Source organism: Pseudophryne corroboree, chromosome 2, assembly GCF_028390025.1.
Source record: "Pseudophryne corroboree isolate aPseCor3 chromosome 2, aPseCor3.hap2, whole genome shotgun sequence".
In the NCBI taxonomy this organism is placed as follows: domain Eukaryota; kingdom Metazoa; phylum Chordata; class Amphibia; order Anura; family Myobatrachidae; genus Pseudophryne; species Pseudophryne corroboree.
The window spans coordinates 230548395-230692573 of record NC_086445.1 but is presented as its reverse complement, the minus strand read 5'-3'; the positions used below and the strand labels follow the sequence as shown (position 1 = coordinate 230692573).

The following is a 144179-nucleotide window of genomic DNA, read 5'->3' as shown; positions in this document are numbered from 1 at the left end:
CATCTTGGTGATATTGTCTATCAAGTTCGCTAGCGCATGGATGTACCTATAATTTATAGTTCCTCTGGCAGTACGGGTGATATCTAATGTGAGAAGGAACTGAATCCCGGTGGATTCATGGATCAAATCAGAGGCTGCGTGCTCTGCCCTATCTTTGAGGTGTCTCTTGATGATCTGTTCATAGTGGGTATGAGTATAAGGAGTCTGAGCGCTGCGGTGAACGTCTTTCATTTTATCGTGGGTTATGGTCATGACCTCTGGTAGTACTCTCCCAATATAACACAATCTCTCAGAGCTCGGAGTGAGCCACTTGTACGCTTTCCTCCCACATATGAAATAGGCATAATCTGGGAGAACATAGGAGACAAAATGTAACATCACCATATTGCAAACTTTCCATGTAAAGAAACCAATCCCTAGTTCTTTAATTTGCTCAGTACAAGTATCGGGCTGGATGATATGGGCACAATACCCCTGCGATACCTTTCCAACCCACATGGTTTTGCTTCCACGCGTATACCTATACCGAAAATACCTCCCACTGTTGGCTATCTTGCGTACAAGTTCAGAGTCGATAGGAATCCTATCAGCTCTGTGTGAAAAAGTAATTGTCTGGTTATTCCACGTCACTTCCCAATTTCCTGGTTTTCGGAAATTGGAAATATTAAAACACAACAGGGACCTATCTACATTGTACTGGTGGAGCTTCAAGTTAGGGGGCCTAGATATATTGAATTTCTTGTCCACCGGTCTCCCACCCCGTTATTCGAGTACCTCATCTATTGCTAAAGGGTACGGCACTAATCCTGACTTACTCTGTCCTTGAGGTACTTGTGATTACACCTAACATTCTGTCTGGTTTAAGACCTTACCCACTAATGAGTGGTAATCACTCAACGGATGTCGGTCCATGTCGATATTAATGTTGGACTGACATCTCTGGATGCACCCATCTTCGACTATGTTCTCACAATTCCTACAAATACAATATTCATCACACAATGACCCTTCACATTGCCTCCGAGCTCCATGACTACCAGAGCGCTTACTGATACCAGCCTTTACTCGAGTGATGTGCTGCTCCTGAGAATCTACAAATTCGTACTTGCCATCAGAACCCATTCCAGATCCTTGCTCGACCTCTCTGGGACCCTCACCAAAACAAATTGTCCTGATCAAAATCAATATTACTAGCAGAACCCGAAACGCAGTCTCTTGTGATAGATCCATTTCGTCATGGGAAAGAAGGAAAATAAGTAGGGGAAAAGAAAGGAAAATGCAAGGGGGGGGTAAAAAAGAAAATGGTGCGACAACCGTCCTTGATCTTGTTGCTCTCCGCGCTCAGGTGCCGTTCAACAGTCCTGCCTCTCAGCTTTCCCGGAATAGACTCTCTAGTGAAATGAGGTTCTCTTCACCTTGCTCTTTGTCATGAGTTTTCTCCGGGCCAGCGACCTTCTTGCAGTGGGACGAGTGGACCCAAGTCTCTCTTTCGGCGACCTTTAATACTAGTGCTGGTTAACAAGACTTGGTACGGTCCTTCCCACCTGTCAATGAGGCAACCTGAGCGTAGAAAATTTTGTATCATCACATAATCCCCAAGCTCAATGTCATGACAATTACTGTTCGGTAGGTCAGGAATCAGCAGCTTTAGATTTCTTTGTTGATTTGTCAGCTGCTGGCTCATCCTAAATAAATATTTCACAGTTATTTCATTATTGCATTTCAAATCATCCTGGGGGTCTATCATTACATGAGGTTGTCAACCAAAAAGAATTTCAAAGGGTGATAAGTTAAGCGGTGACCTGGGAGTGGTTCTGATGCTGTACAACACTAGTGGCAAAGCTTCTGGCCACAGCAATCCAGTTTCAGCCATCACTTTGCTCAGCTTGTTCTTAGTAGTGCTGTTCATTCTCTCCACCTTCGCACTCGCCTGTGGTCGGTACGGAGTATGTAGCTTGCTATTAATTCCCTTCAGTTTGCACATGAACTGAAAGACTTCACCTGTAAAATGGGTACCCCTATCACTTTCAATCATTCTAGGGATACCATATCTACACACAAATTCATGCACAATTTTCTTTGCAGTGAACAAAGCAGTATTTGTGGCAGCAGGGAACGCTTCTACCCAGTTGGAAAACACATCGATACATACTAACACATATTTCAAATTCCTACAGGGTGGTAACTGTATGAAGTCGATTTGTATTACCTGAAAAGGTCCATCTGTAGGAGGGATATGGGATGGCTCTGTTGGTATTGTCTTACCAATATTCTTCCTCAAGCAAGTAAAACATGTCATTGCTCTCTTACCTGCATGAGAAGAGAATCTTGGCGCACACCAGTAGGCTCTTACCAGCTTGCACATACCCTCTTTGCCCAGATGAGTCAGACCGTGTGCCGCCTCAGCTAGACTTGGAAGATATGCTCTGGGGGCCACTGGCTTACCGTGTCCACCTGTCCAAAGTCCTGGGGACTCCTGACCATACCCCTTCAACTTCCAGACCGCCATTTCCTGTAGGGAACACAAATTTTGCATTTCAATTTGACTGTCGTGTGTTATCAGTTGTGTGAAGTAAACCGTCTCTGGATGAGAGAAGAGAGGGCAATAATAATTAAAAAAAAAGAAAAATGTCAGGTTTGGCATTCACCCACAGGCTGTCACACCATCATGCATATCGGTGTCTGTACACAGTCTCCCTTCACCAGTATTCTCATTCTTCACCCTTTGTGCATGACCAGGCACACTGCAGTAATACTGGTGTCCTTGTGCTGGTGAGATATACTGGATTTGGGCAGAACTCTGAAGGACCGAGTAGGCATGTGGCGTTTGAACTGTAATCGGGTCCATGTATTGTACCCTCCTGTCGGTGAACGTAAGATGAAGAGGAAACTTGTGAAGAAAGAAAAATCACATAGAAGTTAGTGACAAATAAGTTTGTAAAGATAAAAAGGATTTTATAATTTTGATAACTGGATTGCGCACTATAGGGAATGATATCTCTACTTGATCTATTCCCCTTAAAAAAAAATCTATATGTGTTGTATCTCTACTGGGACTATCCCAGCCATCAATCCAGTGTCCTGTCCATCCTAAGTTAATAAGGAACCCGGTATCTTTGAGATAATTTCCTCTACCTGTGATGGACATGAATCTAGAACAGTGAAATGTAACATTAGTCGTTGTGGGTGACTGACATACTTTGTACTTCCTGAGCGGGAGCACATTATATGTATTTCATATCTAACAAAGCTCCTGTTAAGTTAGACAGGGGCCATTTCTGCTAGAAAAAGAAGCAAAAGTTTAGAGGCCCCATCTTAACCCCAGCAAGTTTTGTCAAAGGGTAATGTTACATTTATTCCGTTCTTCCCATTAACCGAATCTGTGTTTTCTATATGGCTCATGATTCCTTACTATATGTCCCTTGGTCCCGTCTATGTGTTTAATAATGTGGCTTGTGTTTTCTGTCTAGGGGGTCTATATTGACTATGTGTCCTACTACTCCTGCAATCTCTGGCAAAATGCCCTTCCTTTTTACAAGTGTAACATATTATTAACCTTGGCTTACCATTAGGGGTCTGGGGTTTGGGCTGATGAGTCTTTCCTGTAGGAGCCTGTATACTTACCATCCTCAATCTCTCCTCTTGTTGTTCTCTGGGCCTAACAATGTTCTTGTGATGCTCAATAGTGCACTAAGATAAGCTACTGTGGCCCCTCTCCAATTAGGCAAAGATGTTTGCACCCTGTCCCTTAATGCCTTATTGAGCCCGTCCATTAACACAGAGACAGCCACCTCCCTGTAATTCACATCGTTCCCTATATCCGATACCCCAATGTATCTAGCCATTATTTGCAAAGCCCGTTGGAAATATTCAGATGCCATTTCATTTTCTCTCTGTCTTATGGAGAAAATTTTTCTCCACTTAACAGTAGTGGGGAAATACAACTCTAGTTGCACGTTAATTCATTCCACGTTCTCCTGATAGTTTTCGTCAGTCATAGGACCATCCGACCTTACAATCAGTAATACATTTTTGGGTGTCAATATTAGGGGGTAGGCACGCTTTCAAAAGTATCCGCCAATCTTTGTTTGCAGGTTCATATGCATTACACAGATCCTTTACATACTTCTGACAACTGGCTAAATGCTTCTGGGGATCGGGGAATTCTGAAATGATTGACCGCAGTTCTGATCTGGTCCACGGGCAATACATTACATTATTCCTGGTGAGGGTTACTCCCATTGGGAGTTACTATTTCCAAGACAGGATATAACCCTACCATTTCATTCCTAATCTGTTTACTGTGAGGTGTTGATGTCTCTGTGTAAGGGACAGTCTCACACTTACAGATGTCTGTGATCTCACCAGTCCTTTCAGTGGGGGATACTGTTACTGCTCTTACTGGTTGGACAGGGCCCACCTGAATTTCCTGTAAGGTGACTGCCTGGATGAGGGCTGAGAGTGGGATGGATGCATCATTTTCCTCTGACCTATGACCTTGGAGAGAGTTCAAAACAGGATACAACTTGCAAGGGTTAAGGTTAACACATTGATTCTGTATTTTTCTATCATTTACATATATACCATTGATTGTAGCCATCTTCTCACCTTCAACCTGTGTCGGTAAGGGTGTGTTCGTGTCCACATTCCTGTCAGGTCTGGAATTTGCTGTGCGAGCCAGTTCCCTTTGCACCTCCCCCTCTTGCTGCCACAAGTTTAAACAATCATTATGTCTGATCCTTCGTTTTCTAGATTTGATCAGGCATATTCTACTACCTACATTCTGCAATACCGCTGGTTCAAAGCTGCCCATCCTAGGGAATGATTCCCTATCTTTGTCAGTCATACGTACCTATTCGTCACAATAAACTTCAGCGTGTGGACCATATTTCCCACACCTTGGGCCGCGGCTTGGGCCGCGGCTTTCCAGCCTGAACCCTGGCTACCATACGTCTCTTACTTGAGCAACTGGCTCCAATAATTGTGGGCCTTTTCCCACAAACACCAAAATACTCAATGCAAGCAGACGGTGAAAGTTCTCTGAGCGCTCTTCATCCGCTCTCGCCCACATTGGCCAGTACTACAATACACTGTTGATAGTGGAAGGCAATGTACCCAACCTGGGCCCCTAACTGGCTTCTATTCACTGGGAGTTTTTAGGAGTGACTTACCTTTTTCCAGTGAATATCTACCGTTGGAGATTTTCCTGAGAGAGACCAGCGAAAACTCCCTATGCACTTATACACAAATCACGCTTGCGTATGCTCTACACGGCGCTAATGATACCGCGGTTTTGCGCAAAAAGTTTGCACAAGGGTATCAAGTTGTGTCACGTATCGCACCCACAAATGCGCGGTCCAATCGCACAGCGTATATGTACTTTTTACCTATCCGCTCTGCGACCACGAGTCGAATATACAAACTGCGACCCTTCAGCCGGAGCGTAACAAAAAAAACTATATGGGTCACAATTCACAATTCCCTACCACGCTCCTGTGCAAGTCTCCTCACGACTTGCATACTTTACTATCTATACTAACGTGAGTCAGCCGCCTCACGCCGCCAAGCCTCCACTCACTTGGTGTACCAACGACGGGATCCCGAATTCTGGGGTTCAAATACACTCACTCTTCCTTTCAACTCCCACAAATACACAGCGTTTTTCTGTACATAAAATTTCCACTCTTTCTGATTGGCAGCTTTACCCCAAAGGCAGTACAGTTTAAACAAAAAGTCTTATACTAATCTGCTTTTGAAATCCGATAGTTATGTGCTATTGCATTTAAGGTATACTACCCCACCTTTTAATTGAATGAACTATTGTGTAATTTGTACTTAGCGTCCGCAGTCTTACGCAACTTTGCGTAAACACGCGACCGTGCGTGCCTTTTACGCTGCGTGCACGGCCCTGTACTTTGTCCGGGCCACGTGTACAAAACGTGCGTCCGCAATAAAACAAATCACACAGTCTCTATAAATGTGAGCAATACTAACTATAATCGCTCACTTAACACAACCCACACTTGTTCTGTATAACCCTTTACGACTGGGCCAGAACTGCGTTTTGTGTGTTTAAAATTACTCCCTTAAATACATTTACTTCAAATTTATCTATATAGCAAACAAATGTATCCAATTTCACACAGATCTATAATGACTAATAACCTATAATTTAAATGCTATGATTCAGATTGGATAGCTATCTTGCAGAACATACACTGATATAAATATACACATAATTATAATAATATTATATATGTATCATTTACTGGCCTCCTATGAGACACCTTACCTCTTCACTGCCTCTAATTTGCATATCAAAGATATTTGCTGTTCACTATTAAAAAAAAGTAGTTACACAGGTTAATTTGCATTTCAATGGCTATACTCCACAAGTCTTGGAAGAAAAGAAAGAAAAAAAAAACCTCTTTTTTTTTTTCACAGACAAGAAGGAAAAAAACAACAACATTCACTTATCTCACCATTTACTCTCACTAGGCCCAATTGAAACTATTTGTGATTGACTATGGCATGGGTTAAATAAATTCATTAGTAACTCATAAATGGTGCTGGATGTGACAAAGGAAACTGATTGTTCTGAGCACACTGAAAATCAGCTATTTAGAAAGTGACCTTCCTAAAATGGCCACTGCTCCTCCCCCTTCCACATCCATGAGGTTTACACAAGATGGTGGACAGGCCATGTGGCTAGGCCAAAATGGAGGACAAACCATGCGGCTCCTTTGTCACAAAGAAATCACACTCCACACAGGCACCAATGTTACTTTAGGCCTGAGTTTAAAAAAAAAAAGCTATATCATGGTTATGCAGCAACTTTTAAATGTACTTTTAAATTCTACTTAACAGATAAACAATCCAATCTGAATCAAACACAATATGACTTATTTGAACTCTGTTTTGCAACAATATGTGAGAGGGTATGCAAAGTATAAGTACGCCCTGTGTACGTTTTTTTCGCCAAGAAAAATGACACCAATTTTTTTTAAATAGCTTTTTTCCTGTTTACCTCCGGGCTCTATCAGCACCTCTGTAGACCAGACAGAGCAGACGCAATCCAACAGCACACAAATAGGGCTTTAAAACATCCAGCAAACAGAAAAAGGTTTAACGTAGATATATTTCCACCCTTTGCTGATAGATTAAAGTCTGCTATGATCTGCTAGCCTGAGAGCATGTGAAAAACCGGATCGAGTCCCCAATTGTAAATGCTGATTTACTTACAGGACTAAAAGCAATACTTAAAAACACACTCTATACACTTTAAAATCGAGCCGCTGCAGCCGCTGTATTTTAATCCTTACCCTACGTACTTTTTACACAGTTAGCGCACAAAGGTCCGTACCCCATACGCACTTTGCGTACTCACGCCTCGTTGGACGTATAGAGTACACGCAGTGCATACACACACACACACAGAGACACGCTGAGAGCACAATGCAGTTACACGTGTGATAGAAATATACCTTAAACCTTTAACAGGAAATGTGACACGACACCAATTGTATGTCAAAAACTATGTTGGGATCCAACCCACCAACGGTTATCTTTACTAGCAGGGGGTTACAAGCATAATACAATATAATTAAAGAAAAAGGCTACAGTCAATGGTACATACGTTTGTTCACCTGCGCTTCCCGGTCCGGTCCTCAATCATCAAGGTAGATGATCTTCAGAGATTGTGAGTGACCTGGCCTGCAGCTGGCTTTTTATACATTTGTCCAAAACCTAACACAATGGGAACTGTAATCTCTTTGTCCATTGGACACTGGGATGGTCGTTTACAGTACAAGAGAGGTCATAGGTCAGTTTGAATAGGCGGGCGATGTCTAGTCCAGGTGCACTTGCAGATGTTCTCCTCTGGGTTCCCGCCGCATATCAAGAGCACAGTAAATACAGTTAATATTTATATTCTGCTCCTGCGCATAACTATTCGCAGGAGCGTGCCATCTTCTGCAAACCAACACCGGAATATTGCTCTTAAAATACCCTACAGCTGGATACCAAACACAACCTTATAACCTAGTTCTGTCCCCTCCTCTCCTGTAAAGGTGAATCCCTTTGTTGCTGTACCATTTAAACAAGTGTAAATTGCTGGTGCGGTACATGTGGGCTATTTGTATATTGTGCACTATTTGGATTAAATATGTAATGTGTTTTTATGGCTTTTCCATGCGATTACAAACACTACCTTAATTACTCATACCCCGCGCTAATACGTAGGACCGCGGGAGCGATCATACGCAAATTGCGAATATGTGCACGCACGGCAGAACAAGTACGCGCACGGAGGCCATCTGTGTGTAGTTTGTACGTGATGTGTGTACTGAAATATTTTCGACTTCGACAGGCCTAACTCTGAGTTGATTGCAGCATCAAATTTGTTAGCAGTTGGGCAAAACCATGGGGGTCATTCCGAGTTGTTCGCTCGGTAAATTTGTTCGCATCGCAGTGATTTTCTGCTTAGTGCGCATGCGCAATGTCCGCAGTGCGACTGCGCCAAGTAAATTTGCTATGCATTTTGGAATTTTACTCACGGCTTTTTCATCGTTCTGGTGATCGTTGTGTGATTGACAGGAAGTGGGTGTTTCTGGGCGGAAACTGGCCGTTTTATGGGTGTGTGTGAAAAAACGCAACCGTTTCTGGGAAAAACGCGGGAGTGGCTGGAGAAACGGAGGAGTGTCTGGGCGAACGCTGGGTGTGTTTGTGACGTCAAACCAGGAACGACAAGCACTGAACTGATCGCAGATGCCGAGTAAGTCTGGAGCTACTCAGAAACTGCTAAGAGAGGTGTAATCGCAATATTGCGAATACGTCGTTCGCAATTTTAAGGTGCTAAGATTCACTCCCAGTAGGCGGCGGCTTAGCGTGAGTAAATCTGCTAAAAGCAGCTTGCGAGCGAACAATTCGGAATGAGGGCCCATGTGCAGTGCAGGGGGACAGATATAACATGTGCAGAGAGGGTTAGATTTGGGTGGGGTGTATTCAAACTGAAGTCCAAATTGCAGTGTAAAAATAAAGCAGCCAGTATTTACCATGCACAGAAACGAAATAACCCACCCAAATCTAACTCTCTCTGCAAATATATCTGCCTAGATGCACAACTCTTTCAACTGTTAAATGTAGTGCACCAACATGTCTAGGCAGTGACTGCTCATAACATACTAAGGGCCATATTCAATTAGCAGTGATAACGGACTTTTCACGTGAAATGCAATTACAGCCTATTCAATTATCCTGGAAAATTTATCGGTGATCATGTTTTCACTAATTTCACTTCACCGTCTCTGAAGCAGGTGAAAAGTTGGGAAAAGTCACTATTTTAAGGTAAACATGTTTGGATATGGTACAGAACTCCTGGGACACCCCCCGTTATGACTAATTAGGCACGTTTAAGTTTTTAATTATTTTTAATTGGCCAATAATGACATGTCATTTTTGGGGTGAAAAAGTAAAAAGTGATGGAAATTGGGGTTCAAGGTATGGGACAGGTATATTGGGGTGCTTTATGAGTGGGACAGGTGTTTTTTAGGCTTGCAGATGGGAGTAATCGGTCTGTTTCCACTTTTATTAAAAGTACCCTAAAATGACCCAAATATATACTTATACCCATTTTCATGTACCCCAAATTTAATGAGAGCATTTATTTTGCTCAAAAAAACTTGCTTTCTATAATTTTTTTGCATTTAAAAAAAAATGCATATAACCGCCATTTCACACAATTTAAGTCCCCAAAAACTCTCTAATGTGATCTCTAACACACTTCTCTTCTGTTTTCCTATGTTAGTTTAGCATTTTTTGGGGTACAGGCTGATTTCCCCATTTTCACCTGCACTTTTCACTGCAAGAATTTTCACGTGAAACCCGGTCGGAATTGAATAGGTCGAAAAATGGAGCGTTTTCGCGGCAATTTTCGGCCGATTGCCGCGAAAAATTTTCGGGCGAAAAATTGCCGCGAATTTGCAAAAAATAGAAAAACGGAGCGTTTTCGCGGCAATTTTCGGCCGATTGCCGCGAAAAATTTTCGGGCGAAAAATTGCCGCGAATTTGCGGATAATTGAATACCCCACTAAGAGGCTTTAGAAGAGTGGAAAAGTATTTCCAGATTGTATTATACAAAGCTGGCAGGTTACACTATGTATAGTTTGGTGACATTATGGGGGGTATTCAATTGTTTGAAAAGTCAGTTGGGTGTCTGTTTTTTCCTATCTAATAGACAGGAAAAAACAGACACCCAACCGACTTTTCAAACATTTGAATTCCCCCCTATGTGTTTTATACGTTAAATAGCACATGTAAAAAAAAAAAATAATAGTAAATAAAAATGATTGCAGTTGTGTAAAGTAATCCAAGGGTTAACATGTACAATACAGCTTATTACACTGGAGATGTATTGTAAGTAGTGTCAGCAGCCCACCACACCGCTGATCTGTGCTCTCTACACACATCAGGCTGATTTTACCGCCCACATCTTACTATCCCAACCTACTACGTATCTGTTAGTTTGACGTTTTCTGAGGCTTTCCCCCCACTACTCTCTTGCTAGGGCAGAGGACAAGACAGAATCATTAATTCCTTTGACATTATCTCATTCATTTCATGTCTCAATAATCAGTGTTATTTTTTTATTCTACATTGTAATGCTTCTGATTTGTAGATAATCAGTCAAATACAATACTTAGTGCAATTATTATTAGTATTCTAATTTATTTATACAGCATAGCTCCCAACTGTCCCTATTTCAGCCAGACCGTACCACTTTCCCTTTCACAGGATGCTGTGTCCTGCGGATGGGGGGGCACAGCAGAGGATCGGGTGATCTCTGGATAGATGCCGTGCGCATGCGCATAGGCATCTAAACAGTGCATTGCAGTGAGTCTGAGGGCTGCCCAGCTGCTCGGCGAGCACTGGCCACGCCAACAAAGTCCTGAAAATAGGGAATGTGATGTGAGGCCACGCCCACCCAATGCCACACTCACCATGTCACACCCCTTTTCATCTGAGGCCCCAACCCTTTTCGGTCATGCGCACCTACGCCGTGCAAGGGTCCCGCATCATAGAGCTTACAAGTCGGTAGGTATGTCACACTTTACAATTTAGAACAAAGCAGTAATAAAAAAAGATTGGTTAATAAATTTAATCAGGCTAGTCCATTGATTAATAGGGTCTCTAAGAACTTGTGGCCTATTGTTAGATATGATCCGGATTTACAGCTTAATGAAACACGCATTATGTCCTGCTATAAGCGTGGCAGGAATCTTAGGGATATTTTTGTGAAATCTGATATCTCGACCATTAAGGACTCCTCTAGTATGACTGGTAAAATGGGTTGCATTCGTTGTACCTGTGTCACATGCCGCTATTTAATTCCTGGCGATACTGTAGTTTTTATCATCCACATACAGGTAAATTACTGAGGATTCGCCTCAGTCTTACCTGTAACACAAAGTTTACTGTGTATCAGATTATATGCCCGTGCGGGCTATCGTATATTGGCAAGACAGAACGCTCATTTAAGGAGCGTATGTCTGCCCATCGTTCAGCAATAAATGCGGCCCTTGTCTCAGGTACCAGCTAGCAGCCTGTGGCAAGACATTTTGCCCTTGCATCTCATAGCCTGGCCTCCCTTCATTACCGTATGATAGACCACATCACCCCCTCTTTGAGGGGTGGTAATCGTGGTTTGCGTCTTTTACAGTGTGAAGCTAGATGGATATTCAGTCTAGGTACATTGGCCCCTAAGGGGTTAAATGAACAATCCGGAATCAATATGTTGTCTGCATCATCCTAATTAGTTTTTGATGTATGTATCGTTTTGATTTGATGTTATTGCATTGTACTTTATTGTATTACTTGGTCTTGTAATTTATTATGTATGTATTTTTATATGGTAGGCTTATGTCCTTAGCCCTAAACCTGTCTCCGCTTCCTGTTTAGTGGTTGTTATGGTGATGGTATACGTCAGCTGGTGTCCCGCAGTTGGCTGACCTGAATGACATCACTTCTTTTGCGCCGCCGCCTGGGTGTGTGGTCCTGCGGCGTTTTTGGCACTTTATAAGGTAAGATGTGTCTTTGTACTTTATCTTGATGAAAATGCCATATTATTAAAAAAAGGCATTGAAACGTTGCTTTAACTGAAATAAAATGTGTCGGGGTGGTCCTGACTGGCGCTAAGCTGCTCAGGTATAACAGTTTTCAGAGTAAATGTCACCACATTTAAAACAAGAAATAGAAAACCAGAAGTTTGAAACACTGTCATATACCACAAGCGCTAAGAATAAGATATCACCATAACATCCCTTTAGGGCTGAGTGACGGATCCTTTCCTCTCAGATGTATCTCCCATTCAAGTAGACAGCTTTGGATTCTCAGATGTAGATATCATACAAAAAATAAAACAAACAACCAATGTGTAGTATGTAATGTCACAGCCTAATAGTATACATGTGTTTATCTCTCAAAGGATGAAGTGAGTTCAAAGCGTACCCCACTCACACTGAAAGTGGAGGTATAAAATGTGTCAAGGTTTCTTTTGTGACGGTGCCTTTCATTAGTTCATATGGCAGCCAGTGTATCAAAAAATGGGGTCACACTCAAACTCAAAGCCAATAGTGGTAATTCTCTGGAGCAGACACAGGATGCGTACCCCAACACTCACACTCTGTCAGTGGGCGGTAAACGTATAAAGGTATCTTTTTCTCCTTAGGGGGTAGTCAAAAGAAAACGTGTACCACAACTCACAGTCTAAGGAACTGTATGACTCCTATCAAGGTATCTTTCGTTTTTCATGTGAGGATGGCCGCTGGTAATTTCTAGTGTAGTCTCCCGGCATAGGTCATAAAGAAATGGAAACAAACCAATGTGTGACCAATCGCATATGTCAAACTCTTAGAATATATAACAGTTTCCTCCTAGTTGGATGTCTACAAATTTCAGACGCACTTCAGCAGGTATAAACTGATGCGTACCCCGACACTCACACTCTAAAAGTGGGTGGTAACCACATAAAGGTATCTTTTTGTTCCTCCCAAAGTAGTTAAGGATAATTGTTGTTGCGTACCCCAACTCACAGTTTGATGTGTTTGGAAAACTCCTATCAAGGTATCTTTGGGCTTCAGGTGACCAGTGCAGTGTAAATATTCAAGTCATGTATTTCTCCGTTAACCCCCAAAAAAAAAAAAAAAAAATGCTCTTACCACAGTGAGTAAAAAAAAAAGGGGGGTTACAGATTTTATTTCACAATACATGCCATAAAAAACGCAAGAACAACCTTGCACAGTGGTGCACCAAATGAAGACAAATACATAGAAACAACCAAGAGAGATGGCAAGACCTCTCTTGAAAAAATAAAAAAACAAACAAAGTACAAGTTAAAAGATCCGGATAAAAAACAGCTACTCACACTCCTGTAAATCGACGCGTTTCAGCCCACATCTGGGCCTTTATCAAGTTGCTTTAACTGCCTTTATGTATTGCCGTTTTATTGGAGTGCTGCACTCTTTGTAGGTATATATATATATATATATCTATCATGTGAATGCACGGCACTCTGGACGCTTTAAATCAGGTAAACGTTAGCCCCTTCTTGCTGTCAATGTTTCAATTTATAAAATTTTCCTCAGGACATACACACATACAACAAAAAACTCACCTTATAAACCCCACCACTGTGCTCGATGCCCGTGCTGGAGCGGGGGACCACCTCCCGGTCGGGTCCGTAGGGCGGGAGCCTCCCGTCAGCTGTGGCGCGGTAAAGTGACGTCATCGCGTATGACGCGACGCACGTCCAGTGTCATATTTCCATAGTGATGTGATGCTGCATACGCTGTAAGCAGTAAAACTGATTTCATAAATATCAATGCACTCAATATGCTTGCTGCTTAGTGCATTACCTAATATACATCATGTAACAGTTGGTTATGACAAATACTGATCATATTTATGAGCATCACATATATGTTTACATGCTGCGTATACAAATATAAATATGAATTTAAATTTATAAATTAACCATTAATTGTTATCTAAAACAATATGGATAAATGCTATATCATAGGGAATCTAACTGAAAAAATATGTGTAAAAATATTACTGAACAGAATTTAAAGAGAGATAATAGTCAATTATTGTTTTAGATAACAATTAATGGTTAATTTATACATTTAAATTCATATTTATATTTGTATACGCAGCATGTAAACATATATGTAATGCTCATAAATATGATCAGTATTTGTCATAACCAACTGTTACATGTATATTAGGTAATGCACTAAGCAGCAAGCATATTGAGTGCATTGATATTTCTGAAATCAGTTTTACTGCTGACAGCGTATGCAGCATCACATCAAATATGGAAATATGACACTGCACGTGCGTCGCGTCATACGCGATGACGTCACTTTTAACGACCCCGACCGGGAGGCGGTCCCCCGCTCCAGCCCGCGCATCGAGCTCAGTGGTGGGGGTTATAAGGTGAGTTTTTTGTTGTATGTGTGTATGTCCTGAGGAAAATTTAATAGATTGAAACATTGACAGCAAGAAGGGGCTAACGTTTACCTGATTTAAAGCGTCCAGAGTGCCGTGCATTCACATGCTACAGTTACCTTCTACCAGGAGGAAAGTACAGGCACCGGACCAAGCTATCCCTGCATTCCAGTGAGTGCCGGACTGTGATATATATATATATATATATATATACACTGCTCAAAAAAATAAAGGGAACACTTAAACAACACAATGTAACTCCAAGTCAGTCACACTTCTGTGAAATCAAACTGTCCACTTAGGAAGCAACACTGATTGACAATCAATTTCACATTCTGTTGTGCAAATGGAATACACAACAGGTGTGAATTATAGGCAATTACAAGACACCCCCAATAAAGGAGTTGTTCTGCAGGTGGTGACCACAGACCACTTCTCAGTTCCTATGCTTTCTGGCTGATGTTTTGGTCACTTTTGAAAGCTGGCGGTGCTTTCACTCTAGTGGTAGCATGAGACGGAGTCTACAACCCACACAAGTGGCTCAGGTAGTGCACCTCATCCAGGATGGCACATCAATGCGAGTTGTGGCAAGAAGGTTTGCTGTGTTTGTCAGCGTAGTGTCCAGAGCATGGAGGCGCTACCAGGAGACAGGCCAGTACATCAGGAGACGTGGAGGAGGCCGTAGGAGGGCAACAACCCAGCAGCAGGACCGCTACCTCCGCCTTTGTGCAAGGAGGAACAGGAGGAGCACTGCCAGAGCCCTGCAAAATGACCTCCAGCAAGCCACAAATGTGCATGTGTCTACTCAAACGATCAGAAACAGACTCCATGAGGGTGGTATGAGGGCCTGACATCCACAGGTGGGGGTTGTGCTTACAGCCCAACACCATGCAGGACGTTTGGCATTTGCCAGGGAACACCAAGATTGGCAAATTCGCCACTGGCGCCCTGTGCTCTTCACAGTTGAAAGCAGGTTCTCACTGAGCACATGTGACAGTCGTGACAGAGTCTGGAGACGCCAAGGAGAACGTTCTGCTGCCTTCAACATCCTCCAGCATGACCGGTTTGGCAGTGGGTCAGTAATGGTGTGGGGTGGCATTTCTTTGGGGGGCCGCACAGTCCTCCATGTGCTCACCAGAGGTAGCCTGACTGCCATTAGGTACCGAGATGAGATCCTCAGACCCCTTGTGAGACCATATGCTGGTGCGGTTGGCCCTGGGTTCCTCCTAATGCAAGACAATGCTAGACCTCATGTGGCTGGAGTGTGTCAGCAGTTCCTGCAAGACGAAGGCATTGATGCTATGGACTGGCCCGCCCGTTCCCCAGACCTGAATCCAATTGAGCACATCTGGGACATCATGTCTCGCTCCATCCACCAACGCCACGTTGCACCACAGACTGGACTGTCCAGGAGTTGGCGGATGCTTTAGTCCAGGTCTGGGAGGAGATCCCTCAGGAGACCATCCGCCACCTCATCAGGAACATGCCCAGGCGTTGTAGGGAGGTCATACAGGCACGTGGAGGCCACACACACTACTAAACCTCATTTTGACTTGTTTTAAGGACATTACATCAAAGTTTGATCAGCCTGTAGTGTGTTTTTCCACTTTAATTTTAAGTGTGACTCCAAATCCAGACCTCCATGGGTTAATAAATTTGATTTCCATTGATAATTTTTGTGTGATTTTGTTGTCAGCACATTCAACTATGTAAAGAACACAGTATTTAATAAGAATATTTCATTCATTCAGATCTAGGATGTGTTATTTTAGTGTTCCCTTTATTTTTTTGAGCAGTGTGTGTATATATATATATATATATATATATATATATATAAATATTTAAAAAAATTGTAGCGGGGGGGGGGGGGGGGGGGGGAGGGCGCTAAATTACTGCCTTGCACCGGGTGGTACATATCCTAGTTACGGCCCTGTCTGTGTGTATAAGTGTATGCATTTGTATGCATGTTTACCCACGACTATCCCGATTTTGGTGGGAGAGTCCTGCTTTTCATGTACTGTGCCCCCTTTGGGCTACAGTGTTCCACAGGGAGAAAAGATAGAGAAGAAACGTTCTCACCTGCTGTGCACACAAGGCATGGCCAGCCCAGCCGCTGAGGAAGGAATGTACAGTACACGCGCCTGACATGACATGAAAAGGGTGCGTAATGTGCAACCATGCCCCCTTTTCATGTACACGCCAAAGGCTTGCCACACAAGAACCTGATACCTGCTTCCCAGATTTTGGCCTTTAGGCCTTCCCCAGTCTTAAGTACCCCGCCCCCCCCACCAAAGCTTTTATTCAGGTGCTGTGGTGTAGGTAGTGATGGCGGGGTGTGGTGAGGATGTATGTCTGGGTGCTGCTGGGGTGATAGTAGTGAATGTGGGTATGGGTGTGTTTGGGTGCTGCTGGGGTGTTGGTAATGAATGTGGGTTAGAAGAAGTGTGTTTCTGAGTGCTGCTGAGATTTGGGTGTTGGTAGTGAATGTGAGCAGGGGGGGGGGAGGGGGGCACCAACAACTAATTTGCCTCCCGGCTCCTGGTTTAAACTTACACCCCTGAACACAGCACAGAAGGCTTGTTAGGGTTGTTGGTATATGGAACACGCTACTTTGCTTCCTCCACGATGCTCCATACCTGAAGCATTAGCTCCTTTACCAAGAAGTCCGCCATTATTTAGTCTGCACATGCATGGTGCTATCTTGTCATTGGGTTTGAGCGCCACAGTGATACATGGCTGTGTAGTACTGAGCTCTTCGAGGGACCCTGCTTATTTCTGCTTTATATGCCTACATACAGTACATGACCCAACTATGCACTACAATAAATTCAACGTCCTGGTTAAGTCTGTCTGGCTGGTGTGTATACTACAATACTTTCTGCTGGTGTCTGTTACTTAACAACTGGTGTATACATATCACTGGGCTTTTATCTTACGTCCTAGAGGATGCTGGGGTCCAAATTAGTACCATGGGGTATAGTCGGGTCCACCAGAAGCCATTGGCGCTTTAAGAGTTTGAGAGTGTGGGCTGGCTCCTCCCTCTATGCCCCTCCTACAGGACTCAGTTTAGAAAATGTGCACGGAGGAGCAACAGCCTCCCTGCTTTGTGGGACTAAGGGGGGGAGTAGTGTCCGCCCTGCGGGGTCTGAGCCACTTACTCCCCTGACAGGACACTGAGCTCCTGAGGGGTCAGATCGCTCCCCGCCGCAGGGGATCGCTCGCCCCAGCAGCATACCGCCACCCCCTTACAGAGCTGAAGAATCGGTGGTGAGTGAGACACCGACCCCCCTAGCAAGCGGGAGGTCGGTGTAAAGATGGCGACAGCAGGGTAGGAGCGCAGCATTAACTGCGCTCCAGGAGGCTCAGCTGTACATGGTGCTGCGCTGTGAGGGGCACCCTGGGCCAGCTCTTACACCCTACACTGGTCCCAAAGCCTGTCGGGGTCCTCGGATCTCAGCCAGCACTCAATCCTCAGGCCAGTAAAATCAGTGGAAGAGCGGGAAGACAGCACCATTTTGGGGGCAGAGCTTCTCCTCAGAGCGGACCCAGCAGCGTTCAGCGCCATTTTCCTGCCTGCACAGCGCTGATCAGGAGAAACAGGTGCCTCCACAGCAACTTCAGCTATCTGTACACGGTACCAGGGGATTGTAGAAGGGGGGGGAGGCTGCAATACGACTGTGTATCCTATTAAGGTGCACAGTCAGCGCTGACAAGGGGTCTCCCTTTGGTTAGAAGTGCTGTGTGTGGGTTGGCTCCAATCTCTGTGTCTCTCTTGCCATTCTTGGGTGGGAAACTCTGTCTGCCCTCCCGTGTGTGTGTGCGTGTGTGTGTGTGTGTGTGTGTGTGTGTGTGTGTGTGTATGTGGAGTGTTTGGTGGTCTCCTTTAGCTATGTCCAGGGACACTGTGCCATATGCTGCGGAGGATATGTCCTCCCAGGATGATCCCATTCCATGTAATCAGGATAGCACTGGTTTAGCACAGATTCCAACAAGGGAAGCTAAGTGGTTTTCCTCTATCAAATGTTGGATATCTCAGATTTCAGGCAGGGTTGCAAGTAATGAATCTGCAACCCAAGTATTACAGAACTCTAAGGCAGTATGGCCCGATTCTGGTACCTCAGGATGCTCCGCTATATACCCCCACAAACGTGCGCTTGTTCATGTCATGCAAGATGACACGGATACCGATTCTGACACCACAGATGGTAATGGGGATGTGTTGCGGGGGTCTGCCTCTCTTGCAAAGTGGGTGCAATTGATGATAGAGGCTATCAGGGATGTGTTGAATATTAATGATACCACACCTCAGCAGGTTGAGGAGGCTTTTTTCACTGAAAATAAGAAAGCCTCACTAACCTTCCCTGCATCAAAGGAATTGAATGCTATATTTGAGAAAGCATGGGAAAACCCTGAGAAAAAATTCCAGATCCCTAAAAGGGTCCAGGTGGCGTTCCCTTTCCATGAGGAGGATAGAAAAAAATGGGAGAACCCACCAATTGTTGACACATCTGTGTTCAGACTCTCAAAAAAGGTGGTTTTACCTGTTCCGGAATCTAACGCCTTAAAGGAGCCGGCTGATCGTAAAATTGATAATACACTTAAATCAATGTACACCGCTTCAGGAGCCATATTACGTCCCACTATTGCTAGTGCATGGATTGCGAAAGCTATAGTAAAGTGGTCAGGCACGTTTCTTGAGGATTTGGATACGATGGACAAGGGTGATGTTGAATTGTTTTTGCAGAACATTCACGATTCAGCAGGTTTTATGGTAGAATCCATGAAAGACCTGGGTTCCATGGCTGCGGGAATCTCTTCCATGTCTGTTTCAGCTGGTCGGGGACTGTGGCTGCGCCAGTGGTCGGCCGACGCTGAATCCAGGAAAAGTGTGGAGTCCTTACCCTACACAGGTCAGGCTCTCTTTGGGGAAGCTTTGGATGCGTGCTGTCACGATCCGGGTTATCAGCCCCCATTATTTACCTGCTAAGTGCCTTCTGAGACTGGCCCGGCGTTCCAGGCACGGATTCCACCAGCGCTGTCTGCGGGCAGCGTGCTGCATATCTGAATCTCAAGGTGCTTCTCTGTGATCGCTGCAGCGCTGACATGGCAACATTACAGTAAACATCCATCTGTTTAAAGTATGGCGTCTCCTGCCCTCTGCGGCCTCTGCCGCCATTACTGCCGATTCTCACATGTGGTATACAAACAGACTTTCCCTTCAGTTTCTAACACGGGCGCAGCCATGTTTGTTTTACATCACATGTTGTTTTCGGCCTATCCGCTGCAGTCTGGACTCTGTGTAATTATCCAGCCAATCCCTCCTCACCAGCTGGTATAAATATCCTGTTCCAGGGCTGGATAGTCGTCAGTGCTTTAGTTGTCAATCCTGCATACATGTCTCTCCTGTTTGGTGAATGTTCAGCTTGACTTTCCAGGGATTCCAGCTCCTGTGATTCAGCTTCTCCAAGAGACTGACACCAATTACCATCTTGCAGTGCAGCCTGACTCTTGCAGTGTTCCAGCCCTGCTTCCTGGGTTTCTACAGCAGTGACGTGCGGTGGGGTGAGGCAGGTGAGGCAGAGCCTTTCCTGTCATACTTACGTTTAAACCAGAGTTTTGACTGAATAAAATATATGAAAAATACTGATAATTTGTTTGAAATATCTTCTTTGCATTATTCTAATAATATTTTTATAGCCCAAACTCTGGAGTAAAAAGTCTATGGCAGGTGAGGCAGTGCCCCACCTGTGTATCCTTCCCACACATCTCTAATCAAAACCCACCAGATTTCCAGGAGTTTATAATGCTGCACCTGTGTATATTGCCCAGATGTACCCTTTGGCTCATATATTGCGTGTAAATCTGGCTCTGGGTTTAGCCAGTGCCTCCTGAGCCATTTAGCTCACCGCACGTCTCTGTTCTACAGCAATCCTGATACCGGCTTCCAGCGCAGGTTCTACCCGGCCTCCAGCTTCCAGTGGTATCCTGGCTTTATTATTGTTTCCAGTTATCTATAGCATTGCACTCTAACTTCTGTGGTAAATTGTCACTAGCTTCCAGCTTCAGCGTGTCGTCCACATCGCTCTCAGCTTCCAGCAATGATTGATCTTGCCATCTGCCTACAGTGCTGCTTCATACCACCCACAGCGGTATTCCTATATCGCCCTGCACTACTGCATTGCTCACAAGCTTCAAGGAACATTCGTCACTGGCTTCCAACTTCCAGCGTTCCATCGCTTCCAGCTTCCAGCAGTGTTGGGTGTTACCATCTGTCCTCAGCGGTATTCCTATATCGCCCTGCACTATTGCATCGCTCACAAGCTTCAAGGTACATTCGTCACTGGCTTCCAGCTTCCAGCGTTCCATCGCTTCCAGCTTCCAGCAGTGTTGGGTGTTACCATCTTTCCTCAGCGGTATTCCTATATCGCCCTGCACTATTGCATCGCTCACAAGCTTCAAGGAACATTCGTCACTGGCTTCCAGCTTCCAGCGTTCCATCGCTTCCAGCTTCCAGCAGTGTTGGGTGTTACCATCTGTCCTCAGCGGTATTCCTATATCGCCCTGCACTATTGCATCGCTCACAAGCTTCAAGGAACATTCGTCACTGGCTTCCAACTTCCAGCGTTCCATCGCTTCCAGCTTCCAGCAGTGTTGGGTGTTACCATCTGTCCTCAGCGGTATTCCTATATCGCCCTGCACTATTGCATCGCTCACAAGCTTCAAGGAACATTCGTCACTGGCTTCCAACTTCCAGCGTTCCATCGCTTCCAGCTTCCAGCAGTGTTGGGTGTTACCATCTGTCCTCAGCGGTATTCCTATATCGCCCTGCACTATTGCATCGCTCACAAGCTTCAAGGTACATTCGTCACTGGCTTCCAGCTTCCAGCGTTCCATCGTTTCCAGCTTCCAGCAGTGTTGGGTGATACCATCTGTCCTTATCAGTATTCCTATATCGCTCTGCACTACTGCATCGCTCTCTAGCTTCAAGGTACATTTGACACTGGCTTCCAGCTTCCAGCGTTCCATCGCTTCCAGCAGTGTTGGGTGTTACCATCTATCTTCAGCAGTGTTTCATCTCATCCCCAGCAGTATTCCTATATCGCCCAGCATTTCATCCCACACAACATCGGACCACAGTATCCATCGATGCTCACCATCGAACTGTTGCTCTAGTGGTGAGTTCAAGCACAGCTTTCCTCACACCGGTTCCGTCCGGTAGTCTCTGGCAATTCTGTTTACAATATTTCAACCTCAGTGTATCAGTGTCTATTCCAGTCTCCTGTTTACCATGTAATGTGCAGTACTTGTTGTTCCTCTTTGCAGCGGTTAGCTGTGGCCACGGACTTTCCAAATCCGGGTTCTAGTAAAGGACTTTGTGATCTTGTTCTAAATAGCCACAGTCTCAATTACCAATTGCATACTCAGGAACTGTACTGCATTTTTATCGTGCACTCACTGTTGACGCTATCTCTTTGCCAAGAGTTATACTGTGTGTTGAATAAACTGACTGTTTATAATTTTACTCCGTTGTTGGAGTCATGCCTTCGGGCTCATGGTGCTTAATCATACTGCATGTCTAGGAACCTAATCTCACCTCCAAGGTTCACCTACACGCCAGCCCCTACAAATGAGGCTTCCCTCAGTCAGCCTCAGCCCTCAGTTGTGACACGTGGATATCCACGGCTACAGCGAGTAAGTCTCCGTTTCTTCCCCTTAGCTGCACCTGCTCTGAAGAAATCATTCTCTTCATCTGCATCACAGTCCTTTCGGCCTAACAAGCTTAGAAAGGCCAAACCGTCCAATACCTTCTTTAGGGGAGGTCGAGTTAAATCCAAGAAACCTGCTGCTGCAGGTTCCCAGGAACAAAAACCTGTTTCAGGTACGCCAAAGTCCTCCGCATGACAGTGAACCGCGCGGCCTGGAGGTGGGGCCAGTGGGAGCGAGACTCAGACAGTTCAGTCACGTCTGGGTATCGTCCGGCCTGGATCCCTGGGTGATAGATATTGTGTCCCAGGGATACAGGCTGGAATTTCAGAATCTCCCTCCTCAGCGATTTTTCAAATCAGGCTTGCCAGTTCTACTGGCAGACAGAACTGTCCTAGAAGAGGCTGTCCAGAAGTCTGTGGAGGCACAGGTCATTGTGCCAGTTCCTCCTCATTGGCAAACCACAGGTTACTATTCGAACCTTTTCGTGGTACCGAAACCGGATGGTTTGGTCAGGCCCATTCTGAACCTAAAATCACTGAACCCCTTTCTAAAGGAGTTCAAGTTCAAAATGGAGTCTCTCCGGGCGGTGATATCAGGTTTGGAAGAGGGGGAATTCCTAGTATCCCTGGATATCAAGGATGCGTACCTCCACATTCCGATTTGGCTGCCGCATTAGGCTTATCTCCGTTTCGCATTACTGTACTGTCATTTCCAGTTCCAGGCCCTGCCATTCGGCCTCTCAACAGCACCGAGGGTGTTCACCAAGGTGATGGCAGATGATGATTATCCTCCGCAAACAGGGTGAACATCATTCCATATCTGGACGATCTGCTGATAAAGGCATCGTCCAAGGAGAAGCTGTTGCAGTCCATTGTTCTCACAACCCACCTACTCAGACTCCACGGTTAGATTCTGAACCTTCCAAAATCACATTTGGAACCAACCCAGAGGTTGTCTTTTCGGGGATGATCCTCGACACAGAAGTGCAGAGGGTGTTTCTTCCTCAGGAAAAGGAATTGGTGATACAAACAATGGTCTGGGATGTCCTGAAGCCAGCCCGGGTGTCTGTTCATCAATGCATTCACCTTTTGGGAAAGATGGTTGTCTTTTACGAAGCTCTCCAGTATGGGAGGTCCCATGCTCGGGCCTTCCAACTGGATCTCCTGGACAAGTGGTCAGGATCTCATCTCCACATGCACCAGAGAATTCGTCTGTCGCCAAAGGCCAGGATTTCACTCCTCTGGTGGCTCCAATTGCCTCACCTTCTGGAGGGCCGCAGGTTAGGGATTCAGGACTGGGTCCTTCTAACCACAGATGCGAGCCTTCGGGGCTGGGGCGCAGTCACTCAAGGGGAAACCTTCCAAGGAAGGTGGTCAAGTCTGGAAGCCAGCCTGCCGATCAACCTCCTGGAACTAAGAGCCGTCTACAGCGGTCTTCTTCAGGTGGCCGATCTTCTAAGAGATCGGGCCATTAAAGGACAGTCGGACAATGTAACGATGGTGGCTTACATAAACCGACAGGCGGAACGAAGAGCAGAGCTGCAATGTCAAAGGTGACAAGAATCATCCTCTGGGCAGAAAGACACGCGTTGGCGCTCTCAGCAATCTTCATTCTGGGAGTGGACAACTGGGAAGCAGACTTCCTCAGCAGACACGATCTCCATCCAGGGGAGTGGGGTCTCCATCCGGAGGTGTTCAAGTAAATAACAGACCTTTGGGGGTTACCCCAAATAGATATGATGGCTTCTCGTCTCAACAAGAAGCTTCGACGCTATTGTTCCAGGTCGAGGGACCCACAAGCAGTGGCAGTGGATGCCCTGGTGTCTCCGTGGGTGTTCCAGTCGGTGTACATGTTTCCACCACTTCCACTCATTCCAAGAGTTCTAAAGCTCGTAAGGAGAACAAGAGTTCAAGCGATCCTCATTGCTCCAGACTGGCCAAGGCGGGCTTGGTACGCGGACCTTCTGAATCTCTTGCAGGAAGAGCCGAGGCCTCTTCCTCTTCGGGAGGACCTGCTGCAGCAGGGGCCGTTCGCCTATCAAGACTTACCGCGGCTACGTTTGACGGCATGGAAGTTGAGTGCCTGATACTTGCTCGGAAGGGCATTCTGAAGAAGGTCATTCCTACCCTGATACAGGCTAGCAAAGGGGTAATGTCTAAGCATTATCATCATATTTGGAAGAAATATGTCTCTTGGTGTTAGTCCAAGAAGTTTCCTACGGTGGTGTTTTAGCTGGGACGTTTCCTCCTCTTCCTGCAAGCAGGTGTGGATATGGGCCTGACGTTGGGATCTGTGAAGGTCCAGATTTCGGCCCTGTCCATTTTCTTCCAGAAACAATTGGCTACCCTCCCGGAGGTTCAGACCTTTTTGAAGGGAATTCTGCACATTCAGCCTCCCTTTGTACTGCCTACGGCGCCTTGGGACCTTAACATGGTGTTGCATTTCCTCCAGTCGGACTGGTTTGAGCCTCTACAGGAGGTTGAGGTCAAATTTCTTAAATAGAAGGTTGTCACGTTGTTGGCCTTAGCTTCTGCTAGACGTGTGTCAGAATTGGGGGCTTTGTCCTGTAAAAGCCCCTACTTGATATTACACGAAGATAGAGCTGAGCTCCAGACACGTCAGCAGTTTCTTCCAAAGGTTGTGTCGGCGTTTCATATCAACCAACCTATTGTGGTGCCAGTGGCTACTGACTCCTCAATTTCGTCAAAGTCCTTGGATGTTGTGAGGGCTTTGAAAATCTATGTGAAGAAAACTGCTTGTCACAGGAAATTGGACTCTTTGTTTGTCCTGTATGATCCCAAGAAAATTGGGTGTTCTGCTTCAAAGCAGGCTTTATCTCGCTGGATTGGGTTCACTATCCAGCATGCTTATTCTATGGCAGGATTGCCGTGTCCAAAATCTGTAAAGGCCCACTCTACTCGTAAGGTGGGGTCTTCCTGGGTGGCTGCCCGGGGTGTCTCGGCGTTACAACTTTGCAGAGCGGCAACTTGGTCTGGGTCGAACACGTTTGCTAAGTTCTACAAGTTCGATACTTTGGCCTCTGATGATCTGAAGTTCAGTCAATCAGTTTTGCAGGAGCCTCCGCGCTCTTCCTCCCATTCTGGGAGCTTTGGTACATCCCCATGGTACTAATGTGGACCCCAGCATCGTCTAGGACGTAAGAGAAAATAGGATTAAGGTTACCTACCGGTAAATCCTTTTCTCGTAGTCCGTAGAGGATGCTGGGCGCCTGCCCAGCGCTTCGTTTTCCTGCAACCGTTATATGGTTCAGTACAACTTTTTTAGTTATGTACTGCATTGTTACTTGGTAAGTTGTTGAGTTTTTCAAGCTAGTTAGTTTGAGGTGCCTTGTATGTGTGAGCTGGTATGAATCTCGCCACTATCTGTGTTAAATCCTTCTCTCAAAGATGTCCGTCTCCTCGGGCACAGTTTCTAGACTGAGTCTGGTAGGAGGGACATAGAGGGAGGAGCCAGCCCACACTCTCAAACTCCTAAAGTGCCAATGGCTCCTGGTGGACCCATCTATATCCCATGGTACTAATATGGACCCCAGCATCCTCTACGGACTACGAGAAAAGGATTTACCGGTAGGTAACCAAAATCCTATTTTTCCTATCCAAATATGAAATATTCTGAAATACGTAATTTTTGAGCACGGCTGAGATAGTGACACCTTTGCTTTCTGATGGTTCAGTGTACACAAACTTTGTTTCAGGTACAAAATTATTAACCATATTGTATAAAATTACCTTCGGGCTGTGTGTATAAGGTATATATGAAACATACTGTACATGCATTTTGCGTTTAGGCTTGGGTCCCAACCCCAAGATACATTATGGTATGCAAATATTCCAAAATATGGAATAAACCAAAATACTTCTGGTTCCAAGCATTTGCGATATGCAAGACTCGCACACAGTGCTTAGTGTGGTCTTGGAGAGGTGGTGGAACTGATTTTCCCTGCCACCTACTCCCGCCCTCACATTAAGTGGAGCCAGGGCTAGTGCTAGTGCTTTCGGCACCTCCCTGCAATCTATAAATTTTCCATACTTTATAAAGGGACATTGATCTCACAAAGAAGCAGCGTGATCATATGAAAGTACCCCCAGTTCAAATTACACCACACAGTAGCACAATCTTATTCACATTACACTGCATGTAGTGCTCCTGATTTATATTACACCACATAGTAATGCCCCTTATTCAGGTTACGTCACGCAGTGGTGTCCTTATATATAATGCACTACACAATTGTACCCTTTATGCACATTATGCCACACAGTAATGTCCCTTATATATAATGCCCACAGTAGTGACCCTTATACACATTTCCCACAGTAGTAGTGCCCCTTACACATATTGCCCTCAATAGTAGTGCCCTTTACATTTACACATAATGCCCACAGTAGTGCTGCTTATACACATCTCTGCCTCTGCCACTCCAGCAACTCACTGCCTGTGTCCTTCCAGTAGCTCCGTGCCCTGTATCCCGTCAGCAGCTTTCCCACCTCTCTTGTCCCTCCAGCTCCCTCTCGTCTTGTCTTCAAGATGCACAGAGCCAGCTCCTCTTCACTTCAGCAGCAGTGACAGCATGACATCACACACACCGTGCCGGAAAAGGAAGCCACTGGGACCAGAGGAGGGGCTGAATGCTGTCCAACAGACACAGCATGTGTGAGTACCAGGAGGGATGGGCTGTAAATTGAGGAGGACCGTGGAGCCACCAGGACCTGAGAAATGGGGAGGTGTCTGCATCTCATCAGCAACACAAGCGCCGCCTGCATAATCTATTGATGTAGGTGATGGGGCAGGTTTAGCTGTTGGAATTACTGTGCAAGTCAATGGAGGTTTTGGAACTAGTTCCCCCTACCATTACAGGTGCAGATCTCCAGGAAAATGGTGCGGCGGCCATTTTTCCTGAGATTTCTCTACTGCGCATGCACAGAACTCCGTGAAAATGGCCGCTGAGCCATTTTCACGGAGTTCTAATAGCGCTGCGGATGCCGGCGCTGAACTTCGGAGGGGTGAGTATTTTAAAAATTGGTGCAGTGTGTGCGGTAGGGGCCCCCTCTGGACTCAGGGGCCTGTGTGCACCGCACACACTGCACCCATTATAGAAACGCCAGTGGTGGTGGGACTCAGTTCCACCTTGTTCCCCATCACTTTAACCCCTGCTCGCACAGGCCTATTTACTAAGCCTTCGACGGAGATTAAGTAACAGCCAATCAGCTCAAAACTGACATTTAGGAGCTGGTTGGCTGGTACCTTATCTTCGTCCAAGGCTTAGTAAATAGACCCCTGAACCTGTAGCTTTAAGAGGGGAGGAGCGCAGTGTGATTGGATGACATGAAGGAAGAAGGACATGTGAAGATGAAGCCACAGTTCAGGTGCTATATGGCCAGAAATATGCTTTGAACTAATAGGTCTGAAGTAAACCAGAAGATCATTTGGTAAGTTTAATGTCCTCTCCTGAATACAAAAGAAACTCCATTTTGTTACAAAATAAAATTAAAAAACCCTGTGTACTGTGTACTGTGTACTGAATGTATAGCATAGATATAACATGGGTTCATCACAATAAATCAGGCAGAAAGTTGGGCTCTGTGACTGAAGCATTTTATTTAGCAAAGCATAAAGTCTGTAGAAATACAGTAAACACATCATGTTGTTTGTCATGGAGTTAATCATGTTAGTGTGGAAATGGATATTTGATGGTCAAGCTTGCTCCAGTATTGCATTGCTATGATAGAAGCTTTTGATTTGGCCCTTCCCCCAGCCCTCCTACACAACCCTGACATACAGAGAAAGAGGCTTATTGCAATGTGTATGTGGGTGGAAATCAGCAGCAACAGCTCACAGACCTGAGGCAAGGGAAGCCCACAGAAAATCAGCAAATGAGCTAGACAGAGAGGAAGAGGGACATGAGAGAGGCGGATAGATTGTAGACACTGGCTACAGGAATAGACAGAGAGCAGGGAGACCAGGATATAGCAGGACACAGATTATGGCAAAGAATCAATTTAATTTATAGATCAGAACCAAAGAGATATAACATAGTACAATAATACAGCAGCTGAATCATTTGTACATTTTCCTGAGAAAGTTTCTGTTCCACACTTCTGGGGATACTGTGCCTGTACTATACAAAATAACCCCACTACATGGCGGAGAGGGCTGGCAGATCAGACGACCTGAAGAGGGCATCCAAAGCAAGGCAAGTAAGTTAGCAAACGTGAATAGATGTACACTGTTACTTACTGGATATCTGCAAAGCCTGCTGTGTTATTATAGACATTGTCACTTCTTGAGTATCGGGTGTTTGCTATATTTAAATGTTTTTCCATTATAGTAATGGCATTTTCACTGTGTTTAGTGTATTTAGCAGTTCAGTTCAAACATTAGAGTTACTGTACTTTCTAGTTCTTGTTGTTTTTGTTCCATTATTTAACTTTATTTGCCTTTAAGCTCATTGTTATGTGATGCACATTTTTCTTTTGGTTTTATCTTGTGTTTTTCTGACTGTTATTGAAATTAAGTTGTGCAAGTGTGGTGACTTCTATGCCTTACATTTTACCAGCTTTGTAGGTAAACATGGAACTCAATAACTATGAATTTAATAGGGTAGAACCCTATCCGTAATAGGCCAGGTACTCCTCTCTGGCAATATGCAAACAAATCTGCAAGTAATGGAGAACGGGTGTACTACGGTATGCCGGCGCTCGGGATCCCGGCAGCCAGGATTCCAGCGCCGGGGACCTAACCGCCGGTATACCAGCAGCGGGGCGAGCCCAAAAGAGCCCCTTGCGGGCTCGCTGTGGGCACGGTGGTGCACCACTCGCGCCACGCTATTTATTTTCCCTCCAGGGGTGTTGTGGACATCCCAAGAGGAAAAATAGTTGTCGGTATGCCAGCTGCCGGGATCCCGACAGCCGGTATATCAAGTGCCACCCATGGAGAACATTCCAATATTTTGATCTATTTATTTTTACACAACATCACTTGCCACATGTTGCATTGTGCAGTTAGAGGATCAGTATGACACAGGTGACTATATTTTGGCATCAGGGTATCATCTGACACCACTGAAATATTAGGGAATATTTATCAAAGCTGGGAGAGTGATAAAGAAGAGAGACTTAAAGTAATAACTTAATCCAGTGATACTGGCGTATATGTCCAGTGGTACTGCCATATAAATCCAGTCCAGTGATACTGCCGTATATGTCCAGTGGTACTGCCGTATAAATCCAGTCCAGTGATACTGCTGTATAAGTTCAGTGGTACTGCCATATATGTCCAGTGGTACTGTAGTATGAATCCAGTGATACGGCCAGTCCATTGATACTGCCGTATAAGTCCAGTGATACTGCCGTATATGTCCAGTGGTACTGCCGTATATGTCCAGTCCAGTGATACTGCTGTATAAGTTCAGTGGTACTGCCATATATGTCCAGTGGTACTGTAGTATGAATCCAGTGATACTGCCATATATGTGCTGTGGTACTACCGCTATAAATCTAGTCCAGTGATACTGCCGTATATGGGGGTAATTCCAAGTTGATCGCAGCAGGAATTTTGTTAGCAGTTGGGCAAAACTATGTGCACCTGCAGGGGAGGCAGATTTAACATGTGCAGAGAGAGTTAGATTTGGGTGTGGTGTGTTCAATCTGCAATCTAATTTGCAGTGTAAAAATAAAGCAGCCAGTATTTACCCTGCACGGAAATAAAATAACCCACCCAAATCTAACTCTTTCTGCAGTGCACATGGTTTTGCCCAACTGCAAAAAAAATTCCTGCTGCGATCAACTTGGAATTACCCCCTATGTCCAGTGGTACTGCCGTAAAAAATGCAGTGAAACTGCCATATAAATCCAGTGGTACTGCCGCATAAGTCCAGTGGTACTGCCGCATAAGTCCAGTGGTACTGCCGCATAAGTCCAGTGGTACTCCTCCCGTATATGTCCAGTGGTACTCCTCCCGTATATGTCCAGTGATACTCCTCCCGTATATGTCCAGTGATACTCCTCCCGTATATGTCCAGTGATACTCCTCCCGTATATGTCCAGTGATACTCCTCCCGTATATGTCCAGTGATACTCCTCCCATATATGTCCAGTGATACTCCTCCCGTATATATCCAGTGATACTCCTCCCGTATATATCCAGTGATACTCCTCCCGTATATGTCCAGTGATACTCCTCCCGTATATGTCCAGTGGTACTGGCATATAAATCGAGTCCAGTGATACTGCCGTATATGTCAAGTAGTACTGCCGTATATGTCCAGTGGTACTGCCGTATAAATCCAGTCCAGTGATACTGCTGTATATGTCCAGTAGTACTGCCGTATAAATCCAGTGGTACTGCCGTATAAATCCAGTCCAGTGGCACTGCCATATATGTCCAGTGGTGCTGCCGTAAAAGTCCAGTGATACTGCTGTACAAATCCAGTGGTTCTGCCGTATAAATCAAGTCCAGTGGTACTGCCGTATATATGTCCAGTGGTACTGCCGTATATATGTCCAGTGGTACTGCCGTATATATGTCCAGTGGTACTGCCGTATATATGTCCAGTGGTACTGCCGTATATATGTCCAGTGGTACTGCCGTATATGTCCAGTGGCACTGCCATATATGTCCAGTGGTGCTGCCGTTTATGTCCAGTGGTACTACCGTAAAAATCCAGTGGTTCTGCCGTATAAATCAAGTTCAGTGGTACTGCCATATATGTCCAGTGGTACTGTAGTATGAATCCAGTGTGTCACGTCTAGCAGAGTTTGAGGATCCGGCAGCTAAGATTTGCCCGAGGAGGTAGCAGGCTGTGAATGAACCAGATGAGGGGGCTGGATATAGTTCCTTCGCATGGTACACGGAGCAATGAAGAACGTAGGCGGGGTTTGAGAGTCAATGGAAAGTATTTACTATGTACAGGGCTGAGGTAGAGAACCGAGACTGGAGCACGATGGTTAAGACGTGGCTGGAGGCAAAGAACTGTGGACTGTGATTTGAAAGACGAGACTGTAGATCATAGGTTCTCAAACTCGGTCCTCGGGGGCCCACACAGTGCATGTTTTGCAGGTTTCCTCACAGATTCGCAAGTGAAATAATTAGCTCCACCTGTGGACCTTTAAAAATGTGTCAGTGAGTAATTAATACACCTGTGCACCTGCTGGGTTACCTGCAAAACATGCACTGTGTGGGCTCCCGAGGACCGAGTTTGAGAACCTATGCTGTAGATGATGAACTGTGGAACTGTGGATGATGGTTGAAGACGTGGCTGGAGATAAGGACTGTGGAATGTGGTTTGGAAAATGGGGCTGAAGATAATCTGCAGGCGGTGGTCGGTGGTACAAAGGCGTGGCTGGTGAAGGAGATCTGTGGAGTGTGGCTTGAAAGACGAGGCAGAAGACCCGGGGCCGACTGTGCCCAAAGAGTCTTACTGGACCGGGTTTTCCAGGGGCGCTTCCACAGGCAGTAGCAGGGTAGGAATGGCAGGGCTGCAGCAGCAACAGAGAACCGACCAAGCAGGATCAGGAGGAACCAGAATACAGCCGGAATCCTGGGAGCACAGGCTAAAGCACCTACAACAGGGTTGTAACTTGAAGCACTGGCATCCCTGTCCTAAACCAGCCCCCTTTTATAGGGAGAGCTTCCCTGGATTGGCTGGAAGAGACAGGAAACAGGAACTATGCTCAAAACTTGGTCTCCAACATGGCGGCGCCCAGTAATGCAGACCTTTTTGCAAAGCCACATTGCTCACTGCCCCTGGTCTCCTAGCAATGGCTCAGCAAGAGCGACCCACTGTAGCAACGTCCCGCCGCCACGAGCGGACCCCCTCACCGCCGCTACTGCTGCCCACGGATCTGGCGCAGCAGCCCACCTCCGCCGCTGCCCGCACATCGCCAAGGAAGCCAGCCCCGTGGCCCCAGCGTACCGGTAAGACTCCGGACGCTGACACAGTGATACTGCCATATATGTGCAGTGGTACTACCGTATAAATCTAGTCCAGTGATACTGCCGTATATGTCCAGTGGTACTGCCGTAAAAAATCCAGTGAAACCGCCATATAAATCCAGTGGTACCGCCGTATAAATCCAGTCCAGTAATACTGCCGTATATGTCCAGTGGTACTGCCGCATAAGTCCAGTGGTACTGCCGCATAAGTCCAGTGGTACTGACGCATAAGTCCAGTGGTACTGCCGCATAAGTCCAGTGGTACTCCTCCCGTATATGTCCAGTGGTACTCCTCCCGTATATGTCCAGTGATACTCCTCCCGTATATGTCCAGTGATACTCCTCCCGTATATGTCCAGTGATACTCCTCCCGTATATGTCCAGTGATACTCCTCCCGTATATATCCAGTGATACTCCTCCCGTATATGTCCAGTGATACTCCTCCCGTATATATCCAGTGATACTCCTCCCGTATATATCCAGTGATACTCCTCCCGTATATGTCCAGTGATACTCCTCCCGTATATGTCCAGTGGTACTGCCGCATAAGTCCAGTGGTACTGCCGCATAAGTCCAGTGATACTCCTCCCGCATAAGTCCAGTGATACTCCTCCCGTATATGTCCAGTGATACTCCTCCCGTATATATGTCCAGTGATACTCTCGTATATGTCCAGTGGTACTGGCATATAAATCGAGTCCAGTGATACTGCCGTATATGTCCAGTGATACTGCCGTATATGTCCAGTGGCAGTGATACTGCCGTATATGTCCAGTGATACTGCCGTATATGTCCAGTGGTACTGCCGTATATGTCCAGTGGTACTGCCGTATATGTCCAGTGGTACTGCCGTATATGTCCAGTGGTACTGCCGTATATATCCAGTGATACTGCCGTATATGTCCAGTGGTACTGCCATATAAATCCAGTCCAGTGATACTGCTGTATATGTCCAGTGGTACTGCCGTATAAATCCAGTGGTACTGCCGTATAAAGCCAGTCCAGTGGCACTGCCATATATGTCCAGTGGTGCTGCCGTTTATGTCCAGTGGTACTACCGTAAAAATCCAGTGATACTGCTGTACAAATCCAGTGGTTCTGCCGTATAAATCAAGTCCAGTGGTACTGCCGTATATGTCCAGTGGTACTGCCATATATGTCCAGTGGTACTGCCGTATATGTCCAGTGGTACTGCCGTATATGTCCAGTGGTACTGCCGTATATGTCCAGTGGTACTGCCGTATATGTCCAGTGGTACTGCCGTATATGTCCAGTGATACTGCCGTATATGTCCAGTGATACTGCCGTATATGTCCAGTGATACTGCCGTATATGTCCAGTGATACTGCCGTATATGTCCAGTGGTACTACCGTATAAATCCAGTGATACTGCTGTATATGTCCAGTGGTACTGCTGTATATGTTCAGTCCAGTGGTACTGCCATATAAATCCAGTGATACTGCTGTATATGTCCAGTCCAGTGATACTGCCGTATAAATCCAGTGATACTGCCATATAAGTCCAGTGGTACTGCTGTATAAATCCAGTCCAGTGGTACTGCTGTATAAATCCAGTCCAGTTGTACTGCCGTATATGTCCAGTGGTGCTGCCGTATAAATCCAGTCCAGTGATACTGCCGTATAAATCCAGTCCAGTGATACTGCTGTATATGTCCAGTGATATTGCCGTATAAATCCAGTGATACTGCTGTATATGTCCAGTGGTACTGCCGTATAAATCTAGTCCAGTGATACTGCAGTATATGTCCAGTGATATTGCCGTATAACTCCAGTGATACTGCTGTATATGTCCAGTGGTACTGCCGTATAAATATAGTCCAGTGATACTGCCGTATATGTCCAGTGATACTGCCGTATATGTCCAGTGATACTGCCGTATATGTCCAGTGATACTGCCGTATATGTCCAGTGGTACTGGCGTATAAATCCAGTGATACTGCCGTATAAGTCCAGTCCAGTGGTGCTGCCATATGCTGTATATTTACTCCAAATAAAGGGGTTATTAATATTTAATCCAAATAATTTTTACAGGGTTTGCCCTGTGTGGTGTAGAGGTACGCTTTCCTGTGCTGCATTTTGTTATATAACTCCAGAAAAATAATGGAGAACAAAAATTTGGAAGATAAAATAGGGAAAGATCAAGAACAACTTCCTCCTACTGCTGCTGCTGCTGCCGGTGCTGTTGTTGCTGCTGGGAGTCGATCGTCATCCAAGAGGGGAAGTCGGAAGACCACTTGTACTTCTTCAACTAAGCAATTGACTGTCCAACAGTCCTTTGCGAGGAAGATGAAATATGACAGCAGTCATCCTGTTGCAAAGCAGATAACTGAGGCCTTGACAGCTATGTTGGTGTTAGACGTGCGTCTGGTATCCACCATTAGTGCAGTGGGACTGCAGTGCCAACCCTTGATGGGCCAGGTGTTTGTGCCGCACACTTGTGTCGCTTAGTTTAGTCATACAGCTACCTTATTGCACCTCTTTTACGTCTTTGCATGATGTGCTGTTTGGGGACTAGTTTTTTATTAAGTGCCATCCTGTCTGCCACTGCAGTGCCACTCCTAGATGGGCCAGGTGTTTGTGCCGCACACTTGTGTCGCTTAGCTTAGTCATACAGCTACCTTGGTGCAACTTTTAGGCCTAAAAACAATATTGTGAGGTGTTCAGAATAGACTGGAAATTAGTGGAAATTAATGTTATTGAAGTTAATAATACCGTAGGATCAAAATTACCCCCAAATTCTGTGATTTTAGCAATTTTTATGTTTTTTTCCAAAAATCATCCAGATCCAAAACCAAAACACGAAGGGGCGGTTTTGGCAAAACCAACCCAAAACCAATACACGAGCGGGGAATTAGAACCAAAACTAAAACACAAAACACGAAAAGTGCCCGCCGCACATCTCTAGTTGTTAGTTATATTTCTCTATCGTCCTAAGTGGATGCTGGGGTTCCTGAAAGGACCATGGGGAATAGCGGCTCCGCAGGAGACAGGGCACAAAAAAGTAAAGCTTTTACCAGATCAGGTGGTGTGCACTGGCTCCTCCCCCTATGACCCTCCTCCAGACTCCAGTTAGATTTTGTGCCCGAACGAGAAGGGTGCAATCTAGGTGGCTCTCCTAAAGAGCTGCTTAGAGAAAGTTTAGCTTAGGTTTTTTACTTTACAGTGAGTCCTGCTGGCAACAGGATCACTGCAACGAGGGACTTAGGGGAGAAGTAGTGAACTCACCTGCGTGCAGAGTGGATTTGCTGCTTGGCTACTGGACACTAGCTCCAGAGGGACGATCACAGGTACAGCCTGGATGGTCACCGGAGCCGCGCCGCCGGCCCCCTTGCAGACGCTGAAGAGAGAAGAGGTCCAAAATCGGCGGCTGAAGACTCCTGAGTCTTCATAAAGGTAGCGCACAGCACTGCAGCTGTGCGCCATTTTCCTCTCAGCACACTTCACACAACAGTCACTGAGGGTGCAGAGCGCTGGGGGGGGCGCTCTGAGAGGCAAATAAAAACCTTATTAGAGGCAAAAAATACCTCACATATAGCCCACAGAGGCTATATGGAGATATTTAACCCCTGCCTAACTTCAAAAATAGCGGGAGACGAGCCCGCCGTAAAAGGGGCGGGGCCTATCTCCTCAGCACACAGCGCCATTTTCTCTCACAGAAAAGCTGGAGAGAAGGCTCCCAGGCTCTCCCCTGCACTGCACTACAGAAACAGGGTTAAAACAGAGAGGGGGGGCACTGATTTTGGCGATATTGTATATATATAAAAGATGCTATAAGGGAGAAACACTTATATAAGGTTGTCCCTATATAATTATAGCGTTTTTGGTGTGTGCTGGCAGACTCTCCCTCTGTCTCCCCAAAGGGCTAGTGGGTCCTGTCCTCTGTCAGAGCATTCCCGGTGTGTGTGCTGTGTGTCGGTACGTGTGTGTCGACATGTATGAGGACGATGTTGGTGAGGAGGCGGAGAAATTGCCTGTAATGGTGATGTCACTCTCTAGGGAGTCGACACCGGAATGGATGGCTTATTTAGAGAATTACGTGAGAATGTCAACACGCTGCAAGGTCGGTTGACGACATGAGACGGCCGACAATCTATTAGGACCGGTCCAGGCGTCTCAGAAACACCGTCAGGGGTTTTTAAAAAACGCCCATTTACCTCAGTCGGTCGACACAGACACAGACACGGACACTGAATACAGTGTCGACGGTGAATAAACAAACGTATTTCTCATTAGGGCCACACGTTAAGGGCAATGAAGGAGGTGTTACGTGTTTCTGATACTACAAGTACCACAAGAAAGGGTATTATGTGGGAGTGGAAAAAACTACCTGTAGTTTTTCCTGAATCAGATAAAATAAAATGAAGTGTGTGATGATGCGTAGGGTTACCCCGATAGCAAATATTGGCGTTATACCCTTTCCCGCCAGAAATTAGGGTACGTTGGGAAACACCCCTTAGGGTGATAAGGCGCTCACACGCTTATCAAGTGGCGTTACCGTCTCCAGATACGGCCGCCCTCAAGGAGCCAGCTGATAGGAAGCTGGAAAAATATCCTAAAAAGTATATACACACATACGGTGGTTATACTGCGACCAGCGATCGCCATCAGCCTGGAGATGCAGTGCTGGGTTGGCTTGGTCGGATTCCCTGACTGAAAATATTTTATTCATGTAGAGCATTTAATAGGATGCATTCTATATATATGTATGTGAGATGCACAGAGGGATATTTGCTCTCTGGCATCAAGATAAGTGCGTTGTCCATATCTCCCAGAAGATGTCAGGGACACGACAGTGGTCAGGTGATACAGATCCCATACGGCAGATGGAAGTATTGCTGTATAAAGGGAAGGAGTTATTTGGGGGTCGGTCCATCGGACCTGGGGACCACAGCAACAGCTGGGAAATCCAACCTTTTTTACCCCAAGTTACATCTCAGCTAAAAAAGACACCGTCTTTTCAGCCTCAATCTTTCCTTTCCCATGAGGGCATGCAGGCAAAAGGCCAGTCATATCTGCCCAGACATAGAGGTAAGGGAAGTAGACTGCAGCAGGCAGCCCTTTCCCAGGAAAAGAAGCCCTCCACCGCGTCTGCCAAGTCCTCAGCATGACGCTGGGGCCGTGCAAGCGGACTCAAGGTGGGGGGGTAGTCTCAAGAGTCTCAGGGCGCAGTGGGATCACTCGCAAGTTGACCCCTAGATCGTACGAGTATTATCCCAGGGGTAAAGATTGGAGAGTCGAGACATCTTCTCCTCGCAGGTTCCTGAAGTCTGCTTTACCAACGGCTCCCTCCGACAGGGAGGCAGCATTGGAAACAATTCACAAGCTGTATATCCAGCAGGTGATAATCAAAGTACCCCTCCTACGACAAGGAAAAGGGTATTATTTTTCCACACTATATTGTGGTACTGAAGCCAGACGGCTTGGTGACACATAGTCTAAATCTAAAATGTTTTGAACACTTACATAAAAGGTTCAAATCGAGATAAAGTCACTCAGAGCAGTGATAGCGAACCGGAAAAAAGGGGACTATATGGTGTCCCTGGACATCAAGGATTACCTCCATGTCCAAATTTTGTCCTTCTCATCAAGGGTACCTCTGGTTCGTGGTACAGAACTGTCAATATCAGTTTCAGACGATGCCGTTTGAATTATCCACGGCACCCCGGGCCTTTTTACCAAGGTAATGGCCGAAAAGATGTTTCTTCAAAGAAAAAAGGCATCTAAATTATCCCTTACTTGCACGACCTAAAAAGGGCAAGTTCCAGAGAACAGTTGGAGGTCGGAAGAGCACTATCTAAAGTAGTTCTTCGACGGCACGACTGGATTCTAAATATTCCAAGAATCGCAGCTGTTTTCCGACGATACGTCTGCTGTTCCTAGGGATGATTCTGGACACGGTTCAGAAAAAGGTTTTTCTTCCCGAGGAAAAAGCCAAGGAGTTATCCGACCTGTCAGGAACCTCCTAAAACCAGGAAAGGTGTCTGTACATCAATGCACAAGAGTCCTGGGAAAAATGGTGGCTTTTTACGAAGCAATTCCATTCGGCAGATTCCATGCAAGAATTTTCCAAAGGGATCTGTTGGACAAATGGTCAGGGTCGCATCCTCAGATGCACCTGCGAATAACCCTGTCGCCAAGGACAAGGGTATATCTTCTGTGGTGGTTGCAAAAGGCTCATCTATTGGAGGGCCGCAGATTCGGCATACAGGATTTGATCCTGGTGACCACGGACGCCAGCCTGAGAGGTTGGGGAGCAGTCACACAAGGAAGAAACTTCCAGGGGGTATGGACGAACCTGGAAAAGTCTCTTCACATAAACATTCTGGTACTAAGAGCAATCCAAAATGCTCTAAGCCAGGCGGAACCACTCCTGCAAGGAAAACCGGTGTTGATTCAGTCGGACAACATCACGGCGGTCGCCCATGTAAACAGACAGGGCGGCACAAGAAGCAGGAGTGCAATGGCAGAAGCTGCCAAGATTCTTCGCTGGGCGGAGAATCACGTAATAGCACTGTCAGCAGTGTTCTTCCCGGGCGTGGACAACTGGGAAGCAGACTTCCTCAGCAGACACGATATTCACCCGGGAGAGGGGGGTCTTCATCCAGAAGTCTTCCACATGCTAATAAACTGTTGGGAAAGACCAATGGTAGACATGATGGCGTCTCGCCTCAACAAGAAACTGGACAAGTATTGCGCCAGGTCAAGAGATCCACAGGCAATAGCTGTGGACGCACTGGTAACACCTTGGGTGTACAAATCAGTATATGTGTTTCCTCCTCTGCCTCTCATACCAAAGGTATTGAAGATTATACGGTGAGGAGGAGTAAGAACAATACTAGTGGCTCCGGATTGGCCAAGAAGGACTTGGTACCCGGAACTTCAAGAGTTGGTCACGGACGACCCGTGCCCTCTACTTCTGAGAAGGGACCTGCTACAACAGGGTCCCTGTCTCTTTCAAGACTTACCGCGGCTGCGTTTGACGGCATGGCGGTTGAACGCCAGATCCTAAAAGGGAAAGGCATTCCAGAAGAAGTCATTCCTACCTTGATTAAGGCAAGGAAGGAAGTCACCGCGAAACATTATCACCGCATTTGGCGAAAATATGTCGCGTGGTGCGAGGATCGGAGTGTTCCGACGGAGGAATTTCAACTGGGTCGTTTCCTACATTTCCTACAATCAGGATTGTCTATGGGTCTCAAATTGAGATCTATTAAGGTTCAAATTTCGGCCCTGTCAATATTCTTCCAAAAAGAATTGGCCTCAGTTCCTGAGGTACAGACTTTTGTTAAAGGAGTACTGCATATACAGCCTCCTGTGGTGCCTCCGGTGGCACCGTGGGATCTAAATGTAGTTTTAGATTTCCTCAAATCCCATTGGTTTGAACCATTGAAAAAGGTGGATTTTAAATATCTCACATGGAAAGTGACTATGTTACTGGCCCTGGCTTCCGCCAGGAGAGTATCTGAATTGGCGGCTTTATCTTATAAAAGCCCTTATCTAATCTTCCATTCGGATAGGGCAGAACTGAGGACTCGTCCGCATTTTCTCCCTAAGGTGGTATCAGCGTTTCACCTGAACCAACCTATTGTGGTGCCTGCGGCCACTGGCGACTTGGAGGACTCCAAGTTGTTGGACGTTGTCAGAGCCTTAAAAATATACATTTCAAGGACGGCTGAAGTCAGAAAATCTGACTCGCTGTTGATACTATATGCACCCAACAAGTTGGGTGCCCCTGCTTCTAAGCAGACGATTGCTCGTTGGATTTGTAACACAATTCAACTTGCTCATTCTGTGGCAGGCCTGCCACAGCCTAAATCTGTTAAGGCCCATTCCACAAGGAAGGTGGGCTCATCTTGGGCGGCTGCCCGAGGGGTCTCGGCATTACAATTCTGTCGAGCAGCTACGTGGTCGGGGGAAAACACGTTTGTAAAATTCTACAAATTTGATACCCTGGCAAAAGAGGACTTGGAATTCTCTCATTCGGTGCTGCAGAGTCATCCGCACTCTCCCGCCCGTTTGGGAGCTTTGGTATAATCCCCATGGTCCTTTCAGGAACCCCAGCATCCACTTAGGACGATAGAGAAAATAAGAATTTACTTACCGATAATTCTATTTCTCGGAGTCCGTAGTGGATGCTGGGCGCCCATCCCAAGTGCGGATTATCTGCTATACTGTACATAGTTATTGTTAACAAATTCGGGTTATATTGTTAAGGAGCCATCTTTAAGAGGCTCTTTCTGTTATCATACTGTTAACTGGGTTTAGATCACAAGTTGTACGGTGTGATTGGTGTGGCTGGTATGAGTCTTACCCGGGATTCAAATTGCCTCCCTTATTGTGTACGCTCGTCCGGGCACAGTACCTAACTGGAGTCTGGAGGAGGGTCATAGGGGGAGGAGCCAGTGCACACCACCTGATCTGGTAAAAGCTTTACTTTTTTGTGCCCTGTCTCCTGCGGAGCCGCTATTCCCCATGGTCCTTTCAGGAACCCCAGCATCCACTACGGACTCCGAGAAATAGAATTATCGGTAAGTAAATTCTTATTATATACATGTGTGTGTATATGTGTGTGTGTGTGTGTATATTTTATTATAATCAGGAGGCTTTAAGCCACAGCACTCATCTTTCTGCTGTGCCTGAGGTATGTGACCACATCATTTAAATAAAATAAAAAAGACAAGCTATACACTCACCTAACTACATTTCAAACTGTATTTCATTTCAATTCAGGGAACATTTGTTCCAAAGTATTGCAATAATTTGTCAAGGTGGTCACCTATATAAAAGTCTTCCCTTCTGGTCAGTCCCTGCACTGACACACAACAACTTGAGAATTGCTCTGCTGCTCTGTATCCTTTGCAGTATACATATACTGACCCCCCAACACACAGGAGGGAGAGAAGAGATACAGCAGAAAGACCAGAGCTGTCATCACCTTAATGCAGCAGGGCCAGATTAAGCCTTGGTGGGCCCGGGGCATTTAAGACAGGGGGACCCTGGTGGAAGGATGGGGAGGGGGTTAATTAGATTGTTCATACCTCCCATCATGACCCATTCCAGGAGGGACAAAATGCTGTCTACCTGGACTTCACACTTAATATATGATTGGTGTAACTTGTGTGGAACTATTCAATTGATAAGAAAAATGTTTCAACACAGGTGATTGCAATCATAAATGAAGATGGAAGTCCACGTAGAGAGCATTTGTCCCTCCTGGAATGGGTCATGTTGGGAGGTGTAGATTAAATTTAAACCAATGGTATATATTACATTTAAACTAAGTTTCATAATGCCTGTGTACTGTTTATAGCCCCACCTAATTGAGAGACAACTAATGTATAACATATATTGTAGTGGAACTAAGACAACTTAACCTTAAAATACACATAAAAAAATAAAATCTATAATTTATCTTGTCACATGCAAGAATAGCAGCAGCCTCTGTACTACTTACACACTGGGACAGGACTCTGTGTGTCTCTCCCTCTAGAACCTCAATAGATAACAGGTTACACAGGAATCAGACACCCAGGCGGCGAGAAGGAGAAAGCTAGGATCCCTGTGTCACTTGCAGCTCTCTCTACCCTCCTAACTCTCCTTTGTCGGAAAGCTCCATAGGTAGCTCATGACACCTGATACTCATGTGTCTCTGCCTGCACTGCATGTTGTCCTGCTCACATTCTGGCTACTTGGTTCTGCTGATGCATAAGAGACAAAGCTAGTGATGTCAGTGTGATCTGACTGGGGTGGCCCTGACAAAGTAGGGCCCTGCGACCTCCCCCTCCCTCCCCGGCTCTGGCCACAGCATGTTCTGCCGTGCACACTCATACCTCTCTGTTCAGACATGTTTGATGTCACATGACACGTCATACGGGCCAGCCCATGTGTAGTGGAGATTAACCTCAATTTGGAGAAGCAAAGCGGATCTTCTGCAGCTTCGCCGCAACAGACCTGCAGCACATAGTCTGTGCCAGAATGAAGCTTCCTTTAAATAGCGCAGTAATCGTTTTGAAATCTGTAGCGATAACATGTGGTATATTTCAAACTATTACCACGTTCTTTACAAAATAGACCCCTAAAACTATTATACAGTACATTACTGAGAAGAATGGTCTGTACTGTGACATTTACAGCATGTACTGGACAGTATATTGTGCCTTCCTAGATCTATGTGGCAGATATATAGCTGTGGACTGTAATTAAGCTACAGATGGAGCCCTCCTCATCTTTGCCTTTAATAGGAGTAACTGAGCCAGGGCAGTCGGACTTAATCCCCTGCTGTATTGTTCTCTCTGTATTGTATTGCAGCTGAGAACAATAGATGAAAGGCATATGCTAATATACCTTGGTGCACCTAGGCACAGCAGATAAGCCTAGATGAGCGTGGCTCCATCTGTACTGTATATAGATTAATCTTACCTCCCAACTGTCCCAAATAGTGGGACACTCCCGCTAATCGGACACTGTTCCGCTGTCCCTCCCACAGGCCGCAGTGTCCCGCAGGCGGGGGGGAGGGGGGGGGGGAGAGCTAGTGATCACCACTGCTCTGCAAAGCAGCCAGTGATCACTGAATAGATGCCCTGCGCATGCACGCGGCATCTATCAGTGCAGGGAGGGCTAGCTGGGGGCTGCCTAGCTGCTCAGGGAGCACTGGACATGCCCCCCAAATGACGAAAATGGGGATTGCAGCGCTAGGCCCACCCATGGCCACACACACTTATCCCAAGGTCACACCCCCTTTTTGGTCACGACTCCAACGCCGATAGTCCCGGTTCTACAGCCTCAAAAGTTGGGAGGTATAGATTAAGCCATAGTGTCCAAGCCCAGGGAATAGTAGCATAACTGTAAATATGACCTCTGTGGCGCAAGTACCTAGATAAAGGTAAATTTATTATTATTATTATTAATATTATTAGTATTATTATTAAAACAATACAGGGTACACAGAACTTAACATTACAGTAACTGAAAACGAAAACAGAGCACAGGTAACAATTAGCACCATAATTCTCAGTACACAATACAGCTGAGATGAAAGGAAGCAAAGGAGTAATGGGGTAGGCAGCCTTTGGAAGAGATAAACGGTTACGAGCAAGAGAAGATGTGGGTATAAACAGTACCTGTGTAGGAGAGAGCTGTAACTGAAGTGTGAGAGAAGAGGGCTGTGAGAACAGGATTGAACAGCTCCAATAAGTTTACAATCTAGGGCAGGGGCGGATTGGGAACAAAAAGCGGCCCTGGAAAAATTTGTACTAGTGGCCCCACATGGGCAGCACCAGAGGTGTAAGGTCTAGCCATGGGCCATGGCAGCAGCTCCCTCCCCCCAAGACTTTCCAGATAGTGGGCATGTCCAGCATCAAGGGGTAAGTTAAAAAGAAATAAAATTAAATATTATGAGCACATTATATGATACACCTTCAGAATTATGGAAACTATATAATTCTTTAGAAAGATATATTATTTTCTTGCTTATTACACCAACCGTATCCCAATCACTATTCACTCAATCTTATATGTTAGCCAAGCAGGCAGACAGAGCATACACTAGATCATCTGCAATCACAGGCTAAGTGGCAAAGTAATTTCTGCTGCGGGGTACACTGGGCTCCACAAGGAATGGACAATGGGGTGTAGAGTAGGATCTTGATCCAAGGCACCAACATGCTCAAAGCTTTGACTGTTCCCAGAATGCATAGCGCCGCCTCCTATATCACCCTGCCTCCCTGCACAGGATCTCAGTTTTGTAGTTGGTGCTGCAGTAGCAGGCACCAGGCAGCCCTAAGAAGAGCTTTTTTTCTGAGGAAAAAAGTGAAGACTTCAAGGGCAGCAGCAGTGTTACATGTCAGTGGACATTCACGGCTGCAGCTCCAGCTCTCCCCAGCGGCGCTGTACCCTCCCGAGCCCTGGTTGCCGGGTAACTACAGCAGGAGGCTCCGGTTTTCTTCTTGTCAGGCGCACAAGACGGGGGCTCTCCGGGATCGCGTGGCCGCGCTTCGGGAGGTGGTAAGTGGGTCCCGCTTGCGGGACCCGGTCTTTATCGCGATCCGGCTCGGTCAGTGGAAGGCGGGCCGCGCGCGCTGGCGGTGGACACTGTGGCAGTACAGGCGATCCCACTAGATCACCAAGGCATGGGACAGGTCAGGTTTTCTCTATAAACCGTTTTATTAGAGCCCGCAGTACCCGGTGGTTTTGCCAGCAGGGGGATAAAGCTTGGACCTGAAGCCCCTCCCCCAGCCCCAGGGCGCCATTTTCTGCAAATGTTCCCGCCCTGGAGCTGCATATCTGTCTTTCCCTCACTCACTGGCAGTGTCTGCGGCGCCATTATCCCTCAGCTCACTGTTCCTGGGAATGCTTGGGCAAATCCTCCTATGTAAAGCCGCCTGGTTGTCAGTGCTGTGACTTTACAAGACACTTAAGTATTCTACTTGCCTTTTTTAGTCAGTGTTAGTTAAGAAAGAGTGCACTTAGTCAGGGTTTCCTAGTACAATTACCCTGTGATATACATCCAGTTCTTACTGTGTACTGTTATATCTATTGTTATATAGCTTTGTAAGCTAGTCCAGTGCAGTATTATTGTTAGTAATAACTAGAGATGAGCGCCTGAAATTTTTCGGGTTTTGTGTTTTGGTTTTGGGTTCGGTTCCGCGGCCGTGTTTTGGGTTCGAACGCGTTTTGGCAAAACCTCACCGAATTTTTTTTGTCGGATTCGGGTGTGTTTTGGATTCGGGTGTTTTTTTCAAAAAACACTAAAAAACAGCTTAAATCATAGAATTTGGGGGTCATTTTGATCCCAAAGTATTATTAACCTCAAAAACCATAATTTACACTCATTTTCAGTCTATTCTGAATACCTCACACCTCACAATATTATTTTTAGTCCTAAAATTTGCACCGAGGTCGCTGTGTGAGTAAGATAAGCGACCCTAGTGGCCGACACAAACACCGGGCCCATCTAGGAGTGGCACTGCAGTGTCACGCAGGATGTCCCTTCCAAAAAACCCTCCCCAAACAGCACATGACGCAAAGAAAAAAAGAGGCGCAATGAGGTAGCTGTGTGAGTAAGATTAGCGACCCTAGTGGCCGACACAAACACCGGGCCCATCTAGGAGTGGCACTGCAGTGTCACGCAGGATGGCCCTTCCAAAAAACCCTCCCCAAACAGCACATGACGCAAAGAAAAAAAGAGGCGCAATGAGGTAGCTGTGTGAGTAAGATTAGCGACCCTAGTGGCCGACACAAACACCGGGCCCATCTAGGAGTGGCACTGCAGTGTCACGCAGGATGTCCCTTCCAAAAAACCCTCCCCAAACAGCACATGACGCAAAGAAAAAAAGAGGCGCAATGAGGTAGCTGTGTGAGTAAGATTAGCGACCCTAGTGGCCGACACAAACACCGGGCCCATCTAGGAGTGGCACTGCAGTGTCACGCAGGATGTCCCTTCCAAAAAACCCTCCCCAAACAGCACATGACGCAAAGAAAAAAAGAGGCGCAATGAGGTAGCTGACTGTGTGAGTAAGATTAGCGACCCTAGTGGCCGACACAAACACCGGGCCCATCTAGGAGTGGCACTGCAGTGTCACGCAGGATGTCCCTTCCAAAAAACCCTCCCCAATCAGCACATGATGCAAAGAAAAAGAAAAGAAAAAAGAGGTGCAAGATGGAATTGTCCTTGGGCCCTCCCACCCACCCTTATGTTGTATAAACAAAACAGGACATGCACACTTTAACCAACCCATCATTTCAGTGACAGGGTCTGCCACACGACTGTGACTGATATGACGGGTTGGTTTGGACCCCCCCAAAAAAGAAGCAATTAATCTCTCCTTGCACAAACTGGCTCTACAGAGGCAAGATGTCCACCTCATCTTCACCCTCCGATATATCACCGTGTACATCCCCCTCCTCACAGATTATCAATTCGTCCCCACTGGAATCCACCATCTCAGCTCCCTGTGTACTTTGTGGAGGCAATTGCTGCTGGTCAATGTCTCCGCGGAGGAATTGATTATAATTCATTTTAATGAACATCATCTTCTCCACATTTTCTGGATGTAACCTCGTACGCCGATTGCTGACAAGGTGAGCGGCGGCACTAAACACTCTTTCGGAGTACACACTTGTGGGAGGGCAACTTAGGTAGAATAAAGCCAGTTTGTGCAAGGGCCTCCAAATTGCCTCTTTTTCCTGCCAGTATAAGTACGGACTGTGTGACGTGCCTACTTGGATGCGGTCACTCATATAATCCTCCACCATTCTATCAATGTTGAGAGAATCATATGCAGTGACAGTAGACGACATGTCCGTAATCGTTGTCAGGTCCTTCAGTCCGGACCAGATGTCAGCATCAGCAGTCGCTCCAGACTGCCCTGCATCACCGCCAGCGGGTGGGCTCGGAATTCTGAGCCTTTTCCTCGCACCCCCAGTTGCGGGAGAATGTGAAGGAGGAGATGTTGACAGGTCGCGTTCCGCTTGACTTGACAATTTTGTCACCAGCAGGTCTTTCAACCCCAGCAGACTTGTGTCTGCCGGAAAGAGAGATCCAAGGTAGGCTTTAAATCTAGGATCGAGCACGGTGGCCAAAATGTAGTGCTCTGATTTCAACAGATTGACCACCCGTGAATCCTTGTTAAGCGAATTAAGGGCTGCATCCACAAGTCCCACATGCCTAGCGGAATCGCTCCCTTTTAGCTCCTTCTTCAATGCCTCCAGCTTCTTCTGCAAAAGCCTGATGAGGGGAATGACCTGACTCAGGCTGGCAGTGTCTGAACTGACTTCACGTGTGGCAAGTTCAAAGGGCATCAGAACCTTGCACAACGTTGAAATCATTCTCCACTGCACTTGAGACAGGTGCATTCCACCTCCTATATCGTGCTCAATTGTATAGGCTTGAATGGCCTTTTGCTGCTCCTCCAACCTCTGAAGCATATAGAGGGTTGAATTCCACCTCGTTACCACTTCTTGCTTCAGATGATGGCAGGGCAGGTTCAGTAGTTTTTGGTGGTGCTCCAGTCTTCTGTACGTGGTGCCTGTACGCCGAAAGTGTCCCGCAATTTTTCTGGCCACCGACAGCATCTCTTGCACGCCCCTGTCGTTTTTTAAAAAATTCTGCACCACCAAATTCAAGGTATGTGCAAAACATGGGACGTGCTGGAATTTGCCCATATTTAATGCACACACAATATTGCTGGCGTTGTCCGATGCCACAAATCCACAGGAGAGTCCAATTGGGGTAAGCCATTCCGCGATGATCTTCCTCAGTTACCGTAAGAGGTTTTCAGCTGTGTGCGTATTCTGGAAAGCGGTGATACAAAGCGTAGCCTGCCTAGGAAAGAGTTGGCGTTTGCGAGATGCTGCTACTGGTGCCGCCGCTGCTGTTCTTGCGGCGGGAGTCCATACATCTACCCAGTGGGCTGTCACAGTCATATAGTCCTGACCCTGCCCTGCTCCACTTGTCCACATGTCCGTGGTTAAGTGGACATTGGGTACAACTGCATTTTTTAGGACACTGGTGAGTCTTTTTCTGACGTCCGTGTACATTCTCGGTATCGCCTGCCTAGAGAAGTGGAACCTAGATGGTATTTGGTAACGGGGGCACACTGCCTCAATAAATTGTCTAGTTCCCTGTGAACTAACGGCGGATACCGGACGCACGTCTAACACCAACATAGTTGTCAAGGCCTCAGTTATCCGCTTTGCAGTAGGATGACTGCTGTGATATTTCATCTTCCTCGCAAAGGACTGTTGAACAGTCAATTGCTTACTGGAAGTAGTACAAGTGGGCTTACGACTTCCCCTCTGGGATGACCATCGACTCCCAGCGGCAACAACAGCAGCGCCAGCAGCAGTAGGCGTTACACGCAAGGATGCATCGGAGGAATCCCAGGCAGGAGAGGACTCGTCAGAATTGCCAGTGACATGGCCTGCAGGACTATTGGCATTCCTGGGGAAGGAGGAAATTGACACTGAGGGAGTTGGTGGGGTGGTTTGCGTGAGCTTGGTTACAAGAGGAAGGGATTTACTGGTCAGTGGACTGCTTCCGCTGTCACCCAAAGTTTTTGAACTTGTCACTGACTTATTATGAATGCGCTGCAGGTGACGTATAAGGGAGGATGTTCCGAGGTGGTTAACGTCCTTACCCCTACTTATTACAGCTTGACAAAGGGAACACACGGCTTGACACCTGTTGTCCGCATTTCTGGTGAAATACCTCCACACCGAAGAGCTGATTTTTTTGGTATTTTCACCTGGCATGTCAACGGCCATATTCCTCCCACGGACAACAGGTGTCTCCCCGGGTGCCTGACTTAAACAAACCACCTCACCATCAGAATCCTCCTGGTCAATTTCCTCCCCAGCGCCAGCAACACCCATATCCTCCTCATCCTGGTGTACTTCAACACTGACATCTTCAATCTGACTATCAGGAACTGGACTGCGGGTGCTCCTTCCAGCACTTGCAGGGGGCGTGCAAATGGTGGAAGGCGCATGCTCTTCACGTCCAGTGTTGGGAAGGTCAGGCATCGCAACCGACACAATTGGACTCTCCTTGTGGATTTGGGATTTCGAAGAATGCACAGTTCTTTGCTGTGCTGCTTTTGCCAGCTTGAGTCTTTTCATTTTTCTAGCGAGAGGCTGAGTGCTTCCATCCTCATGTGAAGCTGAACCACTAGCCATGAACATAGGCCAGGGCCTCAGCCGTTCCTTGCCACTCCGTGTGGTAAATGGCATATTGGCAAGTTTACGCTTCTCCTCCGACAATTTTATTTTAGGTTTTGGAGTCCTTTTTTTACTGATATTTGGTGTTTTGGATTTGACATGCTCTGTACTATGACATTGGGCATCGGCCTTGGCAGACGACGTTGCTGGCATTTCATCGTCTCGGCCATGACTAGTGGCAGCAGCTTCAGCACGAGGTGGAAGTGGATCTTGATCTTTCCCTAATTTTGGAACCTCAACATTTTTGTTCTCCATATTTTAATAGGCACAACTAAAAGGCACCTCAGGTAAACAATGGAGATGGATGGATTGGATACTAGTATACAATTATGGACGGGCTGCCGAGTGCCGACACAGAGGTAGCCACAGCCGTGAACTACCGCACTGTACTGTGTCTGCTGCTAATATATAGACTGGTTGATAAAGAGATAGTATACTCGTAACTAGTATGTATGTATAAAGAAAGAAAAAAAAACCACGGTTAGGTGGTATATACAATTATGGACGGGCTGCCGAGTGCCGACACAGAGGTAGCCACAGCCGTGAACTACCGCACTGTACTGTGTCTGCTGCTAATATATAGACTGGTTGATAAAGAGATAGTATACTCGTAACTAGTATGTATGTATAAAGAAAGAAAAAAAAACCACGGTTAGGTGGTATATACAATTATGGACGGGCTGCCGAGTGCCGACACAGAGGTAGCCACAGCCGTGAACTACCGCACTGTACTGTGTCTGCTGCTAATATATAGACTGGTTGATAAAGAGATAGTATACTCGTAACTAGTATGTATGTATAAAGAAAGAAAAAAAAACCACGGTTAGGTGGTATATACAATTATGGACGGGCTGCCGAGTGCCGACACAGAGGTAGCCACAGCCGTGAACTACCGCACTGTACTGTGTCTGCTGCTAATATATAGACTGGTTGATAAAGAGATAGTATACTCGTAACTAGTATGTATGTATAAAGAAAGAAAAAAAAACCACGGTTAGGTGGTATATACAATTATGGACGGGCTGCCGAGTGCCGACACAGAGGTAGCCACAGCCGTGAACTACCGCACTGTACTGTGTCTGCTGCTAATATAGACTGGTTGATAAAGAGATAGTATACTCGTAACTAGTATGTATGTATAAAGAAAGAAAAAAAAACCACGGTTAGGTGGTATATACAATTATGGACGGGCTGCCGAGTGCCGACACAGAGGTAGCCACAGCCGTGAACTACCGCACTGTACTGTGTCTGCTGCTAATATAGACTGGTTGATAAAGAGATAGTATACTCGTAACTAGTATGACTATAAAGAAAGAAAAAAAAACCACGGTTAGGTGGTATATACAATTATGGACGGGCTGCCGAGTGCCGACACAGAGGTAGCCACAGCCGTGAACTACCGCACTGTACTGTGTCTGCTGCTAATATATAGACTGGTTGATAAAGAGATAGTATACTCGTAACTAGTATGTATGTATAAAGAAAGAAAAAAAAACCACGGTTAGGTGGTATATACAATTATGGACGGGCTGCCGAGTGCCGACACAGAGGTAGCCACAGCCGTGAACTACCGCACTGTACTGTGTCTGCTGCTAATATAGACTGGTTGATAAAGAGATAGTATACTCGTAACTAGTATGTATGTATAAAGAAAGAAAAAAAAACCACGGTTAGGTGGTATATACAATTATGGACGGGCTGCCGAGTGCCGACACAGAGGTAGCCACAGCCGTGAACTACCGCACTGTACTGTGTCTGCTGCTAATATATAGACTGGTTGATAAAGAGATAGTATACTCGTAACTAGTATGTATGTATAAAGAAAGAAAAAAAAATCACGGTTAGGTGGTATATACAATTATGGACGGGCTGCCGAGTGCCGACACAGAGGTAGCCACAGCCGTGAACTACCGCACTGTACTGTGTCTGCTGCTAATATAGACTGGTTGATAAAGAGATAGTATACTCGTAACTAGTATGTATGTATAAAGAAAGAAAAAAAAACCACGGTTAGGTGGTATATACAATTATGGACGGGCTGCCGAGTGCCGACACAGAGGTAGCCACAGCCGTGAACTACCGCACTGTACTGTGTCTGCTGCTAATATATAGACTGGTTGATAAAGAGATAGTATACTCGTAACTAGTATGTATGTATAAAGAAAGAAAAAAAAACCACGGTTAGGTGGTATATACAATTATGGACGGGCTGCCGAGTGCCGACACAGAGGTAGCCACAGCCGTGAACTACCGCACTGTACTGTGTCTGCTGCCAATATAGACTGGTTGATAAAGAGATAGTATACTACTAATATTATATATACTGGTGGTCAGGTCACTGGTCACTAGTCACACTGGCAGTGGCACTCCTGCAGCAAAAGTGTGCACTGTTTAATTTTAATATAATATTATGTACTCCTGGCTCCTGCTATAACCTATAACTGGCACTGCAGTAGTGCTCCCCAGTCTCCCCCACAATTATAAGCTGTGTGAGCTGAGCAGTCAGACAGATATATAATATATATAGATGATGCAGCACACTGGCCTGAGCCTGAGCAGTGCACACAGATATGGTATGTGACTGACTGAGTCACTGTGTGTATCGCTTTTTTCAGGCAGAGAACGGATATATTAAATAAACTGCACTGTGTGTCTGGTGGTCACTCACTATATAATATATTATGTACTCCTAGCTCCTGCTATAACCTATAACTGGCACTGCAGTAGTGCTCCCCAGTCTCCCCCACAATTATAAGCTGTGTGAGCTGAGCAGTCAGACAGATATATATATAATATTATATATAGATAATAGATGATGCAGCACACTGGCCTGAGCCCGAGCAGTGCTTACAGATATGGTATGTGACTGAGTCACTGTGTGCTGTGTATCGCTTTTTTCAGGCAGAGAACGGATTATAAAGTAAACTGCACTGTCCTCACTAGTAAACTCTCTCCACTCAGTCTCTACACTTCTACAGTAACAGTACTCCTCCTAGTCAGCTCCAGTAAATCTCTCTCAGTCTCTTATAATCTAAATGGAGAGGACGCCAGCCACGTCCTCTCCCTATCAATCTCAATGCACGTGTGAAAATGGCGGCGACGCGCGGCTCCTTATATAGAATCCGAGTCTCGCGATAGAATCCGAGCCTCGCGAGAATCCGACAGCGTCATGATGACGTTCGGGCGCGCTCGGGTTAACCGAGCAAGGCGGGAAGATCCGAGTCGCTCGGACCCGTGAAAAAAAACATGAAGTTCTGGCGGGTTCGGATTCAGAGAAACCGAACCCGCTCATCTCTAGTAATAACCTCTGCATTGTACAGACTGTGACTATTTGTGTGTGCATTTGATAGCTGAGTGGTGTCCATTTCGTGTCTTTCACTCAACCTGCTATCCCTATATTCTATAACCTGAGGGGGCTTGGTGCGTCAGGTTTTATCTAATATAGGATTTTCACAAAGATATACTGTATTACGTATTTTTCTCTGTGATTTAGTCACCATATCTCTCCTTTATCTCTGCTGGTGCTGACTACACTGCGCAGGGGTTTGGGCTAGAGGTATTGTGCTGCTGATACTGCAAGTTATATCATGTCTGCTTCTGAGGGTAACGGTTCTGGGGTTGAACACACTGCCAGTGTTGCTGAAGTCGCAGATACCTATGAGGAGAATATAGCAGCTTTGGGCTCTGGTTCTGGGGTCAGTGGGACGGTGGCAACGGGGGCAAATAATGACCCGCCGTGGGCCGCTTTTTTCACGCTTCTACATACGCTAGTTCATAAACTAACACCCCCTATGGGACCCCCAATGCCGGTGCAACCGTTTGTGGTCCCTACAGCTGACCCGCCGTGGGCGGACGATTTATCTGCTCAAACAAAGAAGTTGAACCAGTCCCTGACTACTAAAAAGTCTGACCGTCGCTCGCCTACGTCCAAGGGGTCCTCTAAGTGAGCGCTTGTCTCCTCACAATCCACTGCTGTCACTGACACCTCGTCGGATGAAGACAGCACTTACACTGACCCCACAGGTTCTGACTCGGATACGGCTGATGGGGAGGGTGGTTCACATGTGGATGTTCCTGATCTTTTGGAGGCTATTAAGTTAATTTTACAGATTACGGATGATCCCGAGCCATCCGTTCCTCCTAAGAAACCAGATAGGTTCAAGCATCAGAAGGTGATTAAACAAGTTTTACCTCACTCTGACCACCTAATTGATATACGTCAGGAACCCTGGGAAAACCCGGATACGAAGTTTGTGCCTCAAAAGAAGATGCTGGCTCGCTATCCCCTCGCGCCGGAGCTGTCTAAGAATTTGGAAACGCCTCCTCCAGTGGACTCACATGTGGCTAGTATGGTGGTTTCCTCAGCTCTACCGGTCACCACCGTCACGTCTCTAAAAGAGCCTACGGATAAACGTGTGGAGGGTTGTCTGAAAGCGATTTACACCCTCACGGGTGCTGCACAAAGGCCCACTATTGCAGCTACTTGGGCTGCGGAGGCCATTGAAGCATGGGCCTTGGAGTTAGATGCTGAAATCTCCTCTGACCATGCTAGACAATGCTTGTCTTATATTGTCACAGCTTCTCGTTATATTAAAGAGGCGGCTTCTGATGCCGGTATCCTGGCAGCCAAGGCCTCTACTACGTCAGTCCTGGCTCGCCGGATATTGTGGCTGAGATCCTGGTCTGTGGATCTGGACTCTAGAAAAACCCTGGAGGTACTCCCTTTTAAGGGAGATATTCTGTTTGGGGAGGATTTAAATAAGATTGTGGCTGACTTGGCTACTGCCAAAACTGCCTGTTTGCCAAGAACTGCTCCTTCTGTGTCGAAGGCTAAAGGTACTTCCTTTCGCCCATTTCGTCCTTCAGGTAAAGCAAAAGGTCAGGCGTACAACAAGCAGGCCCGCACTTCCAAACCTGGTTAGCCTAAGCCCAAAAGAGCCTGGGTGGCCCGTCAGCCAGCTTCCAAGACAGATAAGCCTGCCGCATGACAGGGCGGGCCACCCTCTGGGGGATCCCAGGGTGGGGGGCCGGCTTCTAGGGTATACCCAGGAATGGTTGAAGACCACTTCAGATGCCTGGGTACGGGAAGTCGTCACTCGAGGTTACGCCATAGCCTTCAAAAACCGACCCCCTCATCGATTTTGCCAGACAGATGTCCAGTTGGACAAGACAAAGGCAAACACTCTACATTCGGTGGTGCAGACCCTCCTGGATACAGGAGTCGTAGTACAGGTGCCTCTTGCGCAGAGGGGCCGGGGGTACTATTCTCCTCTGTTTCTAGTCCCGAAACCGAATGGGTCCTCCCGGCCCAATCTCAACCTCAAGGCATTGAACAGGTTTGTGAAGGTTTCCAAGTTCCGTATGGAAACCCTTCGCTCTATAGTTCTGGCCTTGGAACCTGGGGACTTCATGGTCTCCCTGGATATACAGGATGCTTACCTGCATATTCCTATAGCAGTGTCTCATCAGCAATACCTGAGATTTGCGATTTGCAACTGCCATTACCAGTTTCGGGCGTTACCTTTTGGTTTAACAACGGCTCCGCGAGTCTTTACAAAAGTCATGGCGGTGATGACGGTGGTACTCCGCCGTCAAGGGGTCAGGATACTGCCGTATTTGGACGACTTGTTAATCCTGGCAAATTCCCCAGAACTTCTCCTGCGTCATCTAAATGTGACGGTCCGGTTTCTGCAAGCCCACGGGTGGCTCATCAACTGGAAGAAGTCATCCCTGATCCCTGCTCAGAGCATGGTGCATCTGGGAGCACTATTGGACACTCACAACCAGCGGTTGTTCCTGTCTCAGGAGAGAGTCCTGAAACTTCAGGACAGAATTCGTTGCTTACTATCTCGTCCGCAAGTGTCGATACATTCGGCGATGCAGGTGCTGGGCCTCATGGTGTCAGCATTCGACATGGTGGAGTACGCTCAATTTCACTCTCGCCCTCTCCAGAGGCTGATTCTAGCCAAATGGAACGGCCTGCCTCACCGGATCAGGTCTCAAATGATCTCATTGACTCCGGAGGTCCGTCTGTCGCTGCTCTGGTGGCTCCGGGACCAACAACTGTGCAGGGGCCGTCCATTCTGGATATCTGACTGGGTCCTGTTGACGACAGATGCCAGTCTAAGAGGTTGGGGTGCGGTGCTGGAGCAACACTCCCTTCAGGGGTGGTGGACCAAGGAGGAGTCCCTCCTCTCGATCAATATTCTGGAGTTGCGGGTGGTCTTCAATGCCTTGAACCTAGCCCAGCATTTAATTCAGAACTGTCCTGTTCAAGTACAGTCGGACAACGCCACCACAGTGGCTTACATAAATCATCAAGGCGGCACTCGAAGCCGCCTAGCAATGAAGGAAGTCTCACGGATTCTACAGTGGGCAGAACGCCATCTACCGGCCATATCGGCAATATTCATTCCGGGAGTCCTGAATTGGGAAGCAGACTTTCTCAGTAGTCAGGACGTGCATGCCGGCGAGTGGGGCCTCCATCCAGAAGTGTTTTAACTCCTAGTGGAAAGGTGGGGCCTTCCAGACGTAGATCTGATGGCGTCTCGACACAATCACAAGGTTCCGGTCTTCGGAGCAAGGACAAGGGATCCTCAAGCAGCATTCGTGGATGCGCTGGCGGTACCGTGGAGGTTTCGGCTGCCGTACATGTTCCCTCCGTTGTCACTCCTGCCCAGGGTAATTCGGAAGTTCAAGCAAGAAAAAGGAATTCTGCTTCTCATAGCTCCAGCGTGGCCCAGACGGCACTGGTTCTCAGACCTGCAAGGCCTATCGTCAGAGCGTCCAATTCTACTTACACAACGCCCAGACCTCCTCGTTCAGGGCCCCTGTGTCTACCAGGACCTAGCCCGGCTGTCTTTGACGGCGTGGCTCTTGAAGCTTCCGTCTTAAGGGCTAAAGGGTTTTCTGAGGCGGTCATTGAAACTATGTTGCGGGCCCGGAAACCGGCTTCGGCTCGGATTTACTATAGGGTCTGGCATTCTTACTTTGTTTGGTGCGCATCTAACGATTATGACGCTTCCAAGTTTAGTATAGCCAAGTTGTTGGCTTTTCTTCAACAGGGCCTGGACTTAGGTCTGCGTCTGGCCTCCCTCAAGGTTCAAATATCTGCCTTGTCGGTGTGGTTTCAGAGAAAAATTGCGACCTTACCTAATGTGCATACCTTTACTCCGGGCGTGTTGCGTATCCAACCTCCCTATGTCCCGCCTGTGGCTCCTTGGGACTTGTCGGTGGTTTTGGAGGCGTTACAAGAGTCTCCGTTTGAACCTCTTGGTTCAGCTGACCTTAAGTGGCTTTCCTTTAAGGTAGTGTTTCTGCTGGCTATTGCGTCAGCTATAAGAGTGTCTGATTTGGGTGTCTTGTCCTGTAGTTCCCCATATCTGATATTTCACTGTGACCGGGCGGTTCTAAGGACTCGTCCCAGCTATCTACCTAAGGTGGTTTCTTCGTTCCACCTTAATCAGGATATTGTAGTTCCGGCACTTGTTTCTCCTGATCTGTCTCCCAAAGAGCGGTCTTTGGATGTGGTACGGGCTTTCCGTATCTATGTGAAGAGTACTGCTTCTGTTAGAAAGTCTGATTCTCTCTTTATTCTGTTTGGGTTTCACAAACGGGGCTGGCCTGCTCACAAGCAAACTCTGGCCAGATGGATTGCACATGCTAATGTGAAGGCTGATCTCTCTGTTCCTGATCACATTAAGTCCCATTCTACTCGGTCTGTTGGACCTTCTTGGGCGGCCCAATGTGGTGCGACCCTTGAACAATTGTGCAAGGCGGCTACGTGGTCCTCTGTGAACACGTTCATAAGGTTCTGTGCCTTCGATACTGCCGCTTCCCAGGATGCTTCCTTTTGGACGCCGGGTTCTTGTGCCCACTACAGTGCGTCCCCTCCCATGAGGAACTGCTTTAGGACATCCCCATTGTCCATTCCTTGTGGAGCCCAGTGTACCCCGCAGCAGAAAACAAGATTTATGGTAAGAACTTACCTTTGTTAAATCTCTTTCTGCGAGGTACACTGGGCTCCACAAGGCGCCCACCCTGACGCACTTAGCTTCTTTGGGTTGGTATGGCATTAGCCGCTGACACGTCTCCTGTCGTGAGAATGTGGTGTTGTGGCTACTAACCGTTGTCGTCTCTTTTCCTGCTACTGCATTGGACTGGTTAACTAAAAACTGAGATCCTGTGCAGGGAGGCGGGGTGATATAGGAGGCGGCGTTATGCATTCTGGGAACAGTCAAAGCTTTGAGCCTGTTGGTGCCTCGGATCAAGATCCTACTCTACACCCCATTGTCCATTCCTTGTGGAGCCCAGTGTACCTCGCAGAAAGAGATTTAACAAAGGTAAGGTCTTACCATAAATCTCGTTTTTCATATATGTAAATTATTTTGCATCTTATCCATTATGTCTATAAACAGGACCACATGTCCTCAAACAAAACAGGCCCCGCAGGTGCGTCGGTCCACCAGGAATCTTCCCTGTAAGCCCTGTGACCAATCCGCCTCTGATCTAGGGGAAGGGGGAAGACAGGTGACATGAGGCGCGAGAAAGCAGAAGGTGGCCTGATGGCAGGAAGTAAGCGAGGCAGAGATGGCTGAGGCATGAGGCAGGGGGTTGGGAAACTAGGTATTTATGTGTGCTATTAAGGGGAATGCCAGATTAACAATTCAAATGCTATATTTTAAACACAGCAGTTAATCACTGCACTACTAATACATGAGATGAATTATGTCTCTGTACTATGGCCCTCATTCCGAGTCGTTCGCTCGGTATTTTTCATCGCATCGCAGTGAAATTCCGCTTAGTACGCATGCGCAATATTCGCACTGCGACTGCGCCAAGTAATTTTACAATGGAGATAGTATTTTTACTCACGGCTTTTTCATCGCTCCGGCGATCGTAATGTGATTGACAGGAAATGGGTGTTACTGGGCGGAAACAGGCCGTTTTATGGGCGTGCGGGAAAAAAACGCTACCGTTTCTGGAAAAAACGCAGGAGTGGCCGGGGAAACGGGGGAGTGTCTGGGCGAACGCTGGGTGTGTTTGTGACGTCAAACCAGGAACGACAAGCACTGAACTGATCGCAGATGCCGAGTAAGTCTGAAGCTACTCTGAAACTGCTAAGTAGTTTGTAATCGCAATATTGCGAATACATCGGTCGCAATTTTAAGAAGCTAAGATACACTCCCAGTAGGCGTAGGCTTAGCGTGAGCAACTCTGCTAAAATCGCCTTGCGACCGATCAACTCGGAATGAGGGCCTATATTTGTTGAATTAGAAAATTATAGCTGAAATCCCATTCATTTCTGCAGGAATGGTTAAGCTGTGTTTGAAACATGATGCAGATTTACCTTTGAGAAATTTCTAATGTTGATTAGACATTAGTTTTAATGTATTCAAACACATTACATTAGTAGTAGTAGTAGTAGTAGTAGTAGTAGTAGTAGTAGTAGTAGTATATTAGAAGTTTTTTTAATTGTTTTTTTTTTTAAATCCCCTCATACATAAAAAAGGCAACTATAAATAGAAATGGCTTGATTTAAATGCAGTACAAAATGTAAAGCATAAAAGAATTTTAAAAATACAAGTTTCTAAACCTTAAACTCACAAGTTGGTATAAAGATATGGCTGCTGTTTATTGTGTATCATATAACGCAGAGAACTGTAGAAAATCTTTAGTATGTTCTCGCATATAACCATAGCCAGATTCAGGGGGTTGCAGGCATACTGTACTCCGGGTCCCCCTCTTTCAGGGGGCCCGCGGCCAGAGCACACTGACGTAACTAGCTTTCCCTTTTTATGCAGCAGCAGAACCAGACAGCCTCCTGGAATAGGTCATGTTGGGAGGTATCCACAATCTTATTTACAGCACCCACCCTTTCCATTGGGGCCCATCTGTCTAAAGTGCCCTGGGCACCCCCAAGGCTTAATCCGGCCCTGCACATAACCAAAATTAGCAATATTCACATAGGCGTGCACAGCTAATTTTATTAGGGGGTGCACAGCAGGAGGGGCGTGTCTAGCACTGCCTTTTGGGTGTGTCTAGTACTATTTTACGTTTTCTCAGTAAAATCACATGGCTTAATCTAATTTCTCCCTAGTTCCTAAAATTAAAGTAGATATAATACGGCCAAGAGAAATAAATTTAAACATAATGGTGTGATCGGCCGATACGGACTGTCCGCTACGGCATAACTCAGATTCCTAGCTGCCGCTGCATCCTATCGCTGCTTACACTTCCCCGACCTATCCCTGACCCAATGGCGGAAATAGAGAGTGGTGAGCCTAGGTGCATATGCATTACACATACACACACACACACACACACACACACACACACACACACACACACACACACACACACACACACACACACACACACACACACACACACACACACACACACACACACACACCCCCCTCCCCTCCCCTCCCCTCCCTTGTACCCCCAGCACCTACAACCTGATTTTGAGTTGGACACTCTGAATAGTATAGGAGATTTGGGGGGCCAAACATTTGAGTTTTAATTTCTCTGACGTCCTAGTGGATGCTGGGACTCCGTAAGGACCATGGGGGAATAGCGGCTCCGCAGGAGACAGGGCACAAGAATAAAAGCTTTAGGATCAGGTGGTGTGCACTGGCTCCTCCCCCTATGACCCTCCTCCAAGCCTCAGTTAGATTTTTGTGCCCGAACGAGAAGGGTGCAGGCTAGGTGGCTCTCCTGAGCTGCTTAGAATAAAAGTTTAATTTAGGTTTTTTATTTTCAGTGAGTCCTGCTGGCAACAGGCTCACTGCATCGTGGGACTAAGGGGAGAAGAAGCGAACTCACCTGCGTGCAGAGTGCATTGGGCTTCTTAGGCTACTGGACATTAGCTCCAGAGGGACGATCACAGGTACAGCCTGGATGGGTCACCGGAGCCGCGCCGCCGTCCCCCTTACAGAGCCAGAAGAGACGAAGAGGTCCGGTGAAATCGGCGGCAGAAGACAATCCTGTCTTCAGACTAAGGTAGCGCACAGCACCGCAGCTGTGCGCCATTGCTCTCAGCACACTTCACACTCCGGTCACTGAGGGTGCAGGGCGCTAGGGGGGGAGCGCCCTGAGACGCAATATAAATGATAATACCTTAGGTGGCAAAAGAATACATCACATATAGCTCCTGGGCTATATGGATGTATTTTAACCCCTGCCATTTTTACACAAAAGAGCGGGAGATAAGGACGTCGTGAAGGGGCGGAGCCTATCTCCTCAGCACACAAGCGCCATTTTCCCTCACAGTTCCGCTGGAAGGACGGCTCCCTGACTCTCCCCTGCAGTCCTGCTTCAGAATCAGGGTAAAAAAGAGAAGGGGGGGCACTATTGGCAGCAAATGACAATATAAACAGCAGCTATAAGGGAATAACACTTATATAAGGTTATCCCTGTATATATATATATATATATAGCGCTGGGTGTGTGCTGGCAGACTCTCCCTCTCCCTCTCCAAAGGGCTCGTGGGGTCCTGTCCTCTATCAGAGCATTCCCGGTGTGTGTGCTGTGTGTCGGTACGTGTGTGTCGACATGTATGAGGAGGAAAATGATGTGGAGGCGGAGCAATTGCCTGCGTTAGTGATGTCACCCCCTAGGGAGTCGACACCTGACTGGATGATCGTGTTCAAACAATTAAGTGAAAATGTCAGCACTTTGCAAAAAACTGTTGACGACATGAGACAGCCGGCAAATCAATTAGTGCCTGTCCAGGCGTCTCAGACACCGTCAGGGGCCCTAAAACGCCCGTTACCTCAGTGGGTCGACACAGACCCAGACACAGATACTGAGTCTAGTGTCGACGGTGATGAGTCGAACATAATGTCCAGTAGGGCCACACGTTACATGATCACGGCAATGAAGGAAGCATTGCACATTTCTGACACTACAAATACCACTAAGAAGGGTATTATGTGGGGGGTGAAAAAACTACCAATAGTTTTTCCTGAGTCAGATGAATTGAATGAGGTATGTGATAAAGCGTGGGTTTCTCCCGACAAAAAACTGCTAATTTCTAATAAATTATTGGCACTATATCCTTTCCCATCAGAGGTTAGGACACGTTGGGAAACACCCCCTAGGGTAGATAAGGCGCTCACACGTTTATCTAAACAAGTAGCGTTACCGTCTCCTGATACGGCCACCCTCAAAGAACCAGCTGATAGAAGGCTGGAAAATATCCTAAAAAGTATATACACACATACTGGTGTTATACTGCGACCAGCAATCGCTTCAGCCTGGATGTGCAGTGCTGGAGTCGCGTGGTCGGATTCCCTGACTGAAAATATTGATACCCTGGATAGGGACAATATATTGTTAACTATAGAGCATTTGAAGGATGCATTACTATATATGTGTGATGCACAGAGGGATATTTGCACCCTGGCATCAAGAGTAAGTGCTATGTCCATCTCTGCCAGAAGAACGTTATGGACGCGTCAGTGGTCAGGGGATGCGGATTCCAAACGACATATGGAAGTATTGCCGTATAAAGGGGAGGAGTTATTTGGGGCTGGTCTTTCGGACCTGGTGGCCACGGCAACGGCTGGAAAGTCCACCTTCTTACCCCAGGTCACTTCACATCAGCAGAAAAAGACACCGTCTTTTCAAACTCAGTCCTTTCGTTCCCATAAATACAAGCGAGCAAAAGGCCATTCCTTTCTGCCCCGGGGCAGAGGAAGGGGAAAAAGACTGCACCATGCAGCCGCTTCCCAGGATCAGAAGCCTTCCCCTGCTTCTGCCAAGTCTTCAGCATGACGCTGGGGCTTTACAAGCAGACTCAGACTTGGTGGGGGCCCGTCTCAAGAATTTCAACGCGCAGTGGACTCACTCGCAAGTGGATCCCTGGATTCTACAGGTAGTATCGCAGGGGTACAAACTGGAATTCGAGGCGTTTCCCCCTCGCCGGTTCCTGAAGTCTGCTCTGCCAAAGTCTCCCTCCGACAGGGAGGCAGTTCTGGAAGCCATTCACAAGCTGTATTCCCAGCAGGTGATAATCAAGGTACCCTTCCTACAACAAGGAAAGGGGTATTATTCCACGCTGTTTGTGGTACCGAAGCCGGACGGCTCGGTGAGACCAATTTTAAATCTGAAATCCTTGAACACTTACATAAAAAGGTTCAAATTCAAGATGGAATCACTCAGAGCGGTGATAGCGAACCTGGAAGAAGGGGACTATATGGTGTCTCTGGACATCAAAGATGCTTATCTCCACGTCCCAATCTACCCTTCTCACCAAGGGTATCTCAGGTTTGTAGTACAAGACTGTCATTATCAGTTTCAGACGCTGCCGTTTGGGTTGTCCACGGCACCTCGGGTCTTTACCAAGGTAATGGCCGAAATGATGATTCTTCTTCGAAGAAAAGGCATCTTAATTATCCCTTACTTGGACGATCTCCTGATAAGGGCAAGGTCCAGGGAACAGTTAGAAGTCGGAGTAGCACTATCTCAGATAGTGTTACGTCAGCACGGGTGGATCCTAAATATTCCAAAATCGCAGCTGATTCCAACGACACGTCTTCTGTTCCTAGGAATGATTCTGGACACAGTCCAGAAGAAGGTGTTTCTCCCGGAGGAGAAGGCCAAGGAGTTATCCGAGCTAGTCAGGAACCTCCTAAAACCAGGCCAGGTGTCAGTGCATCAGTGCACGAGGGTCCTGGGGAAAATGGTGGCTTCTTACGAAGCAATTCCATTCGGAAGATTCCATGCAAGAACGTTTCAGTGGGATCTACTGGACAAATGGTCCGGATCGCATCTTCAGATGCAGCAGCGGATAACCCTGTCACCAAAGACAAGGGTGTCCCTCCTGTGGTGGTTGCAGAGTGCCCGCAGATTCGGCATTCAGGATTGGATCCTGGTGACCAAGGATGCAAGCCTGAGAGGCTGGGGAGCAGTCACACAGGGAAGAAACTTCCAGGGCTTGTGGTCAAGCATGGAAACATCTCTTCATATAAACATTCTGGAACTACGGGCCATTTACAATGCCCTAAGTCAAGCGAAACCCCTGCTTCAGGGTCAGGCGGTATTGATCCAATCGGACAACATCACGTCAGTCGCCCACGTAAACAGACAGGGCGGCACGAGAAGCAGGAGGGCAATGGCAGAAGCTGCAAGGATTCTTCGCTGGGCAGAAAATCATGTGATAGCACTGTCAGCAGTGTTCATTCCGGGAGTGGACAACTGGGAAGCAGACTTCCTCAGCAGACACGACCTTCACCCGGGGGAGTGGGGACTTCATCCAGAAGTCTTCCACATGATTGTGAACCGTTGGGAAAAACCAAAGGTGGACATGATGGCGTCCCGTCTAAACAAAAAACTAGACAGATATTGCGCCAGGTCAAGGGACCCTCAGGCAATAGCGGTGGACGCTCTGGTAACACCGTGGGTGTACCAGTCAGTGTATGTGTTCCCTCCTCTGCCTCTCATACCAAAAGTACTGAGAATCATAAGAAGGAGAGGAGTAAGAACTATACTTGTGGTTCCGGATTGGCCGAGAAGGACTTGGTATCCGGAACTTCAGGAGATGCTCACGGACGAACCATGGCCTCTACCTCTAAGAAAGGACCTGCTCCAGCAGGGGCCTTGTCTGTTCCAAGACTTACCGTGGCTGCGTTTGACGGCGTGGCGGTTGAACGCCGGATCCTGAAGGAAAAAGGCATTCCAGATGAAGTCATCCCTACCCTGGTCAAGGCCAGGAAGGATGTAACCGCAAAACATTATCACCGCATTTGGCAAAAATATGTTGCGTGGTGTGAGGCCAGGAAGGCCCCTACAGAGGAATTTCAACTGGGTCGTTTCCTCCATTTCCTGCAAACAGGACTGTCTATGGGCCTAAAATTAGGGTCCATTAAGGTTCAAATTTCGTCCCTGTCGATTTTCTTCCAAAAGGAACTGGCTTCAGTACCTGAAGTTCAGACATTTGTAAAAGGGGTACTGCATATACAGCCTCCTTTTGTGCCCCCAGTGGCACCTTGGGATCTCAATGTTGTGTTGAGTTTCCTAAAGTCACATTGGTTTGAACCACTCACCACTGTGGACTTAAAATATCTCACATGGAAGGTGACGATGCTGTTAGCCCTGGCTTCAGCCAGGCGTGTGTCAGAATTGGCGGCTTTATCATATAAAAGCCCTTACCTAATTTTTCATTCTGACAGGGCAGAATTGAGGACTCGTCCTCAATTTCTACCTAAGGTGGTTTCTGCATTTCACATGAACCAACCTATTGTGGTACCTGCGGCTACTAAGGACTTGGAGGACTCCAAGTTGCTTGACGTGGTCAGGGCCCTGAAAATATATGTTTCCAGGACGGCTGGAGTCAGAAAATCTGACTCGTTGTTTATCCTGTATGCACCAAACAAATTAGGTGCTCCTGCTTCTAAGCAGACGATTGCTCGTTGGATTTGTAGTACAATTCAGCTTGCACATTCGGTGGCAGGCCTGCCACAGCCAAAATCGGTAAAAGCACATTCCACAAGGAAAGTGGGTTCATCTTTGGCGGCTGCCCGAGGGGTCTCGGCTTTACAACTTTGCCGAGCAGCTACTTGGTCAGGGGCAAACACGTTTGCAAAATTCTACAAATTTGATACCCTGGCTGAGGAGGACCTGGAGTTCTCTCATTCGGTGCTGCAGAGTCATCCGCACTCTCCCGCCCGTTTGGGAGCTTTGGTATAATCCCCATGGTCCTTACGGAGTCCCAGCATCCACTAGGACGTCAGAGAAAATAAGATTTTACTTACCGATAAATCTATTTCTCGTAGTCCGTAGTGGATGCTGGGCGCCCATCCCAAGTGCGGATTTTCTGCAATACTTGTATATAGTTATTGTTACAAAAATTCGGGTTATTATTGTTGGGAGCCATCTTTCAGAGGCTCTTTTTCGTTCTATCATACTGTTAACTGGGTTCAGATCACGAGTTGTACGGTGTGATTGGTGTGGCTGGTATGAGTCTTACCCGGGATTCAATATCCTTCCTTATTATGTACGCTCGTCCGGGCACAGTATCCTAACTGAGGCTTGGAGGAGGGTCATAGGGGGAGGAGCCAGTGCACACCACCTGATCCTAAAGCTTTTATTCTTGTGCCCTGTCTCCTGCGGAGCCGCTATTCCCCCATGGTCCTTACGGAGTCCCAGCATCCACTACGGACTACGAGAAATAGATTTATCGGTAAGTCAAATCTTATTATAACACAAGTAAATTAAAATCTACACATGTGCCATCACAGCCTCATCTGCCTCTTTCTATGGCATCAGCCCAACCCTTTGCAGGACACCAGCATTTGTCACACATCCCCATGCTCACCAGCTACTGACAGTATATTCACATTATCCCATACAGTATGAGTCGAAATTCACATTATGCCACACGGTATGAGCCAAAATTCACAATACGCCACACAGTATGAGCTGAAATTTACAATACGAGACACGGTATAAGCCAAAATTCACATTACGTCACACGGTATGAGCCAAAATTCACATTACATCACACTGTATAAGCCAAAATCCACATTACGTCACACGGTATGAGCCAAAATTCACATTACGTCACACAGTATGAGCCAAAATTCACATTACGTCACACAGTATGAGCCAAAATTAACATTACGCCACACAGTATGAGCCAAAATTAACATTACGCCACACAGTATGAGCCAAAATTCACATTACGCCACATGGCATGAGCCGTGATATAGCTAAATATTTATCTTATAACATTCACTATATATTGGTAAGAGACTCAGTACGCAATGGGCGTACGGGGTACCGTAAGGGTACGCACTTAGCGTAGCAGACGCTAGGCCGTGGTTGAGACGCACGAGCGACACGTTCGCTCATGGCTTACACTGGGTATCGAGCACGCTATAGGCGGTCCGAGTACCGTAATGCTACGCTACTAGCGTAGCGGACGCCGTGCCCACTAGAGGAACACGAGTGGCGCAGACACTCACAGGATGACCCACAGTAAACCTTGTATGCAACACAATGAAGGGATTTACTTATACTGTAATGATATAACGCTTCTTAACCTTGTTAATATAAAAGCTGCTTGAGCGATTGAGACGCTCCGAATACCCTCAGCAATGTAATAAACACACAATACCTTGCTAAGGTTCCAAAACCTTTACTAACGAGACTTAGTTATGTAAAAAGGGAAAATACAGTTAACATTTCATACACTACAGACTAACATCAATATCTAAACATAATAACTACACATATACAATATACAACAGCGTAACAATAACAGAGAGAGAGAGAGAGAGAGAGAGAGAGTATGGCAAATACAAACAGAGAACAAGTTGGTTACAGAGAAACACTTACACACTGGGGAATGATCGCTGCGCAGTCCTGGTACCAGCTCTCAAGTTAGTCAGTGATGAAAACCTTTTGTGGAGAGTAGACTGAGCTGGCCCAAGCTGGCTGCCTTATATACACTGCATACAGTACACTACAAAGGGGCCTACAATCTCATTGTTCATTGGACGCAGGAATCTGTCCCTACATTATAACAAAAGGTCATAGGTTGATTCAAACAGGTGGGCTGTGACTATTTCATACTGCTCAGGTGGGATGGAATCTCAGGATTCCCGCCGCATGGATAATGAACTGCAAATATAGCAAATGTCCATAAACTTCTTATAGACATAACTATTCGCAGGAGCGATTGATTTCTCTCAAACCAATACCGGAATGTTTCTAATAATATACTCTACCGTTGCATACTAAACACCACTGCTCAAAACCTGTCTGACCCTTCGTATCATGCAAAGAGGGATTTCTCTGTCCATAAACCAGTTACACTAAACAAACTTACTGATATTATTAAGGAGACCATAACCTACAAAATGCACTATTTGGATTAACTATGTGACAATTGAGTCGCCCGCCAGACGCACACAAACTCTACCGTAAATGCACATACCACGCGCTTGAGCGCATGTCCGTGGAGGCGCCGTCACGCAACTGCGAATATGCGCACGCACGGGAGAGAATGTGCACGTGCAGCGGGCACGCGCATGGGGTTAGTACAAGGCATGAGAATAACGATATTTTTCGACTTTGACAGCCGAAATTCACATTACACCACACGGTAGGAGCCAAAATTCACATTACGTCACACGGTATGTGCCAAAATTCACATTACGTCACATGGTATGACCCGATATTCACATTACACCACATGGTATGAGCTGAAATTCACATTATTCCACACAGTATGAGTATCACCTATATTTTTATATGCCAATGCTAAAAATAGGTGGTGCTACCATACCAATCTCATATATATATATATATATATATATATATATATATTTATATATATATATATATATATATACTTGCAAAGCAGTCGGCACTCCTCAGCTCTGTCCACAACTTGCTCCGTGCCAGGACAAGAAATTCACATAGATCCAGAAAAAAGAACGGCACTGGAGACAGCAATATGCATATTGCTGTCTCCAGTGCCGTTCTTTTTTCTGGATATATATATATATATATATATATATATATATATATATTCTGCAACTCGAAGGCACTCCGGTGACATTTCCAGATTTTGGATTGTGATATATATGTATATATATTTCTCTAACGTCCTAGTGGATGCTGGGGACTCCGTAAGGACCATGGGGAATAGACGGGCTCCGCAGGAGACTGGGCACTCTAAGAAAGATTTAGTACTACTGGTGTGCACTGGCTCCTCCCTCTATGCCCCTCCTCCAGACCTCAGTTAGAATCTGTGCCCGGACAGAGCTGGGTGCATTTTAGTGAGCTCTCCTGAGCTTGCTATTAAGAAAGTATTTTAGTTAGGTTTTTTATTTTCAGAGAGCTTCTGCTGGCAACAGACTCTCTGCTACGTGGGACTGAGGGGAGAGAAGCAAACCTACTAACTGCGGCTAGGTTGCGCTTCTTAGGCTACTGGACACCATTAGCTCCAGAGGGATCGAACACAGGAACTTAACCTTGGTCGTCCGTTCCCGGAGCCGCGCCGCCATCCCCCTCGCAGAGCCAGAAGACAGAAGCCGGCGGGTTGAAGCAAGAAGACGTCAAAATCGGCGGCAGAAGACTCCTGTCTTCATATGAGGTAGCGCACAGCACTGCAGCTGTGCGCCATTGCTCCCACACACTCCGGTCACTGTAGGGTGCAGGGGGGGTGGGGGGGCGCCCTGGGCAGCAATTGAGTACCTCCTGGCAAAAAGCAGCATATATACAGCTGGGCACTGTAATATGCATGAGCCCCCGCCATTATTTTTACACAAAATCGCGGGACAGAAGCCCGCCGCTGAGGGGGCGGGGCTTCTTCCTCAGCACTCACCAGCGCCATTTTCTCTCCACAGCTCCGCTGAGAGGAAGCTCCCCAGGCTCTCCCCTGCAGAAGCACGATAGAGAGGGTGAAAAAGAGAGGGGGGGCACATAAATTTGGCGTAAAAACAATATATACAGCAGCTACTGGGTTAACACTAAGTTACTGTGTGATTCCTGGGTCATATAGCGCTGGGGTGTGTGCTGGCATACTCTCTCTCTGTCTCTCCAAAGGGCCTTGTGGGGGAACTGTCTTCAAATAGAGCATCCCCTGTGTGTGTGGTGTGTCGGTACGTGTGTGTCGACATGTCTGAGGTAAAAGGCTCCCCTAAGGAGGAGATAGAGCAAATATGTGTGTGAGAGGGTGTCTCCGTCGACAACGCCGACACCTGTTTGGATATGTGTAAGTGCTAAGGTGAATTTATTGCACAAAAGATTAGAGAACAGACAGGAAATGTACCCATGTCTGTCCCTATGGCGCAGAGACCTTCAGAGTCTCACAATGCTCACTATCCAAAATAATAAACACTGATATCGACACGGAGTTTGACTCCAGTGTCGACTACGATAATGCAAAGTTACAGCCAAAATGGCAGAAAAATATTCAATATATGATTATTGTAATAAAAGATGATTTGCATATCACTGATGACTCATTTGTCCCTGACACAAGGGTACACATGTTTAAGGGGAAGAAAGCTGAGGTAAATTTCCCTCCTCTCATGAGGAAAAAGAGCGGGAATCTCCAGACAAGAGACTGCAGTTTCCCACAAAGAATTCTCAGGCAGTATCCTTTCCCCACTAGGGCCAGGATGTGATGGGAATCTTCCCCTAGGGTGTCACGTTTGCCCAGAAGGTAGCCCTAGCTATTCTCAGGGATCCTGCAGATAGCGTGCACATTCTGGTACACTACTCAGACCGGCGATTGTGTCGGCATGGGTTTATAGCGCTGGGGCGGCGTGGACAGGTACCTTATCAGCAGAAATTGAGACCCTAGTATGTGTATGTATATATATATATATATATATATATGTATGTATGTATATAGAGAGATGTGTATATATATATTAAAGATGCTGTCTTAAGAGATATATATAATCAAACATGCCCAAAGAGACATGAGTATACTGGGTCCTAGAGTCAAAGCTATGTCGATTTCTGCTTGACGTGTCCTGTAGAATATGCAATGGACAGATGATGCCAATTTAAGTGGCATATGGAAGGCTGAGGATTGTGTGGAGAAGGGTTCTCGGACCTGGTCTCCACGGCTATAGCTGGTAATTCTGATATTTTGCCTTATATTCCTGCACAGCCTAGGAAAGCACGTCATTATCAAATGCAGCTTTTCGAACAAAGAAACAAGAAAGGCCGAGATGCGTCCTTTCTTGCCAGAGGCGGGGCCAGAGGAAAGAAGCTGCACAACACAGCTAGTTCCCAGGAACAGAAGTCCTCCCCGGCCTCTATGAAAATCCACCGCATGTCGCTGGGGCTCCACAGACGGAGCTAGGCCCGGTGGGGGCACGCTTTCGTAAGTTCTGCAACAAGTGGGTTCACTCCCTGTTAGATCCCTGGGCAATAGATATTGTGTTTCAGGGATACAAGCTGGACTTTGAGAAGATGCCTCCTCACTGACGGCCCTGCCGGCTTCCCCCCACGAGTGGGAAACAGGGTTAACTGCAATTCACAAATTGTATCTTCAACAGGTGGTGGTCAAGGTTCCCCTCCTTCGACAAGGAGGGGGTTATTATTCGACCATGTGGTAGTCCCGAAACCAGACGGTTCGGTCAGACCCATATTGAATTTAAAATCCCTGAACATATACCTGAAAAGGATTAAGTTCAAGATGGAATCGCTAAGAGAGGTCGTTACAAGCCCGAAAGGGGGAGATTTTATCGTGACTCGGGACATAAAGGAGGCATACCTTCATGTCCCCATTTATCCACCTCATCAGGCGTACCTCAGAATTGCGGTACGGGATTGTCATTACCAATTTCAGACGTTGCCGTTTGGTCTCTCCACGGCCCCGAGAATATTCACCAAGGTAATGGCGGAAATGATGGTGCTCCTGCGGAAGCAAGGTGTCACTATTATCACGTACTTGGACGATCTCCTCATAAAAGCGAGATCAAGAGAGCAGTGGCTGAACAGCGTATCACTTTCTCTGGAAGTGTAACGGCAACACGGCTGGATTCTATATATTCCAAAGTCGCAGTTGGTTCCTACAGCTCATCTGCCTCTCCTAGGCATGATCCTTGACACAGACCAGAAAAGGGTTTATCTCCCGATAGAGAGAGCTCAGGAGCTCGTGACACTGGTCAGGAATCTATTAAAACCAAAACAGGTGTCAGTGCATCACTGCACTCGAGTCCTCGGAAGGATGGTGGCATCATACAAGGCCATTCCTTTCGGCAGGTTCCATGAGAGGACCTTCTAATGGGACTTACTGGACAAAGTGGTCCGGATCACATCTTTAGATGCATCCGTTAATCACCCTATCCCCCGGGGCCAGGGTGTCTCTCCGTGGTGGCTGCAGAGTACTCACCTTCTCGAGGGCCGCAGGTTCGGCATTCAGGACTGGGTCCTGGTGACCACGGATGCAAGCCTCCGAGGGTGGGGGGCAGTCACTCAGGGAAGAAGTTTCCAAGGGCTGTGGTCAAGTCAGGAGACTTGCCTTCACATCAATATCCTGGAACTAAGGGCCATATACAACGCCCTAAGTCAAGCGGAGACCCTGCTTCGCGACCAATCGGTGCTGATCCAATCAGACAACATCACCGCAGTGGCTCATGTAAACCGCCAAGGCGGCACAAGGAGCAGGGTGGCGATGGCGGAAGCCACCAGAATTCTTCGATGAGCGGAGAATCACGTACGAGCACTGTCACAGTGTTCATTCCGGGAGTGGACAACTGGGAAGCAGACTTCCTCAGCAGGCACGACCTCCACCCAGGAAAGGGGGGACTTCATCAAGAAGTCTTCGCGCAGATTGTAGGTCGGTGGGAACTGCCACAGGTGGACATGATGGCATCCCGCCTCAACAAAAAGCTACAGAGGTATTGCGCCAGGTCAAGAGACTCTCAGGCGATAGCTGTAGACGCACTGGTGACACCGTGGATGTTCCAGTCGGTTTATGTGTTTCCTCCTCTTCCTCTCTTACCCAAGGTGCTGAGAATCATAAGGAAAAGAGGAGTGAGAACAATACTCATTGTTCCGGATTGGCCAAGAAGGACTTGGTATCCAGAGTTGCAAGAAATGCTCACAGAGGACCCATGGCCTCTGTCTCTAGGGCAGGATCTGTTGCAGCAGGGACCTTGTATGTTCCAAGACTTACCGCAGCTGCGTTTGACGGCATGGCGGTTGAACGCCGGATCCTAGTAGAAAAAAGGGATTCCGGATGAGGTTATTCCTACGCTGATAAAGGCTAGGAAGGACGTGACGGCTAAACATTATCACCGTATACGGCGAAAATATGTTGCTGGGTGTGAGGCCAGGAATGCCTCTACAGAGGAATTCCAGCTGGGCCGTTTCCTTCACTTCCTACAGTCGGGAGTGACTTTGGGCCTAGAATTGGGGTCCATTAAGGTCCAGATTTCGGCCCTATCCATTTTCTTTCATAAAAAACTAGCTTCTCTACCTGAAGTTCAGACGTTTGTAAAGGGAGTGCTGCATATTCAGCCCCCTTTTGTGCCACCAGTGGCACCTTGGCATCTTAACGTGGTGTTGAGTTTCCTGAAATCTCACTGGTTTGAGCCGCTTAAGACCGTGGAGTTAAAATATTTCACTTGGAAAGTGGTCATGCTATTGGCCTTTGCTTCGGCTAGGCGTGTGTCAGAATTGGCGGCTTTGTCATGTAAAAGCCCCTATCTGGTTTTTCATATGGACAGGGCAGAATTACGGACTCGTCTGCAATTTCTGCCAAAGGTGGTGTCATCTTTTCATTTGAACCAACCTATTGTGGTGCCTGCTGCTACTCGTGACTTGGAGGATTCCAAGTTACTAGATGTAGTCAGGGCTTTGAAGATTTATGTAGCCAGAACGGCTGGAGTCAGGAAAACTGACTCGCTGTTTATCCTGTATGCATCCAACAAGCTGGGTGCTCCTGCTTCAAAGCAAACTATTGCTCGCTGGATCTGTAACACGATTCAGCAGGCTCATTCTGCGGCTGGCTTGCCGCCTCCAAAATCAGTAAAAGCCCATTCCACAAGGAAGGTGGGCTCTTCTTGGTCGGCTGCCCGAGGGGTCTCGGCATTACAGCTTTGCCGAGCAGCTACTTGGTCGGGTTCAAACACGTTTGCAAAGTTCTACAAGTTTGATACCCTGGCTGAGGAGGACCTTGTGTTTGCTCATTCGGTGCTGCAGAGTCATCCGCACTCTCCCGCCCGTTTGGGAGCTTTGGTATAATCCCCATGGTCCTTACGGAGTCCCCAGCATCCACTAGGACGTTAGAGAAAATAAGATTTTACTCACCGGTAAATCTATTTCTCGTAGTCCGTAGTGGATGCTGGGCGCCCGTCCCAAGTGCGGACTTCTTCTGCAATACTTGTATATAGTTATTGCTTAAATAAGGGTTATGTTATGGTTGCATCAGGTTTGTCTGATGCTCTGTTGTTGTTCATACTGTTGACTGGGTATGTTTATCACAAGTTATACGGTGTGATTGGTGTGGCTGGTATGAGTCTTACCCTGGATTCCAAAATCCTTTCCTTGTAATGTCAGCTCTTCCGGGCACAGTTTCCTTAACTGAGGTCTGGAGGAGGGGCATAGAGGGAGGAGCCAGTGCACACCAGTAGTACTAAATCTTTCTTAGAGTGCCCAGTCTCCTGCGGAGCCCGTCTATTCCCCATGGTCCTTACGGAGTCCCCAGCATCCACTACGGACTACGAGAAATAGATTTACCGGTGAGTAAAATCTTATTTTATATATATATATATATATATATATATATATATTAGTCCAAAAGACCCGGCACTCATGCAGTCCCTCACTGCTGGATTACTAGCTACCGATGCCTTCCAAAGAGAGGTACAGTAACTCCCTCCATCGTATAGCAGTGCAGTAAGGCGGTGCTCGGAGACTTGCAAAGAGCTTAAGTGCATTTAAACTCTTTGCAAGTCTCCGAGTGCCACCTTACTGCATTCCTCTAGACACACACACATACACACACACACACACACACACACAGTTACTAAAAAAGAAAGGATGAGATAATAAAAAAAAAAGATCTGTGAGTGCACTCATGAAAAAAGAATTATATATATATATATATATATATATATATATGTAGTATACGAGAGATGTGGCACTCCAATGATTCACTGCAAACCGTATTATGTGGTTTGAAGTGAATGATTGGAGTGCCCCCCTTCTTGAATACTGTACCATTCATCTGTGAAGGCAAGGCACCCAGGGTTAAGTATCCTCTAAGTGGCAGTGGCGTACCTCTTTGAGATAGATAGATAGATCTATCTATCTATCTATCTATCTATCTATCTATCTATCTATCTATCTATCTATCTATCGAGGACGTGCGGTGAGCTAAAAGGCTAAGGAGGCACTAGCTAGCACCAGAGCCAGATGATTTATACACAAAATATGAGCCAAAGGGTACATCTGGGCATTATACACAGGTGCAGCAGTATAAACTCCTGGAAATCTGGTGAGATTTGATCAGAGATGTTCGGAAAAGATAGACTTTTTACTCCAAATGATTAGAATAATGCAAAGAAGATATTTCAAACATATTCTTTGTATTTTTCATATACTTTATACAATCAAAACTCTGGTACAAACGTAAGTATGACAAGAAAGGCTCTGCCTCACCTGCCTCACCCCACCGCACGTCACTGAGATATATATATATATATATATAAATTGAGCCAAGCATTTAGTAGTTTCCTGAGTGCACCTATGGACTATAGGCGCATTCAGGAAACTACTAAATGCTTGGATCAGCTACTATATACAGTATACATGTATTAAAAAAAAAAAAAAAGCAGAAAGAAAGGGTTGCATAATAATATAATACTGAGTCTCACTTGATAAACCCAGGCTCAGCTCAGTGTGTCCTTTGCACTCGCTGCAGCTACGAGTCCGTCAGGGCACACACAGTTGATTGAGAGCACGGGCGAGCTGGGAGGGAAGGCGGCAGGCGCGCGGTGTGACAGTATCACATCGCGAGGAGGAGCATGACGTCTCTCTCTCCCCGCCCCCCCCCCCATTCGGCCGTATATGCAGTATATCATCCGCGGCGGGCGCAGCGGCGGGGGAGGCACAGTGCGGCAATGAGCAGCAGGCTGGGGCAGCGGCATCTCGAGGGCCAGGGCTATGCTTACTGAATTCTGCCGTGGTGTGCGGGGGGTGCCCCCGTGTTCACGCCTATGAATATTCATCTGTTTCAGATGTCCCAGTGCTGGCCGCTTTGACTGGAACACTGGGGATCTCAGGCCTGTATAGCAATGGCTCCTGAGAGGCTGGAATTGCATTCAACATCCAGGCATAAAGGCTGGATGATAGAAGGCACAGCAGGCACAGTCAGACGATTAATCTGACCAGATGTACAAACTGTTTCGGTTGGCATCTGGAAAGTGCCGGTGTGAACAGTCTGCCATAAACGGACCTAATTAGCAAGTATGTATGGATAACTTTATTCTTCCATATTACAGAGTACCCACATTCAGAAGCTTAATGCAAGAACACCACTAGGGTCTGTTTATCAAATAGCCCTGAAAATGCCTATTGTCTGTTGCTACTCGTGACAATAGAAAATGTTTTTTTTTTCAGGGCTATATATCATCAAAATAAAAGGGTAGCAGTAACCATAGACTTTCCGCATCACCGTCCATCTCATCATGCAGGGCTTGCTAAATAGGCAGCATCCAGAAATTGTGTTCATTTATCCCTTTAGGTAAAGATAAAGGTTCTTTGCTGATAAAATCTTATAGGCCAGCCCAGAATTACCCGCTTATGTTCCAACCCAGAGTCCTCCCCTTATATGCTAGCCCAGAATCACCCTCTTATGTTCCAGCCCATAGTCCCCTACATTATGTGTCAGCCCAGAGTCCCCCACCATAAGTCATACTTGCCTACTCTACTGTAACCTGTGTGAGACTCTTGTTTTTTAGGTAGTCCCCTGCATCCCAGGAAGAATGGGCACCCCTCCTGCATCCTGCCCACTGCCTGGTCTGTGTCCAAGTATTGTCTCTGGAGCCTGCCCGTCTGCTGCCACAGCTGATTTGCTGGGTCCTCACATGCCTCTGGAGTCTGCTTCAGTACTCGGCTATGTGTAGCTATGCAGGGGGCGCCATGGCAACGTCACCATTGCTTGGTTGCTGTGCAGCGAAATCTGGAGGAATCTTGGACAGGGCGAGGGACCGTACTCTAGCAGGGAGTGGCCCGCATTAGGCCCACGGACTGTACTCAATTCACCTCGTTATGGCTATGTCCACAATACCTATACTAAAGCTGTTTTGTGATAGAATCCATAAGAATCATACCCCTTTCAGACCGCCAGTTGCTGTGTGGTCTGAAAGGGCCCAGGGAAAATATCCTGGGTCGAGCGACCCAGTATTTTTAACCCTGGTAGCGACCAGGGTTTAATATGGCTTTAACCTGGGTTGCTGTGCGGTGTGAATGGGTTGCCGGGTCAATGCAACCAATTTCCTGTTCACACTGTATAGACGGGCGGTACTTGAAGATCATCTGATCTCCAACCGCCGCCCCCACACGCGTCACCGCTGATGTCATTAACCCGGCAATATGCCGGGCTGTGATGCGAGTGTGAAAGGGGTCTGAGGCAGGTTGCATCCGGGAAGCACCCATGTACTGCTCCCTGGTGCGACCTGCCTTGTGCGGTCTGAAAGGGGTATCAGTGAAGGTAAAACTTATCCATATACAGGTAACTTCTCATAAAAAAGGATCTTCTTAATATACTGTATACGTGGACCATTCTTGCAGTTGCTTTACATGAGCAACTGAAAGTTCCCCACTGATGACAATGTACTAGATGGGGATGAACATCTGTATAATTCACAATTGTGAACTAAAAAAACCTGCATTTTTTTCAATTAAATAACAAGTCATGCTTTTAGACTAGAGATGAGCAGGTTGGGTTCTCAGAGAACCGAAACCCCCCGAACTTCAAGCTCCGAGCCAGATTCCGAGTCCGGCTCGGGACTTCCCGCCAGACTCGCAAACCAGAACGAGGCAAAACGTCATCATCCCGCTGTCAAATTCTCGCGGGTTTTGGATTCCATATAAACAGCCACGCGTCGCCGCCATTTTCACTCTGGACTTGGAGAGTGAGGGAGACAGACCTCCGTCTCCCTGTGGGTGGTGGTGTCGGGTGGGGTCAGTGTGAGCTCTGTAGGGGTGCCGCTCCTGTCACTGTGGTGTCCCTGTGCTGTTAGGGGTACTGTCCTGGCTGTCACTGGTGTTTCGTGTGCTGTTATGGGTGCTGCAGCTGTACATGGGTGTTGCTGTCCTGGCTGTCACTGTGTTGTATGGGGCACTGTCCTCCTGTATGCTGTGAAAATACAGGGGAGCTGGCCCTGTCTTGTATGCTGTAAAAATTCAGGGGTGCAGTGAAAATAAAAGTACACTGGCCCTGTATGCTGTAAAAAATCAGGGGTGCAGTGAAAATAAAAGTACACTGGCCCTGTATGCTGTAAAAATTCAGGGGTGCTGTTGTTAAAATAAAAGTACACTGGCCCTGTATGCTGTAAAATTCAGGGGTGCTGTTGTTAAAATAAAAGTACACTGGCCCTGTATGCTGTAAAAATTCAGGGGTGCTGTTGTTAAAATAAAAGTACACTGGTCCTGTATGCTGTAAAAATACAGGGGTGCTGTTGTTAAAATAAAAGTACACTGGTCCTGTATGCTACAGGGGTGCTGTGAAAATAAAGGGACATTGGTCTGTGTGCGGAAATAATAAAGGGGTGCTGTCCTGTGAAATGGAGAACAACAATTTGGAGGAAAAAATAGTATGCTGTAAAAATGCAGGGGTGCTGTTGTTAAAATAAAAGTACACTGGTCTGTATGCTGTAAGAATACAGGGGTGCTGTGAAAATAAAGGGGCACTGTTCTGTGTGCTGTAATAATAAAGGGGTGCTGTCCTGTGAAATGGAGAACAACAATTTGGAGGAAAAAATAGTACTAGTGATGAAGCTGCTGCTGCTGCCACCAGTCATGACATTTCATCAACATCGTCTGCTAATGCCGATGCCCAATGTCATCGAGGGCATGTAAAATCGAAGAAGCAAAAGTTAATAATCAGAAAAAAAAAATTATCTGATGAGAATCGTAAAATTAGCAATATGCCATTCACGACACGTGGCTCTGCTGGTGGTTCAGCTTCTCATGAGGATGGAAGCCCTCCCCTCTCTCAAAAAATAAAAATAAATTAAGCTTGGTAAAGCACAGGAAAAAACAACTGTGCGTTCAGAGATATCACAAATCCTCAAGAAGAGTCCAAGTGTGTCTGCGGTTGTGATGTCTAGGCCTGACCTTCCAAAGACTGTATGGAAAGAGGCGGCTCCTACCATCATTTGCACGCCCCCTGCAAGTGCTGGGAGGTGCACTGCCAGTCCAGTTGCTGAAATTAAGATTGAGAATGTCACTGTAGACGTACACCAGGATGAGGAGGATATTGGTGTAGCTGGAGCTGAGGAGCTAGATGACGATGAGGATTCTGATGGTGATGTGGTTTGTTTGAATAAGGCACCAGTGGAGACAGTTGTTCATGGAATGAGAAAGCCCATTGTCATGCCTGGACAAAATACCAAAAAAGCCACCTCTTCGGTGTGGAATTATTTCACCACAAATCTGGACAACAGGTGTCAAGCCGTGTGTTGCCTTTGTCAATCCATAATAAGTAGGGAAAAGGATGTTAACCACCTAGGAACATCCTCCCTTATACGTCACCTGCAGCGCATTCATCAGAAGTCATTGTCAAGTTCAGAAACTTTGGGTAAGAGCGTAAGCAGTCCACTGACCCCTAAATCCATTCTTCCTGTTGTACCCAAGCTCCTGCAAGCCACACCACCAACTCCCTCAACGTCCATTTCCTCCTCAGTCAGGAACGTAAGTAGTCCTGCATGCCATGTCACTTTCATGACTGACGAGTCCTCTCCTAACTTGGATTCCTCCGGAGGATCCTCGAGTGGTACGCCTACTGCTGTTGTTGTTGCTGGGAGTCGATCGTCATTCCAGAGAGGAAGTCAGAAGACCACTTGTACTACTTCAGCTAAGCAATTGACTGCCCAACAGTCCTTTGCGAGGAAGATGAAATATGACAGCAGTCACCCAGTTGCAAAGCGGATTACTGAGTCCATAGCAACTATGCTGGTGTTAGTGTGCATCCGGTATTCGCCATTAGTGCAGTGGGATTTAGACAGTTGATGGATGTACTGTGTCCCTGGTGCCAAATCCCGTCTAGATTCCACTTCACTAGGCAAGTGATTCCCAGACTGCTCAGGGACATTAAGAAAAGTGTCCTCAGTGTCCTGAAAAATGCGGTTGTACCCACTGTCCACTTAACCACGGATGTGTGGACAAGTAAAGCAGGGAAAACTATGGACTACATGACTGTGACAGCCCGCTGGGCAGATGTATTGACACCCACAGCAACAACAGCAGCAGCATCAGTAGCAACATCTCACAAATGCCAACTCGTTCCTAGGCAGGCTACGCTGTGAATCACTGGTTTCCGTAAGAGGCACACCACTGACAACCTATTACGGAAACTGAGGGACATCATCGCACAATGGCTTACCCCACTTAGACTCTCCTGGGGATTTGTGATATCTGACAACGCCACCAATATTGTGCGTGCATTACATCTGGACAAATTCAAGCACGTCCCATGTTTTGCACATACAATTAATTTGGTGGTGCAGAATTTTTTAAAAATGACAGGGCCGTGCAGGATATGCTGTCAGTGGCCCGAAATATTGCGGGCCACTTTAAACATTCAGCGACTTCGTGCCGAAGACTGGAGCGCCAGCAAAAACTCCTGAACCTGCCCTGCCATCACCTGAAGCAAGAGGTGCTGACGAGGTGGAATTCAACATTATATGCTTCAGAGAATGAAGGAGCAGCATAATGCCATACATCCACCTACAATATAGGCAAAGGAGGGGGAATGCACCTGACTCAAGTGCAGTGGAGAATGATTTCCGTGTTGTGCAAGGTTCTCCAACCCTTCGAACTTGCCACACGTGAAGTCAGTTCAGACACTGCCAGCTTGAGTCAGGTCATTGCGCTCATCAGGATTTTGCAGAAGCAGCTGGAGAAATTAAAGGAGGAGCTAAGATGGAGCGATTCCGCTAAGTATGTGGGACTTGTGGATGGAGCCCTTCATTTGCTTTGCCAGGATTCAAGGGTGGTCAATCTGTTGAAATCAGAGCACTACATTTTGGCCACCATGCTCGATCCTAGATTTAAAGCCTACTTTGTATCTCTCTTTCCGGCATACACAAGTCTGCAGAGGTTCAAACACCTGCTGGTGAGAAAATTGTCAACTCAAGCGGAACATGACCCGTCAACAGCATCTCCTTCATTTTCGACCACAATTGGGGCTGCGAGGAAAAGGATAACATTTCCTAACCCACCCGCTGACGGTGATGCAGGGCAGTCAGGAGCAAGTGTTGACATCTGGTCCGGACTGAAGGAGCTGCCAACAATTACTGACATGTCTACTGTCACTGCATATGATGCTGTCACCATTGAAAGAATGGTGGAGGATTACATGGGTGACAGCATCCAAGTAGACATGTCAGACAGTCCATATGTATACTGGCAGGAAAAATAGGCAATTTGGAGGCCCTTGCGCAAACTGGCTTTATTTTACCTAAGTTGCCCCCCCCCCCCTCCAGTGTGTATTCCAAAAGAGTGTTTAGAGTAGTTGGTAACCTTGCCAGCGATCGGCGTAGGAGGTTACTTCCACAAAATGTGGAAAAGATGATGTTCACCAAATGAATTATAAATTCTTCCAGGAAGACCTTTACCAGCAATTGCCTCCAGAAAGTACACAGGGACCTGTGATGGTGGTTTCCAGTGGGGGCGAATTAATACTCTGTAAGGATGAGGATGTACACACTGAAAAGGGTGAAGAATCAGAGGATGAGGATGAGGACGACATCTTGTCTCTGTAGAGCCAGTTTGTGCAAGGAGAGATGAATGGCTTCTTTTTTGGTGGGGGGATTAATTGCTTTTTTTTGTGGGGGCCCAAACAAACCAATCATTTCAGCCACAGTCGTGTGGCAGACCCTGTTGCTGAAATGATTGGTTTGTTAAAGTGTGCATGTCCTGTTTATACAACATAAGGGTGGGTGGGAGGGCCCAAGGACAATTCCATTTTGCAGCTCTTTTTTTTCTTGCATTATGTGCTGTTTGGGGCCTAGTTTTTAAAACTGCCATCCTATCTGCCACTGCAGTGCCACTCCTAGATGGGCCCGGTGTTTGTGCTGCACACTTGTGTCACTTAGCTTAGTCATCCACCGATCTTGGTGCAACCTTTTGGCCTAAAAACAATATTGTAAGGTGTGAGGTGTTCAGAATAGACTGGAAATGAGTGGAAATTAATGTTATTGAGGTTAATAATACCGTAGGATCAAAATTACCCCCAAATTCTGTGATTTTAGCTGTTTTTATATTTTTTTCAAAAAACATCCAGATCCAAAATCAAAACACGAAAGGGTGGTTTTAGCAAAACCAATCCAGATCCAAGACATGAGCGGAGATCAAGATCCAAAACTTAAAATCCGAAAAATGTCCGCCACACATCTCTATTTTCGACCCATATATTCTTGTTGAGGCTTTCCAGTGTATATTTGCTAATAAATATATAATAGCATCCAATTTGTAGCATGCCTGTACGGGGATGTTTCTGGGTTTGGCAAAGACCCTGAGCATACATGTCATCAAATATTTGTGTAAAACAATAAAAAAAATAGCATTATATGGATGGCTCTATGGTATTATCAGAATGCTTATCAAAATCAGTTGTCCCTAATCAACTTCTATTCGTAAAATAAATAAATACATGTATTTACTTTCAGTGCTAAACATAACTGTATGTATGTATGTATATGAAACTGTACCAATCAACACTTAAACGCTGTACATGAAAATAATACAATTTACAGTGTACACCCCCTTCCACTAAATCTCAACATGTAAAATTGGAACAAGGTAGACCAATGGCTAGAAGGGAGAGGCATTGAGAATGCAAATTCAAGGCACCTTCATTTGTAATTGTCATATCCAGTGCATCATTAATTCTAAAAACGGCCCAACTCATAAATCATGCAGAATAAGGACAGGTTCTCAGAATTACACTGAGGAAATAGAAAACTGCTGTAGTAATACTGCAAAACAGTCAATTAAAGGACATACTGTAGATAATTATTTGAAAGGAACTATTCTTAAATATTAGTTTACCAATGAAATTATGGATTGCCAGACAGACAAGTAAAAATAGATAGATAGAGATTATTATGTGGAACAAGAGGTTGGATATGTGCGCATATTAGATTTGTGTATTTGTGGGAGTGAGCTATTGGGAATAATACAGATCATGCACATCAGTGTCTAGGGGGTTGCTGTATCAAGCAGTGAAAAGACTGGAGAAGTGGGACAGAGGCCTATAGCAATAAATTAGATTCTACCTGTCATTGGGATACGGTCATTAGGTCGACACCACTTAGGTCGACAGTCATTAGGTCGACCAATATTGGTCGACATGCATTAGGTTGACAGTGTTACAAGTTCAACATGGTCATTAGATCGACATGTACTAGGTAGACAGTTCAAATGGTCGACATGAGTTTTTCACATTATTGTTTCTTCAATTCTTTTTCATATTTTACGATCCACATGGACTACAAACGGGAACGGTAACCTGTGCCGAGCGCAGTGGTAGCGGAGTGAGGCACCTTGCCCAAAGCATGGCGAGCGAGGCATCTTGCCCCAAGCCGCGAGCCATGCGAGGGAACATGGTGCACTAATTGGGGTTCCCCGTCACTTTACAAAGAAAACGACACCAAACAAAGTTTAAAAAAACCTCATGTTGATCTTTTGACCCGTCGACCTAGTACATGTCGACCTAATAACCATGTCGACCTAGTGACCCTGTCGACCTAACGCATGTCGACCAATAGTGGTCGACCTAAGTTGTGTTGACCCAAAGACCAATACCCCTGTCATTATATGTAACTTCTCCACTGTTTTTCTACTTGATACATCAACCCTTGGGAGGAGGAACATTTAGGTGCTTTACATGGGAAGGTTTTTTTGAACCGTTCAAATAGCTTATCTAAAACCAGCAATAAGTGCAATTTTTGTCCGTCCCCCCCACTTTTAAACTGATGATACCATCATTGCACTCTACACACATTGGGGGTCATTCTGAGTTGTTCGATTGCTAGCTGTTTTTAGCAGCTGTGCAAACGCTATGCCGCCGCCCTCTGGGAGTGTATCTTAGCTTAGCAGAAGTGCGAACGAAAGGATCGCAGAGCGGCAGCAAAATAATTTTGTGCAGTTTCAGAGTAGCTTCAGACCTACTCCTAGCTTGCGATCACTTCAGACCATTCAGTTCCGGATTTGACGTCATAAACACGCCCTGCGTTCGCTCAGCCACGCCTGCGTTTTTCCTGGCATGCCTGCATTTTTTAGATCACTCCCTGAAAGTGGTCAGTTGACACCCAGAAACGCCCACTTCATGTCAATCACTCTGCGGCCAGCAGTGCGACTGAAAAACTTCGCTAGACCTTGTGTGAAACTACTTCGGCTGTTATGCCGCATACGCATGTGCAGAAGTGCCTTTTTTTGCATCATCACAGCGCAGCGAACATTTTCAGCTAGCGATCATCTCGGAATGACCCCCATTATACCATCACAGTGCCCCCAATGTATCTTACTGTCTCATGCCTTGCTATCATTCTATTCTTTAACAAGACTTAGATCCTTTCTTAGGTCCCCACTCTGCCTCAAACATCACTAGGTAGGAAGTATGCTCTGTATATGTGCCTATAACCAGCTAAAAGTAATTCCTTCTTTACAGTTCTATTACCGCTCTGCTACAGAACCTTCTCTCTCAAACATCACATAATGGGGGGGAATTCAAATGTTTGAAATGTGGATTGGGTGTCTGTTTTTCCTGTCTATTAGATAGGGGGAAAAAACAGACACCCAACTGACTTTTCAAACAATTGAATATCCCCCAATGTCTCACAGCCACAGAGAGAGAGAGAGAGAATAATGAGAATCACGGGTTATGGCAAGAGACAGAACTGTGAAAAGCATGACCAACAGTACCTTGTATTAAATAAACACTATTATTTTTATTATTAATCCTGTGCAGCATTAAAATTGACCATATTTGGGTCTCTATTTGTTAAAGGGCAAAGCTCTGTTGTCCTTTGCATTAAGGGGGCCTGCAGGCATGCAGTAGATTGTACTGCATGGTGGGAAAAACTGACATTTTTTTATTTTAAGTAGGACAGCTTACCGGGGCAGTCTGTGCATGTCCTACCTGTTTACACTCCATTCAAGATTGCATATGGTACAGTACAGTGGAAATATTTTGCAGTTACTGGTACTGTTTAGGCTGACAGTACCAACACAATCATCAAAGTGCCGCCCCTAGGCACGTGCCTAATGGGAAATTCACCACTGCCGGCAGGATCCTGACCGCCGGTAACATGATTACATCCCGGATAGAGGGCTCCTCACTTTGCACTGAAAGCAAAAACTACAATAGGTTTCATTTTAATGGATGGGATTATTTGAACGAGGTGAAGGGATGGAGAGGGCATTTGTACAGGCGGATTCCCTGCCTTAGGGATGGCATGTGGCTTTTTCTCCACTGCAAAGGGACTTGAGTTTTCTGTCACAACAGGGGTCCTATTCATATACATATAATAGGGAAAGCTCATTCACTCCAGTAATGCATATATAAAAGTGACGCAAGTATTAAAGAAACTGGTATCCATTCACTCTTATGATTAATAATGTGTCTCTTTGCAGACCTCAGGTCACCATTCTTAGGTGGGGCTTGGACGGGATCTGGTCAGGATCCCGGCGGGACATCTACCATTCAGACCTCAGACTAGGAAATTGATTTGCCAAACTAATTCGGCAGTCTGCACATGTGCAGTGTGATGTCATTTCAAACACATTTCTCTGACGTCCTAGTGGATGCTGGGACTCCGTCAGGACCATGGGGAATAGCGGCTCCGCAGGAGACAGGGCACAAAATTTAAAAGTTTGACCACTAGGTGGTGTGTACTGGCTCCTCCCCCTATGACCCTCCTCCAAGCCTCAGTTAGGTTTTTGTGCCCGTCCGAGCAGGGTGCAATCTAGGTGGCTCTCCTAAAGAGCTGCTTAGAAAAAGTTTGTTAGGTTTTTTATTTTCAGTGAGTCCTGCTGGCAACAGGCTCACTGCAACGAGGGACTTAGGGGAGAAGAAGTGAACTCACCTGCGTGCAGGATGGATTTGCTTCTTAGGCTACTGGACACTAGCTCCAGAGGGACGATCACAGGTACAGCCTGGATGGGTCACCGGAGCCGCGCCGCCGACCCCCTTGCAGATGCCGAATAGAGGAGAGGTCCAGAAACCGGCGGCAGAAGACGTCTCAGTCTTCATGAGGTAGCGCACAGCACTGCAGCTGTGCGCCATTGCTCTCCGCACACTTCACACCAGCGGTCACTGAGGGTGCAGGGCGCTGGGGGGGGCGCCCTGGGCAGCAATGTAATATACCTATTCTGGCTAAAATATATCACATATAGCCCCTGGGGCTATATGGATGTATTTAACCCCTGCCAGGTTCCAAAAAAACCGGGAGAAGAAGCCCGCCGAAAAGGGGGCGGGGCCTATTCTCCTCAGCACACAGCGCCATTTTCCTGCCCAGCTCCGCTGCGAGGAAGGCTCCCAGGACTCTCCCCTGCACTGCACTACAGAAACAGGGTAAAAACAGAGAGGGGGGGCACTTATTGGCGATATTTATAATATTTGAGCTGCTATAAAGGGAACACACTTATTAAGGTTGTCCCTATATATATTTATAGCGCTTGGGTGTGTGCTGGCAAACTCTCCCTCTGTCTCCCCAAAGGGCTAGTGGGGTCCTGTCTTCTATCAGAGCATTCCCTGTGTGTCTGCTGTGTGTCGGTACGTGTGTGTCGACATGTATGAGGACGATGTTGGCGTGGAGGCGGAGCAATTGCCTGTAATGGTGATGTCACCCCCTAGGGAGTCGACACCAGAATGGATGGCTTTGTTTATGGAATTACGGGATAGTGTCGGCACGCTACAAAAGTCGGTTGACGACATGAGACAGCCGGCAAACCAGTTAGTACCTGTCCAGGCGTCTCAGACACCGTCAGGGGCTGTAAAACGCCCTTTACCTCAGTCGGTCGACACAGACCCAGACACTGACACTGAATCCAGTGTCGACAGTGAAGAAACAAACGTATTTTCCAGTAGGGCCACACGTTATATGATCACGGCAATGAAGGAGGCTTTGCATATCTCTGATACTGCAAGTACCACAAAAGGGGGTATTATGTGGGGTCTGAAAAAACTACCTGTAGTTTTTCCTGAATCAGAGGAATTGAATGACGTGTGTGATGAAGCGTGGGTTACCCCTGATAAAAAACTGCTAATTTCAAAGAAGTTATTGGCATTATACCCTTTCCCGCCAGAGGTTAGGGCGCGCTGGGAAACACCCCCTAGGGTGGACAAGGCGCTCACACGTTTATCCAAACAAGTGGCGTTACCGTCTCCTGATACGGCCGCCCTCAAGGATCCAGCTGATAGGAGGCTGGAAAATACTCTAAAAAGTATATACACACATACTGGTGTTATACTGCGACCAGCAATCGCCTCAGCCTGGATGTGCAGTGCTGGGGTGGCTTGGTCGGATTCCCTGACTGAAAATATTGATACCCTGGATAGGGACAGTATTTTATTGACTATAGAGCAATTAAAGGATGCGTTCCTTTATATGCGAGATGCACAGAGAGATATCTGCACTCTGGCATCAAGAGTAAGTGCGATGTCCATATCTGCCAGAAGAAGTCTATGGACACGACAGTGGTCAGGCGATGCGGATTCCAAACGGCATATGGAAGTATTGCCGTATAAAGGAGAGGAATTATTTGGGGTCGGTCTATCGGATTTGGTAGCCACGGCAACAGCCGGGAAGTCCACCTTTTTACCTCAAGTCCCCTCCCAACAGAAAAAGCCGCAGTCTTTTCAGCCGCAGTCCTTTCGTTCCTATAAGAACAAGCGAGCAAAAGGACATTCATATTTGCCCCGAGGCAAAGGAAAGGGTAAGAGACTGCACCAAGCAGCCCCTTGACAGGAGCAGAAGTCCTCCCCGGCTTCTGCAAAGGCCTCAGCATGACGCTGGGACCTTACAAGTGGACTCAGGGGCGGTGGGGGGTCGCCTCAAGAATTTCAGCGCACAGTGGGCTCACTCGCAGGTGGACCCCTGGATCCTGCAGGTAGTATCTCAGGGTTACAGGTTGGAATTCGAGAGGCCTCCCCCTCGCCGGTTCCAAAAGTCTGCTTTGCCAACGTCTCCCTCCGACAGGGCGACGGTATTGGAAGCCATTCACAAGCTGTATTCTCAGCAGGTGATAGTCAAGGTACCCCTTCTACAACAGGGAAAGGGGTATTACTCCACGCTATTTGTGGTACCGAAGCCGGACGGCTCGGTAAGACCTATTCTAAATCTGAAATCTCTGAACCTGTACATACAAAAATTCAAGTTCAAGATGGAGTCACTCAGAGTAGTGATAGCGAATCTGGAAGAGGGGGATTTTATGGTGTCCTTGGACATCAAGGATGCTTACCTTCATGTCCCAATTTGCCCTTCACACCAAGGGTACCTCAGGTTCGTGGTACAAAACTGTCATTATCAGTTTCAGACGCTGCCGTTTGGATTGTCCACGGCACCCAGGGTCTTTACCAAGGTAATGGCCGAAATGATGATTCTTCTTCGAAGAGAAGGCGTATTAATTATCCCTTACTTGGACGATCTCCTGATAAGGGCAAGATCCAGAGAACAGCTGGAGGTCGGAGTAGCACTAACTCAAGTAGTGCTCCAACAGCACGGGTGGATTCTGAATTTTCCAAAATCCCAACTGATCCCGACGACACGTCTGCTGTTCCTAGGGATGATTCTGGACACTGTTCAGAAAAAGGTATTTCTTCCGGAGGAGAAAGCCAGGGAGTTATCCGAACTAGTCAGGAACCTCCTAAAACCAGGGACAGTGTCTGTGCATCAATGCACAAGAGTCCTGGGAAAAATGGTGGCTTCTTACGAAGCGATTCCATTCGGCAGATTCCATGCACGAATTTTTCAGTGGGATCTGCTAGACAAATGGTCCGGATCGCATCTGCAGATGCATCAGCGGATAAAATTGTCGACAAGGACAAGGGTCTCTCTGCTATGGTGGTTGCAGAGTACTCATCTGTTAGAGGGCCGCAGATTCGGCATACAGAACTGGGTCCTAGTGACCACGGATGCCAGCCTGAGAGGCTGGGGAGCGGTCACACGAGGAAGAAACTTCCAGGGCGTGTGGTCAAGCCTGGAAACGTCTCTTCACATAAATATACTGGAGCTAAGAGCAATCTACAATGCTCTAAGCCTGGCAAAACCTCTGCTTCAGGGTCAGCCGGTGTTGATCCAGTCGGACAACATCACGGCAGTCGCCCACGTAAACAGACAGGGCGGCACAAGAAGCAGGAGGGCAATGGCAGAAGCTGCAAGGATTCTTCGCTGGGCGGAAAATCATGTGATAGCACTGTCAGCAGTGTTCATTCCGGGAGTGGACAACTGGGAAGCAGACTTCCTCAGCAGACACGATCTTCACCCGGGAGAGTGGGGACTTCATCCAGAAGTCTTCCACATGATTGTGGTCCATTGGGAAAGACTAATGGTGGACATGATGGCGTCCCGCCTCAACAAAAAACTGGACAGGTATTGCGCCAGGTCAAGAGACCCTCAGGCAATAGCTGTGGACGCTCTGGTAACACCATGGGTGTACCAGTCAGTGTATGTGTTCCCTCCTCTGCCTCTCATACCCAAGGTACTGAGAATTATACGGCAAAGGGGAGTAAGAACGATACTCGTGGCTCCGGACTGGCCAAGAAGGACTTGGTACCCGGAACTTCAGGAGATGCTCACGGAAGATCCGTGGCCTCTACCTCTAAGAAGGGACCTGCTTCAGCAGGGACCGTGTCTATTCCAAGACTTACCGCGGCTGCGTTTGACGGCATGGCGGTTGAACGCCGGATCCTAAGGGAAAAAGGCATTCCGGAAGAGGTCATCCCTACCCTGGTCAAAGCCAGGTAGGAGGTGACTGCACAACATTATCACCGCATTTGGAGAAAATATGTTGCATGGTGTGAGGCCAGGAAGGCCCCGACAGAGAAATTTCAACTGGGTCGATTCCTACATTTCCTGCAAACAGGATTATCTATGGGCCTCAAATTAGGGTCCATTAAGGTTGAAATTTCGGCCCTGTCGATATTCTTCCAGAAAGAATTGGCTTCAGTTCCTGAAGTTCAGACTTTTGTAAAAGGAGTACTACATATACAGCCCCCGGTTGTGCCCCCAGTGGCACCGTGGGATCTCAATGTAGTTTTGGATTTTCTCAAATCCCATTGGTTTGAGCCACTCAAATCGGTAGATTTGAAATATCTTACATGGAAAGTAACCATGCTACTGGCTCTGGCTTCAGCCAGGAGAGTGTCAGAATTGGCAGCTTTATCATATAAAAGCCCATATCTGATTTTCCATTCGGACAGGGCAGAATTGAGGACGCGTCCTCATTTTCTGCCTAAGGTGGTATCAGCGTTTCACCTGAACCAGCCTATTGTGGTGCCTGCGGCTACTAGCGATTTGGAGGATTCCAAGTTGCTGGACGTTGTCAGAGCATTGAAAATATATATTTCAAGGACGGCTGGAGTCAGAAAATCTGACTCGCTGTTTATACTATATGCACCCAACAAGCTAGGTGCTCCTGCTTCTAAGCAGACGATTGCTCGTTGGATTTGTAGCACAATTCAACTGGCACATTCTGTGGCAGGCTTGCCACAGCCTAAATCTGTCAAGGCCCACTCCACAAGGAAGGTGGGCTCATCTTGGGCGGCTGCCCGAGGGGTCTCGGCATTACAACTCTGCCGAGCAGCTACGTGGTCAGGGGAGAACACGTTTGTAAAATTCTACAAATTTGATACCCTGGCTAAGGAGGACCTGGAGTTCTCTCATTCGGTGCTGCAGAGTCATCCGCACTCTCCCGCCCGTTTGGGAGCTTTGGTATAATCCCCATGGTCCTGACGGAGTCCCAGCATCCACTAGGACGTCAGAGAAAATAAGATTTTACTTACCGATAAATCTATTTCTCGTAGTCCGTAGTGGATGCTGGGCGCCCATCCCAAGTGCGGATTGTCTGCAATACTTGTACATAGTTATTGTTACAAAAAAATCGGGTTGTTTATTGTTGTGAGCCATCTTTTCAGAGGCTCCTACGTTATCATACTGTTAACTGGGTTCAGATCACAAGTTGTACGGTGTGATTGGTGTGGCTGGTTTGAGTCTTACCCGGGATTCAAAATCCTTCCTTATTGTGTACGCTCGTCCGGGCACAGTATCCTAACTGAGGCTTGGAGGAGGGTCATAGGGGGAGGAGCCAGTACACACCACCTAGTGGTCAAACTTTTAAATTTTGTGCCCTGTCTCCTGCGGAGCCGCTATTCCCCATGGTCCTGACGGAGTCCCAGCATCCACTACGGACTACGAGAAATAGATTTATCGGTAAGTAAAATCTTATTTTTATCCATATCAGAGGGCTAGGCTGGGTAATGTTAATGCACTTATTGGAAAAAACATATATAATTCTGCTATTCAAACATTCTAACTATATATTGTGGTATGCATAACTTTGCCGTGAAGTATGACATTGTGGGATTTCTGTGGCAATGCTAAAAATTACGTGGGTATTCATTTGAACAACACCCAGTCTATCCACTCTACCTCGGTAATTCCATGAATAAACAAGTGGGTGGAATCCAACGCATACTGTAGCAGTCTGTGCTCCCATTTCAACAATAGGTTATTCACTTCTAATCAATTGTAGCTTCAGGCATACATCACTCTCACAAAGTAAATCTAATTTGTTTTATATAAATTGTAAGGTTGTATTTTATTTTAAGATTATATTGCTTTGCGTCCAGAAAGCAATACTGGTGTCCCTATTAAATACAATTTGGGGAAAAAAGTGCAGTTGACCGTTGATTATAATATGTGCCTCTGATCTTCCCTGAGTTTTATACTTAAAGGGCCCTACACACTTAGCGATTACACTGAAATATATGAACAATCTCATTCATTAATGGACGAGATATTGTTCATATCATACAGTGTGTAGGCACCAACAATGAATGATACGCGGCCACGAGCTCATTCATCGTTGGTGCCGTCTCATTTATGCATGCAAGCCAATATGGACAATATCGTCCATAATAGCATGCAGGGCTATGGGGCCGGGTGACGGGGGGAGTGAAGAAACTTCACTCCCCCCATCACCCCCCGCTGCCGGGTCGGCCGTATCGGCCATCGGGCACCTTGGCGGCACATCGCGCTGTGTGTAGGGCCCATTACACAGCAAAGAATGCAGTACAACATATAATGCATTAAATTATAATTTGGTGACTCTGACAGGCTGGTAATCTGGATACTGTAGCACTTGCTACAATGTTCTGTGTGTCCTACACATTCTGCTCTTGGCCCCTCATTCGGTACTAGATTGGCAATTGAACAAACAAGTCATACCAGTTTACGGTCCTGGATTATTCGCACACACAGCACACAGACACACTGGTACATGGGAAAGATTGCAATATTGAGAAGCCCGGTTTTATCTCTCCACAGGGGGTATCCGGATGGTAGATAGGCGGTACATAGATAGTCAATAGCTCAACAACTGATGGTCGGCAGTCAATAGGTTGACAAGGTCAATGGTTAAATGGTCGACTTGGACTAAGGTTGATGTTGTCAAAAGGTCAACATGCAAATTGATGACACAAAAAGGATAGACACATGGTTTTATATCTGCCATAAAATAATGGGGAAAAAGTGTCAACTATTTCTGTGTTGACACCTTGCATGTCGACCTTTTGAACCTGTCAATCTTATGACCCTGTCGACCTAAGCCCATGTTGACCATTTAACTGTCAACCTTTTGACCCTGTCAACCTATTAACTATCAACCATCTGGTATCAACCTATTGACTGTCTGTCTATGTACTGTCTATCTTTCAATCAATCCACACCCTCCACATGGATCTTGCTGTAGAGGTTATGTAAAATGTTGACAAGTTTGCAAAGGATAGGACGTATTATAAATGGCCCAGAAAGTTAACATTTGGGACACTTTAAGGCTAATCAGTGACTAATAATATTTTTTGCCTTCAACCGTGGAGAGAGATAAAGTAGAGGTTAGCCAAAGCAATTGGTCAGCTTCTGTCACTTTTCTAGCACAGTATATGAAATGAGAGTTACAAACCGATTGGTTGCTTTAGGCAAATGTTCCACTTTGGGGTCTATTTTATAAGCCTTGGATGGAGATAAAGTACCAGCCAATCAGCTCCTAACTGCCATGTTACAGGCTGTGTTTGAAAAATTACAGTTAGGAGCTGGTTGGTTGGTACATTATCCCCATCTACTTTATGTCCATTGAAAACTTAGTAAATAGACCCCTGTATCTCTCTCAAAGGCTTGATACATCTGACCCTAAATGTTGGCTTTGGTGGTCTGTACACTAGGGTTGTTTAGTAATCCCAGTATGGACGTGTGCTTTATGGTAATTTTCCTGCTGTGCATTGTTCTAGAAATATTGGCTTTAAAACTGTGGTGTCAGTATATATGAGGGTCTAATTCATGTTTGTACGCAATGCGATGTTCACGCAACTGAGTGGTTATCGGCAGACTGTGCTTGTTCCGATCGCACTTGCAGTGAAATTTTTATTGCTGAGTGATTAACAGGAAGGGACCATTTGGTTGAGGTGACGGGGAGCCGCAGCAAAAACACAGGAGTGTCATGGTAATTTTCAGGATGTGTTTGTGCCGTCAGCTGCGATCATGTATGTACAAAAACATAGCTCCTGCATCGCTACTGCATAGCTCCTGCAGCCCTATGGCTACTGCTGTGGCCAGTCTGCGTAGCCATGGGGCTTCCCTTGTTATCAATGTTCCCCATTATTGCTTAGAGTCTGCGTATGTTTACGCAGTTGCAAATGGGTTAGCAATGGCTCTGGTGGGCATCTGTATTCTTTTCTGGGCGGCAGCTTCACTTGTGATAATTAGCAATTCTGCAGCTGCGTAGGCATGTGCGTACAGACATGAATTAGGCCCTGAGTCATTTGAAAAGCAAACAGCTCAATTTACACTTTTCAGACCTGCATTACAAATCTTTATTTCATTCTAATTAAGATGAACATTTATGTACTAGTAACATTTGTGGGATAAGGTTATATCTTTATAAATGATGTGAACTTTGAATAATTTACTATAAAAAAAATAGCTTTATTTTACTTTCTGAAGAGGAAGAGGTGGTTGTGGAAGTAAATTACTGGTTGGTTGTAGTTGAGAGTATAAAGTTTAAGAAAAATGTGTGTAGGTGTTTGTGTGATAGATTTAAGCAAGGCAAGTTTGTGTAGGTGTTGTGGTTGCTTTGCGCAATGTGTGTGGGTGTCTGGTATAGCAAGTGTGTTTGTGAGTTTTTCAAAGCAACACTTAAGGGCCTATGCGGAAAAAAAGTGTATACAGTATTTTCCCATATGCAGAGTTCTACTGAACTTTGCAGCTGTTCGGAATCTTAATCTAGGTACATATTATACAATTATCTGTCAGATAATCTGCCAGATCTAGCTGGTTGGAATGAAAATCTGGTAATGGATGAGAGCAAATGACAATCGACCATTTGCTCCCAAACTCTGGAAAACTAACAAAACCTGTCATTCATACAAATTGGTTAGATACAAATTTAACCAACTTGGATGAACGACTGTTTTGTCCATTTTGCAGTTTTTGGGGGTAAATGGTCGATTGCCATTTGCTCTCATCCATTACAAAATTTTCATTCCAACCAGCTAAATCTGGCAGATTATCTGCCAGATAATTGTATAGTGTGTACCTACCTAGGTTTATCCCTGAGAGCGCTGAGTTTCATAACTGTCATAACCTGGGTTCCTTTACTTGGTACAAAAGATGTATATGTACCCTTCTGCCAAACTCTGCATAGTCAGCTTTTTCCAGAGCATGTGCAGTGGAATAACACACAAGTTTGCTCTGCAAACTTGCAAACGTTCAACTCGGTATCAGCATCTTTAAGTGTTGCTGTCCGTCAGAGGGAAAAAAAATAATACTTTATCAATATGCCTTTAGCTTACTATAAAATATATTGCATGATACATTGTTCCGATGTGGATCAAAATTATATATCATACACATCATATAGTGTGCCCCCAATCGGTCACTCTGGGCCGTCGTTCAATGAATTGTCCCATTGTATGTGCTGTACGTCCAATGGGATGATTCCACGACCAACTCGGTGTTATTAGATGTAGCATGTAACGATACATCATGCCGTCGTACAGCGAATTGCTTTGTGTGTTTGGCAGATGCAATGTATTGTTACATCGCATTGCCATGTCGGTGGGTCACACTGCCGCATGGTGTGTACCCAGGTTTAGGCTTTATTTAAATTAGACATGTAACACTATATTGCTATGTTTTGTCTCGTTTACTAATATTTATTTTTCAGTCATTTTGGATTGGAGAGTGTGACAAATATAAATATAAGTAGAGATGGGTGTAGTATGGTATGCCGGCGGCCGTGCTCCCGGCGTCCAGCATACCGGCGCCGGAATCCCGACCGCCAGCATACCGAAAGCGTGGTGAACACAAATGAGCCCCTTGCGGGCTTGCTGCGGGCAGGTGCTATTTATTCTCCCTCTAGGGGGTCGTGGACCCCCAAGAGGGAGAAAAAGTGTCGATATGCCGGCTGTCGGGATTCTGGCGCTTTTATACTGTGCACCGGGATCCCGACAGCCGGAAAACTGAAGACCACCTGTAGAGATACGTCTAACCTTTAGAGTAATTGCTTGAATCGTATCTATATGAGATTGATTTAGCGTTCCCTAAAAAAACACCTAAACCTTTTAATATCTACTGTATATATGTTTGTATATTGTTCCTTTGCTGTTACTTCCAGTTTGCAAATATCCCTTAATTATTGTTTTAATCTCTAGGGTCATTGCAGACACATCTTCACTTCCACGTACCCTGGGTGAGCTGCAACTATATCGCGTCTTGCAACGAGCCAACTTACTAGGTTACTATGATACCTTTATCCAACAGGGTGGTGATGATGTGCAGCAACTATGTGAAGCTGGGGAAGATGAATTCTTGGAGATTATGTCCTTGGTTGGCATGGCAACAAAGCCTCTGCATGTCCGACGACTGCAGAAGGCTTTAAGAGATTGGGCTACTAATCCAGGACTGTTCAACCAGCCAACTTTGGGCAGTGTCCCTCTTAGTGGCAGTATACCCTTGTTCAAGATATCCGAGACACTGGGTAGAGTAGGGCGGCAGTCTAATGGCCATCTCTGTAGCTCTGAAACCTTGAGCAAAGGTGTTGGAGGTTTTGGCTTACCAGAGCAGCAAGAACATCATGAGAAGAGATCTCCACCACAGTTGGACAACAGACCATGGGCGGTTCAAGTGTCTCCAGATCAAAATGAAGGAGATGATGAGGATGTTGATGAGGAAGAGGATGGAAGAGGAACGCAATATGCCACAACAGGGGAAAGACTAGACCATGACATGGTGCAGGTGATATCAGACAGTGTTGAGAGGTTGATGAAAGGTCTGCCCCGGGGGGATGTGACTGAGGCACGATCCATGCTAAAGATAAACAAGAAATTGGGGCGATCACTGGGACATATTTTTCACATGGCAGATGGAGGCCAGAGAAAGGAACGAGAAATACGTAGGCACAGTGCTATCTATGGAAGAAGTGACTCAAAGAGACGGGAAGGAAAGAGACTCACACTGCACGAGGTCAGCAATATCACATGCTTGCTAGCACTGTATTTCTATCTTGATAACAAAAAATAGTTATGACTTTTGTGTAATAATTGTAACTTAATATGACAGTATAGTGCACTATTTGATTTAAAGGACAGCTTTTAAAAACCCAGCGTTTTATAGGTTACACCAAACCACTTCTGGCTGGTTACATAGCTTTTACAGCTGTCATTTGTAACCAGTATTTCTCGGCGCCAAAACAGTGCTGCAGCTCACCTTATGCCGGCCCCGCCCCCTAAACCTGTGACATCATGATATCACGCCTAGGTGGTGGGGCCGCTGTTTTTGGGAATTAGAGCAATGCGGAGCATTCTAAGTACTTGGATGCTCCAGGCGGCTCTGCAATAGTGCTAGTGGGTGCAGGGTGGTGTTCCACTCTACAAGCTGTTGTACATGAGGTGCCAGGGGTAGTGAGTTTGCCACCCCCAGGGTACCTGCGTGTACAGTGCAACTGCCTTGTGTGACGGCACTGCTAAAACATCTTTAGTTATGGCCTTGATGTTTTTGGCCATACTTTTCTGTCATAATACCCAGCTAACTTACTTTTTTATTAAACTGAGAAATGCCATATCTCTGGTGAAAACATGGTAGCCTAGCCCATGTTGAGGAAGAGACTTGTCCCTTTGCATTATTATTTATATGCAAACAGTATGAAAGTATGTATTTGTTTTTAGAGTTTTTTTTTTATAATTCTCTTCTCTTTTAAACATTTTTTCTCCAGGAATTGGAACTGAAAGCCTAGTTCTGGATGCATTAACTGGCTAGCCGTGTTCAAAACTGTTCAGTTTAAGTGTAAACCATGACCTTTGGTAGTGTATGTAGTTTATAGATGTAAATTTTACTTTAATATACAATAATTCAAATCATTAAAGCAGACAAAGTATGTCAGCTGGAAACTATTTAACAGTAGTTAATAAACATACTTTACGTTGTAAAATGTCATATCAGCAAATACAGTTGATATGATCATTTTTTACAAAATAGTTTCCTTTCTACCAAAACTGAGTGACATCACAAAGTATGTTTTTGATGTGAGCAAGTCACATGGTCGGGTGAAAATATCACATCCTGCATGCATGTTGCCATATTTATCTATCTTATAACATTTAGGTTAAAATAAGCATACCCTACATTGTGAGATGTCGTATCAGCAGGTATAGTTGATCTGTCAGTGTTCTACAAAGCAGTGACCTTTCTACCAAAGCTGGGTGACATCATAAAGGTTCTTCATGATGTGAGCAAGTCACATGATCTGCAAACTGAGATTAAAAAGCACATTCTGCCTGCATTTTACCATTGCAAACTATTTATAATCTTTCTGTGCAGGGCCAGATCAACAATTGGGCAGATGAGACTTCAGCCACAGACCTGCTTGCCACACAGTTAGCCATAAATCATAATATTAAACTCGTATAACTTTTTCCTACAAAATGATGCCTCCCCCCCCCCCCCCCCCCCCTGCTTTTACTTATTAAGGGAGACATTGGGGCTGATTGTGTAGGGGGGGGATGTATAGGACCACATGGCTGTGGCCAACACCCACTCTGCACTAGTCACAGCTCCTTCACCTGTCACTATAGGCCCTTCATCATTTTCAGCCTCAGGCCCATGTGCTCCTAAATCCAGCCCTGGCTGGTAGTGCTACTGGTGCACTTTTGATAACCAACCATTTATTTATATTTAAAAGCATTAAAAAAAAAAAAACAACCATTGAGATTAAATGTAAACTACTTGTATTGTTGAATGATCAAATACATGTTATTAGAGAGAGTTTAAAATATCTTATTGGTAATTCAAATTGTATTACAAATACACTCTAACGTTCAGAATGCTGATCACTAAAAAGGATAAAACATTGTTATTCTTATGACTTTTCTGTGTACGATATGAAGTGTCCCAACGTCGTCCAGATGACCGATCTACTTTCAACAGTGCTGATAGTTTCTTTTGCAATAGGCATACGCTGACTATATCGACACCACAATGCGGGCACCAGTATGCCGACACGGTTCAGATGATACTTAAAGCAGTTTAAATGGGTTGCTATTATAACTGCAAAACATGATGATACAGCAGCATGTTTAATGCATGTACCAGATCCCGACATTTTTACCTGAAAATAGCAATTTTCTCAGACTTTGCACCTGCATTGAAGCTGTAAGCAAAAAGCTAATGAAATTACCACGGCTAAAATTCTAGCAGCTAATTGGATAGGGAAATGCGGGCTCGCTGCGCTCACAACATGTTCTATTCCTACTCTATGGATGTCATGGACACCCATGAGTGGGAACAGCCCCTGTAAGCCGGGATTCCGGCTGTCGGTATTGTCAGCAGTCGGTATCCTGACTGCTTCATCCCAACTGCCGGCAAATGAACTGAATCCCGCTCCTAGGCGTCCCAGGATTTAAAATGTAGGGACGGCAGCAGATAGCAACGGCAAAGGCAACTCTAAGGTATCTAAGGGGGCTGCAATGCTGTTGGATTTACCAAATACAGAATTTGGAGCATTCCAGAGCTTGGCCCCGGTAACTTATGCCTTCTGAAAATGGTGTTAGACTGTAGTAGCCTATGGGCTACAGTTCTCAGACATTGGTGCGTGTGCAGGGCCGCAGCAGCTGGCCAAAGCAGGAACTAAAGTGATCACATATATAATCACTTTACATCATACTGATCGCCAGGACAGGCTCTTGTCCTGGTGACTCAGTAATAATACATTTAGGCGAATGATTCCTTATTGCTGTAAATTGCTAAAGTAATCTGATATATTGGGGGCAGATGGCAAATATTAATAAATAGGCCCTTTTGATTGTGGGGTCTATTTACTAAGCCTTGGATGGAGATAAAGTGCATGGAGATAAAGTACCAGCCAATCAGCTCCTAACTGCCATGCCACAGGCTGGGTTTGAAAAATGACCGGATCTGCTTGCTCCATGCACCTTATCTCCATCCAAGGCTTAGTAAATAGACCCCTGTATTTCTATTTACTTCTGCAGTAAAGTAAATATGCCCCATAGTAACTAAACTTTGAAGGCTATGTAGAAACCGGTAAATTCCATCCATCAGAAAGCGTAAAGCCCCTTTAAGAACTTAAATAGCTTAATAAAATAAATCCTTGCTGTATCAATACTGATTTTTTGGGCCATTAATTATTGTTCATTTACAGCCCAGATATGTTTCACTACACATATAAATGACATACGGTTTGTCTTTTCCATTCTTTCCTCTTCAGCTAACCATAAATGAGGCAGCAGCGCAGTGCTGTATGAGGGATAATACTCTGCTGCTGCGGAGGGTGGAGCTCTTCTCACTAGCAAGGCAGGCTGCTCGGGAGAGCTCTTACTTGGCGTCTCTGAAATGCTCCAGGTACGTTTCCATCTGGCGTGCTGACAATGTATATGCTGTAGTCTGCATTAAGGGCCTAATTCAGTAACGATTGCAAATTATGCTAATTAGCAGAATTTGCAATCCTTTTGCTAGCATGCTGGGGGCCGCCCATCACAGGCCAAGTTCGCCCAGCATGCTGACTGCCGCCTCCCTCCCTTGATGAAGCAGAAATAGCGATCACATCGCATTTTCTGCTTCAACGCAGGAATTAGGGATGCCTCCTGCATGAGGCCCGCTGCCATGTTTCCGATCGCGGCGGCTGTGTGTGACATCATGCAGCCGCCGTGATCACGTCCCCGTTTGCGCTGCCCTCCCGTTTGGCCGGCTCTGCCCCCGCAATGCTCCGTCTCTGCCCTGGAATTAGAGCGTTGCCACACACACCCCTCCCCCTGCCCCGCGACTGCCTGTGCCTGATTGACAGGCAGAGGTGATCACATTTTCTGTGCCACCTCGCAGAAAGTGCTGGCGCATGCGCAGGACGGGTGCTGCGTATGCGCCCGCGGGCCGATCGCAATAATTCCGGTTGAATCGCGTATTGGGATCCAACCTGATTTAGCCCTTAAATGTGAAAAACATTAACGTTTGTCATTCACACACAAAGGCCACATACCAAACTGGCATTTTATATGAATACCAGTCATTATTTAAAAGCAGAAATGCAAGAAAGTGGAACAAGCAGCATTGTGAAAAATTGTAATTCAACTGAGCACAAAGCAACAAAACACCAGTGGACAGGGACGGATTGGGGACTCCGTCCGGCCCTGGCATTCGTGTGCGGCATGTAAAGGGCACGCGGACACCGCAAATGGGGACTTGTCGCGAGTCAGGGGGTGTGGACTCGCGGCCCCCATATTGTTTAGCAACAGGGCACGCCTTTCAGCGGCAGCTGGGGACAAACCAGAGAGCCGGGAGCTGCGCTGAGTGCAGCCTTCCCGGCTCTCTGTGGACCGGATCGGCCCACCAGACCATCGGCCCTTCTGTCGTGTGCCAGATGGCCAGTCCGGCCCTGCCAGTGGATATGGAAACACTGGAAACTCTGTTAGACAATGCAAACACTAAAGATGCATGTAAAAGCATACTTGCCAACATTTGGGACCCCTGCAGAGAGGTCCTAGAGGGGCGGTCCAAGGAACAACTGCAGGTGGCACCAAGCGGATGCGACTCCATGACAACAGTATGCACAGCAAATTGCATTATCCAGTCCCTGCCCTTGTAGTGTTCCCTGCTGTCAATGGAGTCAGGTAAACTTGCCCAAAATTCATGAATCTCCCATGCATTTTTTGAGCATAGGAAAGTATGTAATTGTAAAAATGCCAGTGAGCAAGAAATCTAAAGTGCAGTGAAAAGCGCCATCAAGGCCCCATGATGCCAATCACTGTGCCATGTCCCCGCACTTCTAGCCTAGGCTTCCCCCACCAAAATATCCCAGAGGTCATCAGTATATAGTTGGCCAGTAAGAGACACAGCAGATATGGAGGTTTCAGGTACTTCATTCATTCTACTCTGCCTTTTCTGTCTGACAGAACCACACCTTCATAAAGGTTTCTGCTGAAATGTTTTATATATCCCAAGTAACCAGTGACCATTTGCTGTTTTTGAACTAAATCTAATTTCTTGGCAAATAGTGCACCAATTTAGCAAAAATGCTGTTATTTGCGGCATCAGGTATTGATTACATTGTTTTCCAGGACTGTGTTGTCGGTATTGAAGCAATAGAGTTACCTATATAAGACCCCTTCCACATTGTCATGTCATGTAACACTAGTAACAGTCTGTAAACTGGGATCAGAATGGAACCCGATGTTTCCAGTGAACCCATACCCATTTGTGCCTGTGGTCCATAGTGAGAGTGATCTCTTATGGTTTCTGCCTGATCTATGAACCTGCACTAACAAAGCGGTCAATTGAGTGTTCTACTCTGAACCATCCCATTCGTCAGTTGAAAGTGTGAGCGCTGGCTACCACCACATGGCTTACATTGATATTTCAGTATCTTACATGTTTTTTTCCTTCCAGGTTAAACCCTGAAGAAACAGGTGTGCGACAAACAAAAATACTGAAGCAAGAGGTATTGGTATTCAATAAAAAAAGATCTGCATACTGTATTTAGTTGTGTTTTGATAAATGGACAGATTTTATATTCACAGAAGAATCATTATGAGAGTACTATGAAGCCATGTACTGTTGACTACATTTATCCTAAAGGAATAAGCAAAGTGATTGTAAATTAGCAGATTGATATATTTTATGAATATCTTAACCTAAAAGGTGTTAAGGAATAACTGGCTTATTTGTGTAGCATTTGTTTGCCTTAAACCATGCCAAACTAAACATTTATTTCCCGTGACTAATCCAAATATTAGTTTTGGGGCTGTTAATATCCTAAAGCAGAAGATATAACAGATATCACCTCCTTTAACCAAACTACTGCAAACTATCAATTTCCGAAAGGCTCCATGTGGTCCCCCCTCCCTCCCTCACTCCTGTCACTACATTTTCTCTGTGTGTGCAAGCCCATCGTAGTGAATAGACTGTGTGAGAACCTAAAAGAAAGTGATATCGATTTAGTAAAGACTTCACTGGAACTGGCTGTTATTGGAGATGCTGTTCCAGCACGAGGATCTTAGTAGGAAGTCACAGTATCTATAATCTCTGCAAATAATATTGGTAAATGAGGTATGCAGTTAACCTGTTGGCATCCCGGGCAATCGCAATACTGATGCTGTTATCCCGACAGGGGTACAATCCCACCGCCGGAATACCGGCATGGTAGGAGATTCTCCCTCTGTGGGCATTCTGGTGAGTGGGATTCGATGTCAGTATACTGACATCAGGCATACAGTATGCCGGCCTTTCATACTGATCCCGGTAAATGATAATAATTACCCAGCCCTTATAGACACATACATATATTTACATGATACATATAGAAACATACATATATTTACAGGATTTTATACCCAAATTAACATTGCTACACATACAGCATATGAGCTTTCAAACTTTCTCTTCTGGATTGTAAATTCCAATAAATGATTCTTAATTTTTTATTGTGTCCGCAATGTTTCTCTTCTCCCTATTTTATATACAAACTTCCCATACATTGTTAAATCATACCAAGATCAGACCTGATAATTAATAAGTGGAGGCTATAAAGCAGCCCTTCACATCACTATACAGTCGGGTTGTTACTGTAAGTCAGGAATGAATGTGTTCTCACTATAATACAACACTTAGCAATTCAAATCATAATTAAAATCACACAAATATTAGTTTCACATATTGAAATAGATAAGAAAACTACAGAGAAAATCTACTTTTTACATATATGAGCTCTGTCTTTTACAGTGTTTATTTAATGAAATATAATTTTGGAAGTTGACCGCTTTCTCTAATATATACAGGCAGCAATATATTCAAAGTTGTTTTTAGATGAGTAAAGATGATTTTCTTAAAATGTCTCTTTGTCATTGTTGCCATCATCTTGTAACTGGTGAGTGAACACATCTGCTCACTTGGGAAATGCAGTTTTCATTGTATATGATCACGAGTGCCAAGAGGGGGGCAGGTATTAATTACCTGTGCCCATGCTTATTAAAGGGTTTGGCAGGGGACCAAGCCAGCTGTGCAGGGTAAAGAATGCTCCACTCCTCAGCGCATAAAATGTTCCATTCATTTTTTACCGGTTGGCATGGAAACGCCCCCATGATTGGCCACCACTCCCCTATCACCTGTCAGATATTTATTTTTGTCTGGTTATGTTAAACAAGTTTTACATTTTTCCATGATCATTTTATCTAGGTGATACTTGACGTAGTCTCAGCCAATCTGCTTCACAACAAATAGTCTGGAGATTATTTTAGTATTAGACATACTAGTAATGATAACGATGATGATGAAGATAAATGTAAATATCCAAAGAGTGATACCATTCTAATATATTTTCTTCAGGCTGTGGAGGCATCAATGCAAGGTGAATCAGAGAGTGTAACCACATCAGTGCGACACAGCTTAGAAGAGGACAGTGGCAGCATTTCAGGGGAGAGCATGGATGGGCATTTGCAAGGTGAGACCTGCAGCTGTTGTACAAAATATATCAATATATGGAGTTGGATAAGGCTTAGGGTGGGTTAGACTAGCTTTCAGCTTTCCTAAGACTAAAAGGGGGTACACACTGAGAGATCCGTGCTTAAATTCTAAGTAATTTGGCTAGATTGCTTAGAAGTTGAGCATGGCTCTGTCCGTGTGTATGCCTCACAGCGATAGCGATGCGCGGCCCCGCGTGGCGCTATCGCCGGTGCAAGATTGGCATGCAAGCACAATCTAGCACAGCGCTCATTTCACCACTGGGTGAAATGAGCAGCCCCGCACCCCCCCCTCGCTCCGCACACATTGCGCTGTGTGCAGAGCGGGGGAGAGATGTGTGCTGAGCGGTCTGTGCTAGATAGCTCAGCACACATCTCTCCCCCGTGTGTACTGGCCTTAAGCACCCCTATGTGTGGATGTTATCTAGTTATCAATAATGAGAAGCTGGAAAAGAACAAGTGTGCAGGTAAATAGGATGATTTGCAGAACTATTTTAGACATTATAAAGCCAGTTTCAGAGGCACGATGTTACTATTCATCATGTCCCCCACCCTTGCCGGTAACCAGCCCCATCAGCCTGGGTGAAAATACACAGGTCCGGGAACTTATCCCAGATCCTATGTGTTTTTCTCTGACGTCCTAGTGGATGCTGGGACTCCGTAAGGACCATGGGGAATAGCGGCTCCGCAGGAGACAGGGCACAAAATAAAAGCTTAAGGATCAGGTGGTGTGCACTGGCTCCTCCCCCTATGACCCTCCTCCAAGCCTCAGTTAGATTTTTGTGCCCGGCCGAGAAGGGTGCAATCTAGGTGGCTCTCCTGAGCTGCTTAGAATAAAAGTTTAGTTTTAGGTTTTTTATTTTCAGTGAGTCCTGCTGGCAACAGGCTCACTGCATCGTGGGACTAAGGGGAGAAGAAGCGAACTCACCTGCGTGCAGAGTGGATTGGGCTTCTTAGGCTACTGGACATTAGCTCCAGAGGGACGATCACAGGTACAGCCTGGATGGGTCACCGGAGCCGCGCCGCCGTCCCCCTTACAGAGCCAGAAGAGACGAAGAGGTCCGGTGAAATCGGCGGCAGAAGACATCCTGTCTTCAGACTAAGGTAGCGCACAGCACCGCAGCTGTGCGCCATTGCTCTCAGCACACTTCACACTCCGGTCACTGAGGGTGCAGGGCGCTGGGGGGGAGCGCCCTGAGACGCAATATAACAGTATATACCTTAGGTGGCAAAAAGAATACATCACATATAGCTCCTGGGCTATATGGATGTATTTTAACCCCTGCCATTTTTACACAAAAAAGCGGGAGATAAGGACGTCGTGAAGGGGCGGAGCCTATCTCCTCAGCACACAAGCGCCATTTTCCCTCACAGCTCCGCTGGAAGGACGGCTCCCTGACTCTCCCCTGCAGTCCTGCTTCAGAATCAGGGTAAAAAAGAGAAGGGGGGGCATTTTTGGCAGCAAATAACGATAATAACAGCAGCTATAAGGGAATAACACTTATATAAGGTTATCCCTGTATATATATAGCGCTGGGTGTGTGCTGGCAGACTCTCCCTCTGTCTCTCCAAAGGGCTAAGTGGGGTCCTGTCCTCTATCAGAGCATTCCCGGTGTGTGTGCTGTGTGTCGGTACGCGTGTGTCGACATGTATGAGGAGGAAAATGATGTGGAGGCGGAGCAGTTGCCTGTGTTGGTGATGTCACCCCCTAGGGAGTCGACACCTGACTGGATGATTGTATTTAAACAATTAAGTGATAATGTCAGCAATTTGCAAAAAACTGTTGACGACATGAGACAGCCGGCAAATCAATTAGTGCCTGTCCAGGCGTCTCAGACACCGTCAGGGGCGCTAAAACGCCCGTTACCTCAGTGGGTCGACACAGACCCTGACACAGATACTGAGTCTAGTGTCGACGGTGACGAGACAAACGTAATGTCCAGTAGGGCCACACGTTACATGATCACGGCAATGAAAGAGGCATTGAACCTTTCTGACACTACAAGTACCACAAAGAAGGGTATTATGTGGGGTGTGAAAAAACTACGAATAGTTTTTCCTGAGTCAGAGGAAATAAATGAGGTGTGTGATAAAGCGTGGGTTTCCCCCGATAAAAAAACAGCTAATTTCTAATAAATTATTAGCATTATATCCCTTCCCGCCAGAGGTTAGGGCGCGTTGGGAAACACCCCCTAGGGTAGATAAGGCGCTCACACGTTTATCTAAACAAGTAGCGTTACCGTCTCCTGATACGGCCACCCTCAAAGAACCAGCTGATAGAAGGCTGGAAAATATCCTAAAAAGTATATACACACATACTGGTGTTATACTGCGACCAGCAATCGCCTCAGCCTGGATGTGCAGTGCTGGAGTCGCATGGTCGGATTCCCTGACTGAGAATATTGATACCCTGGATAGGGACAATATTTTGTTAACTATAGAACATTTAAAGGATGCATTGCTATATATGCGTGATGCACAGAGGGATATTTGCACCCTGGCATCAAGAGTAAGTGCTATGTCCATCTCTGCCAGAAGAGCGTTATGGACGCGACAGTGGTCAGGGGATGCGGATTCCAAACGGCACATGGAAGTATTGCCGTATAAAGGGGAGGAGTTATTTGGGGCTGGTCTATCGGACCTGGTGGCCACGGCAACGGCTGGGAAATCCACCTTTTTACCCCAGATCACTTCACATCAGCAGAAAAAGACACCGTCTTTTCAAACTCAGTCCTTTCGTTCCCATAAGTACAAGCGAGCAAAAGGCCACTCCTTTCTGCCCCGGGGCAGAGGAAGAGGAAAAAGACTGCACCGTGCAGCCGCTTCCCAGGAGCAGAAGCCCTCCCCTGCTTCTGCCAAGTCTTCAGCATGACGCTGGGGCTTTACAAGCAGACTCAGATATGGTGGGGGCTCGTCTCAAGAATTTCAACGCGCAATGGGCTCACTCGCAAGTGGATCCCTGGATTCTACAGGTAGTATCGCAGGGGTACAAACTGGAATTCGAGGCGTTTCCCCCTCGTCGGTTCCTGAAGTCTGCTTTACCAAAGTCTCCCTCCGACAGGGAGGCAGTTTTGGAAGCCATTCACAAGCTGTATTCCCAGCAGGTGATAATCAAGGTACCCCTCCTGCAACAGGGAAAGGGGTATTATTCCACGCTGTTTGTGGTACCGAAGCCGGACGGCTCGGTGAGACCAATTTTAAATCTGAAATCCTTGAACACTTACATAAAAAGGTTCAAATTCAAGATGGAGTCACTCAGAGCAGTGATAGCGAACCTGGAAGAAGGGGACTATATGGTGTCTCTGGACATCAAAGATGCTTATCTCCACGTCCCAATATACCCTTCTCACCAAGGGTACCTCAGGTTTGTAGTACAAAACTGTCATTATCAGTTTCAGACGCTGCCGTTTGGATTGTCCACGGCACCTCGGGTCTTTACCAAGGTAATGGCCGAAATGATGATTCTTCTACGAAGAAAAGGCATTTTAATTATCCCTTACTTGGACGATCTCCTGATAAGGGCAAGATCCAGGGAACAGTTAGAAGTCGGAGTAGCACTATCTCAGGTAGTGTTACGTCAGCACGGGTGGATTCTAAATATTCCAAAATCGCAGCTGATTCCAACGACACGTCTACTGTTCCTAGGAATGATTCTGGACACAGTCCAGAAGAAGGTGTTTCTCCCAGAGGAGAAGGCCAGGGAGTTATCCGAGCTAGTCAGGAACCTCCTAAAACCAGGCCAGGTCTCAGTGCATCAGTGCACGAGGGTCCTGGGAAAAATGGTGGCTTCCTACGAAGCGATTCCATTCGGAAGATTCCATGCAAGAACGTTTCAGTGGGATCTACTGGACAAATGGTCCGGATCGCATCTGCAGATGCATCAGCGGATAACCCTGTCGCCAAGGACAAGGTTGTCTCTCCTGTGGTGGCTGCAGAGTGCTCATCTACTAGAGGGCCGCAGATTTGGCATTCAGGATTGGATCCTGGTAACCACGGATGCCAGCCTGAGAGGCTGGGGAGCAGTCACACAGGGAAGGAATTTCCAAGGCTTGTGGTCAAGCATGGAAACATCTCTTCATATAAACATTCTGGAACTAAGGGCCATTTACAATGCCCTAAGTCAAGCAAAACCTCTGCTTCAGGGTCAGGCGGTGTTGATCCAATCGGACAACATCACGTCAGTCGCCCACGTAAACAGACAGGGCGGCACGAGAAGCAGGAGGGCAATGGCAGAAGCTGCAAGGATTCTTCGCTGGGCGGAAAATCATGTGATAGCGCTGTCAGCATTGTTCATTCCGGGAGTGGACAACTGGGAAGCAGACTTCCTCAGCAGACACGACCTTCACCCGGGAGAGTGGGGACTTCACCCAGAAGTCTTCCACCTGATTGTAAACCGTTGGGAAAAACCAAAGGTGGACATGATGGCGTCACGTCTAAACAAAAAACTGGACAGATATTGCGCCAGGTCAAGGGACCCTCAGGCAATAGCAGTGGACGCTCTGGTAACGCCGTGGGTGTACCAGTCAGTGTATGTGTTCCCTCCTCTACCTCTCATACCAAAAGTACTGAGAATCATAAGAAGGAGAGGAGTAAGAACTATACTCGTGGTTCCGGATTGGCCAAGAAGGACTTGGTACCCGGAACTTCAAGAGATGCTCACGGACGAGCCGTGGCCTCTACCTCTAAGAAAGGACCTGCTACTGCAGGGGCCTTGTCTGTTCCAAGACTTACCGCGGCTGCGTTTGACGGCATGGCGGTTGAACGCCGGATCCTGAGGGAAAAAGGCATTCCAGAAGAAGTCATCCCTACTCTGGTCAAAGCCAGGAAGGACGTAACCGCAAAACATTATCACCGCATTTGGCGTAAATATGTTGCGTGGTGTGAGGCCAAGAAGGCCCCTACAGAGGAATTTCAACTGGGTCGTTTCCTTCATTTCCTGCAAACAGGACTGTCTATGGGCCTAAAATTAGGGTCCATTAAGGTTCAAATTTCGGCCCTGTCGATTTTCTTCCAGAAAGAACTGGCTTCAGTACCTGAAGTTCAGACATTTGTAAAAGGGGTGCTGCACATACAGCCTCCTTTTGTGCCTCCAGTGGCACCTTGGGATCTCAATGTTGTGTTGAGTTTTCTAAAGTCACATTGGTTTGAACCACTTTCCACTGTGGACTTAAAATATCTCACATGGAAGGTGTCGATGCTGTTAGCCTTGGCTTCAGCCAGGCGTGTGTCAGAATTGGCGGCTTTATCATATAAAAGCCCTTACTTAATTTTTCATTCTGACAGGGCGGAATTGAGGACTCGTCCTCAATTTCTACCTAAGGTGGTTTCTGCATTTCACATGAACCAACCTATTGTGGTACCTGCGGCTACCAGGGACTTAGAGGACTCTAAGTTGCTTGACGTTGTCAGGGCCTTGAAAATATATGTTTCCAGGACGGCTGGAGTCAGAAAATCTGACTCGCTGTTTATCCTGTATGCACCCAACAAGCTGGGTGCTCCTGCTTCAAAGCAGATGATTGCTCGTTGGATTTGTAGTACAATTCAGCTTGCACATTCTGTGGCAGGATTGCCACAGCCAAAATCAGTAAAAGCCCATTCCACAAGGAAAGTGGGCTCATCTTGGGCGGCTGCCCGAGGGGTCTCGGCTTTACAACTTTGCCGAGCAGCTACTTGGTCAGGGGCAAACACGTTTGCTAAATTCTACAAATTTGATACCCTGGCTGAGGAGGACCTGGAGTTCTCTCATTCGGTGCTGCAGAGTCATCCGCACTCTCCCGCCCGTTTGGGAGCTTTGGTATAATCCCCATGGTCCTTACGGAGTCCCAGCATCCACTAGGACGTCAGAGAAAATAAGATTTTACTTACCGATAAATCTATTTCTCGTAGTCCGTAGTGGATGCTGGGCGCCCATCCCTAGTGCGGATTGTCTGCAATACTTGTATATAGTTATTGTTACAAAAATTCGGGTTATTATTGTTGTGAGCCATCTTTTCAGAGGCTCCTTTGCGTTTATCATACTGTTAACTGGGTTCAGATCACGAGTTGTACGGTGTGATTGGTGTGGCTGGTATGAGTCTTACCCGGGATTCAATATCCTTCCTTATTATGTACGCTCGTCCGGGCACAGTATCCTAACTGAGGCTTGGAGGAGGGTCATAGGGGGAGGAGCCAGTGCACACCACCTGATCCTTAAGCTTTTATTTTGTGCCCTGTCTCCTGCGGAGCCGCTATTCCCCATGGTCCTTACGGAGTCCCAGCATCCACTACGGACTACGAGAAATAGATTTATCGGTAAGTAAAATCTTATTTTCTCCAGAAAATTTAAACAATGGGGATTAATTTAATTGCCGAAAACTAAACGTCGGGCAAAATTTGCAAAAAAAAACCCCACAGTATTTTTTCCCCGAAAAATTATCAGGGCCACCTGAATATGCCCCTAAAAGTGCATGGTGGCTGTGACACATATCTAACTACTACATGAAGATTGCATTGAATAACGGTAGGAGGGAAGGAGATACAGTGTACGTCCTTTAACTCCCCTGTATCTGGTCCTGCTGTTAGGCATCAAGCTCCTTACTTGGAAAATGCAGGAGGAAGCACAGTCATAGAGTGTCACTGTGCAGTCACTACTACAGTCACTGTAGTACGGAAGCAGCAATTACTCCCATATAAAAAGCTACATTGTCCATATTGTCTACACCCCATGGCATAAATACTGAGAGATAAAAAATTTGTCAGAATTTGCCAGATATGTAAATATTTGTAGAAAACATCTAACCGGCTCTATCTGACATCTACAGACTAACCAAAAACTATGCATAATCTTTTAATGTCAGTCTTGCTATATACAAACTAGGTACTAGTCTTAGCTGACTATCATCATACCCCTCTAGGAGCCCTCTCATTTCTCTTGGTTGTATATATGTATACATGCCTTACATTCAGTGGCGGATCCAAGGGGGGGGCACTCGGGCCCGTGCCCCCCCTGTCATTTGTGGCCTCCGTCTCTGTGTCCCCCCCCCCCCCCCCCCTTCCAGCGCCGCACAGGGAGATGACGGGCGCCCGCTGGGATTGTGTTACCAGCGGGCGCCCGTCTCTCCTCGCCGGAGGCAGGAGCTCAGTACTGAGCTCCTGCCTCCGGCGCTGTCACTGTGCGGCGTGCGCTATGGGAGAGACTTCAGTCATGACATCTCTCTCATAGTGCTGAGGAGCGGACGCCAAGAGGAGGACTGCAGCGGTCTGGAAGCGGGAACGGGGCTTGTGTTTTCTCTTCCTCAGTGCAGCGGGGGCATCTACTGGGGGCAAACTACGGGGGGGGGGGACATTACTACTGGGGGGCATCAAGAAGGGACATTACTACTGGGTGGGGGGGGGCATTACTACTGGGGGCATTATTACTGAGGGAGCATCTACTGGGGGCATTACTACTGGGGGTATCAACAAGGGACATTACTACTGGGTGGGGGGCATTACTACTGGGGGCATTATTACTGGGGGAGCATCTACTGGGGGCATTACTACTGGGGGCATCAACAAGGGGCATTACTACTGGGGGGCATTACTACTGGGGGCATTATTACTGGGGGGCATCTACTGGGGGCATTACTACTGGGGGTCATCTACTGGGGCATTACTACTGGGGGCAACTACTGGGGGACATTTTTACTGGGGGCAAACTACTGGGGGACATTATTACTGGTGGCATCTACTGGGTGTATTACAACTGGGGACATTATTACTGGGGGGCATTACTACTGGGGGGTCATCTATTGGGGGCAAACTCCTAGGGGGCATTACTACTGGGGAACATTAATACTGGGGGGCATCTACTGGGGGCACACTACTGGGGGACATTATTACTGGGGGCCAACTACAAAGGGACTAACTACTGGGGGCAAACTACAGGGGCATTACTACTGGCGGCGTAACTACAGGGGCATTACTACTTGGCGCTAAACTGCAGGGGGGCATAACTACAGGGACCAAACTACTGGGGGCATTACTACTGGGGGCTAAACTACAAGGGGGGCATAACTACAGGGGCTAAACTACAATGGGGCATACTACAGGGGGGCATTACTACTGGGGGCTAAACTACAAGCAGGCAAACTACTGGGGTCATTACCACTGGGAGGCTAAACTAAAGGGGGGAGGGTAAACTACTGGGGTCATAACTGCAGGGGCATTATCACTGGGCGCATAACTACTAGGGCGCTAAATGACTGGGGGCATTACTACAGGCAACATTACTACTGGGGGCAATACGGGCATTGCATAAGGGGCACCACTACTATGGGGTCTATATAAGGGGCACTACCAGTACAGTGGACATTGCATAATGAGCGCTACAACTGTGGGCATTGTATAAGAAGCGCCACCTCACATGCACCGAAGCCGCACGCAAATGTACTTGCCCCTTCTATGGTGCCCCCCTATCATTTTCTTCTGGATCCGCCCCTGCTTACATTCATATCTGTTGATGTCTATTAATTTATAAATTCATGTCTTTTTTGCATACAGCTGTGACAGTAAGAATACCCACCTCCCCTGGAGCTCCCCCTACAGACCTATCTCTTGCTCTACCACATCCAGCTCCTTGGAGTAGACAACTTCTGCAGCAGACTCTAATGGACGAAGGTTTACGACTGGCCAGGCTTGTGTCACGTGACAGATTGGGCCGCCTCAGTCTCTGTGTGCCTGGTACACCTCACATTTCAGGTGAGGAGATGTGCTTCACTTCAGTAATAAGCAGAATAGTCAATCTTATATTATCATTAGTAATAGCAACAATTACAACTGGAGAAAAATGAGAGTGAGAAAGAAAGGAGAAACAGAAATTTAAATGCAAATTAACAATTGATGGGAGCATGGCCAGGAAGGCAGCCGAGCAAGACTTGCTTGTTAGCAGCTCCTGTCTAGCATAATTTTTTTTTCTTCCTCATGACACCCTTGCAGGGTTATCAGTGCACCCTTTAAACACCCCTTGCCTCTACCTGCCTGGCACAAATAGTGATATGGTCTAGGTTGCGGCCTGTCCCCCCAAGGTGTAGCCTGCGACTGGATTTCTAGCGAGGTCCAGCATTCGCAGTGGACCCGGCCCTTTTGCTCCGCTACCCCACGCTGAGGTTGCTCACCTGACACTAGCTATCCATGCAAGCTGGAAATAGGGCAGCTTGCTCTTCACTGCCCCAGACTGTGGATCACTCCCCTCCATAGCTGCTGCTGGCCGGTCCTTGCACAGTGCTCACTCTGCCGCTCGCCACCTATTCTGCGGGTGCTTTTGGTCCCTGTGAACTGCCAGCACCTTATTTTGCTGCCCGGTAGTTAACCTTACGATCCTGCTGGATCTTTCAGTGCCTGGTGAATGCATATCTTCGATTTCCTTATTTGTTCCAGCCCTGTTATAGTGCCTGGTCTCTCCCTATCTGTGAAGATTCTAAAGAGGGGACAGTGTTTGCCACAGTCTTGACGATCTCTGCTGATTTATTGACCACTCTACCTTGGACAAAATCGTTATTTGCAAGCCTCATGCATTTCTATTAATACTGTGAATTACTGATTGCATTATTCACCTTTTCTCACTGATATACTCCTTTTTTGGATTATCAGTGCCATCTAGTGTCCACACTTGGAATTATGTTTGCCTTTTATATTTACATTTTTTAACAATTTGTGATATTTCTATTGTCCAGCATTTCTATGCTGATTGTCTATTACGCGTTAATTTTCTGGGTTAATAGCTGAACAGTCTCCTATAAGCTTGCATATGCTGCCATTTCTCAATATAGTCAAGAATAAGAAATTTGCTCAGAAAGATGACAGTTCTCGCTCCAGGGATTCCATGCTTCAGTCAGACATGAAGCCTTTCCGCCAACCTACCCCTTCTAGACAAGGTCCTGATTTGGATGCTTCTAAATCTTCCCCCACCCCGTCTAATCCTCCGAGCTCACTCTCCACAGAGGTCCCTGTCCTTGTTCATTTCTCAAATCTCAGCAGTGAAATAAAAAAAATCTTGACCTACATTAAGACGCTACCGACCAAACAGGACCTACAGGACACTGTAAGACAAGTGGTGGCTACGATTAAGCATGATCGTTCCCTAGTCTCTGCCTCACTACCTTAGAGGACAGTGAAGAATCTTCAGCGGCTTTCTCCCGTTCACTGAAGGATATCATCTCTGTTCAGTCCGCTGAGATATGTTCCTTGAAATCTATGTGGGTTAGAAGAACAACATCCAAATTAGTAGTCTTCCCAAGGAGGCCCCGCAATCTGGGCTAATTGATGCCTTGATGAAGCTCTTCATTGAGATTCTGGACAATGACCCATATGATACGAAAGTCTTTGGCAGAGCATAACAAGCTCTTAGGCCTCCACTGACAGACCCCGGAACGTCATTTGTCATTTACATTATTTTACTCAAAAGGAAGAGATAATGTGTAAAGTCAGGCAATTGGATGGTGTTGATTTCAATGGAGACACTATTTACATCTACCAGGACTTATCTTGGCACACGCTTCAACAATGCAAAGCTTTAAAACCACTGACGGATGAATTTCGCAAACGTCAGCTTAAATACTATTGGGATTTTCCTTTTCATCTCCAAGTGACACTCTCTGTGTCTCCTTTTGCCTCCGTTTGTTCAGCTCTGGCCCTGCCACAGATTGATACACCTGACTGGAAAGACCCTCTGATCCAGCTGGAGTTATCTCAATGCCTGGAGACACCTACCTCATGGCATAACATGCATCATTCCAGGAGGAGGCTGAGTGGTCTGCCTTCCAATTCTGATTCGGCGGGCTCCTAATTTCTATGGTAGCGACTATCCTCACCACTTTACATGTATATCTTTAGTGGCTCTGGTATTCGGAACTGTATATGTTTATGGGGACTTGGCTTTTGTCCTTATGACCCTGCTGACTTCAGATTTACAGCACCCCTGATTATTTTTCCTCACCTTATGACTTTGCCTGTTGCATATAGACACTGATAGATTACCTCCCTTAGTGGGATGTTTTCTCTTTCCTACTGTTATTTGGTTGAATGCTATTATTTTTCTAGGTTAATCTATTTGGATACTTCTGTGTACTTATTTCTGCACTGTTTCTGTTTGTGTATGATGTCTTCATAGTTAGATTTGTTCATATGCTCCTTTAGGGGCTCTGTTTGACACTGACTACCTTTTGCCCCCTTCCCGCACCTTTATGTTACTTTCCTCCGAGACACTGGATCATGTTGTCTTTTCCAGTATTCCTGTTGCAGGACTATCAATGTTGCTGTTTGTTGTTTTGTCTTATTTTCTTTTTTCCCCCTTTTTTCCCCTCTCTTTCTACCTTTTATATCCCATTTTCCCTCTCTTTGTCCTGGGAACCATAACTTTTATTTTTCTTTTATTATTCGTAATAACTACTGCAGATAATATTATAATTTCCTTCATTAATGCCCTAGGCCTAAACATCCCAGAAATACAGTCTAAATTACTTTGCTCCTTATGAGTGGATAGAGTTGATGTACTGTAGCCATGATTTGAGAAACTAATTTTAAGAATAGTTCACAGGCTCCCTCTCTAAGCGATCGCCACTTCCCCACTGCCTTTTCAGTAACAGTCTTGAAGGGAAATACAAAGATGCTGCAATATTGTTTTCTAGAAGACTTCATGACGCTAGCATCCGTACATAGGCTGGTCCAGAGTAGACTCCTTTTGATCAATTGCCAGATTTTTCACTACTTCACATTCATTGTCATTTACGCTCCTAACCAAGCTCAACACGCTTTCTTTAAATCCCAACATGACCTCCTTGAATCCTATTTGAAAGACATTACTGTTCTGGGAGGTGACCTCAATTGGATCCCTTAGTTGGTCTTTTAATAACTCCCCTAGATTTTCCACTGTTAAATACCATCAAGTTAGAATGGTCTTTTATGATCACCAGGTGGCCGACTCTTGGAGAACTCTGCACCCTACTGGTTGTGACTATTCTTTTTATTCACTCACTCACAGGGTTTACTCCAGATTAGATTATTTACTTTTGAGCCATAGGCATCTCCATCTCCTTCTACATGCGTCAATTGAACTTACAGTATCACCTGGTCTGATCATGCCCCCGTTTTGATGACATTATCTTTACCACAACCATCTCCTGGACACTGGATTTGACGTCTCAGTGATTACACTTATTGTACATCTGACGTCTACTCTGCTCTCACTGATTACATTGTCTACAACGAGTCCCCTGATATAGCTTGCACTTTGGGAAGCACATAAATGTGTCCTCCGAGGCAAATTTATTCAACTTGGCTTCTATAGTAAAAAAACAAAAGACAGCACAAATAGGGACTCTGCTTCAGCGGTTTAAACTTCTTGAGACTTCTCATAAGTCCTCCCTGTCCAGAGATGTATATTTGGAATTTGCAGAAGCACGTGTGAGACTTAATAAACTGCTCTTTGATGGTATTAAGCAGTCAATGCAGAAGTGTAAGAAGAACCGATTTTACTAGTGTGGCAATAAACCAGGTAAATTATTAACCTGAGCTCTACATTGGATCCCACAAGTGAAGATGAAGTATCAACATTCTTTTCATCCTCCTACTCCACTAGCTCCCCTCAGTAAAACTTTGTCTCCTATGCTTATCCCAACCTTAACTAAAATCTATAATCTCTCTCTACTGGTATCTTTCCTTCTCTGTTTAAGCATGCAGTGATTATTCCCATTCTGAAAAAAAAAACACAATTCTGACCCAAACACACTCTCTAACTACCATCCCATCTCTCAGCTCCCATGTCTCTCCAAGCTACTTGAGAGACTTGCCTACACTCGCCTTACACACTTTCTTAACTCCCACAACTTACTGGACCCACTTCAGTCAGACTTTCGTGCCCAACACTCCACAGAGACGGCACTGACCAGAGTAGTGAATGACCTAGTCACTGCTAGATCGAAAGGCCATTACACACTTCTTATTCTTCTAGATATCTCTGCTGCTTTTGACACTGTTGACCACTCTCTTCTCATACAAACACTAAAATACCTAGGTCTTCAGAACATACCCCTTATTTGGTTCTCATCCTACCTATCTAATCACTCTTTCAGTGTTCACTTCTCTGATTCTACCTCCTCTTTTCTACCTCTATCAGTTGGAGTACCGCAAGGTCTTAGGTCCTCTGCTTTTCTCAATCTATACCTCATCTCTTGGCAAGCTAATCAGTTCCAACGGATTTCAGTATCATATGTAAGCTGATCATACTCAAATCTACCTATCCTCCCCAGATTTATCACCATCTGTATTGGTCCGTGTCATTGAATGCCTGTCTGCCATTTCATCTTGGATGTCATCTCGCCACCTCAAACTCAACATTTCCAAAACAGAATTAATGATTTTACCGCCAGCCAAGAGTAGTTACCAACCTGATATCTCCAGAACTGTTGACAATGCCACTATCCACCCTACCCCACAAGCTCGCTGCCTAGGTATCATACTTGACTCTGAACTGTCCACACATTCAATCTGTCTCTAAATCGTGTTACATGCATGTAAAAAACATATCCAAAATACGTCCTTATCTTACACAAGACACTGCAAAAACTCTAATCCATGCACTCATCATTTCCCGCATTGATTATTGCAATAGTCTCCTTACTGGTCTTCCCAAACATAGGCTTTCACCACTACAATCCATTTTTAATGCAGCTGCGAGGCTAATCTTCCTCACTAGACGTTCATCGTCTGCAGATCCGCTCTGTCAGTCCCTCCATTGGTTACCGGTATTCTACCATATTAAATAAAAAATACTTTTTTTTTTTTGTAATGATAAGAACAAAAACAAGAACAGTAAGAAGAATGTGGACCAATATAGGAGATACACAGAAATGGGGTATCAACAAGATATAGTAACATCAAGGCCCTTAGTGATCCTATCAACCAATTATCAAAAACAGCATTACCATTATACAAAAACAAAAAGAGAAATAGAGTAAAACGAAGAAGAGAGAAAAGAAAGAAAAGGAGGCGAAGGCAAGGGAGAACAATCAAAGGGGGGGGGGGGGGGGAGTGTCGGCCAGTCGAGATTGCTCACAATATAAAGTTTAGACATATACAGTCGTTGGGTTAGATGGTCGTCAATGGTGGTCCTGCATTAAAGTGTAATGTCCAGGGCATCCAAGTGTGAATAAAGTTATTTGGTGTATCATGAAGGGCAGCTAATAATGCGTCCTAATTTATATGTGAACCATATAGCATTAATAGTGGCGGAGAGAGTAGGAGGGGTGACGGACTTCCAGTTTGCCGCAATTTGGCATTTAGCTGTGTTTAAAATGTGCTTAATCAGTTTTAGTTGTTGGCTCGAGGTGCCAGGAATAGGACACAAGAGTAAAGAATAAAGGGGCGAGTTAGGGACAACTACATTGGTGATATCCAAAATTAGTTTATGAATCTGTCGCCAGTAGCGGTGGACAAGCGTACAGGACCACCAAACTGCAGCATGGTTCCCCGTTGCCCACAAAGCCTCCAGCACCTATCAGAGCAAGAAGGGTAAATAGTTTGTAGTCTAGATGGCACTAAATACCCCCGGTAATAAATAAAAATTTTTACTTACATACAAGGCTATTAGACCTCTCCACTCTGCACAAGATCTGCGTCTCTCATCCACATGTATTACTTGTTCCCACTCAAAACTACAGGATTTTATCCGGGCTTCACCCACTCTGTGGAATGTCCTCCCATGCACAATAAGACTCACCTCTAGTCTCCTTTAAACGTTTCTTGAAAACTCACCTCTTCAGACAAGCCTATCAAATTCCAGACCTACCCACATAAACTTCAATGCTTCCCTATCTAATTACATCCTCTCTGTGCAGTACACATAACCCCACATATTTTGTCTTTCTTTACTCTCACACCCTCCTGACCCTTGGCCTACATTGCTGGGTGATCATATCATACAACCCATTAAGAACCTAGCAATCTGGTGGACCATTATGCAATAAGTAGCATATATCCTTGTGTATCAATGCCTATTTCCCTATAGATTGTAAGCTTGTGAGCAGGGCCTTCCTACCTCTGTCTGTTTTTGCCCAGTTTTATTCTATTACTGTTCTAATTGTAAAGCGCAATGGAATATGTTGTGCTATATAAGAAACTGATAATAATAATAATAGTAATAAAAAAAATAAATGCATAATCTGCTGCTTGCTTATTCACAAATGTCTAAAATTGTTTTCTGCTTTAAGCAATATTATTCAACATTATACAACCTGGCTATTTCTTTCTCCTGATCAGATCATCCTCCTTCTTCCCAGGAAGTTTTGGATTATCACTCCTCTGTGTCTTTCCCCACAATCTCCCCTTCTGATAGCGATGCACTAGAACCCTCCTTCACCTTGCAAGAACAGGCTATTTCCTCATCCCCCTCGGGCAAGAGCCCTGGTCCTGACGGTGTTACTGTAGCTTACCCATCATGCTCCTCTACGCTTTCAATGGTCTCTCTAAAGATGCTCAATTTTTTCATCAGTCTTTAGAACCCACATTTCTGTCATCCCTTAACTTCCTGCTCCAGTAATTATTCCATGGGTATCAGGTGGGTTTTATTCGAGGTTGCGAGGCTAGGAACAATACAACCAAAGTCCTCAGCTTGATCCAATTACAGTAGCCTCTCAAGGTCAAACCCCCACTATTCTCTACGGATGCTGAAAAAGCATTTGATAGGATTAGTTGGACCTTTATGAGATCTGTTCTCGGACACATCGGACTGGGCCCTTTTGCCCTTCCTAGGATTCTGGCACTCTATAGAAATACCCCTCCCTTTCGAGCACCTGAATGATATCACTAAGCTAATTGAGCATCTACCAATATATATAACTCTATAGAACCCCATCAGCGGGAGTACAAGTTAATGGTGCCCTATTGTACTCATTTCGTATTAGCAATGGTACTTGACGGGGCTGCCCATTATCTCCATTGATATTTGTTCTTTGTATAGAAGCCCTGGCGAGAGCTATTCAGGCAAATCCACATACAGATGTGTCCTTACACATCTTTTCCCAAAACAGTGGCATAATGTGGCGTTTTCACGATGCGAATGTGCACCGCCACAACCCCTTTGATGTGCTACTTATCGCGGTATGCACATGACCTAGATTGCTGCAACGTTAAGCCAGTTAACTATGGGTAGCGGGAGCATAACATCCCGCTAGCTGGTCCTGTAAAGTGCCACTGGGCCCCCCTCCATACATAAGCAGTGGGAGCGTCCTAGTCCTGTTGCTTGCAACTGCACTGATGTGGTTACGGTCTAAACAGCGGGTGCATACATACACACGCACCCACAAACGCCATACCACTATCTTTGGCCCGCAATGCGTTCACATCTAGGGTAAAGATGTAAGGAGACACATCTGGTATTCAGGATGGAGATGTGGAGCATAAACTGGCTGATGAGTTGCTAGCTATCATATCCCAGTCGGTCATTTCCCTCCCACACATAATGCTGGAATTTGAGAAATTTGGGAACCTGTCTAATGTCTTGTAAATTTCTAGAAGTCTGGTGCTCTTAATATCACCTCCTCCCTGTCCACTGTCACTGGTCTCCAACATGCTTTTCTTTTTTCCTGGCACTCTACTCACATAACACACTGTATCTTGGAATTAAGCTAGACATTTATCATGACTGTTCCACATGAATTTTCTCCCACTTCTCTCTATACGTATTGATTCTAACTGTTGGTATTTGAAACGGCTTTCCTGGTTAGGTAGAAAAAATGTGATCAAAATGAACATGCTTCCTAAACTACTTTATGTTTTCCAGGCCTTGCCGATACAAGTGCCTGATTCCTGGTTTCATTCACTTCACCTTTTGATTTGACAGTTTGGCTGGTCACACAACAGACCTAGAATTAGAGGAGATATATCATCATGGCCTAATCGGGTGGGAGGTCTTCAACTTCCAGATGTCAAAACATGTTAACATGCTGTTCTCCTCAACAGGATCCTTGATTGGATGATTTATAGAGACATAAAGCAGTGGGTTACATTGGAGGGCTTTTACATGCAGCAACACCCAGAAATAATTCCTTGGCTACCCGCTCTACCTAAGGTCTCTCCTTTCCATCTGATGATCTCACCCATGCTCTTCACCTGGAAAGTTCTACGGGGTCTCCCCTTCATCTTTTCCATCTTTGGCCCTCTGACCTCTTTTCTGGTGAACTCCAGCTTTCCCCCATGCCTGACTTCCTCTCATTTTTCCAGATGGCACTTTGCAGGTCTTTTTAGAGTTGGTCAACTGGTGACTGCCTCTGGTGTTAAACAATTTTCAGAGGTTTACGATAAAGTGGATATTCCACTTTCTGGAAGTTTTTGCAAGCTAGACACTTTTTAACCACATCAGATAGACTAAGCCTTGCTGGAAGTGACCTGACCTCTTTTAAAGTCGCTATTTGTCTCTCCCCAGTCCTCTTCCCACCTAGTGGCTGCAGTTTACAAACTCTTGCAAAATAAGCAATCTACCTCTATCCCAACCTTTGCCCAGGTTGGGTAAGTCATTTAGGTTTAACTGTATCTAAAATTAATTGGAAAATAATTTTCCTTCTATCTGTGTGACAGTGAAGGAAACACAATATGAGATTCTAATGTGCTGGTACAGACACCTCTCCTTGCTCCGTGCTATGTTTCCATTCATTCCCAGCACATGTTGGCGATGCTCTACTGCCTTGGGCACCTTAATCCACATCTGGTGGGACTGCCCCAGTCTATCAGATTTTTGGACAGATGTAATTTCTATATCCCAGCAATTTTTAAATGCAACAGTACCCACAGACCCTGCTTTTTGGCTACTTTGCCATTCCCCATTACCACTACTTTGTCCACCTTTAGAGTGAACAACAACAAAAAATGAACCATACTCCTATAGCTTAAAAAATATTGTAGAAATGTTGCAGTTGTAAATAACGCTTTTATTCCAGAACTTATTTATGAAAGTGTCCAGAAAAGTCATGTGAATCTATCCTTAATTATATATTGCTTGTAGGTATAATTCTGTAATTGCAAGCTTCAATTACAGTTAGTCTTCCAATGGAAATAAATATGGTTATGCAAAGATCCAGGGCCAAATGTAATGGAGTGCGAGATTAGCGCAAAACTTGCACATTTTCCAAACTCGACTGATGTAATGGGGTATGGAAACATGCAAACTCGCATGTTTCCTGCAGTCCCAAAGCTCGCAATGGCAAAACTCTCATCAAGATGTATGGCCATTGCAAACATACAGCTCGGGCAATGTAATAGGATGCGAACATTACCAAAATCTCGCCAATAAATAGACAGGCTTCTGGCTCCCCCATTATTGCCCAAGTGCTCCGCTTGATTGGCAGGCTGGGAACGCACGTGTCAGCCAATCAGGAGAGCGCTATGACTTGGCTAATTGGCTGGCGGGTCCCCAAGTGTCAAGAGTCACGGGGGTCCCAGCATTCAGGGAAAGGGAATCCATGTGTACATATGGATTCCCTTAAATTGCGTGGACCAGGTTCTTTTTATTTTTTTAACCCTGGATGCCTACGTGGAATGAAGAGGACCGATCTACACCAGAGTAGGTGAGTATAGGATTTTTTTTTTTTACAGGTACCCTATGGATTCTACTGGAAAAGGGGACGTGAATGGCAGCGTGGGATGTAAGTAAGTATGTATAAGTGTGTGTGTGAGTGTGCAAGAGTGATACATTAAAGTTATACTGTCATGGTGTCTGTGTAGTGTCTTTATTTGAATATTTAGTTTGTTGTGGAACTACAGGTACCAGTGGGACCTTTAATGCCCTGCATGCTAGCACTTGTGGTTCTCCAAGTACCAGCATGTGGGGGAGGTTTGCTGGGACTTTTAGTTCCACAGCAAAATACAATATTTCTTTATTTTTACACAAAAAGCTATAAAGTCGCCACTCACTGCCCAGGGGTTGCGGCAATTACCACCGGCTTCATCCCTGGCCCTTGGGTACCTGGAGGCGGGGACCCCTCGATTATAGGGGTCCTCACTCCCCCAGGGAACCGTGGCCAGGAGTGACTAGTTGGGGGATGCTGCTGCGGCCACAGGGACCTGTATAAAATGTCCCCCGGCTACGGCATTACTTCCCTGGCTAGTGGAGACTGATGCTGGTTCCAAAAATACAGGGTACCCCTGCGTCTTTTTCCACTCGTATTTTTGGAACCAGGACTGGTCCAAGAGCCCGCTGCTGGTTGTCAAAATACCGGGAACCCCTACATATGTTTTTTCCTGTATTTTAGCAACCAGACGTGGCTCAAAGAGCCCTGGCTGGTTATGCTTTTGAGGGAGACTTGCACGTCTTTTTTTTTTTTTTTTAACTATTTCTTTACTTTTCCTGAAAGAAGCATGCATGGATCTCACTGATCTGTGCATGCTTCTGTCAAACTCGCACAATGTAATGAAACTCACATTACATTGTGCGAGTTTAGCCACTAGGTTTCAGGTCTGTTTTTTCGCCAGACATTGCATGCAGGTAGAGTTTTTGACTAAAAAGTCATACTGCATTACTTTTGCGAGTTTTGGCACCTACTCGCATCTTCTCAAACAATATAAACTTTGCTTTGGTAGAGATGAAGAAGGTTATTGCCTTATTGCAAGTAAACCCAAAGCTTGTGATACACATAAGTGTTTAGTTCATTATTGGACTACACAGCATTAAGCACTTAATGAGAAAATTATTCCTTCTGAAAGCTTGGTTTTAATGTGCTAGATGTAATCTCCATTATATAGCACATGTAACCTGAGACAAATAGTATACATTTTGTTTTGTACACTATGGGCCTAATTCCAAGTTGATCACAGCAGGACATTTTTTAGCAATTGGGCAAAACCATGTGCACTGCAGGGGGGGCAGATATAACATTTGCAGAGAGAGTTAGATTTGAGTGGGTTATTTTGTTTCTGTGCAGGGTAAATACTGGCTGCTTTATTTTTACACTGCAATTTAGATTTCAGTTTGAACACGCCACACCCAAATCTAACTTTCTCTGCACATGTTGTATCTGCCCCTCCTGCAGTGCACATGGTATTGCCCAACTGCTAACACATTTGATGCTGCGATCAACTCAGAATTAGGCCCTATGCTAACTACTTTTCTCTTACGTCCTAGAGGATGCTGGGGACTCCGTAAGGACCATGGGGGTATAGACGGGCTCCACAGGAGACATGGGCACTATAAAGAACTTTAGAATGGGTGTGCACTGGCTCCTCCCTCTATGCCCCTCCTCCAGACCTCAGTTAGATCCTGTGCCCAGAGGAGATTGGGTGCACTACAGGGGAGCTCTCCTGAGGTTCTCTGAATAAAGAATTTTGTTAGGTTTTTTATTTTCAGGGAGCACTGCTGGCAACAGGCTCCCTGCATCGTGGGACTGAGGAGAGAGAAGCAGACCTACTTAAGTGATAGGCTCTGCTTCTTAGGCTACTGGACACCATTAGCTCCAGAGGGAGTCAGAACGCAGGTCTGCCCACGCCGTTCGTCCCAGAGCCGCGCCGCCGTCCTCCTTACAGAGCCGGAAGATAGAAGCCGGGTGAGTATAAGAATAAAAGAAGACTTCTTAGGCGGCAGAAGACTTCAGATCTTCCCTGAGGTTACCGCTGCGCGCCATTGCTCCCACACACAACACACACTAGCAGGCAGTGATGGGTGCAGGGCGCAGGGGGGGCGCCCTGGGCAGCAATATAAACCTCTAAGTCTGGCATTTATAGGTATATGGGCTGCGGAGGCAGTAATTATAAAAATCCCCCACCAGTTTTATACATTTGAGCGGGACCGAAGCCCGCCGCTGGAGAGGGCAGAGCTTGGTCCCTCAGCACTAACCAGCGCCATTTTCTCTACAGAGAACTGCAGAGAAGCTGGCTCCCCGGTCTCTCCCCTGCTGAACACGGTGACACAGGGCTGAAAAGAGGGGGGGGGCACTTGTAAGGCGCAGTGAGTGTATTACAGTGAGTGTATGTACACAGTTAATTGTATAAAAAGCGCTATATTATCTGGGAAATTGTTTCCAGTGTCAGTTGGCGCTGGGTGTGTGCTGGCATACTCTCTCTTTGTCTCTCCAAAGGGCTTTATTGGGGAACTGTCTCCTTATAACTATATCCCTGTGTGTGTGTGGGGGTGTCGGTACGAGTGTGTCGGCATGTCTTATGCGGAAGGCTCATCTAAGGAGGAGGTGGAGCAGATGATTGTGGTGTCTCCGTCGGCAACGCCGACTCATGATTGGTTGGACATGTGGAATGTTTTTAAATGCAAATGTGGCCTTATTACATAAGAGAATGGACAAAGCAGAGTCGAGGGAAAAAGCAGGGAGTCAATCCACGGCTTCGACTGGGTCACAGGGGCCTTCTGGGTCTCAAAAACGTCCCCTATCCCAAATAACAGACACTGATACCGACACGGATTCTGACTCCAGTGTCGACTACGATGATGCGAGGTTACACCCAAGGGTGGCCAAAAGTATTCATTATATGATTATTGCAATAAAAGATGTTTTGCATATCACAGATGACCCCTCTGTCCCTGATACGAGGGTGCGCATGTATAAGGAAAAGAAACGTGAGGTAACCTTTCCCCCATCTCATGAGCTGAACGAGTTATTTGAAAAGGCTTGGGAAACTCCAGACAAAAAACTGCAGATTCCCAAGAGGATCCTTATGGCATATCCTTTCCCTGCACAGGACAGGGTACGTTGGGAATCCTCACCCAGGGTGGACAAGGCTTTAACGCGCCTGTCCAAGAAGGTGGCGCTACCGTCTCCAGACACGGCAGCCCTCAAGGATCCTGCGGATCGCAGACAGGAAACTACTTTAAAATCTAATTATACGCATACGGGTGCTTTACTCAGACCGGCAATAGCATCGGCATGGGTATGTAGCGCAGTTGCAGCTTGGACAGATACCTTGTCAGCTGACCTTGATACCCTAGACAGGGATACCATTTTATTGACCTTAGGTCACATTAAAGACGCAGTCTTATATATGAGGGACGCTCAAAGAGACGTTGGGCTGCTAGGTTCGAGAGCCAACGCCATGGCGATTTCTGCTAGGCGAGCCCTGTAGACCCGCCAATGGGCGGGTGATGCCGACTCAAAGAAGCATATGGAGGTTTTACCATACAAAGGTGAAGTTTTATTTGGGGAAGGTCTCGCGGACCTGGTTGCCACAGCTACCGCGGGTAAATCTACCTTTTTGCCTTTTGTTCCCCCACAGCAATAGAAAACGCCACAATATCAGATGCAGTCCTTTCGGTCGCATAAGCCCAGAAGAGGTCGGGGCTCGTCTTTCCTCGCCAGAGGTAAGGGTAGAGGGAAGAGGACGCCTGCTCCGGCTAGTTCCCAGGAGCAGAAGTCCTCTCCGGCTTCTACTAAATCCACTGCATGACGCTGGGGCTCCACTGAGGGAGTCCGCACCGGTGGGGGCACGTCTTCGACTCTTCAGCCAGGTCTGGGTTCTGTCAGACGTGGATCCTTGGGCGATGGATATTGTATCCCAAGGCTGCAAACTGGAATTCGAAGAGGTGCCCCCTCACCGATTTTTCAAGTCGCCCTTGCCAGCTTCTCCCCCAGAGAGGGAAGTAGTGTTAGCTGCAATTCAAAGGCTGTGTCAACAGCAAGTGGTTGTCAGGGTTCCCCTAGTCCAACAGGGGAAAGGGTACTATTCAACCCTGTTCGTGGTCCCGAAGCCGGATGGTTAGGTCAGGCCCATTTTAAATCTAAAATCCCTAAACCTCTACTTGAAAAAGTTCAAATTCAAGATGGAATCTCTCCGGGTTTCACCAAGGTGATGGCGGAGATGATGGTGCTCCTGCGCAGGCAGGGAGTCACAATTATCCCATACTTGGACGATCTCCTGATAAAAGCGAGATCGAGAGATCAATTGCAGAGGAGCGTGTCACTCTCCCTGAGAGGGCTACAACACCACGGTTGGATTCTCAATCTGCCAAAGTCGCAATTGATTCCAACGACTCGACTATCATTCCTAGGCATGATTCTGGACACGGATCAGAAGAGGGTTTTTCTCCCGATGAAAAAGATCCGGGACCTCCAGAACATGGTCAGAGACCTGCTAAAACCAAAAAGAGTGTCTGTTCATCAATGCACTTGTGTTCTGGGGAAAATGGTGGCAGCCTACGAGGCCATCCCCTTCGGCAGGTTTCATGCAAGGATGTTTCAGTGGGACCTCCTGGACAAGTGGTCCGGGTCCCATCTACAAATACATCAGAAGATAAGCCTGTCCCCCAAGGCCAGGGTGTCTCTCCTGTGGTGGCTGCAAAGTGCTCACCTTCTAGAGGGTCGCAGGTTCGGCATTCAAGACTGGGTTCTGGTAACCACGGACGCGAGCCTCCAAGGATGGGGAGCAGTCACACAAGGAAGAAATTTTCATGGGCTGTGGTCAAGCCAGGAGGCTTGTCTACACATCAACGTCCTGGAGTTGAGGGCCATGTACAACGGCCTACGACAAGCGGAGAATCTTCTTCGCGACCTACCGGTACTGATTCAATCGGACAACGTCACAGCCGTGGCTCATGTAAACCGCCAAGGCGGGACAAGGAGCAGAGTGGCAATGGCGGAAGCCACCAGGATTCTTCGCTGGGCGGAAAATCACGTAAGCGCTCTGTCAGCGGTCTTCATTCCGGGAGTAGACAACTGGGAAGCAGACTTCCTCAGCAGACACGATCTCCATCCAGGAGAGTGGGGACTTCATCAAGAAGTTTTTACAGAGATAACAAGTCTTTGGGGAATTCCTCACATAGACATGATGGCGTCCCGCCTCAACAAGAAGCTTCGGAGGTATTGTGCCAGGTCAAGGGACCCTCAGGCAGTAGCAGTGGACGCCCTGGTGACACCATGGGTGTTTCAGTCGGTCTATGTATTCCCCCCTCTTCCTCTCATCTCAAAAATATTGTGAATCATAAGACAAAAAAGAGTGAAAACAATACTCATTGTTCCAGATTGGCCTCGAAGGGCCTGGTATTCAGATCTTCAGGAAATGCTCACAGAAGATCCGTGGCCTCTTCCTCTCAGGGAGGACCTGTTGCAACAGGGGCCCTGCGTGTTCCAAGACTTACCGCGGTTACGGTTGAACGCCGAATCCTAGCTGGGAAAGGTATTCCGGAGGAAGTCATCCCGACTCTGATAAAGGCTAGGAAGGAGGTGACGGCGAAACATTATCACCGTATCTGGAGAAAGTATGTATCTTGGTGTGAAGCCATGAATGCTCCTACGGAAGATTTCCACCTGGGCCGTTTTCTCCACTTTCTACAGACGGGAGTGGATATGGGCCTAAAATTAGGCTCCATTAAGGTACAGATTTCGGCCCTGTCTATTTTCTTTCAGAAGGAATTGGCTTCTCTCCCAGAAGTCCAGACTGTTGTACAGGGAGTGCTGCGCATCCAGCCTCCTTTTGTGCCACCAGTGGCACCATGGGACCTTAACGTGGTGTTACGGTTCCTGAAGTCTCACTGGTTTGAACCTCTTCAAATGGTTGATTTAAAATTTCTCACTTGGAAGGTGGTCATGTTGTTGGCTTTGGCATCTGTAAGGCGGGTGTCCGAATTGGCGGCCTTGTCTCACAAGAGCCCCTATTTGATTTTCCATGTGGATAGAGCGGAGTTGAGGACTCATCCTCAATTTTTGCCTAAGGTGGTTTCTTCATTTCATATGAACCAACCTATTGTGGTGCCTGTGGCTACGGGTGACTTGGAGGAGTCCAAGTCCCTGGATGTGGTCAGGGCCTTAAAAATTTATGTAGCAAGGACGGCTCGGGAAAACAGAAGCACTTTGTCCTGTATGCAGCCAACAAAGTTGGCGCTCCTGCTTCAAAGCAGACTATTGCTCGCTGGATCTGTAACACGATTCAGCAGGCTCATTCTACGGCAGGATTGCCGTTACTAAATTCGGTAAAGGCCCATTCCACTAGGAAGGTGGGCTCTTCTTGGGTGGCTGCCCGAGGCGTCTCAGCTTTACAGCTTTGCCGAGCAGCTACCTGGTCGGGTTCAAACACTTTTGCAAAGTTCTATAAGTTTGATACCCTGGCTGATGAGGACCTTGCGTTTGCTCAGTCGGTGCTGCAGAGTCGTACGCACCCTCCCGCCCGGTCTGGAGCTTTGGTATAAACCCCATGGTCCTTACGGAGTCCCCAGCATCCTCTAGGACGTAAGAGAAAATAAGATTTTAAACCTACCGGTAAATCTTTTTCTCCTAGTCCATAGAGGATGCTGGGCGCCCGTCCCAGTGCGGACAAATTCTGCAAGGCTTGTATATAGTTGTTGCTTACATAAGGGTTATGTTACAGTTGAGATCAGTCCTTAGCTGATACTGTTTTGTTCATACTGTTAACTGGTTGCGTATATTCCAGGTTATACGGTGTGGATGGTGTGGGCTGGTATGAATCTTGCCCTTAGATTAACAAAATCCTTTCCTCGTATTGTCCATCTCCTCTGGGCACAGTTTCTCTAACTGAGGTCTGGAGGAGGGGCATAGAGGGAGGAGCCAGTGCACACCCATTCTAAAGTTCTTTATAGTGCCCATGTCTCCTGCGGAGCCCGTCTATACCCCCATGGTCCTTACGGAGTCCCCAGCATCCTCTACGGACTAGGAGAAAAAGATCTACCGGTAGGCTTAAAATCTTATTTATTTCCCCATGCAGAATGTGATGATGGTGGTTCAGAAAGTTGCTCAAGTCTACCAGTGTCACCACAGATTGCAGACCTGCGTTCCGGGAGCTGCAAGGAGCAGGACTGAGGCAGATGGGAAGGCAAGCCAAGGTCATTTTAAGGATTTGAAGTAACATAATAGAGCTGTAGAAGTTCTACATTCCCTAACGTAGAGCCATTTAGGACATTGAGCCATCTTTCAGTAATAAAATCCTACTACCTTAAATAGCCTCTTTATTAACTATAGCTGTTTACCAAGAATGTATAATAGTTGGATATCATACAACAGCATGGTTGTAATACTAAATAGTGTTGGAAATTAATTGAATTTAAATCTAATGTAATGCAAACGGTTACGAACCTATTGTTTTTAGCTGCGATTGTAATGGTTATTGTATTATCACTCACTAAAGCTCATTTACGAACCACAAAATGTAAAAACTGCAGTGCTAATGCTCCTTTGTGCCAATACAAACAGTTGTGCAGGGAAATGCATGGATCTGACGCTGGCAGCAGCGACTGGGAGGACCAAGTGTATTCCATGATCATTGTGGATTATGTGCAGCACTGTGGCTCATACGGGATTTCATTATGCCAGATGGATTTATGTAAATTATATAAAGGACTAGAGAATGTGGGATGTTCCCTGCTTTGTCACATGGCCTTCTCTCAAAAGGCTGTGGATTCTTCACAGCCCATGAGGCCCAGGAGATCAGGTCTTGTCCCTATATAATGGAAAGCATTGTGCATCATCTTCTATTTGCACTGCTGCAGGATAGTCCATTTCTACCTGTACTTCCAGTACTGTAATTGAAGTGACACCACTGGGTGCAAATTGCTTTTTTCTCTACTTCCAAAAACTATAATTTGGGTGTACAGTACACCTTAAAATGCTCTGGGCAGGTAAATAGGAACAGTTGCAAATATAAGTATTGCAGGTCTGCAGGTTTTATGTTTCATAAATCAACCCTCCAGTTTTGGGACTGTCCTTATTTGTGGGGACTGTTCCAATTTGGAAGAGGTTTTGCTGCACGCAATGGAGGCAGTTGCCTCTACTGTTTGTTGGGCTCAGGGGAATGAGGCCACGTCCACTACCATAGTGTGTCATAGGCACGCCTCTTTCACATCTACAGTTGTTGGGAGGTAAAAGCCTTTGCCAACTATATATAACCTCTAACCTTTTATATTGGCTGCCCAAAGTTAAAATGTCAGTCAACATAGGATGCATGTTGTGAGACGATAAAATGGCAACACATGCTAGGGGAGCCAGCAGCTGGTTTAGAAATTATATAAAGTATAATGTGATTCCTATAGCATTATTCACTGCCTCTACAGTTTTGGTCTCAGTTCCCAAGTAATGAACTAAACAATTGTTATCTGTAAGATAACTATATATCTTACAGATAACTGTGACACTAAACATGGCTCAGTAGAAGGGCAAGCACTGTTTACAGTATCAGGACTAAATAGATAATAACATGTGACAGTAATTCTGACCACATTGCAGTGGACAGCTTGAGGAAATGTGGAAATCTCTTGAATTTCTGCATGTGAAATTTTTTAGAAGCAATTGGAACTTGATAACCTTCAAAAACCAAGTATTGTACGGCCTATTGTCAGGACCATCTTTTCATATGGGCTCAATGGGCAGTTTCCCAAATGCCCAGGAATATAAGGGACCGAGGCTAATAGCTGAGGGTCCCCATTTTCCAGGTGTATCACATTTTAGAACATTGTTCCTGGGGAACCAGAGATAATCCGACTTCAAAGCAGAGGTCCCCATCTGAGCCTGTTAATTGCTCTTCCCTGCCCGATATCTTGGGTTCTGTCTAACTTAAGAGTTCTACTGAGGGTATACTCCAAAAGCTGGGACGCTCCACTTTTGGTGGACACTGGTAGCTTGTCTCTTGTGTGCCTAGAACCAGAGCTATCAGCCTTGCAGCAGTTGGTCCCTGCTCCACATGCCTGGTATGCAGTTTTATATTTTCATTAGTGGATTGCTCTGGCTCCTAAACTCTGATCCTCAAGTCCCCGGTACCTCCTGAAAGGTGGGACTCTCTAGTATTTTATCCATTTGAAAGCTAAGAAATCTATTTCCAGGAACTGGAGATATCTGCAGTCAAGCAGATGCCCTCCCACCGGAAAATTATGAACATTAGGACCACTCCAATATCCACCCACCTCCCCTGCATATTAACCCCCCCCTACCACCCTGGAAGTCATGTACCATGGCCCCTTCATTCAGCCCAATGCCCCCTTCTATAGTTTAGTGTTCTGCCTCCTGCCTCATCTCCCACGATCTGTGCAGTTAAGGAGCAATTACCAGAAATTACTGCTCCAGGTCCTAGCACCTACCTACCACCCGTAGGACATCAAAGTTTCTGCTGATAGCACCAACCACCCCTACCGCTGGAGGATGGGTAGGGGCTCCAGTGCATTGCTTTGCAACAGGGGCCTATACTGCTGTTAAGAAGGCCCTGCTTATTGTTGCAGCAGTACGGCTGCAGAATATACCTGCAATTGGCAGGTTGGAGATTTTTTTTATTTCATGGAATCTCTAAACAGTGCAGAAAGGACCTCTCTATAGACTCTATACATGCTATGAACTTAAGCTTTGTCAGTTTATGTATAATCTAAATCTCAGCTTGAGCCTGTGACATTAAGGGATGTCATTATTAACATACAGTAGGCCACATTTTCCCTTTACTCATCCCTGCACATGGTTGAGTCAGTAAGGCTGTGCATATCCAGTAATCATTTTAACTGTATTTAGTACTTTGCCTAAGAGAGATGGAGTCATGCCAGTATATCTTTGTAGTATTGCGTAGCCATTGGTAAGTGTACAGAACATCATCTCTGGATGGTCTACTCTAGAACACTGAAGACCATTTCTTGCCTTTATTGCACCAGTCAGATGAATTTATTTTTTATTTTTGCAGTTGCCAGGCTATGGGGACATGTAAACATAGAAAACAAAGGGGCTGCTTGAGAAATGATTGATTTCTCTGCAGTAACCCTTATAGATCCCTTATTGGCCTATTCATTATACTTAATAGGCCCATTACACTTGCAGAAAAACTAGTTTCCCTATGTTTTAAGTAATTGGGCAATTCATTATTAGGAACTCAACGGGGCCGCCTAGCATTCAGCAAACTCTGAAAAGTGAAAGTTTGAGGAGTGTGCTCACATGAACCATCGTCATCTTTCTTTGGGAAGGAGGTATAGGGTTGCCGAGAGAGATACGACCGGATTCTTCCACCCTTGTTTGGATCTCTCCGTAGGATGTCAGGATCTTCGTGCACATGTCTGAATCCAAGTTAACGCATGTGCACTAACACTGCTGAGTCAGACTACAGAAGTAGCAGTGATAGAGATTGTAGGGACAGCAGATTTTTGGTTGCATTGCTCCGGTGTTTTAGTATCCACCGCTGCTACTTGCAGCAAGTTGGATACTTAATTAGGCCCCTAATTGACTAGGCCCCTAATTCTTACAATTGTTTGAATCACATGATGTTTACTTATTTTAGTCTTGATACTGTAAAGATGCATACACACGGTGAGATTCGGGCTAACCCCGATTCTCACTATGCGATAGGGGCTCGGTTGGTATCGCAAGCACATAATGACTGTGCTTGTGATACTGACTATGTGCGATTTTGGCTAATTGTCATTATTCACTAGCTTTTCTACGAGATAGTCAAAATTGACTTGCCTGCACAGTCTATCTAGGCTTGCGATGCTGACCGCGCGGGGCCGCGCATCGGCATCGCATTGGGATCGCAAGGTGACTTTCACTTTGCGATCTGCACTAACTTTTCTTAAGATTTTGACTATATAGTCAAAATCGTAAGAAAAAAGTCTCACCGTGTGTACACACCCTAACTGTTGCACAATCTCTGTGTCTACTGAATTGTATTTTGCTTTTATTTTCATACAACATATAATTCCTAAAATTACATTTCTGTTTACTTTGAATGTATGCCCAAATCTACATTTTCCTTATTATCTGATTATATGTGTTTATTTTACTACTTGGCAGTCCATAGCTGTAGTGAGTGCCATAACAAGGGGCATGTGGCGGGCACCACCCCTCAGGGCATAAAGCCAAGTTGGTGGCACTGTGGCACAGCTGCCCATTAATGCTCCCTCCTGCCTGCCTGCATGCATATAGTGGACGGAGGGGGTAATATTAGTGGTGTCAGAGAGAATGGGGATGGCTGGAACTCTGAAAGGCATGGGTACAGGTGTGGCTGTGCCTACTTATTTTTTCCCCTTTCATTAATAGAAATAAGAAATGCAGTTATCTGGAAGTGTCATTTGTTCAGTTCAGTCTAATTCCACTTATTGTGAACCTCTCAGACTGATACTATTTGTTACAAAGCAATAAACTGACTTTATATTCTGCCTGCAATAAACGATCAGAGTATTCTTATCAACACTGCTGTCACTTCTCCATGGAAGAACAAGAGAGGGAGAATCCATTTGCTGGTTTGGATAAAGCCAGCCTGTAAAAATATAACGTTTTCAATAGTTAGTGAAAGTGTTTTAAGCTTATTTGCTCACTAGCTTCGAAATCACATAAGCTTTTGTTCTACTAGTATACAGTTAACTATAGAAGTAGCTCAGTGTATAAGAAGAATATTACTTTACATTCCAGCAGGAACGTTTAAATTCATTAGATAGCTATTTATTGTCATTAATTATAAAGTGTTCCTCGGTTGCCTTTATTATATATTGTTTTATGTTATTACACAGTGACACTGCCTAGAACTTTAATGAATATTGTAATCAATGTTGTAGTCTTACATTAACTTTAGTAGGGTGTATTGTCATATTAATGTACGTATAGATACTGTATGTCAACTCTTGTTAGTGGTTTTGTTATCTGTCTGTAATATGGTGTCTTGCCCTTCCTTTGATGTCAGAACAGCTATGTTAACTCCGAAAATCATTCAGAATTTACTCACTGCATGCTGTCATATTCCTGTGAGAGTCTGTCCCTTACCCCAAGTTACTGTATCAATAAGTGTGCTACTTTGCTGGTAGTGGTATAAGTTACAGAAGATTTATTGTTTCCATTGCACCTTAAAATATCAAACTTAAAAAACATATAGACAATCACAGCAAAGAATCCATCTGTTATAGATTTAGCTGAGCTATCAGTAGATGTAATGCAGTATAGACCACTTCTTGTTCATCATGACAGCCCACTGGACTGTAGAATGATGGTACAGTATATACGTCACTTTAGCTATAATTCTAAATATGTAAATAGACGTCTCTGCATAGGATGGTAAAATGGAGTTTAAAAATGATTTCGGTTTTGACTACACTTCACTATCACTCACTGCCGCTGAAAGGGGGAGGGGAGCAGCAGCAGTCTCTTCTGCCTGTGCAGGGGTTAGGGGGAAAGCGATCAAACTTCACGGCGCTGAATAGATTTATCTCCCCCGTCACTTGCATAAGGGGGTGTGATCACGCCTCCCATGATTATGCTATGTCTCTGAACCCATACCTGGGTCCACCATAGCTCTCAGCACCTCATATCATGTGCTTCAATCATGAAAATGTGTTTCTATCAGCCAGACCATTACTAAATTAACATATTTTCCTTTTTAAATGTCCCTCGAAATAAAGCAGACGGAGGATTTTCATAGGGGACAGTGGAGGAGTTTGCCTCTGGGCATCAGCCCTGAAAGAGTACCTCAGACATCAGACAGGTATACCATATAGGAGATAGGGACGTGCGGTGAGCAAAATGGCTCAGGAGGCACTGGCTCACCAGAGCCAGATTTACACACAATATATGAGCCAATGGATACATCTGGGCATTATACACAGGTGTAGCATTATAAACTCCTTAATATTTGGTGAGTTTTGATCACAGATCTGCAGAAAAGATAGGCAGTGCCTCCCCTGCCATAGACTTTTTAGCTATAAAAATGATTAGAATAATACAAAGAAGATATTTCAAACATATTCTTTGTATTTTTCATATACTTTATACAGTTAAAACTCTGGCACAAACGTTAGTATGACAGGAAAGGCTCTGCCTCATCCCACCGCACGTCACCGAGATACACATGTAAAGGGCTCAGTTGGCCAATGGACTTGGTATCCTTGATGATGGCATCTGTAAACTGAGACAGACAGAGAGTTGTGACTGGGAGCATCTGCATAAGAAGACCTGAATTAAGTAGGAGCACATTGGCTTGTGTTTCCCTTTCTCATGGATTTCCTCCTCCGACTGACCAGATGCATGCACTGTGTAGCCCAGTGATGGCTAACCTTGACACTCCAGCTGTTGTTGAACTACATATCCCAGCATGCCCTGCTACAGTTTTCTTTGTTGGCCATGCTAAAACTGATGCAGGGCATGCTGGGATGTGTAGTTCAACAACAGCTGGAGTGTCAAGGTTAGCCATCACTGGTGTTGCCCCTCCTCCCTCAGCTATGGTGGGACCTGTTACTGTGTACTGCACAGCCTGGACAGAAAACAATGGGCCTGATTCCAAGCTGGGTATAAGCAGGAAATAGCAAGTACTGTAACTGTGTACCTGGACAAACCATGCTGCAATGCAAGGGGTGTAAATACATACTTTTTTTTATTTTTGCATGCAGGGTAAATACTGACTGCTTTTCCATGTAGCCCACAAATGTTGGATAGTTTTTTTTTACACTTCAATTTAGATTCCAGTTTGGACTCAGCCATCTCACATGTAAATCTCTCTGCACAATTTAAATGTGGCTCACCTGCAGTGCAACATGGTTTTTTCCAAGGTGCACAGTTACTTGCTGTTACTTACTTAATCCCCCACTCAGAAGCAGGCCCAATGTGAGTACAGAAATCTCTCCCACTGATGCAACTCTCTGCTCCCTTCACTTGGTGTCTCACACTTTTTACAGCATTTGCAGTTTTGTATATATATTTGTCTCCCTATGTGTGCCTCCACCCATTTCCCATATTAGCCTCTGCCCCCCTATGTGTGCCTCTGCCACACTTCACTACCCCAAGCCAAGCCCTCACCAACCCACGGGTCACAATTACATATATGCACAGGAATATGATACAAAACACTTGGTTACATTAGAGACACTAAGGTATTCCAGGCTGTGTAGTCTCAGACCTAGGATGATTTCATTGGTTATAAACTACTAGTGTACCGGTGACAAACTATTAGCGTTAAATAAAACAATGCTTAGGGTGAGATTCAAATGACATATCACGCCCAATTTCCTTCTAAAATGATCTCCGTTATTGCGCATATTGCGCCCATAGTGATCAGGTTTAGCTGTGTAAAGGGTTGGGTGCCTCCATACTCCGGAGGTAGCAAGCTGAAATAATGATACCACACCCCTGAGGGCAGAAACAGAATGGGTGTGAAAAGGGTGAAAAGAATTGAATCTCCCCCTTAATGTGTTTCTTTTGTGTGAAGTAGGGAATCCGCACAACCGGGAAAGCACAGCACTCTGTGCCACCAGTCATATTCCTTACTTGCACCTGCGTCCCTCCAACTCCTCCTGAAATTCATCCACTTACCACTACGATTATCTGCTCTCAGTGAAATAATTGATGAATGGGGTTTCTTAAACATCGATTGATAAAACCAGCTCAGGTACAGTAACTGCAATAGTAAGTTAGATGGGAAATCAAAGCGCATCCAGCATTAGGGATTATATTGGAGTATCGGTAAACTGAATTTCTTTTATTGGAGGTAGGTTAAATATAAGGGGCAGTAAAAGTTGCCCACATACAGTATGGGATGACTCTGCCTCATTACCAGACCACACAAGGGGCCCTATCAGTATGATCAGCACATTGCCATGCACCCAGGCCAATATCAGTCAACTTCCAGCCACATTTACCAAACTGGCAAATAAATATCAGATTGATTCCTATTGGATTACTATCAGGCATCCCGCTGATTCGGGGAATATGACATGTGGCTATATTGGCCTGTATCATAAAGTGTGAATCTCAAGGATGAAAGAGAGAGATAACAACCCACTTAAATAGATAATGGAGTTCAGTTGCATAATTGCATTACAGGTTGAGTATCCCATTTCCAAATATTCCGAAATATGGAATTTTTTGAGCGAGACTGAGATAGTGGAACCTTTGTTTTTTGATGGCTCCATGTACACAAACTTTGTTTAATGCACAAAGTTATTAAAAATATTGTATTAAAGGACCTTCAGGCTGTGTGTATAAGGTGTATATGAAACATAAATGCATTCTGTGCTTAGACCTGGTTCCCATCGCCATGATATCTCATTATGGTATGCAATTATTCCAAACTACGTAAAAATCCGATATCCAAAATACTTGTGGTCCCAAGCATTTTGGATATGGGATACTCAACCTGTACTTAGTGTTTCAGTCATAGGATAATAATTATTTATGGTTTCTTAAATTAAAAATGCACAATAGACCAGCAACATAATTAGGCATTAATAAGTAATGTAAGTAGCTTAAGAATCATTGATATATGTACATTAGGCGAGTTGCATTCCTTTCCTGTGTGTCCCAGACGTGCTCTCGTTTCTCTAAAGGGGGGTACTCACGGAGCGATATTCTAAGCAATCTCACTAGATTGCTTAGAATTTAAGCAGGATCGCTCCGTGTTTACCCCATACAGCGATAGCGATGCGCGGGGCTATCGCTGCTGCTAGATTGGCACAGATCACGCTGGAAAGCAGTACCATCAGGAACATATTCACAAACTGGAAACTGGTGCTGAATAATAGTTTGTGGCAGCTCTCAGGGCAGCTAAATGCTGCTAGTCTCTATGCCTACGGCAGTCACCACCTACCTGCTGCTTTCAATGACTGTCCTTGACTCCCCGTCACACACACACCTGGAAAGAAGAATTAATTTCTCCTTCCAGGAGTACATGCAAAGTGCAGCATAATCCCATCGTGACAGAAGGCAATAATAGTTTCACAAGAGTCACATTTTCCTTATTTTGTTGCTTCCAAACAAGTTCTTATGGAAGCACAGGTCAGATCAATTAAATGATTAAGCCATTGTCCAGACACTGGAATGACTACATAATGATTGTCCAAGTAAACATAGAAGACAGAACTCAGTGTTAAACTAAATTATTGTAAGGCCAAAACAATGGCAGTATAGGCTACTGTATATGAGCTGATATATTAGCAGGCCCCAATGCTGGTGGAGTGGCATGGTCGGGGGGGGGACCCCAGAGAGACCCACATAATTTGTACTTGCTTTACCCCTGGTTTCTTGGAGCCTGTGTCCGACAGTAAAAACATAGAGTAGTCTGCAAACAAAATCCATACAGATAACACATAACTGAGCTCAAACATAATTACATGACAGGTACTGTTTAAGGCATAGAAATAAATGTAGGAAGAAATAGATGACATGACAACGTGATGAGGCTGTAGACTCTCAATATGTAATAAGAACACAATTTACTGTACAAAACTTATCTTTCAGGTAGCGATGTGCGTGGAGTCTCATGTTATTGTTTTAGTTTTGGTTCTAATTTTATTGCCATGTTTTGGTTTGGTTTTTGTTTCACAAAACCAACGTCAAGTGTTTTGGGTTCAGAATTCAGATTTAAAGTCAGAACCTGGGGTTTTGGAATTCTTGAAAATGGATAAAAACTGTTAAAATCGTGTAATTTTGCAATCTAAAACCAAAAATTTGGATTTCAAATCCATATTCCGAACCGCAGGAAGATTCGAAACACAACTCTGTTCGGATCTCCTCAGCAGATCCGAATCAGGACTTGGTTAGTTTCAGATCCAAAATTCTGGCGGGTTCAGATTTCTAAAGAACCAAACCACACAGCTCTACTTTCAGGTGACAACTAAAAATATAGTGACTAAAATTCTAATAAATACATATCATTTTTCAGGATTTATTATTTATTTAATCTACAAATATGCTACACCTTGCCAATATGCTAAACTTGTTACTAAGGGTTATTATACTCCTATTTTAAGTGCTTATAATTTTCTTATGTCATTTCTTGCTGACTATAGAGCAAACCTACAGTATGTATTTTCTGTGTATATCCTGGATTACAATGACCATCTATTTGGATTGTGTAACAAATAAGGTCAGCTCAACATTAACTGATTGCCTATGTATTGTTGTATGTAATCTGCATAGAAAGTCTAGCAGTAGTCTTTTGTTTTATTGTATATTAGAATATTTATTTTGTTATTTGAAACAATAAAATTTATTTTACATCTTAAATTGTTATTGGTGCGTTTATTAGCAACTGATTAGCTCCAGGCCATCATCTGTCTGTGGAGAGACCATATAGGCCCCATCCAAGGGGTTCATTTCAGAGGCGGAACTACCTCCAGTGCAACCAGTGCGTTGCACTGGGGCCCGCCTCTGTCCAGAGGCACAAAGCATGTAATGAGTCAAACGGACTCATTACATGCCGCTGTGTGCTGCGGGCAACCGCTGCCCGCAGCACACAGCCGCCCGAACAGGAGAGAAGAGGAGCAGCGGTACGGGGGGAGAAGGAGGAGGGAGGTGGAGGAGGGAGCCGCAGCAGCGCTTTGCTACTGGTTGAGGCGCTGCTGCTGCTGCTGCTGGCCCTCTGCTTCACTATAGGCTGTCTTCCGAGAACAGCCTATAGTGAAGCAGAGGGGCAGCAGCAGCAGCGCCTCCACCAATAACACAGCTCTGCTGCGGCTCCCTCCTCCACCTCCCTCCTCCTCCCTCTCTCCTGCCCGGGAATCGTGAGTGACCAGAAGCTGCACCGAGGAGCCTGAGCCAGCGGAGAGGGTAAGTATAATTATTTCTTTCTTTCTTTCCTTTCTCTTTCTTTCCTTTCTCTTTCTTTCCTTTCTCTCTCTTTCTCTTTCTTTCTTTCTTTCCTTCCTTCCTTCCTTCCTTCCTTCCTTCCTTCCTTCCTTCCTTCCTTCCTTCCTTCCTTCCTTCCTTCCTTCCTTCCTTCCTTTCTTTCTTTCCTTTTCTTTTCTTTTCTTTTCCTTTCTTTCTACAAAAAGGGGGGCTGTCTGCCACTATGTTTAACAAGGGCACGCTGTCTGCCGTTATTTGTAAAAAGTGTACGCTGTCTGCCGTAATGTGTAACAAGGGCACGCTGTCTGCCGTAATGTGTAAAAAGTGTACGCTGTCTGCCACTATGTTTAACAAGGGCACGCTGTCTGCCGTTATGTGTAAAAAGGGTACGCTGTCTGCCGTTATTTGTAAAAAGTGTACGCTGTCTGCCGCTATGTGTAACAAGGGCACGCTGTCTGCCGTTATGTGTAAAAAGGGTACGCTGTCTGCCACTATGTTTAACAAGGGCACGCTGTCTGCCGTTATTTGTAAAAAGTGTACGCTGTCTCCCGCTATGTGTAACAAGGGCACGCTGTCTGCCGTAATGTGTAAAAAAGGAGACGCTGTCTGCCGTAATGTGTAAAAAGGGGAATCTGTCCGCCGTAAGGTGTAAAAGGGTCTCTACCTGGTGTAGTGGTGCTACTGTGCGGCGTAATTTGAATAATGGAGACTACTGTGCACCGTTTTATGAATTGGTATTATTTTGTGGCCACACCCCTTCCCCACGAAGCCACGCCACTATGTATTTTTGCACGCGCCTACGGCGCGCACTGCCCCTGTTTTGCATGCAGGGGTGGTGTTCCGATGCCGTTTCTTGCATACAGTGCTAAAATGTCTAGTTACGGCACTGTTGCTAGGTATCCATTTCTCTGGCCCTGAGCAGGTCCCCCTCACCAGATCCTCTCCAGGGGTGAGGGGGTGGACTTGGATGGGATGGGGGACCCAAAGCATTTTGTCGCACCTGGGCCCACCGCTCGCTAGTTCCGCCACTGGTACATTTAACTAAAGTGGGAGTTTTTTTTTAGAACTGGTGATGTTGCCCATAGCAACCAATCAGATTGTATCTATTATCTTCTAGAAGCAGCTGGATAAATGTTAAGTAGAATCTGATTGGTTGTTATAAGCAACATCACCAGTTCTAAAAAAATACTCCCACCTTGGTAAATGTACCCACAAATGAAGAGTACTCATAGGGGTGGCAGGTTGCCCTTCATTTCAGTATTTTACCACATTTTTGTTTCTCTGACGTCCTAGTGGATGCTGGGAACTCCGTAAGGACCATGGGGAATAGCGGCTCCGCAGGAGATTGGGCACATCTAAAGAAAGCTTTAGGACTGGCTGGTGTGCACTGGCTCCTCCCCCTATGACCCTCCTCCAAGCCTCAGTTAGATTTCTGTGCCCGACGAGAAGGGTGCACACTAGGGGCTCTCCTGAGCTCTTTGTGAAAGTTTTAGTTTAGGTTTATTATTTTCAGTGAGACCTGCTGGCAACAGGCTCACTGCATCGTGGGACTAAGGGGAGAAGAAACGGACTCACCTGAGTGCAGAGTGGATCGGGTTTCTTAGGCTACTGGACATTAGCTCCAGAGGGACGATCACAGGTTCAGCCTGGATGGGTCACCGGAGCCGCGCCGCCGTCCCCCTTACAGAGCCAGAAGAGCGAAGAGGTCCGGTGAAATCGGCGGCAGAAGACGATCCTGTCTTCAGATAAGGTAGCGTACAGCACCGCAGCTGTGCGCCATTGCTCTCAGCACACTTCACACTCCGGTCACTGAGGGTGCAGGGCGCTGGGGGGGCAGCGCCCTGAGACGCAATAAATCGATAAAACCTTATATGGCTAAAATAAATGCATCACATATAACTCCTGGGCTATATGGATGCATTTAACCCCTGCCAAAACATATAAAAAAACGGATGATAAGGACGCCGAGAAAGGGGCGGAGCCTATCTCCTCAGCACACTGGCGCCATTTTCCCTCACAGCTCAGTTGGAGGGAAGCTCCCTGGCTCTCCCCTGCAGTCACTACACTACAGAAAGGGGTTAAAAAAGAGAGGGGGGCACAAATTAGGCGCAGTATAAACAATACAGCAGCTATAAAGGGAAAAACACTTATATAAGGTTATCCCTGTATATATATAGCGCTCTGGTGTGTGCTGGCAAACTCTCCCTCTGTCTCCCCAAAGGGCTAGTGGGTCCTGTCCTCTATCAGAGCATTCCCTGTGTGTGTGCTGTGTGTCGGTACTTTTGTGTCGACATGTATGAGGAGAAAAATGATGTGGAGACGGAGTAGAGTGTCTGTAATAGTGTTGTCACCCCCTAGGGGGTCGACACCTGAGTGGATGTACTGTTGAAATTACGTGACAGTGTCAGCTTTGTATAAAAGACAGTGGTTGACATGAGACAGCCGGCTACTCAGCTTGTGCCTGTCCAGACGTCTCATACAGGGGCTCTAAAGCGCCCGTTACCTCAGATACAGACGCCGACACGGATACTGGCTCCTGTGTCGACGGTGAAGAGACAACCGTGATTTCCAATAGGGCCACACATTGCATGATTGAGGCAATGGTAAATGTTTACACTTTTCTGATAATATGAATACCACCAAAAAAGGGGTATTATGTTTGGTGAGGAAAAACTTCCTATAGTTTTCCTGACTCTGAAAAATAAAATGAGGTGTGTGATGATGCGTGGGTTTTCCTCCGATAACAATTGATAATTCTAAAAAGTTATTGGCAGTATACCTTTTCCCGCCAGAGGTTAGGGTGCGTTGGGAAACACCCCCTACAGGGGATAAGGCGCTCACACGATTGTAAGAACAAGGGCTCTACCCTCTCTTGAGATGGCCGCCCTTAAGGATCCTGCTGATAAAAAGCAGGAGGGTATCCTAAAATGTATTTACACACATACTGGTGTTATACTGCGACCAGCAATCGCCTCAGCCTGGATGTGCAGTGCTGGGTGGCGTGGTCGGATTCCCTGACTGGAAATATTGATATCCTAGATACAGTATATTATTGCCTATAGAGCAATTAAAAGATGCTTTTCTATATATGCATGATGCACAGCGGAATATTTGCCGACTGGCATCAAGTATAAGTGTTTTGTATTCTAGTAAAGTGGTCAGGGATTCCAAACGGCATTTGGAAGTATTGCCTTAAAAAAAGGGGATGTACCCTAGGTCGCCTCTCAAAATAAGACGCCGTATTATCAGGCGCAGTCCTGGTTGGCAAGCGGACAAAAGGGTTCCTCTTTTCTGCTCGTGACAGAGGGAGAGGAAAATGGCTGCAGAGATCAGCCAGTTCCCAGGAACAGAAACCCTTTTCCACCGCTGCCAAGCCCTCAGTATGACGCTAGGGCTTTACAAGTTCAGGCACGGTGGGGGCCCGTTCTCAGTGAATTTCAGTGCGCAGTGGGCTCACTCGCAAGTAGACCCCTGGATCCTTCAGGTAATATTTCAGGGGTACAAATTGGAATTCGAGACGTATTCCCCTCGCCGTTTCCAAAAGTCTGTTTTACCGACGTCTCCCGCTGACAGGGAGGCAGTTTTGGAAGCCATTCACAAGCTGTATTCCCAGCAGGTGATAATAAAGGTACCCCTCCTGCAACAGGGAACGGGGTATTATTCCACACTATTGTGGTACCGAAGCCAGACGGCTCGGTGAGACCGATTTTAAAATCTAAAATCTTTGAACACTTACATACAGAGGTTCAAATTCAAAATTGAGTCACTCAGAGCAGTGATTGCAAACCTGGAAGAAGGGGACTACATGATGTCTCGGGACATCAAGGATGCTTACCTTCATGTCAAAATTTACCCTTCTCACCAAAGGTATCTCAGGTTATGGTACAGAACTGTTACTATCAGTTCAGACGCTGCCGTAGGGATGGTCCACGGCACCCCGGGTCTTTACTGAAGTAATGACCGAAATGATGATATTCCTTCGAAGGAAGGGAATTTTAGTTATCCTTTACTTGGACGATTCCCTGATAAGGGTAAGATCCAGAGAACAGTTGGAGGTCGGTGTAGCACTATCTCAGGTAGTGTTGCGGCAGCACGAGTGGATTCTCAATATTCCAAAATCGCAGCTGGTTCCGACGACTTGTCTTCTGTTCCTAGGGATGATCCTGGACACAGTCCAGAAAGAAGGTGTTTCTCCCGGAGGAGAAAGCCAGGGAGTTATCCGAGCTAGTCAGGAACCTCCTAAAACCGAACCAAGTCTCAGTGCATCAATGCACAAGGGTTCTGGGTAAAAATGGTGGCTTCCTACGAAGCAATCCCATTCGGCAGATTCCACACAAGAACTTTCCAGTGGAACCTACTGGACAAATGGTCCGGGTCGCATCTTCAGATGCATCAGCGGATAACCCTGTCACCAAGGACAAGGGTGTCCCTCCTGTGGTGGTTGCAGAGTGCTCATCTTCTAGAGGGCCGCAGATTCGGCATTCAGGACTGGGTCCTGGTGACCACGGATGCCAGCCTGCGAGGCTGGGGAGCAGTCACACAGGGAAGGAATATCCAGGGCTTATGGTCAAGCCTGGAGACAAAAATATCCTGGAACTAAGGGCCATTTACAATGCCCTAAGTCAAGAAAAGCCTCTGCTTCAGGGTCAACCGGTATTGATCCAGTCGGACAACATCACGGCTGTCGCCCACGTAAACAGACAGGGCGGCACAAGAAGCAGGAGGGCAATGGCAGAAGCTGCAAGGATTCTCTGCTGGGCGGAAAATCATGTGATAGCACTGTCAGCAGTGTTCATTCAGGGAGTGGACAACTGGGAAGCAGACTTCCTCAGCATGACCTCCACCCGGGGGAGTGGGGACTTCACCCAGA

At 46.0% G+C, this 144179-nt stretch overlaps 1 protein-coding gene across 2 annotated transcripts; it reads left to right on the top strand.

Annotated features, from left to right (window-relative positions):
* The first annotated feature begins 28002 nt into the window (after nt 1-28002).
* Nucleotides 28003-138748, top strand: NAB2 (NGFI-A binding protein 2). 2 transcript variants are annotated; one of them, XM_063952437.1, is made up of 7 exons: nt 28003-28426; nt 94545-95355; nt 98612-98745; nt 100783-100834; nt 102718-102832; nt 111372-111569; nt 128511-138748. In XM_063952437.1, the coding sequence occupies exons 1-7, from the start codon at nt 28374-28376 to the stop codon at nt 128603-128605; spliced, it is 1458 nt and encodes a 485-aa protein (XP_063808507.1). In that variant the 5' UTR covers nt 28003-28373; the 3' UTR covers nt 128606-138748. The 2 variants fall into 2 exon arrangements, with proteins under 2 accessions (XP_063808507.1, XP_063808508.1); XM_063952438.1 differs by having other exon boundaries at nt 28004-28430.
* The last annotated feature ends 5431 nt before the right edge of the window (nt 138749-144179 follow it).

Excerpts from the sequence above, each read along its gene's own strand:
- NAB2 (XM_063952437.1), top strand. The coding sequence starts at position 28,374 with ATGGCGGAGAGGGCTGGCAGATCAGACGACCTGAAGAGGGCATCCAAA. Across the intron at positions 28,427-94,544 it reads AAGAGGGCATCCAAAGCAAG|GGTCATTGCAGACACATCTT; the intron begins GCAAGTAAGTTA and ends TTTAATCTCTAG. Across the intron at positions 111,570-128,510 it reads TGGTACACCTCACATTTCAG|AATGTGATGATGGTGGTTCA; the intron begins GTGAGGAGATGT and ends TTCCCCATGCAG.